The sequence below is a fragment of the Balearica regulorum genome, chromosome 11, assembly GCF_011004875.1.
Source record: "Balearica regulorum gibbericeps isolate bBalReg1 chromosome 11, bBalReg1.pri, whole genome shotgun sequence".
In the NCBI taxonomy this organism is placed as follows: Eukaryota; Metazoa; Chordata; class Aves; order Gruiformes; family Gruidae; genus Balearica; species Balearica regulorum.
In genome coordinates this window covers 3,071,481-3,197,353 of record NC_046194.1, presented here as the reverse complement: position 1 = coordinate 3,197,353, position 125,873 = coordinate 3,071,481, and the positions used below count along the sequence as shown (strand labels likewise).

Here is a 125,873-nt window from a genome sequence, read left to right as displayed (position 1 = left end):
AACTTCCTTTCAATTTTCTGCATGTTATGAGAGTAAACAGAAGCACTTAATTTACCTTCTTAAATGTTTCGCTATTTTTTTATCATGTCTTCTCTTACTCATCTTGACTTTAAAGAAAAATGTCCTATTTTTCACTCTCATATTTTTTTCATAGCTTTGATAATTTTTGTTGCTCTTCTGTAGAGCCCTTTGGTCCGTTCTTTACATCGTTTTTTTGAAAGAGTGTGACCAGAACTGAAGACAATAACTGAGGGAGGAAGCTGTTTTAATCATTTATAAGATAGACTCATAATAACATACATTCTGCTACCAAAATAAACTTGTTTGACTGAAGAAAAAATATCTTTGAGACTGCTTTGTAAGCATTCAATTTAGTATCCTTGGTAGATTCATAATACTGAGTTTGCCCAAACTTCACCCTTACACTTTTTTTTTCTTTGCTGCTCAATATCTATTTAGATTAGGATTTTCCAAGGCTATAAAGGACTTTATGGTACCTTTCTCCCATTGAATTCCAAACTGCACTAGACTTCTTTCAATAGCCCGTTCTCACTGAAAGACGTTTTCCTACTATCTATCTACGTGTGTTTGAAGAGCTTTTTATATTTGAAAGAATGTAAACAATTGTTTCTTTTAAGGATTCATTCAGGATTTGGGCTCCTACTTATATGGATGGATGGATATATATTTTAACTCAAATCCATTGCTTTTAAATGGAAAAAATTATTTTCATTTTAACAATGAAGATTGTGAACACTGAACTTAAGTGTGCAAGCATGGTAGTCATGTCTGGAAGAATTACCTAAAACTTCCATGTGAATACAGAAGACTTTTTACACTTACTTATTTTTTAAATTACAAACTACAAACAAATTTTGTAATTCTTATTCAGCTAAGTGTCATGAGAGTATATTTACATGTTCCTGTTGTGTTTATACTGCTTTATATTTCTTCTCCCTTATCAAAGGAAGATATAAGGTGCTATATGTCTAGAAAAGAACTCCCTTCTTTTCCTTTTCTTGTTGATTAAAAAACCAGATTACTTGGTTATGCTGATGTTCATTGCTTTGGCTCATCTAGATAAGAAATAAGTGTGGAATTTCCAAAAGTATTGTGTCCAAGTGACCTGGTAGAAGGAAAAAAGGGATTTCTTATTAAAAACCAAGACCAGTTAGGTATGGAAGACTGCATCTAATTTATGCATGCAGTTGCCATGACTATGTATGCGCATTGGATAATTGCTAGCACAAATGACTACTGGCATTTGCACACACATTTATCCAATTAGTATGTGCAATCAAAGTAATTTCATGCACAAATTAGCTGCACAATTGTGCATGCTTTCTGCACATGTAATTGTATGCCTAATTGGTCTGAAAGTCTTGTTCACAATGTGTGTCTTGATTTTATTGCAATACAACATAAAAAACAGTTTTATTCGCAGAGATGCAAATGTTGCGTAATGTTAGCATTTAGAAATAACTCCAAACTCTTTTTTACTAGATTTCACAAAATAAACATTTCTCTGTGTGCTGCCTGTAGGCAATGTGAGCTCACATTCCATAAATGACAGTTGAATTTTTAACTTGCCTTGAGTTTTTAATAATTATAGCCTTAATAAATCCTATAAATTATTCTATCCTTTATGTAGAAATAAGGCTACAAAATTGCACCATTTTTGTTCCTTATATACTACATATAACATTAAAAATAATACTTTATTATGAATGCTTTCATGCAAAAGATGTTAAAAATATTGCCACAGTTTTATATTATAAGAAAATGTATTAAGCACTGTATTTAGTTCATGTAAGCATGAAAGTGCTATAGACAAAAATACCAGAATCAGTGAAGTCATAATTTCGTTTGATGTAATTATTCTACATTTGATCATATGCTTGAACCAGGGCTGCTTTAAAAATCAGTTTATTTGGTTTATAATCATATTAACTGAAATGAATTTTAAAAATCTTGATTATAACAAGGAAATCAAAGAGCTTAAGAAAGAAGCCCTTTTTTTCTTTAACAGTACCACAAAACCAGTAAATTTTGACCAGGCTGTGTGAAGTAAGCAGCTACCCTAGAGAAACTTCCTTAACATCTATAACATATCTATTGGGTTATTATCTATAAATCACTTAATTGCAGAAGTTTTGGCATGGCTTTTAATTTTTCTAATGATGTGGTCTAGTATTTTCTGCGTTTTCTCATCTTGCATCTAGTGAGAGGTAGGCATAGGAAAAAACATTGTAAATTGTGGCTTGGAAAATGTTTAGAAATAACATCAGAGATATTGTCTGCCTTTGAATTTCCCCAGATTATTTTTTAAATGTTTTCTTTCCTCTGGCAGCCCTGACAGTGGTTTTCCAAAACTAGCCCAAAACCTGCTTTTCCAAAAAAGAAAAGCTCTTGGTTCAGCACACAGTATGAAGGAGAGATAACAGGTCATTGGGCACTTATTGGCAGATAAGGGAAGCTGATAGTCATCTTCGGGGCTTTCCAATCTGAAAGAGCTTTTCTTATCTACCTTTGATGTCCCGAACCTTAAGGCCATTCTGGCAATAAAAGTGCAGAGACATGTTTCTTGCGATTTTGTTAAAAGACACTGTTTATGCCACTCTCACATTGTTCAGTGTAATTCTGATAGCACGGCAAAATTCCCGAACGGTTCCCAGATGGTCAGCCTACCAAGGCAGCATTAGCAGCGTGCAGTAAGCTAGCACCTCTTGGAGAAAGACACAATCCAGGTGTTGACTAAACTAAATCGCTACCAGAAGGAGCAAAGTGTCTGCAGCAGTGTGGCCAGATGGACACCCCTCCTGTGGCTTCCAGTACCGGTCTCCTGGCTACTTAACTGCTAAGGCAGTTAGTTAATATTTAAGAGATGGGACATGCAACATCCACGGGACACTGCATATAACCAAGAACATGCCGTAACTTTGCTTTTTGCTGTGCTTTAGTGTGAGGCTATGCAGGTATTCCCCTTCAGCGTCTGGACCAACAGGTTAGAGTTATCTTTAGGTGCTTATGGTGCTACTCAGCTAGTGATAGGAGTGCTGAGGGCTATCAACCCGGCACTTTCAGATTTAAATCTTGATAAGCATGCTTTGTCTGAAGGCATTTATTCATGCTTTTGTTTCTAATAAAATGAAAGAACTAATACAAATAATCCAACATACTGGAAAGCTAAGTTGCAGGGTTCAACATTTGTTATTTGAGAAATGTTTGTATAAGCATTGTTTATTTACATCTGTTAATACATGATATGTAAAGATATGAATCTTGTAGCACAGGGCCGCTTCAGTCTGTGTGCAGGTAACTAGTTTTCAGAGGGTGACAGACATTCGTGCTGTGAGTTTGTTGCCTGTAAGAACAGTCCTGGCTTTACATGGGAAGTGGCCAGTGCCCTAAACAAACAAAAAAACCCCCAACTCCTCCAGAGGACTAAGTGAAGTTGGGCATGAGTCTAACAGACTCTTCATTGTGCAATTCTTTGTGTTTTGGGATATATCACTCTGTCTCCGTTTATTTGTTAAATGGGATTCATCATATAATTTTATGTCCTAGGACAAGTGGGCATATAAGGTAATTAGTACTTATAAGAAAACTCTCAGCAATATGGTCCACATAAAAGACCTCAGGGAAATGGGTGGTTCTATACTCAGTTTTTGCATGGAGTAAATAAAGTAGGGAATTTCACACAAAATTATAAAGACCGAGAGAAATATTGAATATTTGCCAGAGTGAGCACTATATAAGGGGGGAAACAGTATATAATCAGATAATTAAACATGGAATGATGATGTGTACAGACCAGAAAGTTAAATTAGCATTGCTGGTACAGTATTATTCTGCTGCTGAGGTTTTCTTTTTGAATAATTTATAATCTTAAAGAAAATTGAAATTAAATATTACTGTCTGTATGCTCAGGGGTCCTCCTCGTACATTTGAAGAAAAGGAGGAGGAAAAAGTGATTGAACTTTGGGGGTGCGGGAGGACTGTCTGGACACAGCCGGTCACATTTTGTGAAAATTTATAAGTATACTGTCACACCTTTGGACGTTCTCTGGTCCTTAATTGGTCCTGCAGCTCTATGTAGCCTTAATTTACCTATTCCAAAGCCTGGTTCAGTTTTGTACACTATTTTTCAATAAATTAATGCTTCTGTTTGTTCCTATCTTTAATACTTTACCAGAAAAGCAGGCAATATTTTTTTTTTTTTGCTGCTCTTCCAAGTTCTGCGGAGGAAGTTGAATTCCCCGTGGCAGCGCTGCCTTACACTGACACCTGCCGGGAAGGGGCCGGGGGGCCGGGCTTGGGCATCGCTGGTCCTCAGCTTTCAAAATATATGCTAGAAGCACAGCCGAATCCAAATTCGCTTGAATTATGGCTTGTTTCAGCTATGTATGTTTGAGCAAGAAATACATCGCAGTGTATGAGTGGTGCTTCTGGAGGGGATTGTGAGAAAACCCACAAATTTCAGTGTGACATACGTTAAAAACACACAGCAACAGAAAATTTAACTCCTTGCAAACTAAGGTTAAAGAGTATGCTACAGATTTATCAGTGTCTTCTGTATCACTTAGTATATCTTTTAATATTATTCTCTGCATTTACTTTCATTTAATTTTGTGTATTAAAGTGATGATAATTAAGCACAACCTACAAGTAGTACATTGAAAATATTTCAGTAGGTAGAGGAAGAACAACTTCATTTTACACTGAAATTTGTGACTGTCTGCTTTTATGGTTGGTTTGTTGGGGTTTTTTAAAAGGCAAAAGTAAATGAGTAAAAAGTTGCAGTAACTTGGGCTTTGCTGAACTTTTGAGTTAGATGTATCATACCAAAAATGGTTTAAATGTTACTTGGCTGGCTATTTTAGATAGGCTGATTTATTATTATTTTTCTGTAACTGTTTCAAATTAATTTGCAATGGTTTAGATAACTCATTGAAAGACCGAGCTAGATTAGACTAAAATTTCCCTAATATTCATAGGTAAGATAGTTGAAAAACATTCAGTGCATATACCTACCTCTTGCAGAAATAACCATAAACATGTGATGATGAAATTAGTTCCCTAGTCTGTTAACTGAAGGGACTGAAGTATAAATGGATTTTTGAAACAAAATTAACAGAACAACATTAGGTCAAATAATATCAAAAAAGGTTCTCTGCCCCATTATGGGCCACAAATCAGTCGTAAGTTCATTGGACTAAATGTACCCTCTATGATGTCTCCATTGAAAAGCTTCGTAGCAAACGGGAATCCTTATGCAGTTCTTGAAATGAAGTAATATAAGGGTAACAGAGTAAGGAGTTCGACCAGACACAAAAAATATTGAAAATCACTCTCTTTTTAAATAGTAAATAATCAGATTCAAAGGGCTAGCTAGTTGCATGAGAAGATAACTGAAGGCCATTTTTAAATTATTATTATTATTTAATAAGGATTATCTTGAATATTTAAAGTCTATGAACAAGAGAACTCTGCATTAAGAAACATCAATGTTATTACCTAGCCGCGCTATCAAAGCAAGAAAATGAAGCCACTGAGGTGTCTGTCTCTCTTTTCGCTCTCTGCAGGCAGGTGCGCAGACCCTTGGGGTGGCTGGGCCACTGCCACAGCCTGGGCTGTACAGTATCCTCTTCCCTCCTGCCCTCCCATCCCACAGACTGAGCCATTCTGCAGTAGCTGCTCCCTCTGGTCTTTGCATACCTCACAAATTAAAGCGAAGGTGTACCAGGAATTCAGAGGATTTTTATATGTTAGAGTCTCTTTGCTTCCTTTAAGGATGATGAACATATCTTTATATACTTCACTTACGAAGCAAAGAACCACAAATTAGCAGAGGAGTATTGTAGTTTACCTTTTAACTTCTTATGGACCACCTCTCTATTTTAAATGATTAACATTCTGTACGCCACTGCTTACAACATTTAGTTAAAGTTTCATTGCCGAAGTTCTGTCCTTATTCGCTTTTAAAAAACCCAAACATTTAAAGCAGGAATCTTTCCAGTTATCCAGAGATGAAATTTTGATATTTGGAGTAGAAAATTATGATGAGAGCTGCCTATATCACCGGTAATTGTGTTTCTTTAAATGAGTCATCTCCTACCCCTGAAGGTACAAAGCAAATCCTGTTTCTTTTGGCTTGGTGTTTAAATTTGTTTTGTGAATGCTTAGGACAGCAAAAGCCAGACTGCTTGCACTTGTAGAACTGAGAGCATTTTAACACTGTGCTTTCATTTGACCAAAATCTGTTCTTTTGGAATATACTAGTTAGCAGAATAACTCAGTGATTGCATATACTGTGGCTGATGGAAGTGTGAGTTGCCTCATTTTTAAAAAAACCCACCTTGCATATGTAGCACTTACACATTTTCAAAACTGTTTTTTGACAGTCAATGAGATAGCACATGCTATCCTAAATAGGAAGCTTGCATTTATCTTCACTCATGCACAATATTTTACTTTGAAGACAGTGTTTCCAAAATAAAATAACTTCTAAACATTTAAAGCCTAACCATAATGTCTTAAAAAAGAGAAAACTCACACTGATACCAAAGAATGATTTGATTTTTGTTGCGAGTATATACTGGAGTTTTTGTTAGAGTATATAACTGGGGGGGGGAGGGAACAGACCCTTACTTTTGCTATTTATAAAATATTTCTTTTTTCATACTTAATTGTAAGATAAAATGTCATTTCAAATGTGAAAAATCATAAGATACGTAATCATAACTGCAGGAAAAACTACTAATTAGTTTGTGCCATAGGTGTTTATTAATATCTATCCAGTTTTGTCTTTTATTGCGTGAACTTATTGCAGATTGTTGGAACATGCCTTATCCTTTTAGGAAAGCAGATGCACCCTTCAGGGAGTATTACAGTAAGGCCTGACTTTCATCACAGGCAAAGCGTAGGTATAGACAAGCAAATTAAAATTCAAATTGATCTCATATTTGATTTGGAAAAGACATCCAGAATGTGTGGATATTTTATTTAAGTTGGCTTTTGTGGTGAATTTCTGCTCCACCTGAAGCAATGGGCAAATTTCCCATGGAGTTAGAATCACTTAGAATGTATTTTGTGAGCTGAACTCAGAAACATCATTGTGCCACTGTAGCTGCCTAAGGTGTGTCTGTGTGTTGAACGCTGTGATTCTGGTCACCTCAACTTCAGAAAGATGTAGTGGGACAAGAAAAGAGCCAGAGAACGATACAGACCAACAGTAGTACAAACAGCTTCTGTACGAGGACAGCCTGAATGGCTGAGATTGTGCAGCCTGGGAGAGAGAGGGCAGAAGGGGAATACGGTAACAGTCAATCTAATGAAGAAAGGATTGAAAGTAAATGCAGAATGATTAATCACTGTTTTGCTTAACACAAAAAAAAAAAAAAAACCAAAACCAAACCCAGTTATCAGCATGATGCTTTAAAACAAGTAAGAGGAAGTACTTTTTTGCAAACTGTAGAACTTTTAGGATTAAAAGGACCAAAAGAGATTGGAAAAATTAATGAAGCCAGAGTTGATCAGTTGCTGTTAGATACAACAGTCTAGATCAAATCCTGGTCCCAAACTCCTGGTTAGAAGCTAGAGCAGAGTACCCAAGGAAAGGCCACACTGTCAAACCTGATTCTTATACTCTTTCTCTAGGGATTTGCTACTAGACATTATAAAGACAGGATTCTCAGATAGATGCAATGTGGCAGTTCTCTGATGCCCTTATTTGATTGATTACACTAGTTCCTGAAGCTTAATTCTTGGAGCTTGGAATATAGTTTTCATGGGCTTGGGATACAGATGGCTGGCTGACCCCTCAGATCCAAAGCCTCAACATAGACATGGTCAGAATAGAAACAAGTGCATTTTTTTTTTAGTATCTAAGAAAATTGGAACAATCTATGGCTGAAGTGCTAATACAAGCTAAACATTGACTGTTTCACCTGAGGTTCTCACGCACAGATTGCGCTATGATGCTCGACCTGTGCTGCCCAAACACAGGTGTCAGTATGCCCTGCAGCATGCCTTTTGGTTGTTTTCTTCCTTTCTTCCCTTTGAATATGGTTTACAATCCCTTCTCTTTTTTTTTTTGCTGAGCTGGAAGTTAGTATACTTGGTGTTTTGCTTTTTTTTTAAAAAAAGAAATGTCACATGAAAAGTACAGGTTTTTGCTTATCCTGAATGTATTTCTACTTTCGGGTTTTGATCTAGAACTACTTAAGCAGCATTATTTTTTTACAAGAAAGGAACAGTAGAGGGAGGTGTTCTCTAACTTTCTTACTAGCAACTATTCTGAAGTATGCAATGAAAAGCAATTTTACCATGTGATTTGAATGATATCTGAATACAACAACTATTACATTGCACTTTAAACATTTTGTGTCTGAAAACACAAGTTGAAAGACTGTTGAAAGTGTCCAAGATACTTAACATATGCTCCGGGACTGAATTTGAATGTGTTTATTCAGACACTTGGAAGGCTTTGTATACACTTGAAGGGAGGCAATTCCGGTTCCATAAGTTCAAAAAAATCATACCAAGATTGACTTTAAGACATATATTTTAATGAAACTGATTTTGGCATGTTTTCTGGATTTTGAGTCTCTGGAAAAAATGTGATCACTGTGATTCTTTTTAAATTTACTTTTGAAGGTCAGGTTCATTTTTTAAACATAACTCCAAACTATGGCCTCCTTGCGGGTTCTTGGGGCCAGTTTCTGTAGACTTGTCGTATATCTCGGGATGTACTGAGCTGTGATTCTTTCCCCTCCTTACTACTGCCCTTTTCTGCTTCCTTTTTCTTTCATCGTCCCAGCAATCCAGTGCATCTTTTTCCCCCTATCTTGCCCCATCTGTTTTCTCCTACAGTCTTCCTGCATTAATCTGCACACAGTTCTCTCTTTTGAATGCTCCTTATTTCAGCATCCTTGTTCTCATTCTCTCTCACCTGTCCTGTCCCTGCCTTCCGTGCCTTTATGGTCATTTCCTATCCTCCGTCGTGCACCGCTTCCCACAAAGAAGGACCCTTCATTTGACGTAGTCTGTTACCAACCACTTCCACGCTCAGCTTCACATTCCTCTCTCTACCGTCTCCTCGCTGCATTTCCTAACAACAGGTTTGCTGTCGTTGAACCTTGAGGGAAATAGCATCACGTTGTTGAAAGGCATGTGGTCTCAATCCCAACAAAAATAGGACAGAGTCTAGCCATCCGGAGCAAAATGTTCACAGAAAAACTGTAATAGTTTGTGATAAGCTAAATATTTACACAGAGGCTGGTGATAAAAGCCTAAGTGTCTGCACACCTTGAGTAACCAGAAACATACATTTGGATGAGGTTTTTTCTGAGTGTCAGTTAAGTGGATGAAAATAGGTTTTGTCAGAACAGACATATGGATTCCTTCCCAGCGATTTCCGAAAGGGTTCCTGTCCAACCTCTCGGTAACCTCATTTGTAAAATGGGGGAACAATACCTGCTGCCTTCGTATGGTTTTGCTCAATAATTGGATCTTTGAAGCAGGGACTTTTGGCTTCCGTCCCAGTGCACCTGTCCCTCGTGGAAAGGGGGTTTGATGGGGCTGTTTGTCTCTGTCTCTCAAATTGCTGATACGTTGGTCAGACACTTTCCCAGCTGGGGAGCCATATGTTGCAATTGCTTATGTTCGGTGGCTTTGATTAGGCATTTTTCTTTCAAGTAGATGAATACTGTCAGATTTTAAACAGAAGTATTAAAAGTGTCCATTTGTAGATAAAAGGTGAAGTCTGTAGGAGCTGTGAGGTAAGTCAGCAGTACAAGTTTATGTAAAATGGGTACAAAATAGGAGACCCAGCAGTATTTCTGAGAAGTATAACATTTGCTAATAGCATGGAATACCATCCCCATAATGGGTACTATAATGGAATTTGATTAATTATGGAAATTTGATAAAATTGATAAATTTGTTTTATATGCAAATTATAAAGTGATATTTATTTTCAAGTGTCTATTCTTTCCTGTACGGATGTTTTGACACGAAGATGTTTCGGATATGTTCTCCTATTAATTTTTGGGGTATGAAAGTATGAAAACTGTTGGTACATGGATGCCATTCAACTCTGTAAATTTATAAAGAATGTAAAATTAGCAATTTTTTTTCCAGTTTTCAGTCACATTTTTAAATGATTCCTGCTATATTGTTCTCAGTGGGGGGGTACTGACGAGTGCAGATACCTGAAGCAATCTTCCATCACTTTTCACAAAAGAAAAAAAGTTTAGATGAAAGCATTTTGCAGCATGGACAGTATAAAGATTTATGCAACTTTTACTTAATCAGTAGAAAGTATATATAGGCAGCTTTTATAGAAAAGTGTCTACTGCTTGCTAGGGGTTTTTTACATTAACATTAGTAAAAAATCAACAGTCAACCACGCTCACTACTTTAGAAAGAGCATTGCATTATTTTGACTTAAAAATCAGCAGAGAAATGTCCATAATGCTTGGTTGCTGACAGGTGAACAAGCATTATTAAAGACCAGGATTATATTTTCCTAGAATTTTCATGTGCAGTTATTTAATTTAGGATTATACTTATTATGTCTACTTGATACAAGAAATGTAATTGCATTATACACAATTTTTGTTTGCATCCGGAAAGAAAATGTTATTAGAGAAAATAATTTCAGATCAGCAACTTTTGCATGTCTTCCTGGCACGTAAGTGGTGTTTGACTAGTGTGGAAAATCTGATCGTGAACGTAGCAGCATCAGAGTTTGAAATAAAAATCCACCCCCTAGGCTGAGTAGCAAGACTTAAATGATGGAAACTAAACTGCTGGGTTTTGTCTTGCATGTAGTACAGTAAACTTTATTTTTCATTTTTGTGATATTTCTATGGAATCTAAAAGTTGTTTGGTTTCTTACAGGAAAAGGTATCAAGAACTGAGTTTTAACTATGTCTTTCCCTAGTCCTTGATAAATTGGACTTGGTGTTGCATTCAGCATGCTTCATTTTAGAATATTAAATGAGGACCTTCACAGTAATGTCAAATTATAAACAAATGGGCTCATGTGCAAATGCTTACTGGCCAGCTGGTGAGTGAAAGCTTCTTAATCTCACGCTTTGGTTAAGGAAGAAAAAGATCTTGGATTTGAGTGTATGGTCCTGTTTGGGCACCAGAGTTGAAAATCTCCATGAAAGAAGCAGCTTCAGTGATTCAGCTTGTGGCAGCAGTTGCTGCTTATCCATTACTGTTGGCTGTGCCTGCATGTGGTGAATTGCTTCAGGTGGAATTACTGTCAAGTCTCACTCCAAGAAGGTAAATTCATAACCTGACTAACAGTGACCATTGCACCAAAGAACTCTGCACAGTTTAAAACAGTAAAGAAAGAGATATTACAAATATCCAAACATCAGATGTGTAGGAACTCTGGAACCTGAGGCTCTGGCACGTGTTTGTTCCACATGTCCATCAGAGCTGAATGTGTTTTTTATGACATGTCATGTCAGTAGGACATGTCATTTAAGTGTTGATTTTTGGGGAATAAACATTTGAAAGTGAACAGGCTTGCCGCTTGCTGAAGTATGTTTGAATGACAGCTGTTCTGTTTTTCTAAATTTCAACAAGAAAACTAGTTTGAAGTTTTTGGGAGCTAAATCTGTCAGCTTTTTGATACAAAGGAAATTTTGAAGGGCTGGAGAACGGACAGAAGTGGAGATGGAAGCACAGTTGCAGAACAAAAATCAGAAATAAATATGGATTTACTTTGCACTTTAATTTACACTCTTGCATATTTTGGAACCCAAAGCAGAATAGGGATGCTTTAAGGTCACTGTCAGTGAAAAATATTTTAAAAAGGCTGTGGGAGTATGCAGTCTACCTTCCTCACTACATCCAGTGAAGGTCAGACTCGATGCAGAACTGAGAATACAAGGCACAGATAGCAGGGCTGTGGCTGTGCATCCTCAACGCAGCAACCGAGCTAGAACCTAGCCTGTGCACTGCACTTGCCTTCAGTTTATTTATTACACTTACATGGGTGATGTTAATCCTCACCATTCTCAAAACTCTCAGTATCTGGTGTGTGGTTATAAATTAATAATGCTTTGGGTATCATATCGTTATTTCTGCAACTGCTGCTAATGAAGTTCTTTGTGTGCAGATTTTATTTAAATTCTACTTTTCTTTTGATCTCGCTGTTAGTATTTGAAGTTAACTGATATTTATCACCGTGTTCTCACTGCCTGCCCTAGTTTCCCTGGTGCATACCCCATGGCCCTCTTGCTTAATGCTGAACTGGCAAAGATGCTGGCAAATGTATCATAGACAGGCTGATGAAGTCAGACTAATGACTTAGGCTGGGTTCTGAACATAAAGCTTTTGCCATTTTGGTTGAGGTATTTTTTTGTTTTCATTTTCTTTGGGAGGGGTGAGGGGGTGTTACACCCAACAAAAACTCTTAGTATGGAAGCAGCTACTAAGGTAGCATAGCTAGTCTGGCAAACTTAGCTTAATATTTGGTGAGCATTCAGTGATACCTCGTGGAGGCCTTGAGCAAGTCAAATGCGTATTTTAATTCATAGTTTTCAGTGAATTTCTCCTACTGTTAGGTTACTCATTTTAAAAGTGGCCATATTTCACTGTCAGTATCATTTTAAAAGAAATAGCGCTCATTTCAGTATAAATGAAAGGGAAGTGTTACCATAAGACAAATTTGTGATGAGTGTTCTTCTGTTGGTACAGATGGCATCTGTGTATTTTTATCACTATAAATCACTCACATTTGGAGTCATGCTTAGTCCAATATCTTGCTTTATGTTTATTAAAATAATCACAGCTTTAGATATGATATTAATCACTCAGTTCTTTGGAAACATTTGGATTGGTAGATGAAAAAAACATATTTATTTTGAGAAAGCAAATGATACAATTATTTTCCACATATTTATAAACTTACAAATAATAAACCCATTAGATTGCAAAGCAGTGAATTAGTAAGCTGAAATACTGATTTGTTAGCCTTATTTTTCTCATTCAATATATTGCAAATGTATGACTGATAAATCAGGACTTCAAATAGTACCAGTAAATGCACTGGGGATAGCTACCTACATTTAAATACAAATCATATATTTTTTTCCCAATAGTCCCGGTCTGTTGGTAAGATTCCTCTAAAAGTCTTGAATTTGTTTTTTATACTGAGATGACTACAGTTGCATTCCAGCTCTGAACTGATAATAGTCCACAGCTCTACTAGCTTAGAGGAGAGGATAGAAAGATTTTTAAAGACGAGGGTTTCAGCTATAAGACAGCTACTTGAGTCTAATAGATGTGGATCAAACTACCTTTTTATTTCTCTTCTTCTGCTGATGACTTGTTTGGCTGTTAGCATAACCAAAGCAGTTTACAGACTCTCTTGCATTACATAGGTTACCTCTGCTCCAGAGATGCCCATTCTCACATTAGGAGTGCCCCATCTATTCTTCCAGCGCCTGAGCCAACAGAATGGGAGAGGACTCACTCTGTCTGGTGAGTTTGTCTAACTTGTACTATAATATCTACGTAAAATGGACTCTGAATCTCTGCAAATGATGTTGGCAACATTCTGCATAATAGGAATGAGCTGTGGGCTGTGCTCTCCTTCATCTTTGCAAAATGGTAGAGAGGGAGCAGATTTGCTCCAAGCTTTCCAAACTATCAGCTACAGCCTGAAGGAAAACAAGAAGAAGAATTTCTTCATTCTCTCAGATGAAAACTAGTTGCCCCCTGCTTTCCACAGGATACATGAGGAAAGCGGGCCTGCATGTACAAAAGACATAAAGTGATGCCAACTGGTTATATAACCTATGTGACCTGATCAAGATAGACAACTTCTTAGTCAGTTACTGTTTTTTTCATAATTAATGCAGTTTTCTGTTCTGAACCTCAGCAATTACCCAGTTGAATTAACTTTTAAAGAATGGTATTCAAACTATGAAATATTTAAATTCAACTAAGATGTAGCCAGATAATTTTGCACCAGTAACATTTATTGAAAACTATAAGAAAATGTATGTTTCTATAGGCAGACACACCCGACCTAACCAGTTTCAAATTTGTACACACTTGCATTAGCAAATTGTAGCTTGCTTTGCTCAACTGAAGTATGAGTCACAAAGATATCAAAGAAAATAACATCCAAAATTCCACTTTAAGAGTAACACGTAATTATAAAATTGGTTGACTCAAACAAACAGTCGTAGTCATAAGCAGAATTATCTTGAAGGACCTTCTATCTGAATATGCCTCTACACAAAGGGCCAGCACTTGCTATCCCTGTTCATGTGAACCCTCCAAGCATGTCAGCAGAATTATTCCAAGGGCAGGGTTACAGAGTCAGGACAGCTTTAGCGCTGCACAGCTACTTGCGTGTAAGAACGTGGGAGGTGGGCTTTTTTTGTTTCTTTGTTCCTGTAGTACGTATAACAAATGCACTTTAGTGTTAAATACTCCAGGTGTAGCAGGAGAACAAGACATTTGTATTAATGAGATAAAATGTAATTAGAAAGAGTTCCCCATCTTCACTTGATTGGTGAAATTCAGTTGCCTCTGTAATGGAGAAGGAAGGGACAAATTTTTCACTTACGTTGTTCTGATGGGAGTAATTGCATTAATTCGGGGCAGTTACTCAGTATTTACTGCCATGTAACTGAGTTCCCAATGTGCCCCCTCAGATTTCAAAACACTCAGAAAAGTTGTGAGAAGATCACGCTGCAGAAGATTGTAATGGGGCGAAAGGAATATTTCAGAAAATAATTTGCCTAATCTATTTTATAAATTCATATTTATACATACATACATTTATATTTACATACTTAGACATCATAGAAAAAGGGACATCAAAAGTTACAGAATTCGAGCCACTGTGGTGAGCTGGGATCAGCTTTGCCTAGAGCATGTTGTGTGGGAAACGATAGTTTGCTATTAGGACTTCCTGAAATGGAATTCTGCACTTCGAAATAAAGTGCAGGCAGTAAATAGAAATGTTTTACCTCGTGTAACCTAAAATTCGTGACAGAACATGAGAGAGAAGAAAGGATCATCCCATATACATGCATTTTCCCATCAGCTAAGAATCTCTACTGTCTTACCATTTTAATGATGGATCTCTCATGTTTACCAGCTGGCAGACTCAAATAGCAAGGGGTTTTTGGTAGAACTGACTTATAATACTTTATATATTGATGTGTTATTAATGTTTAGAATAAATCTAAATGTATTAAATATACAGTATTATCCATGTTTGTAAACAGAAACCAATGTCATTAAGAGATAATTGGATGTATTTCTAATTAAGTAATATTCTCTAGTGAAATTACATGCATTATACTTCCTATACTGGTTCAAATGTTATTAATGTTAAAATGCAAGACAGACATCCTTCAAAAGAAGGATGCAGTTGTACAAAACTTTTTTTTAAAAAATGAGTTATAAGATGGAGTTATTTTCTTGACTAAAACATCATGTAGCTTTATGTATTATAACAACCTGTATAGAATTTGGAAGGAAGAGTTGGAGCTATAAGAGCACAGAATTGAGGTACTACTGTGCAATACTTTGGGAATTTCTCCATGGAAGAATAAATTTCAAACATGCCTTGTAATGCCCTTTTAACGGCTGTTACCTCAGTAAGGTACTTTTTCAGTGTATTTTTTTACTTCTTCCATTTCATCAGTCAGTACAAGATACCAGCTTGCATTAACTTATTGTATAATCTTTAATAATGTCATGATGTAATGATATTATATGTCCCAGAAAACACTATGGGAACTCCATATGAAAATACTGTGTAATTATTTCTTGCACTTGATTATAAGCATGGAGCAAGTCTAAATCAAAAAATTATATTTAATTCACACACACAAAATATTACTGGAGTAACAAATTAGAAATTGTCAGATGCAAAAGAGCAGAAGTTGTTCTCCCCACATCTGCAGGAACGTACTCAATGAATTGATAAGGCAGATCATACAATTTCTCTACCAAACTTCGTAAGATTGCTATTGCAAGATTTCTGCCATCTGTAATTCATTTTAGTGAGACCAGCTGTTCTTGTGTTATTTTGACCACATCCATTTCATAATTGCAAATTTCATCTTTTAGGTTTGGGTTTGATCCAAAATAAAATTTCTAAAGCAAAAAAACTACAAACTGCAACACCAGAGACTCTGCTTGTCCCTCTCCACTTTGAATTCAGTGGCTGTCATGCTTTGTATTCTGGTTTGATTCATCCGTGATTCAATGAGAATGCACGTACAAAAATACTATCAGAAGCGGTTTTTACTGTGGTGTTATAGGAGATACATATATATAACAACGGGTTATACAATAACATATAAACCCCCATTCATTAGATTTTATTGAAGCATGGTTTTATAAATCTGTCTTAGATATCATGTAAGAAAGAGATATTTAATGTCTGGGATAAAAAGTATTCATAAGTATTACAATGACTTAAAAATTCTTCTTGATGACTTGTTGGCTTCAATAAAAGCATAAGGTAAAAAGGATGCAAGAACAGAAAATTATTGTTATGTATTTACAACTTTTATCAAGAAAAGAGTTGTTTATATGTTTCACATTGGAAAAATATAACATACCAGTTATGAAATGGTATTAAAGTCTACATGTGAAGTACATCAAAGTAATTCTTCTAATAATTAAATGTTCATATACTCCACTATTCTGTTTAACTAAAATGTTATTTCTATAAAGACTTTTCTTCCGACAGGTAATATGTACTAAAGACAGTCCTAATTATTTATCTTGACACAGTACTTAAATTAAAACCTATAATAATCTGTTGTTTGCTAGGATTATAACCAAATTTTACTGTTTACATTTGCGTACATAGGCTCAACTGCTTGAATACTATGACTCACTCCATTGGTAGGTGAGTACCATCTTTCTTCCTACATCTTGTTTGTGGGTTTTGGCAAGTATTTTCAAATGCAAATGCCTGACATTAACTACATGGCTTAGTCTTCAGACGTAGTGGCTTGAAATCCATATTGCATTAGTGAGTATTCAGTAGTTTTGAATGTCCTGTTACTGGCTTGGAATATTATGTAGTTACCATCTTTTCTCCTGAAGCTCAAAAATGTAACCTGTGTTCATTTAATTTCTTTGACATTAGCTACTGAAGAAAAGGGAATATATCAGATTGAATAGTTAATCCAGGGACTGGTTTATGTTCTTGATAATGCAACTTGTTCTGCAGTGGCTATGGACAGGTTACAACATGCTTATAATTATATATCATATAAACACATTACAGCAGTAGTTTCTATAGGCACAGTTCCAGGAACAATCTGGGTTTGTTCTAAATAACAAATATAACACCATTGCAAAGTGTGGGAAACAGCGCATAACATCCAGTAAAAACGCTGATGCCGGTAGGACTATCAGTTGGCTGTTATGCACATAATAATACAAGAAAAAAAAAATTAATTGGAGATTGTTAGGAAGGGGTTGGAGGTAATTGTTTTGCCAAATTAGTAGTCTTGAAGATAAGACCAAGTTCACTAGAAAATTCCTCACTGTCACTATTTGGCAAGAATATATGAAAGGGAAGTTAATCAGCTGCTTATTTAAAATAATTGAAAAAAGCCTTTTTTTGAGAAAGCACCTCCTTCCTTCCAGTCGCTATTCCTTGCCTCATTGCCAGGCGCTGAACTAGTTGATGTTTCAAGTATGTCAAGGGGAGTGATGGACATGTATGTTGAATATGCAGAAGTATTTTTGGTTGGTTACATGGACCAAGCTGGGAGATACTTGCAGCTGTTGTGACTATGTTCCTTTTTACTTTGAGACTGAATTTTCTCTATGGCGAGGTGACTGTTGGAATTCAGACATTAGCTTATGTTATATCTCTGCATTCAAAGATAAAAAAATATATGATGCTTTCTTCTAATAATTCTTCTCTATTACTCTTTTTATCCTTACAAAATCTAGTTGGAACATAACGGATACCTTTCTTTTCCAAGAACTCTTCATAATAGTCTAAGGAGGATTTCCTAAGGATAAGGATATCACTGGTGGTTTTTGTGCTTGTTGAAAGTGGCTCACTGAAAAACAAACATCCAAAACCTCACAACAAAGGAAATAGGCTTCAGATAACTAGCTATTACATATGCTGTAAGGAGCTGAAAATGAGCAAGGAAAAGAATGTATCCTCCTGTCAGCTTTGTCGTAACAGGAATGGCACTTGTCGCTTGTGGATGTAGTTTTAGTGTAGCTCCCGTGGACTGTGCTGACCCTTTTCTTTGACTCAGGAAGAGCTGGAAAGGTTCCAGCATGGTGTCAGGGCTTGCTTGCCCAGAAAACCACCTAAGAGCAGATACAAAACCTGCCGGAGGAACTGCTGAGGTCCATCGACTCATCCTTTCTTTTCACCCCAAGTATATCAAAACTTGCAAAACTGATCAAATGTATTTGTTTGTATTCCTGTCATCTTTTCATTGTTTTAGTGTTTTACTCAAAAGGTCTGGGGCATAGGGTTTAAAAACACCCATTTCTTTTATAATTACCGTACTTACAGAAGAAAGGAATGTATATATCTAATCCAGTTTCTTATGCAGGAAAGGAAAATGGTGTAGAAATTAGAGAATAAAAGTCAAGATTCTTATTCTGGGTCTGCAGCTACAATATTATGCTTTGTGGTGAATCATTTAACATCCCTTTAGTTAGTCTGCCTCCTGTAATATGGTACAAAATTACAATTTGTCATGAATGTGTACTGACTAAAAAGAAAAAAAAATTATTTCACATATTTATAAAGATACATAGCCACAATACAATGGCAGAGTATAGTTGTTGTTTTGTTTAATGAGTAGAAACTGTGGGATTCTTTGCAAAGATTCTCTTTAAAGAAAGAAATTTATCAGGACATGTTCCAAGAAAATATTTTGGATAGCAGTTACAGTCTAGAACACTATGTCTATAACAGCTTTTAGAAACATTGGGCATATGATCTTGGCTTGCTCTCATAACAACTTTGGTGATGATGCATATCATTCTTATTACTATTATTATTTTTATACAGCTGATTAAATGTCATAGCACTTGGAAATTAATGTTCTATTTAATTACAATAGAAGGACAGCTGTTAGGTACAGCGATGACTGTTCTTTATTTCAGAGTCTTTGAAATTTAACTCCACCCTACAAAGCACCTTCTTCCTGATTTATACCCATAATCCCTCTGAAAAATGCTTGCACAAGATGGATGTGTATTGCCATCCATTCAAAACAACACCAAGGTTACAAATCAAAACTGTTTCAGTTACAGTAGAATTGCCTAGTCACTTATCTTTCCTAATGCATTGGGCTACAATAATTCTGAAATACTTGCATTTCTGCTCTAGTCTACAATGAAAGTTACACAGCATGGTCCATTCTATAGTTCTAGTGTTATCAGACTATAAACATTTGAATTATAAAGCTAAATTACATACAAATATTTTATTAAAATTACCCAGATCACTTATGTGCTATATTATTTTATTTTATAAATTTTCTATATAAATATCTATAAGGTAATTTCTGTCAGCTCATATATTTTCCCTTTGCACTGCGTTTTGCACAGCCAGTAGTGACAATGCCACTTCAAATTCAAGATTTGTTTTCAAATTTTTTTCATACTTTAAGAATCCTGGAAGCAGGTAACTTCCATAAATTCTAATACAAAATTTATCTCAGTGAGAGAAGTCAGGTGCAGGACATAAAACATAATCCATAATTTGTGAAGTCTAGGAAAAAAGTTGAAGATTCTCAACATTGTATTTTATTGTTTGTCTTCAAATACTACACAGAGTAAAAACTATCGTGATTACAGTGACGACGTAGGTTTGTGTTGCTGTGTGCTGGGTTGCTCCCAGCAGGAAGGTACCTTCACGTGTAGCCAGGTAACCCATCCCCGTGCAGTCAGCTCTCAAACATCCTGTCCGGCCTAAGGGTGGTTCATACCTTCTTGAGCAAACCCAAACACCTCCCAGGCTAAGTGTAGAGATTTCGGGGTTCTTTTGAGTAGTTTTGCAACCCCTGACTAATTCTAAATGAGTGTGTTTGGTTTGTCCAGAGAGTGGTAACCTACCAAGGTAGTTGATTTCTCCTTTTGGTATTCTTTCAGGTGTTTCTAGAGAGAGTCTCTGTTTTGTTTTGTGGATTTTTGTTTTGGGTTTGTTTTTTTAAAGTGGCTATTTCTTTGTGATTATTAACATTATTATATTACATTCTTTAACCTGTGAAAGGAATAGGAAATAGCATTTTTCTCCCTGTTCACCACAAACACTTCTAGAAATAATGGTCTGAAGTGGCAGCAAGGGAAATTTAAGCTAAACTTGAGGAAGATACTCTGATGACAACAGTTAAGCACTGGAATAGATTGTCTGCTGAGGTTATGCTGTTGCTAGAAAAGGACTGACAAACTTTAAGAAGCATTTAGATATAGCTGATCCTGCCTTGGCACAAGAGAATGTATGAAATGACCTCTCAAGGTTCCTTCCACCTTCCATTGTCTATGAATCAAGAAAAGAAATAGTGTGGTTCATTCCCCTTCAGCCTCAGCAGAGGCTGACTTAAATTTCCTTCCTTTCCTTGTCAAACCAGAAGTTATGACCCAGATATGCTTTTATTCTGTTAGTTTATCGGTTCATTACTATTCAGTTTGTGTGGCTTGGAGAAGCAGGTTTTGCAATTGTATGCAACAAAGATAATCATGGTGCTTTGTAGTTCTCTTTCACTTTTCTTCTAAGACTGACAAAGGATCTTTACAATATGAATGAAATTATAACGGTCATTCTTACAGGCTTGAACTCTCATATCTATAAAAAATACACCAACATATCTAAGTCCACACAGAAATGTAACCGGAACAGACATGAGTTTTGCGTCCTCAAAATCTTATCCCTCAAAACTCTGATTAGTTGGGAAAAAAACCCCAAACTGTTGACTCTAGGAAGCCATACCCCATTTTTCCCTTAAAGTATACATCATAGGCAAATTCAGAGTTTGTCATTAGAACTCTGACATTCTTATCTGTGAAGCCAGGAAAGTTTTTCCAGGCGTAAAAACTTTTTTCTGGGATGGGGGAATGGTACTTAAGCTTATTTGACAGAGCGCGTGCTCTCATGTCCGAATTCCTAGAATGAAATTCTTCGCACGTGTTTATGCGTTGGGTGAAATCAGAGGTCTTTGTACTGTGTTTACTGAACAGCTTTTCTGAGATATAAATACCAGCACATTCTGTAAGTTTCTAACAAACAGAATGGTCTGCTCAATCCCAATATGGTCCTGTGTTAGAGCAGATTGGATAGTACACTTCAATGATGAGAAATGCATTTACATTTTATCCAATGGCGTGTACGGTTTATAAATTTAGATACATTGTGGGTGTAGAGAAGCTGATTGTATAGCATTATTCATTACATGCCTTATATCAAGTTTTGGCTCCTATTCTGTTCAATGATTGCACATTAGCATTCTTCTTGATCTTTGGTGCATGAAGCTTCCTGCAGAACTGGTTTGAACTAGTCACTCCGGCTTAAAGAATATTCTTTCTTCTGTTCCTGTCGTTAGAAAAACTTATTATTGATAGCTGATGAATTTCCAGTACTCTTCCCAGTTCATAAAACTACAAACTGGATGCTTGCAGACCAGCCACGTCTGTGAAACAGCGTTGATAAGTGGACAGATAGGGGACTGATGGATCAGTTATGAAAGGCCCCTGATGATACCTTCTACTCTGGCCACAGGTAGAAGTTACTTCTCTGTCTTTCTGGCTGATCAGTTGGGTTGTCAGCTTATCAGCTGACTTGCAATTAAAATAATAATAAGGCAATTATTAAGTCAAGACCTCTGGAAGTGATAGTCCAAATTGCACTGACCACAGAATTAGTGGCTTGTGGAGGAGAACAGTTATTCTCTCTCTTCAGTCTCACTGTCTGCAAAGCACATGCCTCTCTCTACTACACTGTGAGTTTATTTTAGCCACGTGCTCTTTGGTGTAAAATGCTTTCATTCTACTTCGTGAATAACCTTCCTTAGAGAAGTTGGGCTGCTAGGAATGGGGGAACATATTTTCTGATAAAATTAAGATGGTTATTATTATTATTATTGTGGTTATGAGATGAGAATTTTACCAGTAGTTTTAATGGCTGATAAGAATAACTGATAAATAAATGAAGCCAGGTATGGCATAGACCATGCATGCAGACAAAGAGCTAGTATCTGAAACTTGCACTTCTTATTTATCCTTCTGTTTTTACTTTAGAAAAAAATAGCCAATATTCTTATCTTAAAATAATACATCTTGTTTTTCAGATGGTATAAATTAGCGTGGAAGACCAATATCTCCCTTGCAAAGGAAGTAAGAATTTCTCAAGTAGATTATCTTCAACAGCCTGTCAAGTAAGGACCACTCTCATTTTGGGTAATACAAAATATCTCATGTTGCCTTTAAGATTTTATGAAGATAGGGTAGTCTTAAAACAGTGTCTTTTACCTTTAAGTTTTTAAGCCTCTTTTAATTTGGCTTAAAGCCTGAACGTGTTTATGACTGAAGCTTCTAGCTTGTTCACTGGTCTAACAGCAACAGAAAGTAGGGAAATGACCGTGTTGAAAAATATTCCAAAAGACATTTATTAATTCATGTAGGTCACTGCCTAAAGTGACTAAATATAAGTGAAAATGTTGTTGCTAACTTCAGCTGCCTTAAGGTTAGGGCTGTGCACACGCCTTTGGATAGCTAGTCACTGCTTTCAGCGCTGTTCAGAATGCTGGTATTGAAGGAACAAGGGTCCAGCATCCTGACTCTTCGTGCGACAGAAGTAGCTTAACATGGGGTCAATAAATTGCCTATGTAACAGATAAATTGAGACTTAAAAGTTTTGTCTTTCGGGATGTTGAAAATGCATTTCAGGCAGAATGGAACTACCGTTTCACACAATGCACTCCAGAAGCTCTTAATTTCTGAGAAGTTTGTAGGAAGGGTTTAAGTTATGCCATTGTTACAGGACAAAAGAAATTGAGTGTTAAAGCAGATTCTTTAGAACTTAACTAATGCAGCAATATTACATATCACGCATAGGCTTGTTTTTGTGTGTGTGTGTGTGTAGGTATGCTCGCTTTTTAGTAAGTGTATACCTGACAAGTTATGCAAGTGAAGACTCTTCCTGACAAATACAGTAATGCACAAATAAAAATAGTTGTAAAAGAACAATTATGTGTGAACCAGATAGCAGAAAGCAGAGCAGGAAAGCTGAAGTATTACCTACATGTGAATAAGTTAAAGTAGAAAACAGAATCTGGTAATATTTAAATGCATCTCTGTAAAATGGAAAAATAGTTGAGGAAAAAAGAAATAATCTGATATGAACATAAAAGCACCAGCTAATGTAGACTGAAATAACAGCATGAATTTTTGGTATCGTGCACATGTAAACTCATATACCTATGTAAATCATCAGTATTTCCATAACAGGGAACCTCTTCAGAATGGTCCTTGCTTAGAATAACCAATATCCAGACATGACAGCAAACTACTAATTTGTTTAGCTTCTTTAAATGAGGACACAGAAGGCAGTTAGTGAAAGCTAAGACTCTTTAAACTCTCACTGCCCCATGGACTTTGTTCTTACTCTGTAGCCTTATACAGGATGTGTGTGTATAAAGACCTACCTTGGAGGAAGGTACAAAGTATAACATTATACATAATACAAGAGTAATCCTCCATATCATGATAGGTTGCTTTACAGCATCATTTACAACCCAGCTGAATGCGGTTGTCTAGCAGAAGTTATATGGAGGAGGCTGCACTTACAGAATTAAAATTTTTGTTATTTTGTATCACCTCTTTGAATCTCTGATCAAGAAGAAAATTTACAGAAATTGAGAAAAGATTCATTGCATTGAGAGAAGACTAATACTAGAAAATGCTTTCTGGGTCAAAGTAACAATACTTACCAAAACGGTGAGTTGTATGTTACCCTGCTGTGTAACTACACAATTCCCGAAATGTTAAAGCTGAAGAAGTTTGACAGCCCGGTATGATGTTTCACGTTCTGAAGGTAGTACTCCTCTCAGAGAATTAGAAATAAAAACAAGTCTGCTAGTGATAACACAGGATGACACAGCCCCAGCTTCTTCTGTCAGGAATGCTGTGTTCACTTGTCTTTCAACTTTCATTTTCACAGGCTCATACCGTATATAAATAAGGGTGAGATACTGAACTAAGAATGAGTTACGGGATTAATGTCTGTGCTTCCCAAAGCCCATTTTTAACACTGGGTGCATTTCACTGGCTTGGGGCAGTGAGTGGTTTTACTATTAGCATGGCACAGGGTTAGTTCTACCTTGGCACAATTAATTCTTGTATTCTAGTTCAGGTAGAGAGGCAAAGCTGCTGCTTTCAGTGGGCATGAGTAAAGCAAGTCTGAGAAGAGACAGTTAGTGGAACTGGATCAAAATAAAAACGCCCTCCTAAGAAAGCCCAGTGGTTGTGGTTTTGAAATGCAATCTTTCAAATCAAATATACATTTGATTGAAATGTTTTGATTTTGACTTTTTTCCAACTTTAAATGTAAATAAAAAGTAGTTATAAAACTAAGCAGTTTGATACTAACACAGTCCCTATCAGCAAAAGAAATCTCACTTTTTGAAGACAAGGATAAGTTAAAACTCGTCAGGTGTCTTGTGGGCTTATAAGAAAATAAAGAAATGCTGACCTTCAGTGTGTTCCAATACACACCACAAATCATACAACACATTTGGAAAACCAAATATTCATCGCTTTACGTAAGGCTCCTGTCTGAATTCTTTCTTGTGCTAGATAAACATTCTTTACTGCAAAAAGGTTCTAAAAGATAACGAAAACTTTTATGCTTAAATGGGCTATAAAAGCCATAAAGCCTTCCAGTAGATGAAAGCTCTCATAAACAAAATATCAAGTCCTCTTTAAAAGAACTGTTTCATGTTGTTTACGCTGCCAAGTTGCTGATCGTGCATAAAGTTGTTCTTTTAATAATGAGTTGGTTAGAGGAACACCCATCATCCAAAAAATGTGTTACCTTGTAGGAGATCTACATTTTAATCAGCTGATGAAACAGATGTGGGAGGATTGTCATGAGCTCTGTTTCTGAAATCAGAGAGAAGCAACTACATATCTATGGAGAGGGGAAAAAAACAAAAGAAAAGAAAGCTATCAAGTTGGTTTATTGCTTTCTACCAGACCAGGAAGAAAAATTACAAACGTAAACTTTCTCAAAAGAGAAAGCCCTTAAAGGGCTCAAATTCAGCATATTTTTTTTAAATTAAATTCTGCATAGTGTTTTACTTAAGCAAAACCAAAAGCTTACTAAACACATCCATAACCTGGAAACTTCCATGTTACATAAAAACAAAACAGCACAAACTCTGTACTCACGGAAATAGTTGAAATTTCAGGTATAAACTATAGGAATATAGTGAAATCCAGGTCTCTCCAAGGGAGTGACCAGATTGCCTGAGCTAGAGATTTTATTCTGATCTATGACATACATTGAGCAAAGAGCTGTCTGTTAATTACAGTTGTTTTTTTTAAATTCCTATCATCCTTCATACTTGACCATAGAAATTTTATAGCAGTTGAATAATGTGGAGATGATAATGCATCTGAAATTAAGTATATCTTGAACCATTCTTTCCTCTTGATAGGTAATTGCGTGGGAAAATAGGCTATAAAATCTATAGTAGATTTTATTTACAGATGTTAAGAACTTATTCCCTTGCTTTTAGTAGTTTTACACAGTTTTTAAATTTTTAGACAAATTCTAAACACTTTTCTGTGTTATTGGCTTAATGATTTCAGATTTTCTTTAAAGACAGACCAGCTGTTTGTATGACACATTTTTAGTCATGTATAAGTAAAAGCAAAGATAAACAAACACCCAAAGCCCTGTCTTCTTCTCCCTAAAAATCCAAGGTACCAACATTTATTTTAAAGTATGTCACAACCGCAGCTCCTTTATCTCCTTTAATAAAGAGGATTGTTCCTTAGGCGGTCTGTCCAGGAGAGGGAAATGCAAATTGTTGCTTTGGAATTGAACTCATTTCCTGCTCTTTGGTCATAATGAATGTATTATCTTTCCTTGGCATGAAACTTAAAAGTATCCAGCTCCACAGCTCAGCTGTTCCTTACTATGTTCCACATGACTGCAGGCCCTTTTCCTTTATCAGTTTTCTTAGAGCATCACTGAACTATAAATTAAAACTGGCAGCGTAATATAGATATCACTGATAGGTGCTCAGAGGACTTTTGCAGTATCAGTTTAGCATCATCCTTTGCTATTTATTTTGTACTAAGCCTTATTGTTGGATAAAATTCTGTATTTAGCATACAATGTTACATTCTTAAGTTATTTTTGCAGTCAATATTTGCAGTCAATATTTGGTAAACAAGGCATAAACTCTCTTTAGCGTGCTGAATAAGTCTTTAATGGATAGGAGGAAAGTTGCTCAACGTGTTTTGTCGAGTTTTTTTGTTTGATCACCAATCTCATGCATAGTATTAATTATCTGAAACAAAGTAAATTGACTGTTAAATAACCTCAACAATGCAAACAGGGAAATGGTTAGAACAAAAGAGTGACTTCTGCTTAAGGGTAAGTACAGTACTGTATTATTTCACTTCATAGAACGAAATACAATCTTTTGAGCTTTTGAGTGGTTGAAGATACTGTCAGCCATCACAAAACCAGTGTCCTTATAAAACAAAGTAATTTTATTGTTTTGTTAGTCCGTGTACTGTTGTTATACTATAATACAAGGCTTATTTCCCCCCTCTGCTGGTATAGCAGAAGTAGGAGGAGTGTATTTGCATATTCCTTGGAAATTATAGATTATAAATCATCCTAGCTATTAATCATTAGATGCCATTTTTAAGTCTAGGTTTTTTTGTATATTCTGAGGATTTCAATTTCTTTTTGAGGTGTATAAACTTCAACTGATACCACAATTTCTTACAAGGAACATATCAATGGGATAAGAGAGTTTTCCTTCAAACTTGCAACAGTCACTTTATAGTCTGACCATTAGTTAATGCAAGCAGGGCAAATGATAGTCTTTCAAACATACACTAAACTCTGTTTAACCCTTTCTGCTTGCTGAATTTTCTTACCACTGACACACCATAACGTATACAGAAGATTAAAATTCTGAAATTACATAAGAAGCATTTCAGATCCAATCTTGCTTGCTATGCATTGCAAGATACCTTGTTAAAATACATTTCTAAATAAAATAGATAAAATAATACAGCAGATAAAAAGTCATTGTGGAGGACTATACAGTAATGCTTGTAGGAACATAGGAAATGATGGGCTCTGAGGAGCCTATTACTGCTTTAGTGCAAAACTGGGGTCATGACAAGAAAACATCAGCTTAATGGCAGTCAACAAAAGCAAATCAAAGATTAGAAGCTATTGGGAAAATAGAGAACAAAAAAGTAAACATCATTGCAGCATTGTATAAATCCATGATTTTTCCATATCTGGGATACTGTGCAATTATCTATTAGAACTGGAAAAGGGTCATGAAAGGGACATTAAACACCCATGATATGGAATAACATCTCTATGAAGAAGATTGGATACAGCTGGTTTTTTCTAGCCTGGAAGAGAGGGGACTTAACGGAGAAATGGTAAAGCTGTACAGAAGAACCAGGGGCTGCTGAACTAGGAGTCAGAATCAGGAGGAGGTTCAGCAGATCTGCTGAACTTTCAGAGGAATTTGGGGTGCAAGAAGTTCATGTGAATTCGGGGGGTGTACTGTGCAAGTCCATGTATGTGAGATTGGAGGTTACTGGTGAGAGAAAAACATATTGTCCTTACTGAAATATCCAGAGTTGAAAATAGTTGGTGAGTGGGAGAGTATTGAGAGACGTGTTTCACCGGCTTGGCCTCTTCAGCCCCTTTTTGGAATATACTGATGGTTCTTTAGCATCTGCTACTGCTTGAGATCTAGATGGCCTCTTGGTCTGAACTGGTATAGTTGTTCTTATGTTTTTAATTAAATTATAAATAGCCAACTAGTGCTGTCCTAAAACCGTATCAAGGTATTTCCTAAGAGGTGCTTGCTTTTTTTTTTTTTTGCTTTTTTTTCCCCCTCATGGGAAATAGAGTGTGTTGTGATTGCAGAAGCACAAACCAGAAGGGCAAAGGATCAGGCAGTTCAAAGAACGACCTGTCATCCTTTCTCTCAGTTTTCTCAAGGCTGAAATTGCTGTGGAAATGTGGCAGATGGGGCTCCAGGTGCCACAGAGCCAACGCTCCCTCTGCACTAGCTAGGTTTTCCCCAGTTAGACCTTTGCTCCATACTCATCTGTTATCTCCCCTTCCCCACTCATCTCCTAGGGGCTCCTCTGTAATCCCCTCTACCCTAGTGTGTGTTTGCATGACACATACACACAAATACCTGTGAGATCTGCAGGAGATCTGAGATCCTGATGTTCCAGAGGTTTCTGCATGCAGAGTTGTTTAATGAAAGAGGAATTAGAGGACAAAAGATACTCTAAACTGGGTAAGCGCTGTTTCATTACGCAGTGTACCAGCTTTGCTGGTCAAGTCAAAGATCAAATTTTCTGTTTTCCCAGGTGTCAGGCTGCCACCTGTGTTTGCAAAAGAGTAGATTTAACTTCACTGCTAGAAGCATTTGTATTCTTCCCCTCTCCCTGACCTGTCACTTATATATTCACATTATAAGCAAAGTCTGGTTTCATCTTCTATCTGGTTTATTCTGTACTTCCAGTAAAGTCTGCCTGATGACAAATATTACATCTATATCCATACAGAATTAAAGGCAAAAAGGCAGTTGAGCAGCTCTGGAAAAAAATTAAAGACACTCAAATCAGAAAGTGCAGTTTGCTCATACAAGCAGTTTCAGAAAAGGCAAGATCATCAAGCCTGACCTGCATAAAATAGGCTGTGACTATTACAGGGTAATTTTTGCTATAAACACACAACTTCTGATTTAACAGAGCTGGTCTTTTTAAAAGACAATGATCTACTTGTGATTTGAACAGCAAGTTCTAGACACTTGCCGCCTTGCCTGAAACTACCTTGCTTCGTGTTTGTAGGCAATTCAGGGTGTTAAGCTTTTGTTGGTTGAACAAGAGCAGAGCTCTGTAGCCAGGCTGGCCTAGCCGCTTGGAATGAGGAGAGCGGTGGTGGCTTGCTTAGATTCCTTTCCCTGCCTGGTGTTGTCCCACTATCAGCACTGTCCGCTCCAGGTAGCCCAGGGTTAAGAGGTTAATGGGAACAAAGTAGCTGCGCTGGGTTATCTGGATCAGAGTCTGCAGACAGGCACCTTCCACCAAACCTCAGTGCGTGGCAGCTCTTCCTTCAAAGGGAAGATCAGAAACCCAAAGCCTCTGCTTAGAGCTGGTCCTGACTTCCCCTTCAATCTCTAAAGTCTTCCTTTCAGCTGAAAGCAGATTTTTATCTCTGCCTCATCAAGTTGCTTATGGGGTGCAGCTGCCTGCCAGCATGCCGGCTGCTTAACCCTCTCTTCCTCAGCCCCTTCACACAGTTTCCCAACCCCATATGACAGATGATTTAAATGATTTCAGTGGAGACAGAAGAATACAATCTTTCCTGTAGTAGTCTTCCCAAGTGAGTATTTTTCTCTCCTATTTTATATCAAAATACAGTTTTATTCCTCCTAGCCACAGCTGTCACAGCAAGAATGCATATTGAAGCTACAGAATGCAATCTCACTCTTGGTTTTAGGTGTATATAAAACTTTGGTCACATTAAAATTCAGATGCTTTGTTTGAGGCTCTTTTCATTAACTGGTACAGATCATCGTGCATATATTACTGACTGTTATTATTTATGACTCCAATAATCCCTGCCACATCTACAAAGTTTTCCGGAAGTTATTTTGTATTTCCATTACAATAGGATGGCTTAGGGCTTGCTTTCTGCTGACCCTTGTAAAAAACTTCTAAGACGCTCCTAATTAAACAGGGTAGCATGCCACACGCCAGTAAGATTCTTGAGCTGGCTAACCAGCAGTGGTTTCCACGTTTTCAATTACAGCACTTCTTTCCTCTGAGGAGTATTACTGTAGTTTCTGTGGTTTCCTACTGAAGCATAAAACAATTTCTTATGGTGTGTGTAAGATAGAGACTGGGCTGTTGTAACCATATTTTGCTGCTTTCCAAGAGATGGTCTTTTTGTAATGGTTTTGTGAGAAGCCATCAATAGCTTTAATGCCTGAAGTGAAGCTTTTTGTATTTGATGAATATGTCTCCATATGCCACAGTACCTTAAACCACTGAATTGTTGTAGGACCTCATCCTCAAATTCCTAGTTTCCCTACTGTCTCTTGAGCAGATTTTGTGAGCGCTGTTTGATTTCTGAGACAGAGCTTTCCGTGAATGGCCAATGTAATGCCACGCAGAATAACGCAGCTGGTACCGCTCCATTATGTCAAAGGTGTTTTGCCATAACATGGTACTAGAGAAACTATTTTTTGTTCTATGTGATTGTACTGTGTGACATGAAAGTATAGTAAGCATGTAGGGGAAACAAACTGACAAAATTAAGAATCTAGGGTTTATTATTAAGTGTAGTATTTATTACACAAGATTTTACAATTATGTTATTGTGACATTACCTTGCAGAACAAAGTTAAGCTCTTAGGGCTTGCCTGGCATATGCAAAGGAAGCCAAACAAAAATATGCTGGATTGGGAAACTAACTGGAGGTTCACATTCTTCTCCACGGAGTGAGATTCTCGATAAGTAACTAACTCCATCCTTTCTAGATAAGCGCTGTGTTGTAGTCCATCTGTAATCACCAATCCGGTTATCTAAGGCTGCCTGTCCTCTGCCAGGCAGGAATGCACGCATTTAGAAAACATACTTATTTTCCCAGACAGCTGCTGCATGGACTAGAAGGCGACGGCTCCTGCAGATGCAAAGTGCTCTGCGGGAAAGTTCATAACCTCCTGTCAAAAGTATTTGAGTCATTTAATTGACTAGCATATAACTATGTATGTATGCTCCCCCTATGCATGTTGTAAATAGATTAATAAGAAAGGGCTTTATTAAACAGCATTATGCTTTATTTCTCTCTACTTTTCCCATTAGCCAAGGCTTTGTTATGGTGCTGTATCGCAAGCCCGGAGCCGACGGCGGTATCTGCTACGAGGAGTAGTCCTTCGGCCAGCAGGACCCGAAGCCGGGAGAGGAACGTGACTCTGCCTGGAAAACAAGTCCGGGACGTCTGCCGGGACCCCCGGGCTCGGGCTGCCGTGTCGCCGCCGCAGAGGTGGAAGGCGGCCCCGGCTGCCCCTCGGTCCCGGGCCGCCCCTGCGCGCTGGTAGCGGCGGGCCCGCTGCCGGCTGGCCGCCTGCCCGGAGAGGGGGAGGCGGCCGCGGGGCTCTGCCACCGAAGGTGTGTCCTGCCCTAGGCGCGGCTCTCTCGCAGGTACTAATCGCCGCCCTGCCCCGGCTCCCTTCTGCATTCTCCCTTCCGCCCCGCTCCCCCTGGAGCCAGCGGTCCTTGAGCGCGGCCGGGATGTACGGGGGCCAGCAGCAGCTGCAGCCCCTCACGCTGCCCCCGCACCTCCAGCAGCAGCACCAGCAGCAGCACCACTACTACCGGCGCCAGCAGCACTACAGCACGCTCCCCGCCGGCCGGCGGCCCCTGTCTTGCTCGGAGCCGCTGCTCCGGCCCCTGCCCTGCCGGGAGCCGTCGCCCTGCCCGGAGCCGCTGCCCCGGCCCTGCCGAGAGCCGCCGCCCTGCCCGGAGCCCCCGCAGCCACCGCGACCCCCGCCGTGCCGGGAGCCGCCGCCCTGCCCCGAGCCGCCGCCGCGGCCCCTGCCGTGCTTCGAGCCCGCGCCCCACCAGCAGCAGGAAAGCAGCGTGGCGTACGACCGGGTGCGGACCTACGGCCCCGGCTGCCGGCGAGTGAGCACGTCCTGCTCCTCCCGGGCCGCCTCGCCGCTGGAGTGCTCGCACGGCTACCAGCAAGTCATCTCCGGCTGCGACCCGCCGCAACAGGTACTGCGGGGCGCCGCCGCCGGGTCTCCTGCCTACCTCGCCCGCCCCCCCCCCCGGGGTGCTGCTCCCCTCCTCCCGGCCGGGGCTGCGCCGCCGCTGGCGCACCTGCCGGCGCCGCCGCCCCGCGGCTCTTCCAGCGGCGGTGCCCCGATCCCGCCCGGGCTGAGGCGGCGTCGAAGCCAAAGGCCGCCCCGGGTGCAAAGGCGGCGCCGGGCCGTGAGCTAGACGCCCTTATGCCGCCGGGTGCGGCGGGGAGGCTGCGGGTCTCCTGTAGGTCCTGCCCGGCGGAGGGTCGGGTCGGGACGGGTTTCCCGCCGGGAAGGGGCGAGGCCGGGGGATGTGGAGAGACCCGGGCCACCGCCTGCCGCGGGGGTGGGCCCGGCCCAGCCCTTCACTACCCGCTCCGCGGGTGGCCGGGGATTTTCCTTTGAAAAAGTCGTTTTACTTCAGACTGAGCGGAGCGACCCGCCTGTGCGCCTGACGGCCTCTAAAAACACTCGGCCCTTCCACAAAACACCCGTCCTGGGAAAAACACGGCTCTTCCGTCTCGGCGAGGCTGTGGCGGGGAGGGCCGGCCTGGGCCCCTCACAGCCCCGCCGCTGCCCTCAGGGGCCCGGCGGGCTCCCGCCACCACCGGGAGCGGAACGGGGCGTCTTCGACCCACACTGGGGCTTTTCCTTTAGCAGTGTGTGTACCCCAAACCCGTCACATATTTAATCTCTCAGTGGAGAGCGGTCATAAGCCAGCAGCAGGGAGGGCAGGCTGCGGGGAGGGCCCGGCAGCTGAGAAATAACGCCTCAGTCCAGTAAGGAAAGCTGCGTGCCTCAGTAACCCGTTTTAACGTACAACTCTTCATTTGCCTTTAAATTTCTCCTTTCCATTTGATTTTGAATGGATCGGTCAATCCCGTATTTGTTTCCTGTTTGCAACTCCAATTTGCATTTTTTTTTTAAACTCAGAACTTCTAAACACGTTGTTCTGTTGCAGTATTTTTGCCCATTTTGTCAATGGAACTGTAAAAATCCAGCCAGAGCTTTCACAGGCTAGCTGCTCCCGTTCCCAGGCGTGGGACGTACACAAAAACACTTCTGCTTATTTAGTGCTGCTCATGTAAATATAATATAAAGGTGTGTGTGCTTAATAGTTCTGTTTGAATCGATGAGGCTAATAACATATGCAACTAAGCAGGTAGGGAAGTAATAGAGTTCATTCAGCTTTGCTTTAAAAGTCTGCACAATGTAGTTTAGCAGGTTTGCTGCTGTCTGTGTTTTCAGGGAATGGCTTGAAAGTATTGATGGAATTTAATGTAATTTTAACATGGGCGATTGATACCTTAGCTAAATCTTAAAATCAAAGCTAGAAACCAATGACTTAAGAACAGCTTTGACTATAAAAACAGAAAAGGAGATCAGAATTTATTCTTAAACCATTTTTTTCCTCTTCTAAATCAGATTTATTAATATCAGTAGAAGTGGGATTGGTATGCTATACCCAGTATGGCAACATATATTTGTAGCAAGTTGAACTCTTACTTAATTTTCTTTCCTGTGTTATTAAAATATTTAACTATGAAAAATAATAGGGATTAAGACCAATATGAAATCTGATCTCCTTTCAAAGCCACATTTGCATAGTTTAAGGGCTACTTTTCTCTGCAGGGTGGTTTCTGTAAATTCTGGAAAGCAAGCTGCTTCACTAATAGCTTTATATGACTTGGATATGACAGGCACATTCCCGCTGGATTAAAGCTGGTAATCCCTCTTCTGCAAGATGTGGGGCAGCAGTGTAAACACTGGTCTCTCACCTCCCAGATAAAGGATCTGCTCAGCTAGGGTAGATGATAGTCTGAATTGCATTCAATTATTTAAATATTCATTAGAATAGATACTGCAGTCCCAGGCTTCCTCAGATAAGTGCATGAACCATTTGATTATAGACCCAAATGCTGTCGCTGCTCTCCGAAGTACATTTAATTTTCAACATATGTTTTAGTCACTGAACCCATTAGGTCGTGCTGATGAAAAATAATTTCTTGCTGAAGTGTTTTGCTGGATTAGTCTTTAAATGCAAAAGAGGGTGTAGTTCAAATCAGGCTTTGTGTGGGCTGCACTTTTAATGGTGGAGAGGGATGGTGCTTAATAAAGATGATTAGGAAGTTATTAAAGAAGAAAACAGTAGCAAAGAGGGAAGTCAGCTGGGAGTAGACAGAAGTTTCATACTTGGTGCTGAATGGGAGTTGTCAGGAAGCAGTGCTGGGAAGAGTGTAGGAAATTTCCAAAGGGCAGATATGGTTGCCCTTTGAGCAGATCACGCATAGCTGCATAAACTGAGTAATACAGGGATGCCTAACTCCTGTGGATATTTTAACGTAACACTAGAATTTTCAGCTAGTGACAGCCTAGACCTGTAGTTTAAGCTTTGTACCGTTGATGAGGCAAAGGACTATCTTTGTTTAATTCACTTCTGCAGAGCTTTTGTAGATGAATGATAACAAATGTCTACATCACTGTTGATATGCTGACTTCTTATTTAGTCACACGGTTGGTGTGTTGTGTTGATGGGCGTTTTTAGTAAGGCAGAGGGAGGGAGAATTGGAAACTGGTGTGTGCATGTAGTACGCATGACTACTTTTTGTGGTTCAGGATTCAGTTTGCTTTACTTTTTTGATCTAACTTTGTTTTATCCTTGATGTAGAAGCCAAATGTTACTCCCAGGCATGGCAAGCTTCATCTGGAGTAATTCACGGCAAAAGTTGCTCTCATCTGCTTGATCTAAATGGAGAATGTTGTTTAGAATAAATTCTCTTCGGGTATGGCTTACATGTATGCACCCTTTCACCATGGTCATGAACAAATGATGTATGAAATGGCACGCACAATCCTGAAAGCCTTTGTAGGAGTTGTCTATCCATGTGAGAAATCTTGTGAGTTAAGACCTTTTCATGGCTGTGCTCAGTTCTGCAAAGTGCTGAGGGCTCTCGCCTCCCATTGTGAAAACGGGATAGTATTAACCAGCTTGTAAGATTTGTCTGTATTGTTCGAAACAGCCCTCAAACATAGCCTGCCGTTTCCGTATTTCAGCTGCCAAATGTAACTCATAAATTCTGATTAGATGACTGGATTGCTTGTAATTAATGAGACAGTATGTTGTGGATAAAAGGTTTTCATATAGATGAAATTCTCACCTTAATCGCTGTTTTGTCTGAAGCTAAGGGAAATTGGTTGAAATAAAAATTTACTGATTGTTTTTTCATAAAATTTACATGCGATGACTGGATAAATCTATCAAATGCTTATTTTAAAATTTAAAAATCTTATTTAAAAATCTTATTTAAAAATCTTAAAGACTAGCAAAATCATTATGAAAGTGTTAGCATATACTTTTTGAAATTATCCTTATAAACATAGATGCAGAATGACTGATCGGGCTGTTACAAATCTCAAACCCAGTCATACCACTGAAATCCACAACAGCACTGGGCTCTCCCCTTTAAAATCCTACCTTCCCCTTCCCTCTCTCAGTTCCAAAACGTTGCATCTGGGAAGCACTGTAGCTGATTACAGAGAATGATGGAAAACTTGGAAATAGCCCGAGGTCATATTCCGTGGTGGTGCAGCTCCCGCAGCACGCTTGTTGGAGATGGCATCTCCCTTGGGCAGAGCAAGGAACCGCGTGTGGGTCGTTCAGGCTGGCACAGTCACAGGGTTTCTGGCTTCTCCGATCCCTCCCAGCCTGGGCAGGTCCAGCCTGCTCGGCTGGTACGGGAGGAAGGGCAGGCAAATCCCTGTTTGTAAAGGAGTGAGGGAAATGCATCAAAGTTCTTTGGAAATGAAAGAGTTTGGGTATCTTTAAGCATTATTTTATCCAAGTAAAACATTCTTATGTTCTGTATAAAATTCCACATAAGATTAGACTGTCCTTTTGAATATTTTAAAAGTGTATTGCAACTTAAATGCTCGAGTCTTCTCAGTTCTGAATATATTCCTCTGAGAACACTTAGGTAACTAGGTAAAATAATTTTACACGTTATCCTCTCTAGACAGTGTGAGTTAGGTATTCCACAGCCCTGTGGCAGCATGATTTAGTTCAGGCAGGTTTGTCCAGCTTTTCAGTAAATTGAAAAAGGTGTCTTTTTAATTTCATACACAATGCTCGTCTTGTTTTCATGTGCGTTACAATGGTAGTCAGCTCTGAATAAGAACAATTGCTGCTTTTCCACGGCAGTTGTATTGCTGTAGCACTGGACAGTGCCAGCAGATCCAGGCTCAGCGCGAAGCTCGGAGCTGCCTCCCTGGGTCAGAGGAGGAACTGAGTCAAGGGTATATGCCTGCTGTGAAAGGAAGTACCAGTGGGCATTCATTTTTTTAAACTATTTTACTTTTTAGTTCAAATTGTGTAGGTGTCCGAATGATGTAGGAGCTGGGGTGTAGGTTCCAGGCCTCCATATTGTCTCTTTTTGGTCTTATGTCCCGATAGAGTTCTGTTGCCGTCGGTGGGTTCCCTTCTTTGACGGACCTACCTCAAGTACACTGCGTGTGGGAGGAGGAGTAATCAGCTTTCTAAGTTTTCTGCAGCACTTATAATTTTGAGATTTCTTAATTACTATGATTGCCACTAAAGCAGTTTCTTTTCTACTCTGATTTCTCTTTCCTGGTGCTGTTATGATTCACTCTTGGGAGATTTGGAAAACTGCTTCAGGCTTCCTAAAGTTACACAACAGTTCATAGCTGGAAATCTGACCTACTTCAGAGCTGCTCTTGCCCAGTTAAGAATGTCTCTGAGACTGAACTGCAGCAATATCAGCTTCCTAAGCGTTGCCCACGGGTTAAGGGAAGAAATTATTTGTTATGAAAATTTGTAAATTTGTACTGTGAGGAAGAATAGATAGTATGCTGTAAGCTAACAAACTGTCCAATTCTTAGATTAGATTCAGTGGGAATTTTGCTTACTCGGGTACAGAACTTCAAGCAATGTGTACCATTTGTTATAACGTGTGGTGGTCCACAAAATGGAAGTGTCTGCAATTTCATGTAGACAGTACTCGGGAAAAAAGTGAAAGAATCTATTTGAAAATGAACAAAACTGCTGCCATTTGTGAATTTCTTAATTTGAAAAGGCATAATTCATATTTCATTCAAGAATGTGCGAATGTTCCACGTGGGCATCTTTTTTCATAGGTGTCAATTACGGAGTTTTGTGACCACGTTTTGAAACAATTGGCACTGCTTGGTTCATTGGATAGTGACCTGATTCAGTTTGCTGGCTGTTCCTCTGCCCCTTTCATTTCGGCGTTTAAGCAAAATACGAATTTTCTTCCCTTGGTGAAACAAAAGGTGGTTTAGATATACATCCATTTACACCAGCTGACCGTAATACGTAACGTGAAAGACCATGAGTAAAAGACAGTGTCTGTGGAACAGGGACATGCGATCCTTGAAGGCCCACTCCAGGATGTCAGCTTTGGTTTGTTTCTTATTCTGTTGACACTTACAGAAAATAGGAACTAATTCCCTCAGAATTGCAAAGAGGCCATTGAGGAAAAACAAACTCTTAAAACTGAGAGTCTGGATTGCATACTGCCACATCCTATATGGGTTATTTCCTTTGGGGTGGAAGGGCCCTGGCTATAAAACACTTCTTGGTGATTCTGGCCAGTGGATCTCAATATGTTTATAGCTGATGACCATATTCAGATTAATTTGGGAATCCATGTAAGCCTGAGCTCTAAGGATAAAAAGTTTTAGAGAGAGAAGTGCAGTAATCACTGAAACATTACTTATTTTCTTCCTTGCAGGGCACTATTCGAAGGATTATTATCGAGAATCCTGATCAGGTAGGAAACCTCTTTAGTGCTGGAGTTCTGCTTGCATAACACTTCCTCCCTTAATTATCCTGATTCGGTAAAGTGCTCAGCTACCTCCGTCGGGGATGCTAAATATTCTGAAATCCCATGGCCCACAGCCCTGATTGTGAGAGATGAAATTATTAGGGATTGAAAATACTACAGAATCGCCAGTGAGGCTTCCCACCTCTTGGCAGTTAGTTCTCAATTAATGACCTTCAGTAGCATTGCTAGCGGAGATGAACGTCTGGTTCTACTATGCTATTTCAAACATTGTCTAGATGGAAGTCGCTTTGTTTCCAAATGGACATACATGCCAATGTACACATCTTAAAGAACTATCTCAAAGCATATGCATCTTCAAATTACATTTTTTCGTCAAAATTACACTATTCTGAATTTGCTGTTTGACAACATTTATGAATGTTTTTATTAAAATGTTTTCCAGGAGCCATTATCCCCATTTCTTAGAGGGGGGAATTTCTTTCCTGGAAATAATGTCATCTATGAAAAGACCATAAGAAAATACGAGCTATTAAATCCCCACCAAGTAAGTTGGTTATTTATATTATCTGTTGCAAAAGAAAACTGAGATGGTAGCAGAAAAGTAATGTTCCTGGGTTCTTGGGGGTTTTTTTATTGGGAACTGCCAACCCGAGAATTGCCTTGGTGAGCTATAGGACACATTCTCACAGTAAATGAAACAACTTCTGTATGTGAGGAGAACAGAAGTTGGAATGTTTTCTGTATTTTTACTAAGAATTTATTATTTCAGACTAACAATGAAAACTGCTGTTGTATCTCTAGCATTGTCAGTCTTTGCCTGAATACTGATGGAGAATTAGTTTCTTGCAGTAGCTCCAGAACAGAATAACCAATACAAATTTTTACACAAAAGACAGATTTTAGCTTTTTCTTTCTTTTTACTCATTCTTGAAAAAATACATTTGGTAAAGCTGCCTGAAATTTCATCTTAGACTTGGTGTTTTGTCAATAGCAAAAATATTATTTCTTTTTTTATTGCTCTGAAATAGTTATTTTCAGCAGGAAAAAAATGGAAATTAAAGCTATTTCAGATTAATCAATCCTACCTGTTTGGGGGTTTTTTTGTTTTTTAACTGACATTTTCATTCCATTCTGGATTTTAGATAGGTAAGTTAGGTGTGATATCCATACCCTAAACTGGAAAGCAAAAAAATTTGAGCTAATGCGGAAATAAAGTGTGGAGTCAAGTCCTAGAAACCATGTTTCTACTTCTGCTTTTTGTTACCCAGAGTGTATCTAGATTTATGTCAAATCAGGAGGGTAGTTTTGAAGGAAATTTCCCAGTCTTCTACTACATGTCGCTCTTTGGTTTACACTGCACTGTGATCTTGGACCATGCAAGCTACATTTCTTTCAGGTGAAATGAGAATCTGTTGGAAGAGCGCACCCAGTGTGCTGCGACTGGGAATGGTGGGAGGCCCATTCAAATCCTGATGTAAAACCTTCTCAGATAGGTAGAATGTCAGTGTTGGGTCCTCCCCCTACTCCTCTTGTGCCACAGCATAATGCCGATGTAATGTAGTCTCTGTATTCTGATTTTGGCACAGAATTAGATGTTGGTTCAACCTTTCAAATGTAACTGCATTGTGAATTTTAAGTCAAAGTTACCTGAAGCCTAGGATGAGCGTTTATATACTTCTGTGTAGAATACAAAATATATATTTTTTTTTTGAAGTAAACTAGTAAAAGCCATGATGTAGAGAAACAATTAAGTTTGCTGAAATTGGTAACTTTCAGTGTTTTGACTGGAACTTAAACTAGTTTTAGTTTATTGTTTTGGTGGGTGGTTTTGTAAATAGCACTTTTCTTGATTATAAAAGCAAGACAGGTATCCCTTATATATCGCATACTCTGAATCTGGAATTGCTGAAAGCATTTGTAGAAGAAAATGTCTTGAGCTATATCCTGTTCTAAATTTTTTTCTGAGGTAACAAAAACTCAGGTCAGCTGGTGCTCTTCTATCTCTAAAATACTTAATAAAACAGGATATGCAATAATGGAGGTCCCCATTGCCTGAGTATGTTAAGAGTAACAACATAATGAAACACGCAACTCAGTTAAGAAAGGTGTATCTTCTGTGCTTTCTGTTTGCAGCTACTAAAATTTGGGAATTACAACCTTCAAGTATGAAAGTGTGAGGCAAACACATGTTCAATTAGGAAAAAAAACAGTTTTATTAGGGTTATTATAAAATCTGAAATTGTCAACAGTCTTTCCATGCAAAACCACATTTCCTTCATTTATGTATCCATGTCAAGCTTCCATCTCATTAAGACATGTCCAGCAGCTGAAAAGAGTTCCTTGTTCTTTCTAGGAGAAGCAGTACCAGTTTTCCCAGCACTGTCCGATTCCCCAGCAAGTGGATCAGTGCCATGCTGAGCAGTCCCAGGTCACGTCCCAGTGCCAGCAGACACAGACCAGCAGCCCCTGTGAAATAATTCCAGTCTGCGTGAGTGACGACTGCCAAGGAAATACAGTGAGGAGGGTAACAGTTCAAACCTGTGAACCGGTGAGAATCACATTTTACTATTCGCAATGTATTTTTGTTTTGTATGCAGAGTACAAAACTTTACAGATACATAAAATTGCTAATCCCCAACCTCAGAAGTTTTTGTTCAAACTCATAGTAGGGTCATTAAGCACCATATACCCGTTGTAAGTAAACAGCAGAGTTAGTGTGTCTGTTGCAGGTAACTTCTACGTATGCTGCGATGGCAGACTTGTCTAGAACTGTCCAAGACTTTGTCACGTGCTGTTTAAAAAAAGAAAGAAAAGAAAGAAAAAAAAGAAAAAAAGCTGGTTTAGGTGTTGTTGGCGTAGACCTGCGCTTAATTGTACTGACTGATCATCATTCTATTGTCCTTTAAATGTGTTAAGTCTTGCTGGTTTGGTTGTGTTGGGTTTTTTTTTTTTCCCTTTATCTGGGAGTGTTAACCAATGACTGAGTCAGGTTTCATCTGTCAGTCTTTGTACAATAAAGATTGAGTAATGTAAAGCTTATCCCTCTAGGTTTGGAGAGAAGTTGCATTGCTTTATAAAATGGACATGCATCAATTCAGGATTGCTTTCTGTCTAAACTCATCAATAAGGACTTCAAATATATTTCAATTTGATGTAGAAGCATTTGACACACATTCACTGCAAGCACAAAACTAGCTGCCCTCATTTTACAGCAGGTTGCAAGTTCTAGAGTTTCTAAGGGCTGCAGGAGGTTTGCTATACATCTAACTTCCTTCAGTTGGGGAAGGGAGTGCTGCGGTCCTTCCTGTGCATTTGTTCGATATATAGGTGGCAAGACAAATGTGCTTGGTGACCTTAGTGTTAGAGCTACGGGGAATCTTCCACAGCCAGATACTCCCATAAACCAACTTAGGTATGCTCAGACTAGGTTGCTGTTTGAATTCTTTCATAGTTCACATCCATAAACCTTTGGACTGTGGCAATACAAACACCATTTTTGCAGTGGGGAATCTTGCACCCCGTTGGTTCTATCTGGGTGCTGCCCACTGGCGTCGTATCTACTACAGCTACGGAAGCATGCGTATTAATGAGATTTCCTAATTCTCAACACTTTCTGTATTAGAATAACAATGACGATACTGCCATAGAAGAGAATACTTTGCGTATTTCTTGTTGTTGTAAAGGAAGTAATTTATTTCTGTACGGTTTACCCAAACCCAGAATATATGGAAGACTCAATACCAAGGAAAAGAACAGTGTAAATAAATTGCAAATTAGTAAGAGCAAACAAAACCAAATCCATCATACTTGTAGTGTTTTCATGTTCAGCTTTCATCCCGTAAAGGGGAACTCATTTCTGATCTTCCTGCTTATCTTCTGCTAGGTGAATTGCTCTCAGGAAAATAATGACCAGCTGGACTGCCGCTACTTTGGTGAGCTCCTTGCTGAACTGAATCGCAAGACCAACGACTTGCACAGTTGTTTACTACAGCATGTGGAAAAGATAGGAGGAAGGTATTGGCATTCTATCTGTTCTGTCATTTCGGTATTCAGAAATCCTAGCTTTGCACAGTTCAGAGGCCAGTATTGTTTGCAAGTTGGTTTTGTTTTTTTTTTTTCTCCTGACAACTAGAATTGACTATGTATTTTACACATTAATCTAACTTGCTGAATAACTGAGGACATAAAAATGCTGTAAGCCAAATAAATACATTTGAATTTCGATGCTTTTTCAAATTGTTTAGATTAATATGCAGTAAGAATTACATATCCCATGCCTGTTTGCACATAGAGCAAACAAGTGTACTTACAGCATGCTCTGACAGATATTTAATGATACAATTCTATTATGTCCTGAAGAAATAAACAACCCAAATGTCCAAGTTGCCATTTCCTTTGTTCTGTCATGGTGTTATGTTACTTCATGGATTAAAAGATGGCCATCAAAAGGCATAAAGCTCAGAATCTACATGGAAATTAATGCCAAGCATGTATTCTGCAGAGCCCTACAGAATGGCAGTCTCATTTGGTGCTTTCCAAGTTCACTGAAATAAGAAAAGTGGTCCCTTAGCAGGGGAAAGTGGAATTGAAGCATCACAAAACCCCTGACACTGCTAAGTAAACACTTCAGGAATGTCAATATATTGCAGCATAGTTCTGGGTAAACCATTACCCAGCCAATTAAGAATGTAATTGAGTTAACTGAACATAATTGGGATAACTGCCCAAAGAAACAGAGATAGTTAGCCTGTGTTAACTGTACTGCTATTAGTATTCCAGTCTCCTTGGCTATTTCTACACAGAATCACATTTAACAACTCGTGTTGCCTTGCACCTTAAAAGGAAGGTAACAGCTCTTGGTCTGATAAAGAACCTTCCTTGCTCCGTATTTTAAAGATAATCTTTTCATAGTTGTGAATGTGGGCACAAATTCTTAAAGTTCTGAACAAGCTTTGTCAATCTGTCTCTTGAATTGTCTTACAGGAATCATGACATTGAATTCACCTGTCAGGTAAGCATCACGTGTGCTCTTAGCAAGCTGTTCCCTGATGTGTAGTGTTAATAACAACGGTGTGGATCTTCGAGTAAATTAAGCCAAGCCAGTTTAAACAAAGGATGCTAGTCTTTGTTAGTTAATGATTCCTGGTTGTTAATAACGTTCACAGCCTGAAACCCACTGCTAGGCATGTATTCGCAAATGTGATAATATTGAAAGGAAGCTTTAACAATTTGCATTATTCCAGTATGAGAGTCAAATTTTGAAAGTCTTTCCTGTTGTGCCAATAGTGGTTTCATTGTAAAACAAACTTAGAGCTCCATGGATTTTCACTGTGCGTTTTTTGCAAAGGATCTGACACTGTCTTGCCAAGAAAGCCGCTGTTCACCACATGTGCTGCCACGTGTTGCAAGAAGAATGCTGCTCTCACAGAAATGAGGGGTGTGAGGTGACAGAACAGGCTTCTTGCGTCTACAGAAAGCTCGCTTTTGTGAATCGGGCCATGACAGAATCATCAGCACCTCTGTTGTTTGTAAAGGCATTGTGTATATGGCAGAAATACTTGTCTAGGATTAAATTACATGAAGCAATGCCACTTAATCACTGGCAGTGTCTGCGGTGACGCATTGGTCATCGTTATTGACAATCTGTTCTTGTTTAGAAACATGAGATTTGCTCATATTGTAAACTGTTGGGAGTTCTGTTTCAGCGTCAGCTCTTATCTTCTTTGAGAGAGGACTGTTTTGAATACTGCTTTTAGAGTAAATGTTAATGATTTGAATATGTCCTTCATATATCACTTCATCTGTTTTTATACACCACAAATATACAAGACTTTAGAAATCTTCTGGATACACTTTGATCTATTTTCGTTCTTATTTGCCTGGTACTGAACATGTTTTTCATAGTAGAGCCCTGTAATTAATGAAGAAACCACGTTACGATCTACCAGGCAAAATTCTTAATCAAGATGTCTCTCCTTTCCTCCCTTTGCTTAGACTGAAGATATTGAAGATTTAATTCCTAAAGGACTGTCTGAGGCAACAAAGCAGCAGATTCGTTATCTCCTCCAGGTATGTGAGCAGGGTGGAGGGGGTGTGTGGAACCCTGCAGTATCTTGAAACAATGGAAGCTGGCTTACACGTACCAGGGTACCATACACCACTCCATGTTCTGCTTATTCTTTTTTCTGGTGTAAGGGGTGTGGGATCACACAGGTGGCTCCAAGTGACATGTTGTGGCAGCTGGTTCCACGGATTACTCGTGTATTTTAAACTGAGGTTTCCTGGTGCTTTCTTGCAGTTTCACTGGAAACCATCTTTAAGAATAGATCTTTCATCTTTTTTGTGTTGTGTATTAATGCTTTACTTTAAAAGCTAAAGGCAAATAGCTGTGCTGAATGTTGAACTGGCTATCAATTGCCAACCACACATAATGCTTAGACTTGGGTCTCACCTTTTACAAATGTTCTGGTTAAAACCTCTAACACAGCACTGTGCTCCGAGCCATGCTTACAACATTGGGCAACAAAACCACCATTTCTGGTGTGGTTCCATTTACACAGGCTTCTGTGTTTCCTCTGATCTGGTCCTTGTACCCAGCCACCTCAACTCGCCTCCTCAGTTGCCAGCCACGTGGCTTTGGCTGTAAGGCAGTCAGACATACGTCCAAGGTTCCGGTCATGGTTGGTTCGTTGCTTCCTGGCGCTGTCAAACTCTGCAGCGTTGTTTAGAAAAGCACTTGACCGCTCTGTGAAGTGTTTTGCAGAGCTGATTGGGATTGGCCCCCTGCCCTTGACAGAACACCAAGAATGGTGCTGTAGGCTGAATCGACCACAGAGCGGTTGTACCGCGGACATGTGTCAGAACAGGACCCAAACCAACCTGTGCTGCTTAGCAGGAGGCGGGGCTAAGGAGATCCCACCTGGGAGCTGCAGCTGTAGTAATTTATCACTTCCTGCTAAAAACCACATGTGAATAAAGTTGTGAATGAGCCACCTGGTCTGACTTCACAGCTGATCTGCTTTAGGCAGGAGGTTGGACGAGGTGACCTCCCAAGTCCTGTCCAACTGGAATTGTTCTGTGATTCTTTTACAATGGAGATGGACACTGACACCAAACTATTTCACGCCCTCACGTTAGGACCCTGTCCCAGGACACGGAATCAGCTCACCTCTGTGTGAAAGAGCTGAAACACGTATTTCCTGTTTTCTCCAAGTCCAGCAGGTTTTACATTCTCACAACTGTTTAAAAAAAAATGCAGCTACAGTGTCTTTTGGGGAGCCAGATTTTGTCAGCACACATACAAAGTGTGCTCTTGGGCTACACACTGCTCTGGCCTCTCGGACAGCTGTGTTTGGTGTTTCTACATCTGAGGGGGTTCTGAGCCGGCGCCTCAGGTGAAGACCGTGCTGGGTATGCCCAGAGGCTCAAGCCTAAGAGCACGGGGAGTTTCACTGGAGAAGCGCATGGCACCTATGGAATTTAGCAACTTCTAGCACTGAGTAGTTGCTGAGTGGGGGGTTTACTTACATTTTTTACTTAATTCCTTCTTTTAATCTACTCCCATAGTGTATTTCACAATAAAACCAACAAAACTGTTAAGTCAAAGATGAAATACCACTTTAATTAAAAACCCAACAAACAGGTGAGTTAGTTACACAAGCAATGTTCTTTTTGAAGCCGCAGTCAGGTAATAGCACCAGTGGGGATAAAAAATACAAGAAGGACTAATCACCGTATTGGTGGAGCTCTTGATAGCTTTCTGCAATTTGATCACCAAATAAAGGGAAAGTATAAGAGGACAAGAAACACGGGAGGATTTAATTTTTGCCCAGACAGTACAAAATACGTATTCTGCACAGAATATTCAGCCCTTCCAGATGAGTCAAAACTTGAGGAATTAACTTTGTGTGATCTTTCAAGATTTTTCTTCATTCAAATATCAGAAATACATCATGAAATGCAAGTTTAACATGAATCAAGTGTTAGGTGTTACGCTGTTGTGCACTGCTGCCTTTTTCATCCACTTGACTCATTTAATCTTTGGGATCTTCTTCCTTTGGAAGGGAGGAGTTGGTTGTATGCCCCCTCCCCCCTTTTTTATTATTTAAATTTTTAAAAGTTTTAATTAAATTCTCTTGCCCTTGGGCTGAAAGCATGCTTTGCCAGACCTCAAAGATGATGGCTCACTCCTCTGTGACTTCTCAGGCAGGGTATTTATTTCTTTAAATTGGTGTAAGTCACAAAGGTCTGAACGCTCAAAAAATGACTGTGCAATATTAACGCATTTATTTTTCCCTTTTTGCTGTACAAATGCAGTTCTTTACTCTTGTTCTTTCCCTTTTAAAAAAACGTTACCCTCTATTACAAGACAATTTAAACACTGCTCATTTGCAGAACAAAGTGCATGAAAATGTTTCTTTGTAAAGTGCAAGCACTTCAAAGAATGACGTGCAGTAGCTCTAAGAGTCAAAAAGTTATTTTCAGCTGTAAAGTGGTTTCTGTTCTGCCCACTGTCGGGCCTATTGTAAAGAAACACACTAATTAATCACAAGTATATGTTTTAATTTTTTCTCCTCCTAGATGAGAGTGACATCAGACAAATCTATGAGACTCGTGCTTTCCACTTTCAAAAATCTACGTGAAGAGCTTTGCCACCTGCAGGATGACCTGGGGGTAAGCGAGCCACGTTGTTCTGTTCCCATGGCCTGTCGGTGGGAAGTCCGTTAGGATGAAATTTAAATTGTGAAGTCCAGGCTTTAGTTGCTGTAACGGAAATGGCTGGACTGTTAATGGACTAGCAGGACACGTACGGTGGATGAGGTTCGGTTTCTTTCTAGTAGTGGTTTTTCAAGTGTTCTATTTGTTGAAGCCTAAAAACCCAAATACTTTCAAAAGGAAGACAAGAGTGCTGAGTGAAATTAGATTTAAAGCTCTGACTTGGTGTGTACAGTGCACATGGTGTAGATGATCTGTGTTTACTTTTAACATGGCCAAGGAGCACACACCAAGTGCCGCTTTGCTGGTGCTTCCTGGAAAAATCAGGAAAATTTATTATTTTCTCAGCTCTAAACCACCACTTACTACTTACTTAGTATGTTGCACTTTGAATGTGGGAAAAGGTAACTGAAAAATTGCAGCTATTGACCAGAAACCCTTTTGTCTTACAGAAGTTAGAAACTGACAGTGTCTTACTTAAGAAGGATTTGGCTTTTAAAGATTCTCAAGTGAAAGAATACGAAACTATGTTGACTTCTCTGAGAGAGAACAATCGTCAGCAGCAGGTAAATCTGAAAATGTATTTTCAGTGTAGTTACAGTCAGCAAAAAACTAGCCAGTACGCTGACTTTGGAGCAGCCTGAGTAACTGCTGCCTGGCGTGCGTTTGAGTACGTGCACAATCCTGCTGCTTCCTTAAGGAACCTGGCCCATTTAGTCCACTTCTCTGCTTTCCAGCAAGGACTCAGAGAGAGCACTGCCAAGTGTCGCGCTCTGGAAGAGCAGCTCCTCTCTCTTCGGCTCAGTGAGGGAGAAAAGGATTGTCAGCTAAAGGAACTGGAGTACTGCAAGCGTGCCTTGGAGCAAGAGATCCAGAGCCTCAAACTGCAGGTAACAGGCTCACTTACTGCTGTTATTCATGGATACGGATACAATAAGGTATGAAAATGAATGATGAAAACACTTTTTCAAATAAAAAATTACTTAATTTCCTCTAGACCTGCTCCAATCCCACACTACAGACCACCACAGATGAACTCTCTAGCCGTTACGTAGAGATGATCAATAACTTGAGAGAGGATAAAGATCGTGAGATTCGCAATCTTAGGGTAAGTTGATTAACTTGGCATGTCTGTCTTCCTCACCTTGTACGACTGCAGGTAAATGCCTGCTTTTTTAATTAAGGAACAGGAAAGCTCCACCATACGTGCTTTTCACATCTCTTTTGGGTCTGCGGTTACTTTATACATAAATGATGGCTCAAAGACCCTTATGGTAGAACATATAAAACTGTGATTTTAAAAAGAATACAATTCCTTAGACCTAGAAATCAGGGATGAATCAGATAAGCAGGCTGTCCTAAAGGGACATTTTGTGTGTCCTGATAAAGAAAGAAAGTAGCCAAAAAACAGCCAACAGAAAATAAAGGTAAGTAAGTCCCAGTCAAAACTCCATACAGGAAAGGTCTCGTTTACAAGACTGCGGTAATATTTTACCACCCTGGAAGCCAGTTCAGCTGTTGAGCGATGCTATGAGTGTTTATCGCGGTAGAAACCTATTGAGTTGTACTGAATTCTACCAGTATCGCTCGGCACTTCCCGAATTTACTGTGCACCTTGAACTTGAAAATCGTGGGGTTTTGTCTATGTCCATGTATGCCTGGATGTCCATTGCGTATTTTAAATTACACTCATTCAAGTCTTACTGTTTGATAATTTAATGAAAAAAGTACATCCAGAGTCCTAGATACACTGTGAAAGGGGACCCAGAGGGAGCACCAAACACCTAACTCTTCTGAACCTATGTTTTCTAGTCTCAGTTATGCCAATTCCAGCAAGATATATCCAGGAGAGAAGGAAGTAACAGTGACTTGCAAATAAGGCTGCATGAATTGACATCGATGCTGGAGGAGAAAGATGCTTTTATTAAACAACAGCAAGAGGTAAAAGAATACAACTGCTGTCTTGTCCAAGAACTTTTATATTTAAGCCTCCACGTCCTGTGTACGTGGAAACTGCACCAGGAGGCCACCTGTGCTCTCCTGATTTGGCAGTCAGAGGTAGGATTCTTTTAACTGCACACTGTTCCTCTGCCCATCTTTTGGAAGGACAGGCTTTTTGGACTGCTCTTTGAGCGGACTTTCTGCAAGTATCTTGTTGTCACTGTAGTGAACTAATACTTCAGGAAATGTTATTTCATGTGGATGTTTGCTTTTGGTTTTCTCAGGACCTCTTCAGATTGAAGCATGAGAAATTATCAGGCAGTCAGTCCCCTGGTGTCACAGCTATCATCACTAAGAAGTAATGTAGTTATTCACTTTTCTTAAAACCATCCTTTTGATGCTCCATTGTACAGCCTCTGTTAACCCTGTTCCTGCCTCCTGAAAAACATCTCACTACTGCCCGTTCAGCTTGGGGGGGGAAGTTGAGATGGGTTTTCCTATCCAGGGAGGGTTCGCTACTAAGCGCTGTAATGGCAGTTGGAGGGGTGGCCAGCACGTTGAGGTGACATCAGAATGACTCTATCACCTTCTCAGTTATTAGTGAAAAGCTTTGGGGATTAATGACTGGAAGGACCATGGCAAGATGAGAGTGAGTGATCTGGATACGGGTGTGCAGATTTCAGCTTACAGGTTTCCAACTCTCTCCTACAGGTACAGGAATCAGTATCCTATTCTGGGTCTTCTGTCTGATGACTACAAGGTTACATCACCAGTCAATAAATCACAAACTATTGTCATTGAGAGGACTGGAGAGATCTGGAAACATGTAAGTTTACCTAGAGATTATCTCTGAAATTCCCAAGTGTTCTGTTTCACTTCACAGAACGTATTAGCCACGACTGACATCTGAGAGACAGCCACACCACAGCATTAATTTAACTTGGCTGCAAAAAGCAAGAGACTGATTAAAGTCGAGGAACTTGCACTGCCTATTGCAAGGAGGCTCTAATTGGTGGGTGGGGTAGAAAGAGAAGAACCTTTTTGGTTTTTTCCCTGGCACGTAATTACCTTTAACAAAACAAGTGGCCTTGCTGGAGTGCCAGCCCCTGCCCTCGCGCACATCACTGTGCTGGGGAGTTGGTTCAGCAGGAACGTCTAACACGCTGTGCTCCCAGGTGAAGGAGTGTGTTGGGCAGGATTCCTCTGAATCACGACTATTAATGACTCCAAACTATTGCTAAAACGTATTAAGCACCGTGTCCCTAAGCTTATGTTGAGACAGGGCAGTGACTAACCCGGGAAATGCAGAAGAGTGGTGACTTTCTGAGGAGTGACTCGAAGTAAGAATAGCAAATAGGCCTGCAGAAGCTCATTATGTTACAGGGCACGAGGTCACGTTGCCATGTCTGAACACAAGGTGATTAGGCTCGAGAAAGGTCAATGCGGCCAGTTCCCAACCCCGACTTCCAACCAAGTTGCCTGCAGACAGAGTAGGGCAGAGCAGCACAAATAGACAAGAGTTACGAGAGTAGCTTTGTGGGGGGACACAACCAAGGAAAAGACAATTCTGTGAGCAGCCTGAGTAGATGAAGGGTAAAACGTTGTAGAACGATATGTTACCTAGAGTAAGATTGAAAAAATAAAAGGTAGAGGTCACTGGCAAACAGCAGAGTTTTATTACTGATCTCTAAAACTCATTTAGTTCCATTGCATCCTAGTGAAACGTCAAGGAATTAAACAGTAATAAAGCAATTACAAAAATAAAGAACACCCCCCCCACACACTTCCTCCTACCTTACTTGAAGTTACTTGTACTTTCTGTTATAAAAAAAAGGAAAGATTAGTGTACTCTGCATTTGAAGAGATCGGTATCATTAAATAAATAAGAACTGTTTGTATTTTAAGTTTCCCAAGGTCTCTCTATCAATCACTAGCACAAGTCTGAGCTGAAACCAGATTACTCTGCTGCAAGATAAACTTGATAAATCCAGTTTGAGAAGTGCCAACTTCACCTTTACTCCAAGCTCAACAAGCCCTTTTTCTGCACTTATGTACCGCCAGCCGGACCTTTATATCCGCACTCACTATTGAGTAGTAATGGCGATAGGTGTCGGAGCAGTGTCGGTTTTATACTGACAGGAAGCAGCCTGTACATAACGCTGTCTTCAAGCAACGATTATTTATCACGGTCAGTCCTTTAGGATATGGAAGCCAAAGTACTTAAATGTTCTTTGTAACACCCATCTTACTTTACTTATGTTAGAGAAAACTTAGGGTAGAAATTTTGTAATACCTCCTGTTTAGGTATCTGGTAACTTCCTGTTCTTGGTTGTTTTCCTAAGAACAAAAAAAGCTGGTTTCCTTGTTGTGGTGTTTACTGGAGACAGCGAACCATGCCAGCGCTGACAGCTGTCCCTTGCTGAACAAAACCCTTTACAGCCTAAGGGTGCGACTCTGGCCTTGGGAGGACTGGCCGCTGCGAACGCTGACGGGCCGAGCGTTTGTTAAGGAGGAAAGGCTCGTGGGCCATCTGAGTCGCTTTAAAAGTCAAACTGTTAGAGAAACTAAGTACGTCATTAAATCAGACATGCTTTATATACCCAGCAGTTTTGTTTCATATGCAGAAATAAGTGTTTATTTTCTTCTAACAAGCTGCTTGTTTCTTTCAGGAATGAAAGAAATCCCTAAACCACCACAGTGGCTCAAAGGAGTTCACAGCAACTAAAACTGCTTTACTTTCTGCTGCTTTGCATCCCAAAAAGGTTCAGGCTGATAACCAGAAAGGCTGGGAAACACATTAACGACGTGGAATCACAAAGGTGATGGAAACACTGTTTGCTCCTTACCATACAGAAACCTGTTACCTGTGCCCACAATCTGCCACCAACAGCCGTGCACAAACGTTACTTGTACTTTTTCACGCACTTACTTTTTGCTCGGAAGTGAGTGGCACACCGTGCATTTGCGGACTTCAGCGTTCCTTGGCACAACTAACTTCTCTTCTTCAGCCAGGCCCGAAGCAATCTGAGAGACAAATGGAAGAAGTCTGAAACCTCCTCCTCTCTGTACTGTTAGCTACGTTTTTCTGTCCTGTTTACTCATGCCAAGAAGCGAGAATGACACAAATGTAAGTTGGTTCCTTCCATGCCGAGTGGCTGGTTTCAATACAGTCACAGAGCACTGTTTATCTTCTCCTGCCTATTGGAGATGAAGCAAATCCCAGAAACCCCCTTTGCGGGGGACTTTAAAAATACCCCACTGAAAACTCTTACATATGGGAAGCTAAAACACAAAGGAAAATAACTTACTCCAGATATACAACTCCTCAAACTTAGCTACTGAATTGGCAAATACCGAGTTACCTAGTTCAGTGAAAGGCTTGGGCAAATGCTGATTTTTAAAGAATGGTACTGACCTCAGAGTTGATGAAAACAGTTCATAGACTAAATTCCGTCATCAGACCAACCTTCCTTTTAAAACTGTTGCTCCTCGCAGGACCACAGCAATTCTGTCTAAATGATTTGGCATTAAGTAGTTGTCTGAGCAACACAGGGCCGAGAATCACAGGGGACATTTTAAACTATGCAGTCAAAGTGTTGGCTCTTTATCATGGATGGGGTTCTTGCTTTGCTTTAGTTCTGCAGACGTGTATTGCTAGTCACCAATAATATGTATCACAGACAATGGTTAATGGTGAAAGAATGCTGTAGGCTGTAACTATGAAATAAAGCTAAGTGTAACTTTCTGACTCACGCCTATCTGTACTAGAAACATCTATGGGACAGGCTGAAGGGGGTTGGTTTAGTTTGGGTGGTGGGATCCTGCCTTTTTTTACACCACTTGTTCCTCTAAATGCGTCTTTACAAGTAAAGGAATAGTGTTAGGTGCCTTTTCTTACTCCTGCTGCCAGTCCTCCACTCACTCAGTTACTGCTGGGCTGTTGATGATGTCATGCTCTTCCTCACTGGGAGAAAGAGCCAGGTGTAAACCTGCTCACTGCACTGCTCTTCAAGTATGTCCAGCCTAAGACTGGCCTGCAGTTCCAGAACCCAGCTGAGAGTTTGCACAATTACTTAAAATTACTTAAATTGCCCTCACTTTAGCTCTACAGAAAGGTTTTAGTTAGTTAAAAATTAAATATCCTCGTTTGAACGAGGAGTGCCTCAGCACTTAATCAGCAATTACTCAATTCTAAACTAACTAACTCCCTCCCTCATTTCTGGATAGCAGTTCGATAGAAGGTATGTACACCCAGAGTTAACATCCTAATGACACAGGACAGTGTCGGTGTAGTCTATCCCAGTAAATAATTATTTTGGTTACACTGTCATCTAGTGATTTTTTTTCCCCTTTGGTGAACTAAATAAAAAGAAAGGAAAGAGGAAGACCACGATGTTTGTTTACTGCCATCACACTGTTATCTGTGCAGAACTCTGCAGCTGCCCCAGCTAAAGGAGCCCACTTGCCGACTTACCGTGCTCTTTGCCGTGACCTCAGCCGGCTGTGACCAGTTGGAAGCCCCACACAAACAGCTCAGGAGAAGCTACGGACAGCAGAAAGGTGAGTTATTAATGGCCGGCCTTCCTGCACGCTTGGTTCAGCCGCTGCAAGGGTTTACAGCACATTCACTCACTCACCGTGCTGCCCAGTCACACCAACCCATGTTTCTTTAACTCCGTAGGACTTACTTAAGCCCACATAATAGCACGCCGCAAGCTGTCGATGCCCCCAAGGACAGAAACAGGCCAGAGCTGGTGGGCCCATGGTGTGATTTTTTTGGGGGGAGAAAGGCTGTGATTAGGGAAACGATCTGTTTTGTATATACAGCTGGCGTCATCATGAATTTGAAAACACCGTGACTGATCCCCATAGTTGAAGAGATGGTTAACATACATAGTACTTACTTAAATAAAGCCCAGTTTGCTAATTAGGAAAGATGGATGTCCATACTGTACTTCCCTAAGGCTTGTTCGAGCATTTGAAGGCATCTGAGCAGCGTAAATGCTACAGAGCTGATGGGCGTAACAACACGTTTTACTCCCAGATAACACAAAACAACAAATACCCGTCAAAAAGCTAAACTAAACTAGGAGGTGAAGCATAGTGACCATTTGGGGCTGGGTTTGATTTCAACCAGATTTATGTAAAAGGCAAATTTAGTATTTTTTTATAAAAGTACAGGTTATTTGCTATTGCCTCTTTGTTGAACTGAAACTGGTTTACCTAACATTACTTCTGCTGGACCTGAGAAACACATTTTTCTCATTTACTTCTTTCTGTAAATCCTAGTTATCACCCTCATTACAAAGGGTATACTTCAGAGAACGTTCCACCTCAAGTTCAGGTAGGTCCACTGAGACTTCTACATTTTTTTCAGGACAAATTAGAAAAATCAAATACAGCATTTATGTCCTATATTTACCACGCTATCCTTACTGCCCTATCAGGACTGTCCTTATCAACAGTTTTTATTAAATAAAACAGATCTGATAGCACATGAAGTTTCTTAAACTGAAAAGTAGGAGAAAATTGTCTCCTGGTTTCTATTACTGACCCTCCCACACAACTCAGTGTGCAATATGAACACTTATCTGCCCCAGCTGTAAAACACAAGCCAAATACAGCCCTGGTCCAAAAGTTACTGGCGTCTCTAGCTTTCTGTCTGAAGAGGCCACATAGGCTTTGAATTCTCCATGAAGGTAACTTACCTTTACCTTGAGAGTACTCTGCTGGTGTTCTTCCGTATTTTCTATTTCATTACTTTTATAATTGTGGGCATCTGAAACCTGAATTAAAAAAAAAATACAGATGATGATCAAGACATGAATCACTTTTAAGTACTCCTGGCTTTTAGGGAGTTCTTAGTCTGTCATTCCAATAAAAAAACGCCGTAAACAAATCTGACATTTTCGCGCCACCCTTCCACACGTTTGTGAAACTCACTGCTTGCTCAAGCAACCAAGACGTGTTTGTACATCACATACAGCACCGCAGGAGCAGGCAGGAGAAATCCAAACATGGCCAAGAACAGCTGAACCGCTCCTTGTTGTGCCTCCAGGTCACGAAGAGCTTTACAGCACACATCACCTCACGTCACCTTCCCTACCCCCAGTACGGTGGGGCGGCATCCCACCACAAATGCCCGAAAGGGAGCTCACCCTGGCAGCGTTGCTGCAGGGACAGATTTGGAGCAATGTTGCAGGCAAAGACTGTTTCCAACAAAAGGGCTTCAAAGCCCTTACTGAAAACGTGGCAAAAGGCAAGACGTACACAGACGTCGCTCAGGAAAGCAGGTATGCATGAGAAATGATGATGTCTACAAAGAGTACCTTTAACAGAACAGAGATCATGCAATGCCCCAACGATGGGTGACATCATTCAGAGTTTTCAGGACAAGTAATAAAATACGATACCACCAACTTTTATCATTCAATGCAACATTTAAGTCAAAAGGCTTGCAGGTGGGGGCAGTGCCTCTCCTTCGCTTGCTTCCTACCACTGAGGAACTCCTCAGCTTTGAAAGCGAGTAAGCAGGACCTGCCTGTAGAGCACTTCATCCCATCCTAAAGGCTTCGTCAGGTTGGTACAGAGGCGGTTTCCTGCCAGCTCAAGGCAGGGAGCCAGGCAGGGCAGAAGTACAGACTATACAGAGCAGGGATCTGTGGAAGTACTGAGATACAAGAATTTTACTGCCATGTGACATGGTGCCTTTTTCAAATCGTGACACCTCCACGGTAACAACACAACAGCCATCACAAATTCTCTTAAATATTTGCTGGGAAAAAGTGCACTGCAAAGAATCTAGGAACTGTGCCTCAAACTGCTGAAGATTCAGGTGAAATTTATTCATTTCAGAAGATTTTAAATGCCACTTCCTAGTAAAATCTTATGCCAAGAATACCAACCACTTGCTTTAATACAGAATTTCAGTTACTGGGGAAACACAGTTACAGGAAAAAAAAAAAAGGTTCTACCCAAGTCTTATCTTCTGTTGAATGAATACATACACAAGATATATATAAAAAGATCCTACATCACTCGAACTACATACACAAAGTAAGAGCGTTGCACACAATACCAGTTCCTCTCAGGTTTCTCTCTGTCCAGTACGCACATTCCTTTATTTTCCCTTCCCTAACCCCAACTTCCACGTCCTTTCCTGCACAGCCCCGATGTCAGACCTGCAGCATATTGCACAGGCCTTTTCTTGTCCATCCCTTCCTCCTTCCATCCATCACAGTATTACTGGGTTTTTAAACCACCAGAGCCCTCCTAACAGCTTCTGCCCCTCCTCTGCCTATTCACTATCCTGCTCGGACAGACAGTTACGGGAAATGTTGACATCCGCAGCTATACAGACGTGTCAATTCTGGGAGAAGGAGCAGAAGCATTGGTGGGAATTCCGAACTACAGAACAATACATAGGTGCAGCCTCAAGTTATCAGCATCTAAGCAGCACTGGACGGAACCAGCAAAGGGCCAAGTAGAAGCACACATTCTCCTAGCGGTACCATAAGTGCGCAAGCAAAAAGTATGACAATCTTATTTTTTAACTGTTTGAAGTTTAACACCACACGGGTAGTAATCTATTAACCTTACCGCTGCGTGGGTTAAGTCTCAAGGCTTTTCCTCTCTTTCACAGACCTTGTTTCCACAGTCTTCCTTCTCAGCTAGGCTTTGTTGTCCACACGCTGCCAAGAGAAGAGGAGACAAACGATTAATATAAAGAAAGAAACGTTCAAAATGCTAATGCAGTAAGCCAACTGAAGAGAAGTGGTAACTCATCTTGAGACCTCCCACTGGACAGGCTGCCTGTAACCGTCCTGCTACGTTTAACAACTGAGTTTCTCCATCCAGCCGTCACAAAAAGCAGGGCTCCCACACACTGTACCAGTCTGCACCTGCTTCAAGGCCTGCATACTTTCCCGTATCTGTACCTTAGCTGCTAATAACCAACTACATTTGTGGGGTTTCCAATCGCTATTCCCTCCCTCACATCCTGAAACACATGTTCCTTACAGATTTTAATGTTCCACAAGGTATGACATTTTCTTCCTAATCAAAAAGAAATTTCCTTAGGTAGACTCACGGACTGTTAAACCTCAACACCAATTTCAACTTCTGTATTACAAAGTTACAGAACTTCACCATTCTGTAATAGAACGATGAAGCTGTAAATGAACTGAACTTCCAGCATCCACCATATACTTTCTGCTATCATTAAGTATGTTAAAAACCCCTTTTGTGCCATTTACGGTATGTAGTTTTAGGGCAAGAAAAAACTAGATGCAAGAGAAAATCTAGGTAATGAAGCTGATACCCCACAGTGTGCCTCACTCTTAACAACAGTGGATACCACTCACCAACTCTGAACTAAACAACTGACTTAAACAACAATCTTACACTAAACAACTGTTCCTCACAGAAAGAATTAACCCACATATGTAAATTATCAGATCTGTAAAGGTCAAAGCCTTTCACTGCACTCCTTGGAAGAAACACTGTTATCCTCAAACACACATTGGAAAATGTAACCGTTACTATAGTTCATCAGTGAACACCAAGTATGAATAATAAGAGGTATCAAAACATCATCTGAATGCAATGCTTAAAAGCCCGATGTCCAGATTTTACACTGCTGTCTAAACGCTGCTTCTCCAGAAGTTTAATTTCTGTCATTTCCAGCTCCCACGTCCTGGTCTGTACCCCAAGAACTGCAACAGACTCCCAGGCAATGAAGGATTAAGTCTTTCTACAAAGTTGGCTACAGAAAATGTTAAAACACTCCAGTACCTGATTATTCCGTCCGTCTGTAAGGTGGAGAAATGAGCCAGCACGGATGTGAGCTCTGTCACAGTCAGAATGATCATCTTCAGTCTGCTATGAAGAAACTCCTTCAGTCTATGTGTTTAATATAACGTTCAGGAATAAAGCATTAAAATTGTCAACAAAACACAACCTTAATCTCTAAGATTTTTTGAATGCTACGGCCACCTCTTCTGATTGCTGGGCATACAAAAAAAAAAGTAGAATAAACAAAACCCAGATGAATAGGTTCATGTCTGCATTGATTCTGATTTTTAGCACAAAACCTACGAGCTCACTGGCTAAAAGCCTGTTGAAAATCCTTGATGAAGAGTTCATTTAATACCACACTCTCTTCTTAAAGTTTTTAATTTATTATTGATGTCATAATTCAAGTATTCTAAAAGAGAGGGAAATTAAGAAAGCAGTATTTTTAGTATTTCATCTTGCAAGCTGTTCTTATTACACAGATAAAAAGAAAAAACCTACCTGGCTTTTCCCAAAATATGTGAGAAGTTTTATGTTCTCTTTACTTAAAGGAAAAAATTTCAAAGGAATGTCAGTATCACATTTGATAATTATTTAGGAATAAGCACAAATACATTACCTGTAACTTTAAAGGGTCAGTCAAATAAAACCCCAATACTCTCCCCTCAATACTCTGATAAATGTATCTCAAGTAATCTGTTTACTTGAAATGTTATTACATATTAATTTAGCGAACAATGTCATTAAAAATATTAGGCAAATTTACACAGAATGAGACTTTCCTAAACACCAGAAATGAAAAGCAAACTCCAAAAAAATTGGAGTGCAAGAGATGCGTTTTATTGTATGCCCGTTACGATGAGTAACACATTTAGAAATAATAATCCCACATAACAGTGACAATCTTATTTTACAGCGTGTACATCATTTTTTACAGCCACATAAAACACGTATTTTTCTAAGAGATTTCCCAAATTTAACGTTCTGAAGTTTAGAAATATAAAAAAAATTTATTCTCAAGGAACTGATTCTCATCTGGTGCAAAAACAAAATATGAACATTATCTGAAACACAAAGCCACAATATAGCATGAAGTTACAATTTATCATGTGAACAGCTGTGTGCAAACATGAAGCAACTAAAAAAGTAAAAAATACACATTATATGCATAACATTTATGAACAGGTTTTTCATTAAATAGCCCTAGACCAGCTTGTTATATTAAGCGCCATTTGATTTGCAGCATGCTAACACAAAGCATTGTTTAAAGGGATGCATATTTTAAATGTATACACTGTAAACTGAAGATCCACCTCCAAACTCTAGTGGCAGCATATTTTTTCTGGTTAAATACTGCATATATACTTTCTTACAGATTGAAAATGTATGTTTATAGTATGGTATAGACTTTTTTTAAAGAATTGATTAAAAGGTGCAATTTTATGTCTATATCGAAAATTTCATATTAGGAGGTAGGACAATAATAGTCATACCTGTTAAGAACACTGCCCTAAAGAACTTCTAAGTACTCTGAATTTTAATTAAAAAAAACCCTACATTTTTCAACTTTGTTTTTAATATTCTTTTTAGAGAAGACTTTAAAGTAGTGAGAAAAAAAAAATCAGTGTTGAGTCACAACACTATGAGCTGCATCCATTTTATCCTTAAAAAAAAAGAAGTCAAATTCAAAGTTAATTTTGTTATATGTGCCATACTGAACAACATTCAACTGTAGTTTCAGATAAAAAAGGGAAATTATATACATACACATCTTTAACCCTAGCACCAGAACACCACCTTTGAGATCATAACATAATGCTATATTTTAAACATCGTTTCCTGCAATAAAATAGGTTAGCAGCTTTGAAAACCATTAGAAAATTACTTGTTGGACCTAAACTAATAAAGGAAACAAAACCGTTTCCCAATGAAATGTGTTTTTTAAAAAAAAAAAAAAAACCAACAACAAAAAAAGGGACAACCCCCCCAATTTGACCAGTTCTGGAATTTAATCTCCAGGCACGATTTAAAAACGTTATGATCAAGTGACTAATACTCTCCTTTCAAAACTGCACAAGAAGTTAAGACTCAGTTGCCTTTGCGAACAATTTGTAAATAACCCCACCACGTATCTGAACTGTGTTCAGATTGGAAACAAATGCTGTTACTGACAAAATGGGTAACACAATCACCTTCCTTTTGTCTTCTATAGCTTAACAACATGTAATACTATTAATTTGAAGACATTCATCCATCTGTCTGCAAATTTAAGACATTCAACCATCCTTCTGCATTCTATAGTGCTCTTTAGGTTCTGTCTGATAAGCAACAATCATAGGGCTATGAGATCCCCTGTCAACCCTAATACTTTTAAGACTTTTAATACAAAGAATGTAAAGTTATGATTTAATATCAAGCTTTGAAACCAGGAGAAACAGTTCATGAGATTTTTTTTTTCCCCAATTAGCATATCACAGTTTCTAAATTGCTTCCTTCTTGAGATCATATATTACATTATAGCCTCTTTGTGGTGCCTCATTATATGCTGATTTTTTTCAGATGGTCTACGGAATCCCTTTTTGCAATACTCACACCTATGTGGATAGTCTTTTGTGTGTATGGATATTACGTGTCGTTTAAAGCCTGACGCATCCGTAGTGCTATATTCACAATACTGGCATTGATAAACTTTTCTTCCACTGTGGGTCTTCATGTGCTTCTTAAGTTCATTTTGCTGCCTAAATCCTCTTTTACATCTTTTGCATTTAAAAGGCAGGTCCTTGGTGTGAACTGAGAGGATATGCCCACTAAGTACAAAAGGATCTGATGTTTTAAAGTCACAGTGTCTACACTGATGTATCTTTTTACCTTTATGGGTTTCACTATGCTTTTTGAGCTCAGATGGACGATGGAAGCCTTTTTCACATACCTCGCATTTGTGGGGAAAATCCTTTGTGTGAACTGAAATAATGTGTCGCTTCAGGTCACTTGAATTGGTGCTCTTATGGTCACAATGTGGACACTGATGAGTTTTATGCCCTTGAAATAACTCTGTGTGCTGCTGCAGTTCTTTTTCATCTGTAAACGCCTGGGGACAGTGCTCACATTTAAATGGCAAATCAGTCCCATGTTTGGTTTTGATGTGAGTTTTCAGATTGGACTGATCAGCACATCTGAAGACACAGTGCTGACACTGGTATGGCTTTTCCCCAGTGTGGGTCCTCATATGCTTTTTCAGCTCTGACGGATGGCGGAATCCTTTCCCACACTCCACACAAACATGAGGGAAGTTCTTACTGTGAACTGCAAGTAGATGTCTATTGAGTAGTCCCTGCTCTGCAGTTTCATAGTCACAGTATTTGCACTTGTGTAGCTTGGGCTCCTTGTCCCTCAGTATTAGTTTATTAGAACTCAACGGGCTTGCTTCTCTGTATCTTCTTGTATATTCTGTAAACTCATGGGTTTTATCAACTTTATTTATAAGTTTATGGCTTTCCAGATGATTGTGGAAACTTACTTTTTTGTTAGTTGTAAAGTCACAGTCTGTACACTGGTATTTCTTCTTAATCATATGATCTGGATGATTCTTCATATGCCTTTTCAAGAATCCTCTGGATTTAAATTTTTTCCCACAAATATGACAAGGGTAAACTGTTAAGGGCTGTCCATCAGGACCTATTATAACAGCTGTTTTTAAACAAACAAAAACAAGTTATGAAGGAAACAACTTTACTGATCAAGAAGTTTTAAATCAGCCAACTGCTGTTCAGATTCATGCACTTACACTTGCAGCAGACAGAGAATGGTTCAGTAGTTTAAAAACAACCAATCCACAGCACCTATAGTTTATATAGTTTTGTTTCAGAAACTGCTCAAACAGATCAGTGATATCATATGTGCGGTGAATATATCCACAATTACTTTTTAATAGCTTGCAAAATTCAAATGAATTGCATCAGCCCTAAGCGTACTGACTCTGAATAGCAAAAATTATTACATTTTCTATGCACAGAATTGGAGGGGGGAAGGACACAGGAAATATGCAAATCATCGTTTAGGTTCTTTAATTCTGCATCAGCTTAAAAAAAAAAGGGAGGGGGGAATAGTACAGGAGTAAGTGCCACTCCATGACAATACGCATAACCATACAGTGTTTACCTGTTTGCCATTGCCTGGCCTCTCCTCTCCTCCTTTTCTTGGTTTTTTGTTTTAGCACTCTATTAGTGCTAATGCTATCACAAATCTGCAGGTATTGTGTTGCATTACCGTTTTTGTTTTCTAATCGTGTATCCAAGTTATTTCCTAGAAACAAAAATTAGACACCATAAAAAACCTTAAACAACCTTTTTCTTTGGGATTGATGACTGGAATTGCACAGCAGCATATCTACTTTCTTAGAAAATATTGCCCATTCGTCTACAGTGAACATATATAAAAAAGAAGAGTGCCGATATAAAGCACTATCTAGCTTTGCTGGCAAAAGTCAAGAATATAATTTTTTAAACAATGATTAGTTTTCAAATATATTCCTTGATTTCTCGTACTTCTCGAGACATCAATTACTCATAAGTTATGCTGGTTGCTTCCTTTTATTTAACTTGGGTTTATGTCTTAACAACTATATTATCTGACTACAAAACCATACTAAAAAACCTGGCAGATCCTCCCAACTTCCCACCCACTCTGAAGGCCTCCGACACATCTAGAATGGTTTCATTTCAAAATCGTAGAGAAAGACTGTAGAGTCCTTCAATATATACTTTATGGATAAGTTTTTGCATTCACTGATTAGGAGAACTGACACATAAATGTATACATTTTCAAAGACAGAAAGTTAGTTTTAATGCTGTACCAAGCACAGTTACGTGTTCTTACCTGCCGCTTGACCATCTTCGTATCTTCTGGGTAGCCTTCTTTCATCTCCTGCAGAAAATGGTATTTTAGTCATTATAAATTAAAATTCTTTTTAAAGATGATGGCTTGAAAGTCTGATGAGAGAAAACTAACTTAGCTAATAAGTGACAGCTTAACTCTATCCAAACTGACGCGTGCAGTTCACAAGCAGTTCAGTATTTTGTAATTACGAGCCCCGGGAAATAAAAGTCACATCTTTGTGAATAGTTAATATCCACTAAAGCTGTCTTTGCACGCTTACCATGCTGACTGTCCTTCCTGCTTTGCATGATTAATATGCTTGTTTCTGCAAACTTTTAATCTCATACATAACCTCAGATACCAACCCAGAAACAAGGTTATCTGAAATCCAGTTTGTTCTTGAGATCGAAGTACTTTATCTTTCTGGAGTAGAACTAGGCAGATAAGACGACTTGTACCTTATCAGCCGCTCAGCACTCATCTATATGAGGCACTACAAAGTTCTGGGAGAAGTAGAAGTAACACCTTAAGAGTATATTCCTCACTTTGGATTGAAAGTGTTTACCGCTATGTGCCACGGCTCTGTGGTTCTAAACCACTTTACCAGCCCAACTACTCAGAAATGCTGAGAAATATTGTATCAATGAATTTTAACTGACTTGCTTACTTAATTATAATGTAAACCATGGATGACCTGATACCTTCTTAATATACACTTAACATGTCAAAATCCAAGAAAAGAATATGAAATAAAAGAATATTCAGAATTCGCAATATATCCTGATAAGATGCCTCTACTATTTGAAGCATGACTGCAGATAACAAATTACATTTATTGTTTTTGTTTCTAACCTGAGGCACTAACAGACTTAAAACTGAAATCAGGAACATGTTTACACATTTATTCCTACTATGCCCTTTTAAAAGTTGTTTCCCCTTCCTCCTAGCTAATGTAAAATACTTAAGGCTATTTTTGTTTTCCTAAGATCTTCAACAGCCAACTTCAGCAACCATCAAAACCCACACATTCTGTACATCTGAGCTGGAATCAAGAACAGTATAAAAATTCTCCTAACAGCTTTCCTTTCTACTTCATAAAACTCAACATATAGCAATCCATTCATTATATGCAAGACAATCAACTTCTAAAGTAATCTGGAACTGCGTGACAGGCCAGCATTGGGAAAAAACCACCAATGTACAAACAGAACTGTTTTCTTCATACTGAACTCCGAACAAGATACGGACCTTATGCGTAAAAGGTCATGAACGATGTCAAAATAATTTTCTACATCATTTAATCAACTCCACTAACACTGCTAAAAGATCAGAAGGAGCTGTCTCCAAACCCCTAGGGCAAAGCAGGAGATTATCACATTTGCACAGAGATTCTGGAAGCTAGATTAGGGAGAAAATAATGCAAGGGATTTTCAGAAAATAAGCATACGGATTCCTACCGTAAGCAGCAGCCCAAGCAACAGGGACAAAAGTTTTATTCACGCCAGAGTCTTCAAGCTGTGTGTCTGGAAGTGATGTAGCTTCTTCTTCACCTACAATAACTTCCATATAAACTTCATCTGCTATTTCAGCACAGCCTGGATTAAAGGAGAAGAATAAATCTTTTAATTTTATTCTGCTCATCCTAAATTCTCCTTCATTTAATTTGCTCTCATTCTGATTAATACCCGTTATAAATTACTTTTCTTCCTTTGGCATTTAGAACCACCCCTTCCCTTAGGGGATCATTGTTTATTCAGACATTCCTTAAAGAGAGAAAACACATATCAATAAATATAAATCCAAAATAAACACCAACATAAATTCAAATATACAAACTTATAAACTTGCAACCGATGACATTTATTTGCCACTTTGCCAGAAAGCTGATTAAACAAGGCAATTCACAGTAGGAAAACAGAAAAATGAGAAATTTGACTAACCTCATTAACTTCATCCATGGACATGTTAAATTTAATATAAATAATGAAATGATTGCATACAGAATGCACAATGTGCATTTATCCACATCACTTTAAAATAATTATAGCCTGCTCTTTATTTTTAGAGAAGATGAACTTAGTTTTCTACTACTTCAGGCTGAAGAATCCTTCAGAAAAATTAAAAAAGTCCTTGAGAATGATGTTTATATTGTTGTACAAAACAGCATGAGAAACAAAAATGTTTCTTATTATGCTTACTAATATCTTCATCTTCCTGAGAAGAGTCCTTAACAGCCATGTAAACCATTTTTTCTCGCTGCATTCTACCAACACCTCCTTGTTCAATTACTCCAGCTACAGAATGTCCATTGTGAAAGTCACTCTCTGTGACAATTTCTGTCCCACCTTTAACAAAAAGAAGTTAAACACATTAAGTAAAAGAAGCCACTGTAAAGATTAATTTCAGATTTAAGTATTTTTTTCTTATTTACAACAAAGCTATTTCACAAAACTCCACGTAAATGTTTTGGCATCAATGTCTGTCATAGAATCATGCTGGTTTGATACTTTGGGGCAGATACGAAGAAGTTCTCTCAGTGTCTCCTGATAAATTCAAGCCTGAACAACCACTACCCACAAAGGATCAAGAGTCTTTTACGTATGCTAGCAGTGAACTCAGGTGCAACTAGAAACATACACCTACCCGTGCCCACCAAAAAAATGACTGCAATTCTAATCTGGCCCAGAATACAGCCTTTAAATTCTCTCTTGAGATGTGAAGAGCTAATTCTTATCCCTCTTCCCCTCCCCAAATCCTGATTCTTATTTTTCCCTACGAAGATTCTAATGTGAATGTCCCAGACTCATTACACAGGATTAAATAGTAACTTATACTGGGGTCACCCTTCTCAAACCACAAGAGCGCAACTGTTACTGCCAATTACTTCATCAACAAGAACATCACCTAGAGAGACGGCCTAGCTGGGATGTAAGGTGCTGCACAGAATCCCTGGAGACAGCACAATCTGAAGAGTAACCGTTAAAAAGAAGGAAAGGAGACCAACTGCCCACACAGTCCTGCTCCAGGTGACTAACAAGCTCTGGCCTCCTGACTGACTTAAACAGAGGCAAAAGAACAAGTTCCAGCCTGGAACTTGATACAGATGCTTGAGTCAGAGAGGGGTGACAGATAAATATTGATGCTTAGTCTGACAGTGAGAGAGAAGCTGCAGATTATGGCAGAACAAGCTAACACCTGGTACACTAAGAGTTCTTGTTCGCTCAGCTAGGTGGTTGAGTCCAAATCCGATATGTTGATCCATCACTCCATTTGTAAATGGGGGACGTTGCCAAACATCCTTGCCACTCAAGCCCATTTTTATAATTTTTGCCAAAAGTGGCTTTGCTGGGACATTTATCCAAGTAACTAGACTGCAAAGCAAATGGATGACACAGAAGAACAGCCCTTCACCCCACTTCCACGTACAAAAAAAACCAAGAGACTACTGCTGATGGGTAAACTTGAACCTTGGATACTCTTTGTGAAGACTGTCATCTCAGTTTCCGTATTCCTTAATGCTGAGCAGCAAACAGCCATTATCAACACAATCAGCTCTTTCCAAGTAGATGTACTCACCAGTAATGAACAGGGTAATTTGCCAGGACTACCTCCTGGCTATATCAAAAGCGCTGAGAGTAGCTCATGAGAACACCCCTGCTGTAAATCAGTTTTCAGCCATAAGAGATTCTGATTCTTCCTGCTGCTGCACGAGCAGTCTGTCCCTCAAGAGTGACAACCTATCCCCAGAGGAAGAAACCATATTTCAAGAGCAGGGCCTGGCAATTCACCTCGGAACTGGCAGATAAAACAGATGTCACAGCAGTTAAGGGATGTTAAGAAGCTGCTTCTCTAGATCCTTTCCCCATAGTCTCAGAAAGCACACAGTCTTCACCACCTCTTTTTCATACTTGAAAGGAATTAAGGAACAAATACTGAAAATCCCAGGGCCTCACAGAAACACTCACTAATCTTCAGCCAAATCAGGTACTGCCTATTCCAAATAGGAGAGAAAAATACATTAATCTACTTTGGCAACCTTCTGAAGGACTTGATTAACAGGCTTCAAAATCTACACTGGGGCAAAAAGATACTGAGGAGCTCCTAAGACAGTCTTACCTAATTCTGAACCTACTCTGAGAGACAGAGAAAACCAAAGACAACTACCCTCTTAGCTAGCAGTCTGATCATCCCATGAACAATCCTTTTCTGCCATTAATTTGAGCTGGAAAGATTACTTGCTTCTCAGAGAAGAAAAATAAAAGGCATCACACAGCCAAAAATTTCCTGAAGCAGCAGTTCATGCTACTTGAAAAACAGCACCAGAACTGTTACTAATTGGAGGACTTTGATGATCTAATTCCCAGTTTGAGATTGCCACAGCACAGCCAGGCCAATCTGACCAGTCCATGGGAGATGATCACCTTTCTCCACTCCAGGAAGAACAGTCATCCTGATGTGCCCTGTGAATGGCTCTGGGGCTCCTGGCCAGACACCTTCCAGTGAGGCAGAGTTTCAATACGAAAATGCAAAGGGTAAAGTGGAAAGAGCCAGAGGTTTCAGCTCTGAGAACAAGAACAGAGCATGGCTTAGCTGTTCGTGCACTTGCAAAGCACTTGGAAGTGCTGGATCTATCCTTTGCAAAAGAGAACTGCAGAGCAATCCTGAGTTTCTTGGTTAGGTTTTGAAATGACTGCATGCCTAAAGCCCCAGCAATCTTCCTCTCTCTCTGCATCAAGGCCACCAAAGACTGTTCAGCGAGAGAAATCCACTCTAGAGGCTTCTCTGTGCTGACACACAGTCTTGCAAGATCAAGAGAAAAGTAGCAGCTGAAAAACAGCTGCAGACACCCAACCACTTCTACACTCAGGCTTTGGTTGCCTGAAAAGAAATATTGCTAATCAAAAAACAAACTTGAGGCTAATACACACCCCATATTTACCACACAGGGGCAGCCTCCACAAATGTCACATTCTATAAAACATTCCAGTCAGTGGATTAAAAACATGAAATTAAGAACAAACAAAAAGACCCTGAAATACTTCAAACTACTGGAAGAATACACAGAATTTAAAAGGTACCTATTTCAACATCATCTTCAGCTTCAGCTTTAAATATGTACACTTTGATAACTTCTGAACCAAAACCGTCATCTTTAGCAACATCATCATTTGCCACCTCGGTACTGATTTTTAAGGGAGTGCTTCCTATATGGTCCAGTTTTTCTCCAACATCATCCACTGTAAAGATAAGAGAATAATAATGAGGTTCAAACACATTTTTTAAAAGTCAAAGTAATCAGTAGCATGATTTTCTCCACTATTATCCCCATGCATAGTAAAGGTTTGTATTCATAAATGGCCTTTACAGAACAGTTCATCTCAAGATATTTAAAAGAGATTCCAGAAGTGCAGTATGCATTTTATTGCAACTCAGGAAACACAGCAAGAATTACAGAATGAAGAACACAAGAGTGAGCTTGTCATCAAAGAGAACATGGTAATTGGTTATGTCTGAAACTATTACACTTAGAAAGCAAAAACGTATCAATAAGTAAAATTAAACATCTATCAAAAATGTTAAAAATTAACCCAGAATTGCCTGTTATAGTCTAAGAGTCCCCAAAAGTTTCACTACTCCAAGATACTTGTGGCTAAACTTTAGTAGCTGAAACTTATGAAGAGTGATGACTCGGAGCATATTCCCAGCGAAAGAAGTGTGCATCCAAAACTTGACTACATCTTCATCCTAAAAGAAGTTATGATTTTATCCACTTTATCACTTGAAAACATATAAATGAATGAAGATTATTGTATAATATGCAGCTGATTAAAAGATGCAGTGAAAATAAATCCAAATACTACTATGTGAAATTGACTTCTCATTCTTTATGCACACAACTTAGTCACTCTGATTATTTGGTCTATATATTCAAAATGCTCATTTTACTTATACAACAAAATTTATATGCAAACTATTAAAAGTGTAGAAGTAACACTATTTTGGTAAAAAGGGTATTCACACAGATATCCATATATATACCCCAAATTGCCAATACGGAGGCCACTGAACTAAGTATCCTTCTGACATATGTATTGTCAACACACTTCTTTCTCTCGGTGGATAAAATTAGCTCCTGTGCAGATGGCCAACACAAACCTGTGCAATGCTTAACACCCACTGAAGTCCCTTAAATAGAGAAGAATTCCACAAAATGTAAACAAAATCTGAATTTAATACATTTCAGGGAAGTTGCGATTTACTGCATACGTAATATTAAAATATGCGCATACTAGGTTAAAAAAAATAAAATTAATATTCAAGTGATAATAGCGTTTCATGACTAAAAATAAAGAATGTGGACACTGAGGTCTCTGATGACTGAGGAAAGTCAGGCTTACCTCAGGACGGCTGCAGTGGTTCCCAATCCCCCTCTAAGTTCCCTGCCCTCAGTGATGGTTACTCTTAAGACCTGCTTTTAAATTCTGCCTGGCATATCGAGCTGAGCCAAAGTTAGTTTAAGCTTTTCTTAATACTCCAGGCAGTCACACGAGGTGGTTCAGAACCTGCTGGAGAAGAAGCAGATGCCTTTCCTGCAGCAGGGTCGGAATCCACCACAGCAATCCCAAACTAAGCTCTTCCCGCTCCTTGACAGGATTCTGGGGAAACACCTATCCAACTAACACCGGTTTTCATCCCCACATTGAGGAACCTTATTTCTATTTCACAGACATGAGTCTGCAACAGGAGAGTACAGAAGTTATTGAGGACAGACCTAGATATAATGTAGGTAAGTACAAAAAAGTATTTAATTTTAGAACCTCTGAAAATTATGTGTTTTGATGAAAATTAAATGGAAAACATTACAAAAATGCTATGTTTAAGCTGTTTCTTTTTGTAAATAAGAGATTAATTGCATTGCCAAAAAATATCAAACTTGGATCAGCAGAAAAAAATCAAAATTTCCTCAGGAAAAGGGGTTTTGTTTTTTAATTAAAAACATTCTAAATCTCTATTAAAATAAATGTCAGCAACATCAACACCTTAATCTGTTAAAATCTGACATGTACTGCATGGTGTTCACGTTACCTTGCAGGACAGTGAGAACAGCAAGACTATGAACACCACGGCTGAGAAAGCCACTACAGAGAACTTGGTATATTCCTTTGACACTTCAGTTTACGAGCCTTTACGAGGTTATTAGTACATCTTTATATCCAGTACGGACGGTTACTGCATCTGCTCATCGGAAGTTTTTATGCTGCCACAATGGAGTGATGAGGAGAGAGGATTATGCGCCCTCTACTAACAGGAAAAGGGAAGATGCTAAAAACACTTATCTTGGAAAAAACTATTTCCATACATTTACTGGTTGAATTTATTAAAGACCATTTTCTTTTCTGCATGGCTTTTATCATTTATAAAAGCTTCTTATCCATATTCTTCAAAATGATACACATACATCTCATTTTAGTACAATTAACATTTTTCACTGCATGTATCAGTCTTTGAAGGACTGGAGGTAACTAATAGTACAAAGCAGGAGTGATTATATATATATGGCTGTATGACTAGACATGCTGCCAAACCGCAGAAAGAATATTTAAAGGCTGGGTAGAAGAAATCACTAATTGTAAGCTGTTAACTCTAATTTTAGAACTGGTAGGTGGTAGTAAAGTTATTTTCAAATCTGCAACTCAACGCCAACTTTTTCTAAACTCATAAATTTTATAAACATAACACATTATGAGTTTAACATAGAAAATAAATATTTCTGTACTGGAAGGTTGTTTAACAACAGCAACTTCCTACTGAACACAGGAATAATCACATATATGTGATAAGAAGTTCTCTTTATGGCAAAAATTTCCAACTATTAGTATTGGGTGACAACGACTGTACACCACTATGTATCTGATGAAATAACATAAGGAAAAAACCATACAATTTTAGATAGTTGCCTTACCAAGACATCAACTGCAATACAACAAAGATTACTTAAAGAGAAAAAATGAGGAATTTTTCAATTTTACAATTTTTGTAAGAATAAATATTTTCAGCCAGAAATAGAATGTAAAATACATGAATACAGCACGTATACTCACATGCTGTGTTTTACCATTTCAAGTGAAGCCCCCAAATCTTCAATATCCTTTAAAAAACAGGGAGCCTTGTCTTAGAGGGGCAAACTTAAATTATTTTTAAAATTAGTGGTTACCCACACCATCAACCATCCTGTGTATTTTCAAAGATCTTCAGTCTCTACAATTTAAGCTCAAGTAATGGAAACGTATCAGGAAGCCTGTGTATCCAGGGCCTCCGAAATCAATTCTCTAAAAATGCAAAAGTGTAATCTAACAAAATTTGAGAAATATAAACTGGACTGAGAAAAACTGATACAGACTGTCATTTGTAACATGTTGTCTTTTGTTTCAAATACCCCAACAACAAAAGACACAGAATCGCCAATTGCTATTGCTTAAATTGCTGTCTTACATGAAGTAAATTTCATGGTTTCAATCTGTTTTTTAAACACATTTAGCTAAGGGGAAAACAATCAACACAGCAGGACATGTAATCTTTGTCAAGTTCCACAATATTAAGACTTTTTTTAAAAAACAGATCACAAAAATATTCTATTGTCTAAGTAATATGACTTCAAGCACAGACTGCTAACCCATCAGTGCTAAATTATCTGATGACTTTTCCCAGTGATAGTTCTCAGGAACAGGAATGCTTACTTTATGTCAATGGAATATGAAAGTGTCTTCCCGATCTGACTCATCCACCAGAAGCACTACATATTATTATCTTGTCACTTAAAATTAACTGAAAAAACACAACAGAGAACCTTTATAAATATATGCTGAATCCTCCTGAATAAACAAGGTTTAAAGGAAAACTCAGCACGCTTCCAATGTTAAACTTACCTTACTTCGCTGTTTTCAGGTGTGTGATGTCCAGATTCACCGTGGATTGCCAGCTCCCAATTCATGTGATGCCTCAGCATGCACTATGCTGGTGATATCACACCCACCATAGGAGCCCACAGGGATAACACGAGGGCAAGATAAGTCCCGTGGTTTTACAATTTCTCATATTTTTCTAATGTCTGATATACTTATTTTATATCCCATAGGTTACAATATAGGAGTATTAGTATTAAAATGTTTAGCAAATTATGTAACACTGTACTGTAATATACTAAAAAGGAGGTGGTGGTGGAACAGTACCTTACCCCTAAAGGCCAGCTCCAGTGTTGTTCTTTGGTGGGTATGAGGTCACCAACATAGTGCATGCAGGGCCAACACACGGATCGGGAGCTGGCAATCCGCTGTGGGTCTGAATATCGCAAACCTGAAAAACAAAAAAGGGTACGCTTTAAGCTACACGTGTGCTAACTCCTCCCTGGCAAAACGGGATATGCTGTTCATAATTTTCCCATCTCAGTACGAGAGGGATGGGTGCATGATCACACCATATGCATTGTTTGTATTCCTTTTTAACAAGTTCCTTTTAAACGGGTATTCTGGAGATTTAAAACAAGGGACATGCATATCCCGTGACATACATTGTGAATGTATCAAAGATTTTTCAGTGTTATAAGGCTGATTTAAAAAAAGCTGAATTTGTCTGCACTGAGATAGCAGAGTGGCGATAATCTTCTAGCGAGAATTTCCAATTACAAAGCCATAGGCAGCTAGTTTACAGAACTAGCAAGACAAACATTATTTTCCAAATAGTATTTACACAAAAATATAATTACCAATAGTGCATAGAATATCTACATGGGAATGCTGTCTTAAAATGGTAAAAAATCACCCTTCAGTATATTTAAACCCTAACTCCCAACAAAAGAGTAAGTTAAAATTTCACTCAGCTCAGCTTTACACCCTAAAATGTAGTATTTTAAGTTCCCAGAGTGTGTTGCACAGAACAGCTGGCGGCATTCCCTGAGGGCATATCTGTAGTTTTATGTAAAGTCCCTCCTTTTTAGATGCTAAATATCATTAAAAGGCAGCTAAGAAGTATTTTGAGATTCTTTAAAACTGTCACTTTGATGTGATTTACATTATAAGAAAGTTCAACAGTCCTACGTACACACCCCAAAAGAAATAGCATAAAATTAACTTTCTGCAACATTTACTGAACATTTAATTTGACAATTTAAAAAAAGTAAGTAAATATAAAGGGTTTTAAACTGCTTGATAAACCGAGGCATTTTACCTATCCTATACAACAAATTATCCTCACATAACAAATTCAAGGCTAATTTAAGAAACATCTAAAAAACCCCAAAAAAGAAAAACTGCGTAACATCGATTCATTTTTGCTGAGGAAAAAAATCAAGAGCAGATAGTCTGTTGGGTCAAGCTGGCATACCCAGCATAATACAGCCTCAAAACTCAGGAGAGGTAAGAGACAGCCTTATCTAAAATGATTACTTAAAATTCTAGATTAATGATGTAGCTTCCAACTGTGATTGATCAAGCATATCATGATTATACATATATATAAATCTATTTCGTTTAAAAGTAGGTCTCAAACTGGCTTCGAAACATCGCAAAAGCCATTGGTAGGCTTGAGAACACCTGACAAAACTATACATATATCAGACACAGATGGAGTCATCAGGTAACTGTTACTGAAAGTTTAAGATCCTCTGGTCTAAGTGCAGTGATCATCATTATCAATCACACTTATCTATCTTAGAAGGAATTCCAAAGACGACTTTACTTACAATTACAAAGGTGCAGTTGGAAATACCGCAGTTACAGAATACAACTCATCGTAAGTACTCTGTCAGAAAGGAGGAATTTTTTCAGTGAAACAACTGACTGTAAAAATGGTGTTCCTTTATTTACAAGCACACAGGAATGTTTCTGTTGTAGGTCTAATTTCCTGTTAGACTGAGGTTTTTTTGGTTCTTTTTCCAAAAAACCCCTTTTCACTTCTATTAGTGACATATGGCATTACAGTAATGACAAAAAAAAAAAAAAACTGGTGTCCATCCTATACTGAACAAAAAATAAATAAAAAAAATGTATTTTGCATAAGGGACATAAATTCTATGAAATATTGAAATCATTATCACTCATCAGTCATGTCCTCTGTCTTGAAATTGTTAATAAATGCAGCTTGCTGTGAACAGATTGACACTTGGACACACTTGGCATTGACATTTTTTTTAACATATTGATTCTGACTAAATAAAATCTGTTTTGACCTACTCACATTTCAGTAACTAGCTTGGAGAAGTCAAAAATCTAAAACAAACTATCATACATTTTGTCAAATTTGTGTGATAAAAACTGGTATCTTGAGTATAATTGAACCACTCAAGAAACATAATATACCTGAGGTCATTTCAGTAGCTCTCACTCAACAAGTAGCATAGAACCATACAGTTTCCTCAGAGTTGAATGCTGTGTGGAAACTGAAACGGACAGCCACTTTCCACTACTAGAAAGCCGATCAATTAATGCACACATCCCCTTAACGGCAAGTTCAGTCCAGAACAGCACAACATACAATAACATGCCTACTGTAATTTTTAGTATAGCTAAACAAAAAATATTTTGTGGATGCTTAAGAGACAACCTTATGAGTCAGCTATCTTCAAAACCTATTTCTTTGTTGGATTCTACTGATTAAATCCAACTTGTTATTTTTACACAAATCTAGTATGGTAATATATACGTGGAATATTTAATTTTAATGTGTTTTTCTTAATTTTCAGGATTATCTCATTTCAGAAACACACACATACACACTCATTAACCCAACAGCATGAATGTCATTCTCTTTCTTGCTCTATCAGCGATAATGGATTTTTCATCAAGAAACCCCAAATCTGGACACCACGGATTAACTGGGCAACAGACTATTATTTGAGAGTTCCAGTACAGAATGCAGCAAAAGTCCAGCTATAATAATTTCTCCCCACCACACCACTTCTACTTCAGATAATCTCCTGTCCATATCTACCTTTGTTTAACTTACAAGATATCATTAAGTAGTCTTCAGATGTACTCTTGCCATCATCATCGTCTTCTGTTTTTATAGTCATCGTGGAGCCAGGAACAGTACCAGCTGCTTGAATGACTGCTTCAGAATCTGAGTTCGTTACAAGAACTTCTTCTGAAACCATTGTAGGCGAGTTGGCTCCTGACACAGAGTCTTGCACCACATGCTCCAAATGTCCATCAGGACCTGTCACAAGGTCAGCCACAAAAACCTGATCGGGAACTCTAACGGTTTCAGTTATTAGATCAGAAGTCAAAACATGATCACTGGTATCTAAAGCTTCTTCAATAGCAACATCAGCTTCCAAAACAGAATCAGGAACAATTACACCTTCTGTTACAACATCAGTTTCAGTGATGATGTCAGGTCCTTGGACAACTTCAGCTGCTAAGCCATGATCAAGAGTTATTCCATCATCGGTAACAACATCAGAAACTAGGACAGCTTCGGGGACTGATACAACAATATGGTCTCCATCAATATGAGCAGTGCCAGCCATTCCAGCCACTAAGAAACAATTATCAACGAGGAGAAAAATGTTAAAATTATTGCATTAGCAATCCCTTTATCTAAGGAATGGAATAACTGTATAGGTAAGTTAAACATGGATGTACAAATCTGTTACTTTTCAACAATCCACATTTTGCATTTCACCCGATAAAGACTATCCAAAGCAGCCTGTATTCTTTAAATTAAGAAAAACAAAACATGTCACTTCTTTACAATATAATGTGGAGTTTGCCCCAAATTTAGGTTTTACCATGCCGATATGTTAAAAACTACAGGCCGGTTTGCAATTTCATCTGTTTTTAAATTCCAGTTAGAAAACATTTGATTACAGCAGCAATTTGAACCTTCACAGAATTCTTGCATGACACTGGAAGTGTGGTACAAGACATTAACTGCTGTTACAATAAAAGGACTCTCATCATTTAGACTGCATGAGCCTTGATAAAAAATAAATACTCAATTGGATGCAATATTTATAGTACAATTTCCAACAACTTGCCACGTTGCAAGGAATGGCTAGAAGCAGAAGCCTGTGTTTCATTAACAGACTTGACTGGCCAGTAGTATTTGCAGAATGCTTTTCTATACATAAAAAAGAATGCACAGTGAATTATTTTAATGCACACATAAATATCAGTTTTAGCCTTAATGAATAAAACACTCAAGGAAATGGTTCTTATCAGAATGAAAAATATATTCAAATTATTCAGCATTGCATTTTAAATGCAATTATTTTGGTACACTCTGAGGGATATTAATTCATGTTAGAACAGAGACATGATCCTTCCCAACACTTGAGAAGGTCATCTCCTGTCACAATGCAGAAATGGAGACCGGCAAAGAAAAAGAGTGGAGATTTCTTGCTGTCCGTTCTCTAAACCTTCAAAATTGCTGAGGTTATTTAGTACTGCCACCAAAAGAAACAGTATTCATTTAAAAAAAACCCACAATTTAGAAACCAGTTTTCTTACATCAGTAAAGTCCCAGGACTGATGTTCTTGGCAAAAGACTTCTAAGCACATGTGAACATGCAGATTTAGCTAAATCTGTAAATTGTTGTCTACATAGTAAGTTATCTGTTGTCACACAGACAAAGACCTTATTTCCCACCACATTCACTGAAATACCCTAAAGGAGAACTGGAGACAGTAACCAAGGTAAGGACACAAAAGTTGGGCTGTTGTTTACATCCTGTACTGGGTGTTATTTACATCTCCTGTATGATGGAGATGGAACAACCAGTCAATGTGCTTTCAAGCAGAAGCACACGTATCACAAAACTGTTAAGCTCCAGACAACATCTTCTGTCTCATATTTGTCTCACTTTGGGACACAGACTTAACTTTGGTATTTTGGAATAAGTGACTATTTCAAGATCAGCAACTAAAGTATACAAAGACACATGAAACATCCCATTAAATTTCGAATTTTCTCAAAAAGTCATGCAAATAGCATTATTATATTAGTCAATCCTACATCTTGATATAATTTATAATCATACAACAAAAACCTGAAAAACAGTCTCAATTTCATTATTTTTAATAGTTAAAACGTTTACCAAAATCCTGCATAATCATAGTGTGAGGCATTTTGGATTCTTGTGTTTGCAGTCCAAGACTTCCACCACCTGGATCCATATTCAGCTAAGTTCATTCACAAATAACTGCAATAAAAGCAAAATCAGAATTTATGTTGAACAGTGTTATTGTGTTGACTAGCTTTACTGGATTAATGTGTTACACTGACAAACACAGAAAAGTATTTATCCCAAACGTCAAGAGAAAAGCATGCAGCACTTCATACAATGAACTTGGCTTTAGTCTTTTGGGTTTATACTTTTTTGACCTAACATCCTGAAAATGCTTCCATCCGTAAGTGGTCCTAAGTGTCATCAAAAGAATTACACATGCGAGTGAAACCAAACAAGTCAGTAATTCCTGGTCAGGACTTAAAAGGGGTTTTTTTTATGGAAGTCTTTGGTTACTGCCTGGCCTAGAACAGTTCTGTTTATATTCTGTAGAATTTAACTGGAAAGTGCTTTCTAGTTACCTTCAGCATGCAGAGCTACAGACTTCCAATGTTATTTCCAGAAGCCATACGCACAAGAAATGCCTACACCTTCAATTTCCCCGCTGCAAAGTGAACACTAAAATATTTTTGCAGGTTTATGAGACTATCTCCACAGGGGAACAACTCACCGACTGACAGCAGAGATCTTACCTGCAATACTAGCAGTAGCACCAGGCCATAAGAACAAAACAGTGGTTGTGCGTGAACCCCTCTGTATCATTTAACAAGTCTGACAAAAGGTCTGGTAGAAAATGTAATCAGCCCTCCATTAGATTTGCATGCACACTACAGAGCTACCCATTATAACAGCAACAGCTAAGCATAAGAAAGGCCAACTTATTTCAATGTCTCCATTGCCACGATACTGAGGAAACGACAGTGCTCAACAGACTTCTGTGCTGACACCGCTATTCACCATTCCACTGTTAGGGCTGTATTACCCATATTGGCTGACGTTTTATTTCAAAACTGTCAGGTTATTCCAGAAATCTTATCTTCCAACACGGTCCCTTCTGTGCTACCTCATTCCTACTGCCAGGGAAAAGCTGGTCCTAGACAGCTCTCTGTAATATCCCTCTAAGAGAAAAGCGATCTTTTAAAGCTTCTGATAGAACAGACCCACCAACACTTTGTAAACTCCCCACTGTTATCCTTCACCTTTACATCTTCAGCTTGATTTTGTTTTTTTTTTTCCTTTTGTTTTTGACAGCTGCTTTGTTGCTTTGGCTCTTCTAATTCCCCTTAATGCTTAGGGGCTTCTGTTTCCCCATTTCTCTTTTGTCAGACTTGCCTATTTTCCTCCCTCAATCTTTTAAAATCCCACCAGTTCCTCAAAATTCACCACACAGCCATGCCAGTATTACTTTGAGTTTTACTTCTGAGATTCTTGCATTCACTAAGTGCAATTCCAATTACATCCAAGAATCGAGCTTCTCCCTAAACTCCATTTTACCAGGATCTCCATTTCTGGTATCACATCTGTCTTGAGATTCCTGAATCTCTTAAGAACTTGCTTTCAGAGAAAGAGAAAGCACATAACATTTCTTTGACAGAGTGTTTCCATCAAATACCAGAGAAGGATAAATTAGCATTCCACCGTATTATCTACATTGCTACCGAAACAGGTGAACACATTTCCCAAGCACTTTATAGGTAACGGCAAAAACATTTTTAGACTAAGTGCAAGTCTCGCATACTGAAAAAGCTGTGATTATAACTTGTATGAGGGTCTGACAGAGAAACACTTTCCAGATGTTTCTCACGAAATTTAAAAAGTCAGAAGTTTTCAGAAAGACTTTAAAGCTTCCCTTTAAAGAGGACTGAAGACTTTGGGTCTTACGAACCGATTAAGTTTGGAGATTTTGAATTATTTTGCCATTTGCTGCAACTCAAAACACCTTCACACAAGTTCTCAGCGCAGATGAAGTGGCTCTATGATGAAGTGAAACAGCCACAGGAGTACAGACCGAGCAAGGCTTTCATAGGCGAAAAATCTCTAGCTTAAAAAAATCTGTGGCACAAGACTAAAACCTTGTACCTTCCTGCCCTCTCATACCCAACAATTGGAAATAAGTGACAGTATCACACAGGAAATGAAGAGTTTGCAATGAAATCTACCACAACAGCAGTAAGAGCTAACATAGACAAGCAAGGAGAATAATAATATAAGCCAGCTGTAAGAATAAATGGCTTAAGCACCTGAAACCTCTGAGATACCTCCAAGCCAGAATCAAGGGACCCAGAAAGAGCCAGGACCTAATGCAACTCACACTACCGCACTAATCCAGAAGCAATCTCCGCTTTGGAGTAGACATGACGTGAATTTCTCTTAAAGCATGAAGCTCTATCAGCAACAGGCACTAGACTCCATGGTAAAAGACCCTAAAAGCAACAGATGGAAGCATATTAATGCCAGTTACTATGGTACTGCAACCCTTGTGGCTCACCAGAACTGACAGCACTGGATCCTTGGTACCAAACCAAGTCGCCATCGAGATGCCGGCACTCAGTGCCAAGGGCCATGCTGCCCTGGGCTGACCCACTGGATCAGGCGGTCTCTAACCAGGCTTGGTCTGCCCGTGGAAATGTTGCGCCAGACGTCATTCGAGCCAGGCAGAAAGCCACCAAGGCGAGATGATGTGAAAAGTCAATTTGGTGCTGCGTCGCTTGGACTCCTTTTTTATCATCGCTTCAGCGGGTGATCGGAATGCCTACACTGTGCAGGCCAAGACACACGGGCCAGGTGGATATGGATTTTTAATATGAAAAAATACAAAACAGAGTAAAAAATAATCTTAAAGAGAAAGAAGAAAAATGTGGAAAACGCAATCCATGCTTACTGCATCTTCATTGTCAAGGAAGAAGATTATTCCTTCTTTTATACTCGTGAAATCCTGAAGCGAAGGAAACAGCCAGCAGTCCACAATGATGGCAATTTCAAGAAAAAGTCACTGATCCACCCCAAGGAGGTTTCAACTTAACTGAGAATACAAAAGAACCAAAGAACTTGCATCACCTAGTGCCACTATCATACTTTCAACACTTCTCCCTGTATTTTCTGCTCAAACCTACTTCTCTCAAATTGTCTTTAAAACCTACAATACTAATTCTTGGGGGCGACAACACCTTAACATTCTTCTTGTAGAGCTAAAAGAATTCCCCAACGTAATTTCTTGATGGTGCCATAACAGTGTGAGTTAATTCCACAGACCAGCTAGTACTGTAAAAACACAAGTCTAGTGTTATCAATGAGGACAGCAGTCAAAGATTTAACTAACTCAATTCCACTCATACAAATTTCAATGTAGTTTTAAGTTTTAGCTCCAAAATCAAACTCTTTTACCATTGTAAGAAATACAAAGCAGCTTCAGAACCTTACCGCAATGTTCTACCACCCCTAAATTATTGTCACAGTCATCTGAAACTCTTACGGTAGCTAACGAATACTTGCTATTACAAAAGATACAGCTCTAGACCATAAATTGCTTAATTTAATAGAGCAATTTCAGAACTAATGTAATACTCTACAATTTCCTGACCACAGCCTTTACACTCAGATAATCCTTCTTTTTTAAATGTAAATGGATATGAAAAATTATCTTAAATTATATCAATCTGAGATTACAGGAAGAATATGCTAGGTTTTTCTTCCTTCTCAACAAGCAATATAATTTATTTTCAGATTATATAATTAGATGCCCAGATATATTACATATTGTGCTACACAGCAAATTCAATACAAAGTACAACTATAATTTTAATTCAAATTAAAATTTCTGCAAGGAAAGCAAATTATCACTAAAAGGAGTATTTTCCCAGTAGCCAACAGGATGATAAAAATTATGAAATTTAAGGTACTATGAGTACCTTAAACTTCCACTAAAACCAGAGATGGATGATGACACACTAGCAATAAACATGCTGAAGCTGTACCTCGGTTGATGCAGCTGGTATCCAACCATTACTTAGGTATACTCTTCTAAATGCACTCAATGCAAAGGGCAGAGTTGCATAAACTCTGCAATCAAAGATTTTTATTTTTTTTTAATACCTACTTTTGGGTCTTAAAGGAATGCGGTGACAGCAGGAAAGCCCTTTACTCCTAATGCTGGAACAATTAACAACAGGTAAGCCCATAATTCTGCTGCAACTGGATATTTTTGCTCATAGATTTCAGTAATGCAGATTATTTACTTTCATACAATAATATGTATGCAAATCCTATAATTGGAAACAGCAAAAAATGTAGCACAGTGATTAACTGTGGTTCCTTCTGTACTACACCATGTTATATACCCATACAATTGTAGAGGTGGTTCAATCATACATTTTAAAAAATGACAGAGAAATAAGGCAGAAAGGCACAAGTCTATATACAGTCATAACGCTGAACTTACCCATACCCCTCTTGCCTCTATTAAGATCTCAAGTTTTTCCTCTCAATTCCCCTTCTCCTCTGTGTATGTATAAGAAAATACTGTGAAAATGCTTTATTAGCACCAGCTAATAAAATAATATCACTTTACAACATTCTGTTAATATTTTATTTTGGTTTTTTACTTATAGCAAGCTATCTTGTACCAGAAAGGAGTACATTATCATCAGATCCCAAAACACAGAATTTCATGAAACCTAAACTGAGACTCCCAGAGCAGTGTCTCAGGGATAAATTTTTAAAATATGTATATATCTGATATTGTTTTGCTTTTTTGAAAAATATAGTTCTCTCCCTAAGTAGCTTCAGGAGAAGGATGATTTTAACCTATTTCAGTTCTTTATGCCAAAGCTCTTCCTTAGACGGGGCTCAGCTGAGATCAGGCAATGAATTTTAGAGTGAAAAAAGGGATATATGACCTCCCTGTCTACATGCAAGAACACTACTGTAATTTACTATTGTAAACTTTTTTAAAAAAAAAAATCAAGGATAACAGTTGGCAGTTTGGGAATACCTAAGAACAAGTACTTGTAATAGCAACACTCAAATGAAAAACTGGTAAAGGCCCAGCTCCTTATAAACACTGCTCTTAGTATACACGTTGATTTATTCTTAGCTTACACTTCCCATAAGAAAATCATAAAATAACTATTAATATTTTAATTTTCTTTGAGAAAGCTTTCAGAAAAGACCCTCCATTGAGAGATCTTTAACAAAGTATTTTAAGGAGGAGGGAAAAAAATGAATGCCTCAGCACTTGTACCCTTCCCAGGAAAGAAAGCGTGTCGTTCTTGTTCCCAGAGGTGCAATGAAGCTCCCAATCAATATGCCAGTTCCAGGCATTGTTGCCATATTTAGAATTTTTATAACATAAAAAAATATTTCTATGAAATGCCAATTACAACTTAATAAATCTACATAAATAAAGAGTATGTATTTAATGCATTTTGTCGTATCCTAAACAGTGTGGTCCTGCAAATGCTAAGCAACTCCCCAGTTTATACATACAATTCTTCCCAGTATGTTCAGATGATACGTATTCATATAAAGCATATTTGCACAGTAAGTCCTTAAACACGCCTTTAAATATTATTTAGAAGAAATCCACTCTTTTACGTCTTGTTTACATACAATACAGTCAAACACAACATCATACTTTATCAGGCTTTTCAGATATTCGTAAACTGCATAGGACATTTTGCTTTCAGACATCCAGCAATGCAACACAATAAACTAACTTATATATGGTTGAAAAATCCAAACCAGATGTTTTCTAATTATCTCTTAACATTCAATTTCAAGAAGAATACATGAGAATTATCCTCCCCTGAAGGGTTCTGGTTGTCCCTCCACTCCCCCAAATTTTAATGCAGCAACCAATAGAAATGCAATGAGAAACATCCTGCATATGCAGAAATCTTAAGCAGAAGAACCCGATTCATAAAATAACATGCAGGTTAACACAAGCCCCTCGCAGAAAAAAAGACTGGGTATGAAAAACTGAAACATCCATTTTAAAGTCTTTTATTGTATTCACCTATAAAGCACCCATGAAAACCCACACTGTAAATCCATGTAAAATGACAAAGACAAAAGCAGCGACTGAGATTTTGTCTTACTGCCTGAAACGCGCTTAAGGCTCTTAAATAAGTTAATAAAATAGACGAATTTACACCTACGCGTTACAGCCACAGCAGTAACACAACTCCCCGTAACACAGAGCGCGGGCAGAGAAGGGCGACAGCCACATCGGGGCACGGCACGGCACGGCACGGCCGGGGCTGCCCGCCGCTCCGGCTGCCGCACTCGCGGTGCCGCCGCCACTCGAGACGGGACGCGCCGGCGGGGGCTGCGCGGCTGCGGAGGAGCGCGGCAGCGCAACGCAGCCCTCCCGCGCGTGCTCGCGGAACGGGCGCGCCGCCGGGCGGCGGGAGCGCGGCGGTGGCGGAACGGGCGAGCCCCGCAGTGGCGACCGGGCAGCTCGGCGCGGAGCCTCCACCGCCCGCTCGATTCTACCGTAAAAGCGGCCGGCAGCAGCCCCGGGAGCCGGACGCGCCATCCCCGAGGGTGGGCGGACGGACGCGCGCCGCGGAGAAGCGGCCGGCGGTCCCGCCGCGCCGGGGGAGGAGGAGGAGGAGGCGGCAGAGGGAGGAGTGTGACCGCGGAGACAAAGGAGCCCGCGGAGGGCGCTGGGCGGCGGCGCGGCCGGGGGCCGCCGCCCGCAGCAGGGGCGCGCAGGGACTGGGCCGCCGCTCCCCGCGCCTCCTCCCGGCGCTGCGGCCCCGTCTGTGTGTCCCGGGCCGCCGCCAGGCTCCTGCCCCGCGGCCGCTGCCCCCCACACCTCCCGCGGGCCGGAGCGGCCGCGGCACCGCAGACGGGTGTCCGGCGGCAGGCGCGGGGCGGGGAGGCGGGGATAACCCCTGTCCCAGCGGCGCGACGGCCCGCGGAGCCGCAGCCTTCCCCGCCCCACCGGCCGACATCTTGTTTTCCGCCATTTTCTGGCCGCCCGAAAAGGCCCCTCAGCCGCAGGGGCCACCGCCGCCGCCCGCCCGCGCCCGCCCGGCGCGGCAGCAACCGGCGGCGACCGAGGCTCGCCGGCCCGCTGAGGGGCGGCCGCGACCGGGCCTGGCGGCGGGCGCGGCGGCGCTGTCAGGCCTCGGGCGCGGCCTGCGGTGAGGCCTAGCCGCCGCCATTGTCCCCATCCCCCCCCCCCTCCCCTCGCGGGCCCGGCTCCGCCGCCTCGGCTCACCTGTGCGGGTCCCCGCGCCGGGCGGCCACGCCGCGGGCTGGGGCCCGGGGGGGGGGGGGGGGCTGGGGCTGCAGCACTCCACGCCGCCGCGGCCTGGCATTCGGGTCCGCCGGGGCCGGGCCTGCACCAATCACGGGCTGGGCCGGGCGGCGGGGCGCGAGCGCGCGCGGCCTGCTCCCCTCCCCCCGCCGCCCGCTCAACCGCCGGCCTCGCGGCGGCCGCCGCACGTCACTGCGCGCCCCGCGCGCCGAGCAGGCGCACCCGCCGCGCTGAGGCCGCTGCCCTCACTCTGCCCGCGCCGCCGAGCGCGCCTGTGCGCGGGGGTGGGGGAGAGAGCCGGGATTGGGGGGGGGGACCGGGATTGGGGGGGGGGCAGCCGGCGGATCCCAAACCCGCCCCCTCGGTGCCTGCGGGAGGGATGGATGGATTCGTTCCCGGGTCCCACCGCCCTCGGTCCCGGTGGTTGCAGGCGCCAAGGAGCGAGCAGCCCGCTGCGTTACATACACGTGTTCTGCCCCGGCGAACGGTGACCCAGCCTGGAAACTCCCTGCTGAAACACGGACGGGTCCGGCCCGACGGCTGGAGTCGGTACTGAACTGCAGGTATCGGTACGTCTGTACAGACAGCGCGGAGAGAACGCAAAAGCACGTGTGAGCTTGAGAGGTTTCAGGAGAGGGCACTGGTACAGCCTCACTGTCCTCCCCTCCACCTTTAGCTCCATCAGAAAGGTGAGGACACCTGGACTAGGCAGGTGTGACTCTGCTTCGTTACTGCACAGCACTGTGACATTAAAGACATGGGGGCTGGCCTCTCAAATAGACCCTTGCCAGTATTACTGGTCTCAAGAATACGCTTAAAAGAAAGTGGAAGAAACTACTGGCAGAAATCACAGTATTTTCCTCAAGGTTTTTAAAATTCTTTTGGGTATGTCTGTGTAAATACCCACATCTCCACCCAAGAGTGGTAGGTCTAGCAAAAAAGAAGAAAAAAAAATTAAAAAACTCTTCTATAGAATTAGCATGAATATACCTCAGTAGCCACAGCAGTAAAATTGTTCAACACCTACAAATGCCGTACACTTACAAGTGTAAATAAGCAAAAACTTGGGCTAGAGAAGCCCATAAGGTCTGATGGATAGTGGGATTCAGTTGCCTGAATGTCTAACAGGATGTCCGAAACAGGTATGGCAGATGGAACGACCTACACAAGATTTGCCCTCTTCTGAAACAGCAGCAGAACATCACATGGAATGCCACAGAGCATTGAAAATGGCATAAAGCACCCATGTTTAGGTACCAAAGACATGCAAGTAAATCTCATTATGCACTACACAATTATAAATTGCAGTTAAATACAGAGCTACAAGGTTTTTCCTCTGGAATTCTTAAAAGATTCTTACTCCTAGACTTTAACGGCCTTAGTGTAGAACTTGGAGACCTCTCCTACATTTGACCCCCCTTCCCTTTTTTTTCTTTTAAGGGGTAAGCAATTGAATAGTGGGGTAAAGCTGTCCGTAACACCGCACACCAAAGTAAATACAGTACTAAGAACATTCTAGTCTGTTCTTCCAGCTCTAGCAAAAGATAGACATTCTGGTGAGAAAATAATTTCAAAGTGATCAATACAATTAAGGAATGAGAGGAAAGATACCTCAAAAAGGTAATCACAACACTGAATGCTTGGGGAAATGGGTGAGAGAATCTCACAAGGTGATACAATCAGGAAATCAGAACTACAGAGAGATTAATTATTCTTTTCTTCAACAAAATTCCATCTGTGCTAGATTCTGTCTTCTCGAGTAATATCAAGGGAAATCTCAAAAGCAAAATGAGCATAAAATAACAAGAAGCAACAACAAGGCTATTGCCAACAGTGGGACACAACATTCAACATCAGACCCAACATGCAAATTTGCCGAGCAAGGCAGCAATTACAAGGAAAAATCAATCCAAAGCATGGGTCAGAAGCACAGAACAAAACCAAACCAAACCACCGAGACACCAAGATCACAGGAATCCAAATATCAAAAAAGCGCAGCAGTGAATGACAAAGAATCCTCAAAAGCCAAAACGCCACTCTAGGTATCAATTTAAACTGTTTATACTTGACAGGGAAGGAGCATGTCATAACCACGACACCTAGTAGACCAGAATCTGCTCCTCACCCTTCAGTTCAGCACACAAAGATTTCAAAGATTTACAGACTGTCTCTGCTCTCCAGAGAAGGGGCAAACAACCAAAGTGTAATGCGTGGCAGATAGCATATTCAAAAAGGTATTCCTTAATATTATTATTGTTAGAAGCAACACCAGAGTATTTCAAGCAGTTTCCTCACAGTTTTCTTTCACATACAACTCCCTGATGTTCATACTGATGACCTGACCGTGAGCGTTAGGTGTATCAGGAGCAAAGCCTATCCATGTGGCTGACGTCCTGCATCTCTTGATCTGCCTGAGCCTAAACAGCAGACAGCAAAGTCTGATGATGAAAACTTCATTCTCTGTGAAACTTTATTCATTTCCATTTAAACAGCATGAGTGCATACCTTCCAGATTGCTCTTCTCTTGCCAACACCATGTATATTTGACAGGATTGCCTTGTCTCTTTCTCCTTTTCCTTTTCAAAGGAGCAGCGGGATATCAAATTGAACACTCTCAAATTCTGTGATCACTTCCAGGTTGGCAAATGGAACTAGAGGTCAACAACAACCAGAGGTTGTTAAATTATGGCACTACTGGAGGCTAAAGAAGTGACAGGAAAAAAAAAAAAAAAGGCAATTCACTGACGAAATTTACTCACACATTAGGATCTGACTTTCTGGGGTCAAAATAGTTTAAACTGATAGTCTAGGATCTAAACAGACGTGCTAACACCATTTCTGTGCATTTCTGAAGATAACAGAGAAAACCATTTTCACTTCTCTTATTTCTGATAGAAACTGAAAAATAACTGGATGATAGTAGGATGTTTTTACTGAACGTACCCGTTGAAAGAACTGGGTGAGATAAGTGATGCCATTCTTCCATGCTTCATCCTCTGGTGTGCCAGAACAAGGTGCTGCTTCAAGCTGGCTGTGCGGGTGTTACCAATAGGAGCATTAAGCTGCTTTGTGCTTTAATCAGCAACAAAATTCTTAACACTGAGATGTACAGGCATTGTTCTAGGCAGTCTCAGAAGACAGTAATGCAGGCTTGCAAGCAGTCCCCATTCAGAAAATTTTTTGGATTCTTTTTAATGGATTTTGGTGCACGTGATTTCAACTATCCATGAAAAATTCCTCTGCCAGCATCAGATGATATAACAGGTAGCGAACCTGCCCTCAATATGTGCTAGATCCCGACTTAAATGCCCAGTGGTATCTTGCTGCAGTAGAAGTAAAAACAGTGAAACTCACCCACTTCGGATAGTTGTTACATTGGGAGAGAAATTTAAAAAAGACAACTGGGGATGAACATTTAGAGATGGCTAGGATGGCAGCTAAGTTACAGAGCTAAGAAAAACTGCCAGCGTCGGAGCCAGCCTTCCCTTTTGCCCCCAGCAGGAAGCTGCACCTATTCACTAAATTCTTGCAAGGAACAGGAAGCAAAACGAAGCGGTCTGAATAGGTTTCTGGCTTCTCTATTAAGGTACTTGCACAGGAAAGCCAATACAGTCTGGGCAATAATGGAGTTGTGGAGAGCATGGGAAGTGCCAGGACGCAGTTAAGGCATGGAGCTGCTGCAAGGAGAGTATTCTGATTTGTAGAAAAGAAAAGTCTTCATAGACAAGAAAATATTTTCACCTTTCTAACAACGTTAAGATTCTGGTTTTGTCTTAGAGTTTCACATATTACCTAACACTAAGGAAAAGAATCATTTGATATAAATGTTAAAATAATGTGTTGAGATTTTTTGGAAAATGGGAAATACATCCAGGACTTCAGTATCTTTAATTTGTTAGTTAGTGGCAAGGTAGTCGATTTTCCATAACTTCATTTATTTTCATTATTTACAAAACAAGTTACAAAGAAAGCCACTGCATTTTTAAAGGCAAACCATTTCAGCTGTTAGGATCAACAAGACAATGAAGGAAGACAAAGTGGAAAAGAAACAAGGGACAACAGAATGGGCTTATGTAGGCTGAGGTTGCTACATCAGTCAGTACTTCAGCGTTTGGTGGATCTTGGGAGAGCGGGAAGCCAAGTGCCTTGGTGACGTTTGTACAACGCTGCTTGTGTCAGAGAGGCTAAGCAGCTGTGCCTGAGAACAGAGCCTTCCCTTCTACCTAATTCTGCAGGTAATTGCTGTAACAAGAATGCAGATTCTTCCTACACAGCTCAAAATTGTATGTAGTTTGTTGTTTTCTTTCTTTTTAAGGGGAAAACCAAAGAAATGTCAGGGAACAACAGGCTCTACATGCTACAATGCCCTGAAGAACCTTCATAATTACAGTCAGAGAAATTCATGGTCCTACTAACAGCACTGGATTCGGAACCACTGCTCACCAGCATCTGGAGGGACATCACGACACACAGTGGAGCAAACACCACAAATAAATGGGTGAGCCAAATGGACGCCGAGAAGCCAAAACTGCACCTGGCAAAAGCTGTCATTGGCAAGCATTCCTGAGAAATACGAAAAATTGCAACCCCTTACCCCTCATTCCCTTTGATACAGATTTAAACCATCCTGGGAAGCAAACATGGAAAAATAATGATTCATTTAGACACAGGACACAGGGTTAATCACAAAAGAACCCTGTGTCCCAATAGATGTGCGACAATTTAAGCAATAGTTAGAAGCAGCTATGTAAAGTCTAAAAATCAGGTATTCACAAAAAGTTGTCATCAATTACACAGTAAGCAAATTGGATGCCAATATCATGTTTTGTTTTACAATGATCTCCTGTATCTTTTCTTTGCAATAACTTTTAGTCCTTTCTAATAGTTATGGCTATTTCCTCTATGTCCCAGCCCACAAAGTCTTACTGATCTCTCAGCATTTGGATCGTCCATTGATCACGCAGTTTTCCAAGACACTTCAGATACAGGAAGCACTGGTACTTAGTATCTCTGTGAAGAGATTAGAATAACATCATCAGCATGACAAACACTCCCTAGTATGCTTGCTATTAAAATCATCTGTATCTAATCAAACTACATTTATATATTTCTTTTATTGGTATCTGAATGTATGTGCTGCTTCTGAATGTGTACTCACCAATAGCTTTGGGAGATGATTTTCATGCAAATAACTGAACGTATTAAGACTTTGTGCACACAAACCGAAATAGGTTTTGAAATATTTAGAGACATTTTAGCAGGACCAGCTAGGAAGCAGCAACAGCTGAACATTTTGTTGCTATCAAGGTGGTTTGATTTTTTTTTTTTCTGTGGCCTAAAGAGGAGGGGCAAAGAAATCACAGGGCTATTGTGGAAGACAAAACATGGCCGGACACGGCCACTTACATTTCTGTTAAACCAGGTTTATACAAGTTGTAGCATCTAAGTATAAATGACTCAGAAAATGATTAAAACATTGCAAAATTTATCCAGTCTAGAACGGAATTAGCAAGTATGTAATATTCCTGAAGAAAACACCCGTTTAGTAAAAGGTGGTTTTAGGCTGTTTATTAGCTCATGTGTTTACCTAGTGACAGAAATACTACCAATTTGAACTATGATAATTTGTACTCAGTACCAAGACAGAAGATTATATAGTATATTTGCATAGGTATGTTACTACTACATACCCGATACTGTCTCCCCTCTGCATAATCTGCATAAGGCAAATTATTGCTTGGATAGCCTGATTTCTCATATTGAGGTCGCTGGTTAGAAAAATAGTCTGTTGTTGGATCCGGTCTCCTTAATGGCTGAGGATGCATAGGACTACGCAAAAGAGAAAAAAGGGGTTATTAAAAATATGCATAATAATATACTGCAAATTACATAAAGCATTAAACTGAAGTATAAAAATAATAAAGCTCACTACTGCATGCACAACATTGAGGCAATAACATTAAGACATGTAAATGTTGTGTCTTTTAAGTTCATTTTACTGTCAAACCCTCATCCTGCAAACACAGATGAAAGTGAATTTAAGAGAGCAACATATTCTTTGAGCTTCTTTTTTTTACACTGTTACACTGAACAGAGCCATAATACCTAATTTGCTATATTCCTATGATTATTTTGAAAATGTTTTAAATTCATGATAGGTGTACCTTCAACATTTTCAATGTTTATGTTAAAAATAACAGACCTTCTTGATGGACATAAAATTATCAGAAAGCTCCAGTCTGTTTCTGCAGTAGAACCCTGCTACGTATAAGGAAAATGTTCTGCTATCATGTAGTTGGCTCATGGTAAAGAAGTTCTCTGCAAAAGTTGCGGGTAGGAGCTGCAACAGTTGGCTGGTGTTAGTGAGGAGGATTAAAGAAAGGAAGCACAACTAAGGAAACTCTGTTTCTAAAAAGTAATGAAAATAAATAAATTTGTGATTATTAGAGGAAAACCATACAAGCCTTTGGATAAATTAGTATTTTAGGTTTTAGCTTCAGAAACAAGAGAAATACACGCAGACTTTTTCTTTTCGGTGTTCCATTAAGAAAACAGACTAAGTCTTACACAGCAAGCTGATAAATTTAGTCCTGTGTGCTAGTTCATATTTAGTAATAAAGTACAAAATAGTCCTAGAATTCCTGCTGCAATGCTATTAGAATTATGCAAAGTAGAGGAGAATAAGGAAGAAAATTCAGAAAAATAACCTCTTTCTATCAAAGACTCAAGCCACAAAATCTATGTGAATCATCTAGTCAAATGCTTACCCGTTTACAGGATCTTTGTCAGTTGCCGTGCCACTGGCAAAAATACAAAGTAATTCTTAGTCTCCAAAGTAGAGTATAAAGTGAAAATGAGGAAAGATGACAGAAAACCAGCAGCATACCTGTAATTCTCTAATTGACTTGGGGCTGGGCCATCATCAAAATCTGGTCTTCTCAGTACAGCTTTTGGAATTCGTCCAACCCAGCCATCCTACATGTAGGGGATCAAGTGGTTATACAGAGCAAAATGACAACAAATTAGAAAAACAGCCCAACCAGGTACAGTATGTTAGTAGTTGTCTTTGGTTTAAAAAATTGTATAAACTGATTTATCGGTTACAAAATATATTGTTTGTTATAGATACATTTTCAAATGTATAAATTCAATTTATCTAAAAGACTCAGTAGAAGAAAAGTCTTTACGCATTTGGGTAATGCAGAAAGCGTACCTCTAAGATGTAACAGAAACACCCAGGTAAGTCGCTGCACAATTAAGTAACCAGGTATTAAAGGTCTCAAAGGCCTGGAAGTTTTGTCGAGTCTTTTATGACTAAACATTTCAGAAAGATGCCACTCCATAAATAACAGCAGATTTACCTCTGATTTACACAAAACTGAGTCAAAAATTAAACAAAATACAGTGATCAACAATTAAGATCAATTGAATATTAACATTTAAAGACTGGCTGCTGTCTTGCCAAACATACTGCAGGAGGAAGAAGGAAAACATGAAGAAACAAAATAAATATTCTATATTGCTCATAAAATAAGTGATGTTCATTTGCTCAAGGTATCTTTATTTAAAAATATAATGACCTGAAGTAATTTTCAAAACAAGGTACCCTCAGGAGAGAAGCAGCGTTCAGAGTAGTTCATCTGCAGGAGCTGATGTTATCAGATGCAGATTTTGGTTTCCTCTTGCCTCTCTGACAGCTTTGGTGAGGGCCCTGCAGACTGCAGAGCGGTGCGTGCGCTAGCTTGCCTTGTCAGCATGGGAGCAAAAGCTCAGACAATTAACAACGGGCTTTTTACAAGTTCATGTTTTCATGACCACCACATCGAGCAAGGAGACGAGAAACGTCCCACGGACTGCCTTTGGGCTGAAACTTGCAGTGGGGAGCACAAAAAAGTAGTAAATACTACAGCCCTTACCCAAAGCAGTTCCCTAACAGCGTGCAGGATTGGGTACTAATTCACACCTTGACAATGACCGCACCAGTTGAACGAAATTCAGAATTAGTTAAAAATTAAACAGCACCATCTCCTGGTGAAGGTAGGCTCATGCCTTATTTCTTTTCCCCCACTGCATTTCCAAGGTATCAATACTTTACAAATATATTCAACAGGAAATAATCTATCAGACTAGATTTTCTTTCTTTTCTCAGACAGCCTACAATGTCTTCTTCTCAGACACTACACACTCCTTAAATATGTAAAATAACCACTTAAAGTACCAAATGAGGAAATTAACTCCCCACCCAATATATTCCCTTTCATGTTTCTTTCTATTTTTTATTTCCCATTCTGTTTTAGAAATGCATTTATTCATCTTTTCTTGTGACGCCCACAAGTTCAAGAGATGATCTCTAAAGAACATCTTGCCTAATGGAGAAAATTGGCACGACAGAGCATTATCCTGGTGGAAAAGGCAGCGTCTGGCCCTTCAGGGACCAAAGTTCAAATCCCAGCTCCCTCACAGATTACCTTTATAATCCTATAAATGATTCTGTCTAGTCTATCTCACAGGAATGTTGCAAAGGTCCTGGTGAAATACTCTATTACAAAGGTGATGCAGGTAATTTAATTTCAGATTTTATGTAGGGCCTTTAATCAGGAAATGGTTCAATATTCTAGCCCCAAACCCACTTAGTTGTAGGCAGTGAATTTTTAACAAATACTGCTAGAACTCTGCCAACAATGCTTATGTTATGTACTACAAGCAGTCATGCACTATCATTCATAGATTTTGCAGCTAAGAGATGACAAAAATGAACAATACATTTGGTACGGCCATATCCTCCTTCCTACTCATCCACATTGATCCCTCCCTAGCCTCCAAAAATGTCACTGGAAAGCATCGCTCACAAAATGAAAAGGAAAGAAGGGTCACATTACTGCAATTTAACCTGTTCCGTGAATTTTCATTCCACTTCCAATTGACTTAAATGTATTTGAAACAAACATTTCCAGTTTTCTAAAGTTTCAATCTTAGACTCTGAGCCTGCAGAACTGTGTGGTGTTTACTCACAAAGGGCGGATTCTCAGCTAGTACCCCTGGTTTGTCTGAACTGATTTGTGCAGCTATGCTGCTCTGCACCAGCTGGTGACCACATACATCTTCATTACAAAAATAAGCCTGATTTACACAGATTCACAGAATCACAAACGCCCCTTCTGAGGTCCAATTTCTTATTAGAGATAATTATCACCTAACACAAAGTTAAACCTGCTTTTCTATGTGCACTACTTTGCATTTATAAACAATAAATTTGTCATTTTCTTGTCCAGTCAATCATTATTATATGATCCTTCTGTACTTCTCCACAGTAAGGCTTATTTCTGACTGCTCTGAGTACTATGGCATCAACACACGTCACCTTACTAGCACTGCCTTTTACCTGTTCTTACATGAACACTACTCAAATCCTCACAGAACTTTATTGATAACCCTCATACAAGCAAAATCCTTGAAGACAAATAGCCAATTCTTCCTCTGGTGAAGTGTAACTAGTAAACAGTCAAATTAAACTGTAGGCATGGCTCTTCAGCACCTTAAATGGGTTGAAGTCTGGATAGTACACCAAACTCTTCCCTTCTGGCTATGTAGCATGTGGCTTGAGCTCATATTGAAATTATCTCTTTTTTTAATGGTGGTCTTCTAACTGGCTGAAAAGGAAATACTTATTTGAACATCTTTTTAAAATAATCCCTAGTTCTTTGTTTTCTCCTCTGCAAATTAGATTCAATTCATCCTTGATGAAGAGTTTTGTGAGAAAAGGTATGTGAGAAGGTATCACATGCATTTAAATGATCTTGGAAACCAAATACTGGGCAAATAAGAGTTTATAAAAGGAAGATTTTAAACTCAGATTACCTTTAATTTTACCAGATGACCTTTTTGGCTATTCATATACCATTCTGTTGAATCACAAAATCATGTCTGACTCCCACTAGAATTAGGTACATGCAGTACGCCCAACATGCCAACATCTCTTACCTTTGGCGACTGGTGATAAACATGCCCCAAGCTACCAGCTGTTTCAACAGTAAATGCAGGGTTATGCTGTGCTTCACAGTATGGAGGATTTGTCTGGTTCCTGGTTGGGGAACAATGTGAATTTAGAGCATTAGCAACACTTCTGAGGGTCTTGATGAATCTTTGTGTACTGCAGATTTGTTCAACAGCCGTATCTCGTACGTTTAGATGTACTGTGGCAATGACTGTGTGTGAGCTATGCATTATTACAATTTTTTCATGACAGAGGAAGTACCAGTGATACACACTAATGGGGCTCAATGAAAGAAGAAAAGACCTCCATATTCTCTATGTAGTTGGGACAAATATCAGTGGAAAAAAAAAGATTAAGTGTTGAAAACAAAAAGAAGCTCAAATTGCCAATGCCTAGGACCAAAGAAACAGAGAATTTGTGTTTAATAGCCAAGACTCTTGTCAATGTTTATTGCTCTTATTCAATTTTCTTTTTTTTTTTTTTTGTAAACCTGTGGAAAGAAAGCCAACCCTTAAAAGCAAATAAATCAGCAAGACAGATTTGGTAGTCTTGAGTTAAAGTAGTAGATGTACTTATCAATCTTTAAAGCTTGCCTGGTTAGCCCTAAATAAGAGAAGTGACAACTTCGAGTGAAGTTCTGCACAGAGCGGTAAAATGCTGAATAACTGTTAGGTGCTCTGATAAGATGCTTTGATTTAGTTTTAAATTGTGTAAACAATATTTTGGCAGAGGATGCTTTATGGCAAGCTTGAATATCCAGAAGTTAAAAATTAATCAGAATACTTGACTTATTTTGCTTTACTTCCATTTTGATTATAAAACCCCTTTTAATTGCATCCAGAGTAACTTACCTAGCTTTTTCACTTTTACAGTAGTAGACACAGTAAAATATTGCAGCAACTATGATAACCAGTGCTATTGCAGGAAGAACAGTTACTAAAATCAAGTCTAAAGTGTTCCAAAGGTGGCTACATTTAGGATCCATGTACCAAAACTCCCTCCAGTCCACTCTGGAGAAATCACATCTGCAAAGAAAAATACTAATTTTTAGCAACATTAAAAATAATTAATACCAAAAAAGGAAAATATTTTGCTATATAATCCCTTACTATTGAATACTGCAGGGGTCAAGAGATTCAATATTTTTCCTGTTTGTCTAAAGATGTTACTTATCTTTGTAATGCACATTCTAGATTTGATGCAAATGCACTCTGCCAAGGCCAAGATAATAAGCTTTGTTAAGAACAGGGTATACTAAGTCATGGCATGATTCAGGTCAAAGATCTTTTCGCCAGCTGTAAGCATAGCAAAGCTGCTGAATTTCCAGAATAGACTACGCAGATAAAATCGAAATGTCACACTGCTGTATCATTACGATACTGATGCACCTTCTATGAACAAGGAGCAACACAACCCATAGTAGATTGACAGAACATGTCCCCTCTGCTTTTAAGAGTAAGACTTCTCATTGGGTAAGAATGTTGCTTTTTAAAAAAGCTAAGTTACCGTAATTAATTCTCCCAAAGCATTACTTGCTCCACTGATACAAAGGACACCACTAGAAGGGAATGTCTCCAGCTATTCTCATGATGGGAAAGTTCTTCTGACAGGGATTTTGCATCACTTATTGATGCAAACATTCTGGATTTTGGTAACCTTTTCTGAAAGTTTGATTTTGATCTCCACTACTGACAATTCTTACTGCAATTTATATGCAATATTTGTATTGACGTGGGTATTATTTAGAATACATACTTATAGCTTCAGGAATGTAGCATTCTATTTTTTTGGTGTTGCACTTTAGTTGCACTAACATTTAGAGAGCATACTCAGTTATCTAATCTGGTATATTGGCTACAGCGGGGGGCTAGCTGCGTGTGTATAAACAACAGGCTGGGTCACAGAGACATTATTGTCCTGAATCCACCAGGTAACCAGAAGAGCTTCATAATGCTGCCCTGGTATTTTCTTGCTGACTTCCTGTCAAGTCTAAGGGACAAACCATATGTAAAAAATAAATACACTAGATATGGGAACAAGATTTTCTACTCGGATGACTAGATTTTTTTTTTTTTTTTAAAAAGGAAAAAAACCAGCCACATAATGGAGAACAGGATATCAAGATATCTAATTTTTTTTTACTCTGAAGAAATTTTGATCAAGCTGGGGAAAAAAAGTAACTTGCCATTACACAGCATAATTCAGTTCTAAAGTAAAATATCTGAGACTATAGTGAGCACGTGAAAATTGAATATTATATTGATAACCTAAATGATGAATTACATGGCCTACACATATTCGAAAGAAGAAAACACTGCACTCAGATCCCAGATTTGATGCTTTGTAGCGGAGTTACGAGGTTACGCAGATTGTGAACGAAGATCAACATCTACTTTCATGGATCACACTGCAGGGTCTAAATTTAGTTCACTGTTAATAATATATTTGACAAGCTGCATTTACATAGTGTATATTTAAATAAACAAACCCCACACCCTACCTGCAAAAAGGTTTTTCATTTTTACATTGACAAGAAATATTGGTAGGACAGAAGTTGACTGTATTACCCAGGCAGGCCTTAAAGTCCACAACTCCAGTGCAGTTGGCTGTAAATTACAACAAAACAAATATTTAATGCAATTATACAGTAACATACTGTTAGTGAGCTGTATTTCTATATTACATCAGAAATTCAAGCTTCATATGATGTACTTTGTAGACACAGATACTAAATCTTACTTGCCAGTGACTTGCCCCTTCAAAATTTTGACATTCTTTAAGAAATGAAGGTTTACCTGCTTAAATTAACTTATTCAGGATTTGCACCCCTCTTCCAGTTAGCGAGTAAATTGTATGGCTTATGTTATTATGATTTCTATTGCAACATTTAAGTGTGGTTGTATCTGAATTCTACTATGTATCATATGTGGATTGTTGGCAAAAGCTAACAATCGTGAAACCCATTTGATACTCAAACCCTCTAATTATAATTCAAATGAAAACCTTTTTGTGTGTTTTACATTGGGATTATTCCTTATTTTTGGTCTACAAAAGGATTTGTTTTGCATTAATGTCGGTTCTCCTCCATCTCTTTTAGTGTGTAAACATTGTGAGCTGCAAATTATGTTCCAGAAGTTGAATACTTACAGTACTTCACAGGCATACGGCTGTCTAAAAATAACTTCCTCATCAGCAACCTTAATCAGACATCAAAAGTCACCATATTTGGCACTCAAACCCTACATTCTTTGCTACCTGTTCCTTTCCTAGGCAGGACTCAGACTGAACACTGTACTCATCATTCCTACCAGCAAGCTACAAGCTGACCCAGAGGTTCTGGTGCAAAGCCACCGAAGTCTAGGATTTACGGAGATATACCTCAAATCTTGAACTATAATGTATAACCAAACAAGCAACTGCAAGGCACCACTGGAGATGCTGAGAGACAAAATTAAAACGGACTGTATATTGCAAGGCCAAGCACCATTACAATACTTAGCTCCCCCCAACCAGCCAATACAGCTGAGTATAATTTTGCATTACTTTTCACAGTGAGGAGAAGCACATTTAGAATGAAGCCACAAAGTCAGGACTGGAAGAGATCTCTGAGCAGATCCTTCTGAGCCTACCTGGCAATGGTAACATTACTGGTTTGCTCTTGTAAGAGGGATTTTACACCATGAACAGGTGGATTAGCAAACTCATGACTAATGCATTATTAGCTGGAGAAACTATGCTATGAGCAGTCTTTATTTCAAAAAAAGATGAAAGCTGCCTTCCTTCCTACCATCCAAGACAATCTAAGCCAACATTTACTGTCAATCAGAGATAAATCTAAATGATTACACAGTGGATCAAGGCTTGCATTTGTACAAATCTTTTTACATAAATTGCATTCCTTTCTCTCAAGAGGGCATCAGCATTGAAGCATTTTCCAAGACAACCTAAATATAGATCATATGCTATGACTATAAAGTACAGAACAATGAAAAAATCCCTGGTAGTATTTGGCATCATATTACCTAGGAGATAAGCAGCACTAATGGTTTTTAGCCACTTGTATGTAACAGAATTGCAATTCTTTTAGCACTATTACAAAAACTGCTAAGAGAGTAGAAAATAACTGGCTGTGATTCTGTTGGAGAGAGAGGGATCACGTGCCCTTTGATATTAATGCTGTAGTATTCCATGTCAGTAAGGAACTCACTGCTGAGCCCTTCATAGTACTTCAATCTATATAAATGCAAACGTATCCTTAAAGTGGTAACTTTTTTTTGCAATTTAAAGGTTCAAGTACCATAAAAAAAATTTCCTCAAATCACAAACCAAAACTCTGTTAGAAAAATAGTAACTGCAGCTGGTTTACATCACTAACGGGTTACTGGTACCAAACTCCTAGTAACTAGTAGCTACCAGGTAAAGTATAGTGATAATAATAAATGAATAAAATCAATCTATAAGAAATCTTTCCATAAAAAAAAAATCCTGACCAATACTGTATACTCTAACAGAATCAGTCAATTCCATATAACTTAACTTCTCATTTAAAATAACCTTTTTTTCAATGCATTCTGGTTGTCATGCTCTTAATTACTGATGATTTTCTCCCTGTTCATCTCAATTTTTTTTTCTAAAAATACTTGCTATAAAAAGAATGTGTAATTTTTTTAACCCATATACTGAGCATTTCTTCCTACTGAAAAAGAACCAAACCATCTTACTCATTTAAAATGCATCCTTTTGACATTGACAGATTGACTCAAAATGGTTCAAACCCACCAGAATACCTAGTATTTCAGTTGTAATTCATATGGTTGCAATCATTTAATGTATAGAAGTCCAGAACAACAGGTGAAAGTGAAAGCATTTTTATCTTGCATACCTGTGCGTCTGTAAAATATCACCATACTCTTGACAGTGCAGAACTCACTTCAGAACAACAAACATAGGTGAGCAGTTGTCACACAAAGGTCTTAACATTTTCATTATTTTCCCATTATTTAAAAATAAACTCTAACTAAATCACAAGGAGAATCTCCTCAGAAGCAATACCGTTGGGATTGCAATACCATAGCAGCACTACCATGGGTAAGCCAGGCATTTGATAGAGACATCCCTATTCTGACAAGCTATAAAGCAAAAACGCAACCAGGTCTTACGTTCTAAAGCTTCTTGCTCACTCAGCGAGTCACTGGCCACGAACAGAAGGAAAAGCAAGACTTTAAGGATGGACATCCTGAAGCCGATTGTGGTAAAAGACTGTTTCTTCCAGATTTCGCTAGCGGCAGAATGCACTCTCCTTTCTGCTACTCTTATTTACTGTAGCAAGTCAACGATCATGGATTTTGAGCTTGTTTTATGGCATCCTTCTCTATAAAGAATTACTAATTAACTTAAACCAGATACAATTTCCTGATAACTTCTCCATCATATTTTCTTTTATGACAATGGGTAGTTCAATAAAAATGTCTCACTAATCTTGCTATTTCTGAATTTTTTAATACATATGCGAAGTATTCCTTTAATGACACAAGTTTCAACACACTAAAGTATCTGTCATGAGCATTTCTCTGTTCTCCTTTTAGGGTTATGTTACCTTTTAAAGATAATGAACTTTGAATGTATTTGAAGACAGTTCTTTGAATATACATTGTTTTTAAAAGACAGGTCAAAGACATGGATCAAGAGTATAAAAATGATGATTAAAAGGTTATTATCAGGCTGGTCTTAAGACGTTTTTGCTCCAAGAACAAATGAAGTCTTGCTGCAATAATTACTGCTGCTCTGATTGCTAGGCCCAGCTGCAGCACGTAGTATGTTACTGACACCTCTTCCTTCAACCCGCAATCTGTTTGATTACAAAATATGGTTGCAATCTTTTTGAATTTTTCATGATTTCCTAACTTCCAATCTCACTATTTTACCAAAACTTCTCCCATGGTTTGACATGAAATATCATGCATATTCTTCCATACATATTGCCATATGTATTTATGCCTTTTCAAATCAGATTCTAAAAGGAAATTAAAAATAAGATTTCTGTACCAACTAGACGTGAATTTCCACACTGTCGCAATTTCTCTGAAACTCTTTTTTTCTTGCAAATGTGCAATTACACTGAGATTTCAGTCCAAATTTCAGCTTTATTTAGATATTTTTATCTGCATATATAAAGGTAAAAAGATGCCTGTTCCCCACAAAGAATTGTACCAGATTCTGGTCCCAGTCACAACAGTTCAATTTACTACAGCTGGAACTGAAACAAAAAATTATTTCATAGCATGCTTTTTTCCCCATAGCTTAAAAAAGAATTTAAAGGCAAAAGATCTAAATACCCACTTGAATGAACGTACCTCATTACCTCTTGGAGAAGGTAATTTGTAAGTTAAAGCTAAGTGGAGGCTTGTATCAGGGATGACAAGGAGCTCAGTATATTCTAGCACCAAGCCAGAACATTTGTTCATAACTAGGAGAAATAAATATTTCAACTCATAGTGTTGACTACACCAAGACTACTACTGGCAACTTAATGATAATTCTTATTAGGATTTTGCTAGTGACCGAATTCAGCGCTGTTTCATTTGTGATATCTAAACATAGCACAAATGAACGTTCTAGTTCTTTTTCAGATGTCTTTTTTTAAAGAAAAAAAATCCCCAAGTCCTGTAGGGAAGGAATGATCAGAACCAGATGAAGAAGCTTTGATAGCCAAAAAAAATAATCTCCAAATTTCATTTTAAGAGCATACCTTCCGTATATATATCCATCTGGAAAGAAAAGGGATAGAAGGTAAAAATCTGACTGCGTAAAATGGGGAGGTGAATTTTGGGTAAAAATAGTCAGATAGGAAAACAAGCACAAACATATTTTGAAGACTAAGAAGGAAGGACTGCTTCATTGGACTCCAGTTCAGAAAAGAAACTAAACTGTGCTTGCTGGTTTTCTTCCCTACATCATGAGATGAGAATGAGAAAGGAATGAGAAAGTCAATATCCCAAGTAACATCCCAGAAGTTTATCTTTCTACCTGCAGGTTTCTGATGCTCTGCTGGCAGCATTTTCTTCCAGTTCTGGCTTTGATGTCTGCACCATGAGGTGTTTTCAAATTTGCCCAGCAACACCTCAGGACTGTCTTGAAATTCTGTATCTCAAAGAACAACAGGGAGATCACTTTTCAAAGGCGTACCAAAATCTCTGTTCCCCATTACCAAAGTGGGCATCTATCCCAGCTACTGCTGAAGTATTTTGATGTCCTTTATACTGTTAAAACAATCCACACGGTTCGTTAGGAATGTAAGATGTGCTCACAGCTCCCACATAGCAATCCAAGGCTTCTTCTTGTACTGCCAATTTATTTCCCCTTTTCACCTACCCCAGTAAAAGCTGGTATCTGTTTCCTCCATGAGTCCCTCACATTGTTGTTTCCCACCTTTCCTCCTTGATTGTCCTCCTTTCTGCAGTCTGCAATTCTTTTAATCTTCTCAAATTCTTTATTTCTGCCAGAAGTGCCAAGAATCCAAGTGCAAGTAACTGTATCAGGGAAAAATAAGCAAATAAAATGTAGCGAGCTATCAAAACGTAAACATGTGATTTAAATGTCCTCCTAAATTCTGTTAGGAAACTCTTCAATGCCTCTGTCTACATTAGAAAACTGTCTTGGCAATCTCTTAAATATAAAAACTTTTATCTCAACCCATAAAATGCTGTTTGTAATGTGTAAATACTGGAATGAATTAAGATGGCTGAATTAAAAAAAGGAAATCTCCTGATGCTCACAGTAATTAAACTCTTCTTACCTCTGAATCTCATGATTTCCTGACCTATAACTTGCAACAGTCTTCTAAAAAGGTAATGAAAGCTCTCTCAATTGGAGATTTTTCAATGGAAAAAAAAATAAATGGAGAAAAACACCAGAATATGTAACACAGGCAGCTGTACTCAGCTGGCAGGACAAAGAATGATTGACTTAAAACCTGCTTTAATCAAACTCATCTTAGCAAGCGTTATCAATTACAATATACAGTAGTGATAGCTAATTATTTATAATAGTTCATACTAGAAACCTTATTGTGCAGGAAATGCACACCATTCATGTCGGAGGACTTTATCAACAGCCCACTGATTGCCTCAATTAATCAAAGTTAACCCCTTTGAAGTATAACTTAATATTGTTTCGGTCAATGAAGGAAAAAAAAAGGAGAAAAATTGAGAAAACACCCTTATTTCATTACAAATATTACTGATAAATGCAAACTAAATGACAGTAAACATGTACAATAACTTTACAAATGAAATACATCTACTTAAGAGTGCAAAACTCCTCCAGGCTAGGAGGAGTTTAACAAATACAGCTAGAGAGGAATTTTATTTCTTCAGTTATTCTATATCCTATATTAATTTGCAATACCTCTGAAGTAGCACCAAATATGAGGAAAATCCACATGAAGGGAATATGCACACTGAAGTTAGTCTTACATCAATAGATAGGAAACACAAAGCAGCAAGTGCTATGACAGCAGCATTTCTTTGCTTTTCTTCATCTCTTCTCAGCTAGAAGGGATATATTTGTTAGGGCTTTTTTCCCTAAAATCTTTGTTTATTCCATTTCAGAGCTGATCTGCCAAGACCTCCCATATCGTACTCAATTTTATAGACTCAAATTGCTGAATTGTTTTTTCAATATAAAAGCATCTATGCAAGTTTACCTGCAGATGACTGGCACCACAGTATTTCTCCATTTACCTGACTCCCACAAAGGAAACTCCTGTTACTTTTCTACTCCTTACACAACCATTATTTTTTTAAGTGTTGAGACAAGTCTATTCCTCCATGCCAATGACTTCAGAAACTGCGGGAGTAACGGAGAAGAGAGTAGGAGGCAGAAACGGAGATCTGAACAAGGTGCTGAACACCAAATCTCTATTATGTAACCTCTTTAATTATTAAAATATTTTCTACTATTTATTTCCTGGGCAATTTCTATAAAACTATGAATAAGCTAGACATCAAGAGTTTGGTAAGACACACTGAAATGAACACTTATTTTTTCAAGTCTTTTAACAGTCTTAAATATATTCTGATGAGCGGGAAGCCTTTAAACCTAGGAGGAACATGGGAGGGCACAGGAAGATCATGATCTCAGAAGACTCCGTCTGGGTGGGGGAAGTAGCCTCAGCTGCTGCACATACCCTGACCATCAGCCCTAGCCAAGTTCCAAACCAAGTTAGGAATGAGAGAAAGGGAGGGAAGAGCTTCTCCATCCCTTTGTCTGAGACTGAATGTGGCCTGGGAAAGGTGTGCACCGCACGCTGGTCCGGAAGCTGGCTAACAGGGATGAGCAGGAGCTAAGGAGGAATCCTGTAATCCTATGCATCTACCATTAATTTTTGTTGGTTAACTTTTCTCTTTTGCAATCTTGTTTCCCTTCTGAGAAAAGGATAGAAGATACCCTTCTGGCAAGGATGAATGGCAACAAAAAGTGACACCTTAGCACACGCCCAAACTGTCATCTTGCCTTTTTATTAAGTCTTTCAAAAATTCACAACATTCACTGCACGACAAGATCCTGAATCTGCAACGGCCTCTATGTGAATGACCCAACATCCTGAAGAACTACACAGGCATAATGGGGATACACCCAGAGTTTGTGCAAGATTAACTGCGTTGAAGTTTAAGTCAAGTCTTTTAGGATGGCGCTCTTGAAATTTCTCCATAACTAGTAAAATCCCAATATGGATTTCTTCATTTGACAGGAGCTAGCTGCTTATGAAAACATGCCCAACACAGTTACATTAACAGCTACAGGTAAACTTTAACCTTTACTTTTCAAAGGATAAATAATGATCTGTAAAAATCAATGCATAGCAAATTCTTGAAAGAATACTGCTTGGGCTGAAAGCCCAACAGCACTTAACTTTACAGCAGAGGATTAGACCAAGTCTTAGCCCTGCCAGAAGACTGCTTTAGAGGAAAGAGATCCCAGAGTCACACTCACAAGAACAGAGAAATTAACATATACCTCAGTAAAAAAAATTGTGTGATCTTTCTTCACCTGGAACACAGAAGTGTGAAGCACCAGTTCATACACGTGCTTTGTTCTTCTAGTTGACAGGGAATTTCCCTCCTGTTCCAGCTCGCAGCTGCTGAATGTTGGTACTTCAGGTTGTCAGATACACAGAACACCTTTACCTAGGGCTTTTAAATTTGTTTGAGACAAAGATGCAGAAATGTAATTTGCAGTTTTTACTCGGGTGAGATGTTCTAATGAAGCAAATTACAAAACCCACACTATGAGCTTTCTGTGACATCGTTTGCATTTTATTGAATGCAACGGGTTTGGACTAGGCCTCACGGAAAGGCTGCAGAGGCCTTTACCTGTTACTTAGGTAACAACAAATAAAACCAATAGCAATAGGCCTAAACAGCTGTTAGCTTTATATTGCACAGCATACATCTTTCTTTCTCTTACTGTCTTCATTTTTGGAACACAGCAAAATCAAGTGGAAAGTTATGCATTCTACAACAACAGTCTAGGTAGACTACACCTAGGCTAATTTTATTTCCTCAAACAGAGAGCTGTAACTAAAGCAAAGTTACTGACCAAAATCAATGGTGAAAGCTGGTCAACTGCTCATTTGCTTTAATCTTAATTCATTTTAGATCTGCTTCAAGATGGCTTTGGAGAACACTCTTTCTGCTACTGTTGTGTTGCAGAGGTTCTGAGGGAGGCACAACAAGCTACGTATTTCTCACATATTGGTATTAGGACTGCTACAAATAAAGCACAAAAAAGTTACCAACACTTAAAACCATGATAGCCTCAGTTTAGACCTATTACCCGATGACAGCAAAGGAAACACACGGAATTTCTTTCAGTGGTTTCAGTAAAAGTAATCTCCTACAGCCCATAAATGAAAGGGGAAAGAACTAATTCCACCTTGAATAGTGGTGTTCTGATTCTGCCCCGCAGTAAACTCAGAACTCCCAAATGCATGTCCCTTTCACCACTTTTGAGTCGGTGATGAAACTTTCATTTCCCTCTCCTTTCTCTTCTCCTACAACTAGTTAGTGTGTACTGATATATTCATTTTTTGCAACACAAAATAGATCTGGCCATTAGACCTGAAAACAAAGAAGTTTCTTCAAATAAAAAAAAATAGTGTTACAACAAGATTTTCCAACTTCCAGATTTCCTTCTCCTTAGCATTTCAGTTTGGTTTGTACACTTGCTCTGGTCTACGAGAACAGCACATCAACGCTGTGCTAATACAAATAATATGATAACTTCTAGAATGGTTTTGATTACAGTCTTTCTTGACTGCAGCTTACTATCAGCACATATCTGAGCTTTGCTTCTTAGAGTTTAAAATAAAAAGTACACACATTCTAGTGCTTACTAATGCTCCTTTTTAAAAAGTCTAGGCTTTGTAGGACCCCACTCTTGTTAGATTTAAAATACATTTTCTGTATTTTAATGTTATTCAGAAATACTCCAAACTTTCACTACAAGATAGCTATACTGATGCATTAAAAAAATTCTATACAATATTTTCCTAAGAATCATAACGATAATCTGCCATTGAAATAGCCACATTACTTATTCACACAATTTTTCTTCTTTTAAGTAGTTACACTGTAGGTTAGACCATGTAGTACATTATTTATGACTCTTGGATTGGCAAATTACTTTACCTGGAAGATTATCATGGAGTTGTAATGAGGCAAATATCTTTGCGATCTGCCTCGTTCTTTTAACAATACGTGTCATTCCTCCAGGATAGATAAAAGCTCTCTTTTTTCCAAGTTCTGAGCTACAGCATACTTCAGAAGAAATTGCCAAGAAAAGAAAATGGAAGCACTTCTCAAAATTTAAGACACATAAACAACTGAATGCTGAGCATTAAAATGTCCTGCCTTTGGTGACTTCTACCACCTACTTTGGTGACTTCTACCAGGACTGTATGTTTCAGTACTTCAGGGGTGAAGTTTTTTCCCCAACATTAGTGAAACAGGTGTGACTTAGTCATGTTTACCAATTAACTTTTAAAATGTACTTTAGAGAAAAGGAACTGACAATTTGCTCCAGAGATGAGACAACATACAAAAGTTAAACTTAATTTTTAAAAATATCTTATCACCCTTTATTTTCAGGTGCTTCACAATGATATGACAAAATAAAGTATTACAATCAGTTTTATGTAAATAAAAAAATTATCAACAAGTTCCAAATCTCTATATAACAAATACAATCAATCATAAATAAAAAAAAAACATGCATTAGATTAAAAACAGTTCTATATTATAAAAGTCATCATGTGACCCAGTTCTTTAAGATACTGGATTTTTCAAAAATACATAACTTATATAAAAATTACAGCATACATTCTTACTTTTATTCTGTTGTTGCATTATGAAAGAAACTATTTTGAACTTTCAGGTCAAGCTTTAAGTTTAACTGACTATTAATGATACATTTGAGAGGCATTTCAAAGTGTTTCACTATAAATTAATAGAACCATGTCTTGCAATGCAACTTTTCCTCTGTAGTTATGTTAATTTATCCTTGTTTAACAGGTTTGCATAGTGGGTCTGAAATCTTAGAGAGATCAAGTCAGGCACAGATATTTAAAATGAGGACTCACAAGCATGGCATAACATAGATTTGCTTTGCTTTTTTAAAGCCATTGCATAGCACCTTTACCATAGATTATTAATACAGAGATGCAGCTACATTCCTTGTAGTTATCTGGAACCAGCCATCTGCAGAGCATTATACAAAATGCAGAGCTTCAGCTGTCTGAAGACGGCAGACAGCTTTTTAGATTTGATAAAGAAACACTTCGCAAAATGGCAGCTGAGTAATAACGATTCAGAGTCACCATTCCAATATTTGTACAACAGCAGATTAGTAATCTGATTTGGGCTGCCTTCATTTCAGCAAATACATTCCAAACCTCTCTATAATAACCTGCATCTTTTTTGGTACCTCTAGAAATTTCTCTCATCCTGTGTCTCACATGGGTGGACAAGACAATGACTGACGCTAACAGAAGCGTCTATTTTCAAAGAACTATTATACTATATCATATTCCAGGTTTAAAAAAAAAAATCCTTTCCACTACTAGTAAATCTATTCCCCAGGACACAGAAATACCAACTGAAAAATCAATTATAGTCTTTCCGAAAGCAGAGAACACACCCAGATAGGATACAAAACTTCTCATACTTTTTCTGTCCTGTTTTCTTTGGCTGCAGATAGGGAGACAGTCCTCTAATAGCTGTATTTGTTTCAGTGCCGAAACCCAAGCCTCTAATTTTAGTGTCAGCTTTTCAACTGTGTTGGGCTATTAAACAAAAACTGTTGATAGAAAACAAACCATAAAAAATTGCCCTCTCTTGTAGAGAAGAATGAGACAGAGAAATCTCAACTGACCAGAAAAATGAGCTAAAAAGTGACAGTAGTAGACAAATCCTGTACTGGAATAAACCTGTGCTGGCTCACTCCTCTTGTCCACTAAGAAATGACAGAGCACAGAAATACCATTTTATGAGCTCTAGAACTGTATTCCTCATATCGTTCATTCATCAAAGTGGGCAGGAGCGATAATTTTAAGTTATGTCCCAGGAAATGTATCTGAGACTTCTGAATGACAATTTAACTCTGAGACACAGTTCTATTACAATTTTTCCCAAAGGAGTAATTCGAGACTAAAATACAGCCTGGGGAAAGCTTTGTGTATCACGTTCATTTACAGCATGAACTTCTTGTTACATCAGGGGTTGTAATACGAACAGCTGGCAGGAAACATTTAATTCTTCACTGCCTGACCACCAAGGAGCCCAGTGTACCTTTTGCAGACCAGACACTTTCATTTGTATCATGAGGTTTGAGTGGAAATCCCCTTAAAGTATGGAAAGGACCAGCCTAGCTTTTGGCACTGCAGGTAAGGACAGTCTTTCAAGACCTACTCTTGCCTGGAAAGGGCAGACACACTTGTTCCTGAACAGCTATCCAAGGTAGCTCCTCTCCCCGCTCCCAGAAGACTAATTCCTGTGCATAGTTTTCCACTATGTGCTGAAAAATGTCACCACAGTAAACCCCTACAAAATCCACGCAAACCTGCATCATCTTACCTTTCTTGTTGACTTGCTGTGGTAGCATATCACTCAAAGAACGTAAGTTATAATTTAAATAGAATCTAGGAGTAGAGCAGGTGGGTTTTCCTTTACTTTTTTGATCCAGAATCTGATCAAAGGGAGACAGATAATTCAATTTCTGCCATCCAGTCTTGCACTTGAAAATGATCATTTCTTCACCACTTTCACTTTCTGCCTTAGGTCTTCATCTGTTTCCCTGGAAATGGTACATGAAGCCCAGCCATCTAATTTTTCTACTCCTCTCTCTCTGATGGAATACTAAATGTGTCTTGTCCAGGAGGTCTGTGAAGATTGATTTAATATCCTCTTATTGCTGCCTGAGTTCTGACAGTTTCCTGAGCCTTAAGAGATGATTAAAGAAACAAAACACATTAAATTCTAAGTCAACTATCCTAAGCAAGTTTAACTAATAGAATTCTTCTTCTTTAAATTTCACATTCACTGGCTTCACCTTCCGTTGGACTCTGTATAACAAAGTCAAACACTTTGCCTGAAATTTGGATTCCAAAATATCAATACTTCTCTGTTTCTGAACCATCATAACAGCCTTACTTATTCTTTTGCTCATTCGTCACTTGTGCCTTGCGCACATCCCATTGTGCAGTATCTCCACACAACTTCTGCTAGTCCCACAGTGACGCTGGGAATATTGTCTGTCTGTATTTCACTAGACATTTGCCTTTGCATTAGAGGCCTTAGAAGAAGGAATCAGATTGTGAAATCTCTTCTTATGGGGAACAGGAGCAAACATCCCTTCATATGCCAGTGCTGAGAACACATTCATATGAAGCAGCATTTCTTTTCAGGTTTAAGTCTTCTAACCAAACCATGTTTGTATAGTTTGTTCTTCCTTCCCCCCCTCAACTTTACAACAAAGCACATACTTTCATTAATTGAAAGATAACAGAATTCAACAGATGAAGGACAAACTACCAGTACAGTGTCCTTTTGCAGTTTATATATTAAGGAAGTGCCACATTAGATACAGATGAGATTACCTCTAGGCAGCAGGCTAATTATCATTGTGTACTGATAACGAGTTGCACTGTGTTCAGGGAAGACCATTAGATCTATTCCAACCCAATGGAGGATGAACAGAAGTAGAGTGGCATACACAATGATAAAAGCAGTGTTTGAAAGTTTCATCCTAGGAAACTTAATCAATTTCTAATTTCATTCTTATGTTCATAGAAATCCTACCAATATCTAGGTGTATTGCATACCAACTTCTGGGAAGAAAAAGTTGGCTGCCTATTACTTTTGCATTTTTAATAGTTGTCAGCACTCTAAATCTCAAAACTACAGAAGGTTTCCAACTTCCTAAACATTGCTAACACATTCCATAAATTCAAACAGTATCAGTTTCATGGATTAGGCAATTTGCTTACATTTCTTCAAAGTATTAGAAGTAGGTGAAAACTAATATGTGGTCTATAAAGGATGTTTGAGAGATCGGTTGTCTGTTTTTTCCCAACTTAAGTGACATTTAAATACACAAGAAGCATGCAGGACATGTAGTTGTTTCCATTCACCTTTGTGAAAGGGGCAAACAACAACAAATGACTTTGCAATAAAAAAAGTGACTTATTTATACAAGCATTAAAGATAATGCTATTTGTATGATTCAACAACTGACTTTTTAAGGGTACTCAGACCAGTAAGAAGTTGCACTTCATTACAGAGCTGAAAGAAAAAAGACAAAGAAGCCTCTGCAAACCCCATCCATCACATTCATCTTTTAGATTAATGAACATTTGAGCAAAAGTACAGAGACATGTTTACATTTTCACATATCCTTTGTGAAGCGACATTTATTAACAAGCTCATTGTGAGAAGACATTGACAAATCTCATTTTCTCAGTGTCTTGCTAATGACACTGACAATGAGTGAATTCTCACTGCTTGTAAGTAGTGAGAAACAAAATATTCGCTAAACAGAATCATGTAAGTCAATAATACAAATTGGGAATTAAGAAAATACCTGATTAAATTATACCTCACAGAGTATGTATTGTAAGGATTATTCCTTCCCTCCCCCTTATCTGTAATACTTTGCAAAGATTCGTAAGCAGATTCGTCTTAGCTTCTAGTACTGTACATATCCACATCTTCTGGGCTGGACTGACCATGGTCCATAAGTTTTGGATCAGGCTTAAATTTTGGTGTCTTCACTGTTCCTGGCAGAGATATTAAAGACATTCAATTAAAAAACATATATATATTTGACCCGTAGAAAAAAAGCTTATTGACACATCTTGAAAATTACTGTATTACCAAACACTTACAAAAGACCAACATATGTACGTTCCAGTTAAAACTGTGTAAATGATACAGGACAATGAAGGCATGTTGTAATTACTAACATACAGCAAAGGATGGAGAGCAGGTCTTCCTCCTACTCCCTGTACTATTAGGGACATGAACTAATTACACCCATGAAAGCAAAGACAGAAGAGATCTATATGCATAAAACCATTAAAGACAGTCTGGCCTGAAGTGAATGCAAAAGCATTCCACAAACTAAATCAGAAAAAATGCAGGTGCAAAGCAAAGAAAGATGCAAATGTGTATTATAGTGAAAATAAAGGAAAAAGAAATTAAACCCCCCACCCAAATCTGCTCTGCTTGCTTTCCAGAAAAAAACGGTTCTGGTAAAGAATCATCAGATGGTTTGGGTTGGAAGGGACCTTAAAGATCACCTAGTTCCAAACCCCCTGCTGCAGGCAGGGACACAATAAAAAGTAAGCAAGTTTAAGTGATGAATAAAATTCAGAAATCACCCCTACAAAAGGTAACAATATTTTAAAACAAATTTAGTTGTTCTTTTATAGTTAATTCCACTATCTCTCTTAGCAATTGGCCTATTGAGATATTTGTATGTTACATAGCTCCTTGTGAACTAAACTCTATCCTTGCCAGAACCAGGACACTGCCACATGATCTAGTCGATTATCTCAACCACTTAAAGATACACAAAGAACATCACTGCAAAAAACCAGCAAAATAAAACCCAATGCTTCATTTGTCAATTACACATCTCTTTTACCAATATCTGAAGATATAGAACCCATACAGAGAAATGAACAGTGATTCAAATTAGCTGTTTTCACAAAAATCCAGCAGTAATCCTTTAAATTACACTTACAGTATTCAGACAGCAGAAAGATAAAGTAGGTATTTAACAGAAGTACTTGATGGCATCAGCTCATATCCCACAATATGGGATATGGTCCACACCATATGAAATGAAAGAAAACATTATTGAGAGAGAACAACAAATATGTAACAATTCTGATACTGTGACAGGGTCCACAGTGAGAAGATGACCACTTCCCTGAGGCTCTGAAGTATATATTAAATGACAGTGCATCCAGTGTATTCTCAAGAATAATATGCTATGACAGCCTGCTCCATTTTAAAGCGAGGGTAACTACAAAATTAAGTCAAGAAATTGTATTTGCAAGTTGCCCTGAGATCACACGTGAAATGTTCACCTGATGAAGGCACTGGATCTTTATTACTCCAAGACTCTACTGGAGAAGGTTCTGTTGTGTTAAATGATCTCGGCTCAATAGCAGACTCAGGTTTTGTACTAGAAATCTCTTTCTTATCTTCTTGTGTAACTGATTTTGACTCTTGCTGCAGCTGTAAACCAAACATTAATAAAAAAAATGCATGTGGGTATATGCTTAATACATTATTGCAAATAAAGGTTTCAAGTCTGAAAGCTTATCTTTATGAAATTATTTTCAGATGTGACATCATACAATGATATTCAACTAGTAAAGTCAGCTGCATGCAAGGGACTCAGCTGGAAAAAATAAAATGCGTGGAAGAACCCCACAGTTCAGATACAGTAACTTCAAATTCACACGAGGAAATTTAGTTTGTCACAAGTATATACTTAAGTCTGAACTCTGCTTTTACCTGAGACCCTCAAAGTACTTCACAAGGAAGTCACTGTTCACTTACAGATTAGGAACCTACAGTCTTACACAAGACTGAAATAGCATTTAGTTTTTACAGAACACTCACTACCCTTAGTTAACAGTAGATGGAAAGATAAATCATGGTAACAGTCTAGTAATGAAAAATAAATATATTGTTTGGTGAACAGGCTTCACTCAGGGGAAAAAAATAAAGTTAATGGAAACTGTCTTTACCACATCAATTCTTGTTTTGCTATCACTTTAATTACAGTTATCTCAATCTCATTTTCAAAATTCAGAATTCCATTTGCACTCCTTAGTGGAAATAAAAGGTGAGGACTGCATAGAAATGATGACCATAAATTTAGAGTAAAATACTTCTAAATGTTAATATGACTGAGAAGCTTTCATTTTCTTTAAAAAGAGAAAAAAAAAATCACTGTGCAAAGCTGAAATTGTACTCAGGGAAGTACTACTTTTGCCAGGTGTTTTTAAATTTCCACTGGAGAAAAACGCTTTCAGGTTGCACAAACAACGTGTTTAATTCTGGGATGCACTAACCTAACTTCCATATGTAATTTACAGGAGGTCAATGCTCCCCTCCACTTAGTGCTGGCAAGGCCTCAGCGGGTTTACTATGTCCGATTTTGACCACTTCACTTAAAAAACCCAAAAACAAACAACACAAACCACATACAAAAAAACCTAAAAACAGAAAAAGGAGAGAGAGAAACTAGAGAAAGCTCAGAGGAGAATAGGAATTACGTAAGTTAGAAAGCCTGCTCTATGAGAAAAGGTTATACTAGGGAGAAGATAATGTCAAAAACCATGATAAATTTCCCATATGCAATAGGTCAATATAAAGAGGTTACTGACCATTTATTCACTATGGCTGCAATGAGGACAGGACAAGGAAAAAAAAAAGTAAAATCAGACATGGACAATTTCTATCACAGGGTAATTAAAACAGACTACCTGGAAGGGCTGTGGAATTTCCCTCACTGGTATCTTTAAGAATAAGCTAGTCATACCTACTGTAATTCTGTGTGTCTATCTTAAATTCAGCGGTCTGCTTAGGACCAAAGCTTGAATCAGAATGGATTATTTTTGTCAACATCAAAACCGAGCTATAAGAGAAACTCAGTCTTCTCTTGTGCATCTTGCATGTTTTGTGGGACTACATAGGGGATCTCAACATCTATTGGTCTGAAAGGTATAGCAAATATGACATCAATTAAACACTGAAGTTACAAAGGTATCAGAAGGGTTTCTGTGCATCACAATGCAATTAGTAATCTTAAACAGTATCAGCACAATAGGACTTGACCTTCTAATTTACTTTTTTCCCCCCTTTGAATTTGTGAGGTACAGTCATTACTTCAGAAAGCCTACCTTGGTGACATCTTTTTTTGCCCATAGTGATCGCACAGCTTCATAGGTTTGATGGCTTGCAGAAAATAACTTTTTCCCTGTTACCTATTTTTTTAGAAAAACATAATTGAACAACAGCTTTAAAAATACTAAGATACAGAGACCATTCAAATGAAATGCATCTTATTTGCATGAGATCGTGCTTGACCCCACACTATGACATTTTAATAATCTACTTTTCAAGATCTAGTGCATGTTTCTCTTACATCAAGCAAATCCTAAATAATGTTTAAATTGGTATTAGGAATCCACAGGTAGCATTCACATGCTACATCCACCTACTTAAAATGAAATAAAAACCTGACTAGCAAACAGTGTTTTGGCAATGGTAGCACAACAGGCTGGAGCAGCAGTTCTGAAGGATCCAAACTTGTCTCACTATGTTGGAAATGATCTAAGACAGCAACACAGAAGGAAAAAGCCCCAAAAGATGACCTGGCCCACGTTACTGAGCAGTGCTTTGCTTTACAAATGGCCACATCCTTCAGTCTATTTTCAAAAAGTAATTTTATAATACTGCACTAAGTATGGAGTACCTTTACAAATGCTCTGTAGAAACAGAGTACTTCACTGCTGCAACTACAAAAAACTGTGCAAAACGTGATACATAATGTGAGTAGATAGGAAAAAAGGATTTAGCTTCCTGAGATAGGTCATAATGTACAGCGTAGCATTCCTATTAATTTCTCCATCTTCCTACCCTGACATTTAAATCTTACGACAATAAGCCAAGAAATCCCTTGGTTTCTTGAGAAACTGTAATCCTCATAGATTTGCATATAAGAAAAAAACAACATATGGGTTTAGCAATATAACATTGCCCAATGATTTTAACCACACTACAGGTCTTTGCGGTATCTTCCCAAGTACTCTGGAAGTATAAAAATACCAAACAAAACTACTTCACTAAAATTCATAACCATAACAACTGTTTCAGCATGATGAAAAGTTAAGAGATTCAATAGTAGTTTTTTCAATCAGATTTCAGAATAACGTTTCAAAAAAAATTCTGTCAAAACTTAAATCTGATCATTTAACTAAAAGATTGATAAGTCCTATAACCAAACACAACTAAATTAAATTTTCCTGCCTCATCAATTTAACACAGAAGTGCAGTTTTAAAACTATAAATACAAAGTTCGTCAAGGAACTACGAAGAATTCTTATGAAGTAGTATGTGCTTTTCTAAATAGGGAAACACTGGAAAACTATAGAGGAGGAAGAGATACATAGACTTTATATCCTGCTTTTCAATTCACTTTTTGTGTAGAAAAGTACTGTGTGCAAACAATTCTTGCATACAAAGTATTAAGTATAGTTCTGCTTTTCTACACAAACAGCTAAGACATACTCTAATTAGGGAGACAACTGCAAGATGACAGTAACTGGAAAACAAGTATTTCTTACAAGAGATGCAATTGTACAGTATCTCAAATTGCATATCTATTAAGTTCAGCAAGGCTTTATTTTTAATGTATTTTTATTTCAGCAAGATAAAATAATCTTGCATTTATTTGAGAAGTGAGGATTAAAAGTTTGAGAGGCTGCATTTTTAAATTCAGTTTATTAAATTTTTATAGTTATGCAATTAACACCTGTGAAGCATTGCATGTTTTAATGAAGATGCAGGTGAATTCTGACTCCTAGTCCTATGACACTTAATTCAAGTAAAATGGGAATGCTATGACTAAATTCACTGTTAATTCAACATTAAAATAAAAGTAAACTTACCTTAGCAAATACCACTGACTGAGCTGGGTAACAAACAGAAATTCCTAAAGTAGTAAGTCCCAAAGGATAAGCAATTTTCTTAAATCTAGAATCTGTACAAAGCCAAATATTTCAAATAATTAGACACTAATGAAATGTAAAGCTAAGTAGCTGTATCAATTAAATCCAATTGCTCAACCCCTAATCATTGTTTACATCAAAATTAACTCCCTAACAGCTGGAGGAAAGAATACAGAGTGTGATTACAGTTTAGTAGAGTCACGTTTGCAGGAGATACTGGTATTCCAAACACTGGTTTCTTCAATGAGAAATAATCCCAAATTAGATCTTCCAATATTGTGAAAAATGAGACAAATGTCTGCGTTATTTAGGAGCTGCTGCGGTTCTTCACTAGCTCCACGCGCACTCTCTTGAGGACATCGAGTGCAGCATTTGGAGCAGCCAGGAGCCTGGAAACTGGGGCCTCTGTTCAAAGGGGAGAACAGCTGGGCCAGGCTCCGGTTCCTGTTTGTTGACAAGGAGCCCTGATGATAGATTCTCAAGTCCAAGGGGGTTTTTTTGTTCTGTTTTGGGGGGGGGTTTTGTTTATTTTTGTTTTTTAAATGCATCCACCAAAAAGTAACAGACATACAAGAAAAATGCTTTCACTAATCTGCCAGTATTTTGATTCATATGTTTTCTTTGTGAAATATTCAGATAGACATGCACTCAGGTATTACAGATTAACATTTTCTGAACAGTATTTTCTGGCAGGTTAAGTATTATTCCTCTAATATTTACCTTGAAAGGAGAGACACCTGTATCTAATAAATTACCCTTTTGGCTTGAAAGCTACCGAAACCACACCTTCCAATGTGTATTCTTTTGTACCTGTCAGCCAAACACCAACACTCTTTTGCTTCTTCCCTCTAAATTCCCTTAGTTTTCACCACATTCAGTAACCTTGCCTGTTAATTTGTCTCCGATTTCCTCCCATATATACATTGTTTCTGAAAACCAGTAATGAACAAACTCAAAAACCAAGTGTCCTAATTTCTGTTAATTCCACCATTAAAAATGACCATATAATCCTGTTCTGGTAGGTCGTGGCCGGCTTCTAGAAGTAGTATTTAATAATGTCCCTTCCATTTATCAAGATGGATTTAATACTAGTTACATAGTTTTTCGCCTATGTTTCAGAAAAGTCTTGTGACCATTAAAATTACTACACGCTACATATTCAACACACCGATAATGAAAATAAGCAAAAAACCCTACCTTTTCTTGCCAGCACTATGCCAGCTAAGCCTGATACTGTAATTACACCAACTTTGGGAAGAAATTCTGGTGGTGGATTCTTCAGGTAAATGTAAGCATCTTAGAATTAAAAAAGAAAAAAAAAAAAGAAGCATAGCAATTCAATATTAATCCTTTTATTTTATTTCCCACTGAAGAAATAAAGATGGAAGTAGAATTAGGAATACCCAAAACTGACAACAGTCCAAGACTGGATTTTTTTGTTCATGAATGAAGGTGCCTTATTTGCCAGGTGCACACTCTGCAGTCTGTGTTAGAATGAGAACCACTGTTCTAAAAACACAGCGGCAAAGATGATAATTTTTCTCCTTAGGTACTTTTTAATGTTTTGTAAAATGTTAGTACTTAATAAAGGAAAAGGAAAGCATAGTGTTAAGTTTTGATTTTACTGTGAGTTAATATAGTTTAAATGACAAATCACATATTTTGGAATCTCCCATGATACTATTTTTAAGGAAAATAACTGTTATCTAAAGTTTCTGATACTGAACTTGAATGCAAATAATGCTTGTCACTTGTGCTAGAATTAAGAAGTTTTATAATTAAGACAGGTTGTGGAATTTCCATCCCTGCAGCTATTTAAGACCTGACTGGGCAGAGATCTAAGCAACCTGCTTTGGCCCTGCTTTAAGCAGGTGACTGGACTAGACAACCTACAGAGGTACCTCTTCAGAGAGATCTATGGATCTATAGATTCTAACTTCAATGATTCTGCGACACTATGATTTTAAGAACAAAGCTAAAAATCAAAAGAATGAGAAATACTGTTTAATTGGTCATTTCTCTCATTGGAGAACAGAAATGAAACTCTGTAGTGAACTGTGGTCCCAGTTTTTCCCACACACACTTGCAGAAAGTATTCCAGTGCACTCCCCTACCACCCATCTCCCTCCTCCCCCCATAAGTAGAATTTGCTGTTTCAACCATCTAAGTTGCAAGGAGAAACAACAGAAAACGCTCAATTGAGAATTATGTGACTTGCCTACCTTTCCCAAATTGAATTGAATCCATTATTCCATTTTTAACAAAGACAAAAGCATCCTAAAAAAAACCAACAACAAAACAAAATAAATGTAAAATCTTTGCAAAAGTAGATGTTTTCAGTACAAAACTATTCGGTTGATACATATGGCTCAGCACAATGAGACAAAGAAATACCATGAAACTTTAAAAAAAGCTAAACCAGATGAGTTAACTTCTACAGAGGCTGTGCTGAGATATATCCCCTTTTTGGCTATCGTATTTATATTTTTAAAACTTCCATTCAGGTTTAATTAAAAAAAATAAATCTCTTTAATATAGTAAGATCACTTTTGAAATGGACATCTCGGGAACAAAACTGTAGAGTAGCAAAACATCTGGATGCCAACTGTATAACATAAGAAAATTGAATTATACTAATACAATCTCCTCTTCCCTAGAGAGACTTATCCAGTAAAAGTGACTTTGTCTTTTTGCAAAAACGGTGCTAATTGTTGCTAAAGATAAGCAGTACTGATGTGGTCTAACATGTGTGCTCAACTAATTTGAATTACTCCCTTCAAATTGGTCAATTTATTTAATTACAAGTTTTTCTTTATCAGAAAAAAATCTTCTACTAGCCTATTATTACTATCATTGTCCTCAGACTGCTAAAAAAATTGAGTAAATATCCATTCTTCAGAAGATTAATGAAAAAGAATGTCACCCTGAGTTATTTCACTGAAATAATTTGCAGTAAGATAGAATTTGTACCACCAGAGGTCACTGCTAGTCCATCTCGGAAACACTCACATGGCAATTAAGAGCATAGAAAAGTTTGATACAGGTTTATAACTAAATTATTTCAGTTATGCAGTCACTGACAAAATTTTCACAGACCAATGGAATCAAAATTAACAGAAAATACAGGAAGATATTTATATTTGTTTTTTTCCAAATAATAGGGTCTACTTTTTAAGAGAAAAATACAAGCATAAAATTTCATACTAAAACCAGCCAGGGTAAAGTTGTCATTTACCAGCAGTTAAGAGAATGGTAATAGGCATCGCATTTTCTTCTATGCCTAGAATATTCAATAAAAGAATTGTGGGTATTTTTGATGACTAGTTAGTATTAGCCTGCTTTAACACTTACACTGAATGCAGTCAGTTTGTCTTTCCTGAAGTACCTAAATCAGGTCTTTTAACCCGCCCATTGGAAGCATCTTGCTCGCTCTCTGTGGACTGTTCCCAGAATTTCAGACTCCTAAATGTTATCAAGTTCTGCTAGCAAGAATTTACCTATGTAACTCCTGATGTAAAACTTAACCAAGAGATATTTCTGCACCTGACGTTGTGGGTTGGGCTAGATCCAGTTTAGCATTGACTGAAGGGGACCTATTTCTCGCACTGCCTTTTGATTTGGAAAACGAGGAGAACGCACAGGTTTCCTGTTATAAGCACAGTAGAGAAACACGAGAGAAGACATCATTTTTGCAGCTTAAATTATAGGTGTATGCTAATACAAAGAACTGCAAAAAAATCCTTTAGGGTGAAGCATGCTGTTTTTTTAATGTTTTAGTCTAGTGCTGTCAGGAACTGTAGAAAACTTTGGATGCAGGTATTTCTTACCTTGCACCATCCAATATAGCGGCCGGTTGTCTGTCTTACTGAAGAAAATTGCTTCTGCAAGTGACCAGGCTGCTCTTCAATGTATTTTGATTTCAGAGGTGGTGGACAGTAAATTGGAAGCTGGAACAAAAGGCATAACTGTACTGCAGGGAGATAGTTTTCTATACCGATTAGTATTTACACTGAAGAGTGTTTGTCAAGACTGCAAATCCTTAGCATTCCCATTCCAGCAAACAAAACCTCTATATCCAATTATGCTTTTTACATTTACAAACTTGCTTTACACAAGTGTGACAACAGATTAATTTTTCAGAAATGAAAACTGAAAGTATTGTCCAGGTTCTAAGAAGCAGAATTACTAGGTATGATAAAAATATCTGTTATTCAGAAAAAGCATGAACAAGAATAGTTGGAAGATGCACACATGTATTACTAGAAACTGCACAATAGAAAAAGACTGTTATCAGTAAGTGTTACACTATTACCTTTTCTGGTTTCAGTCTGGAAATAATGTAATAATGAAAATGAGATAAAACTTTACTAACTTACTATTGTAACACTTAATGTTTTGTGCTATAGTGATCAGTTATTTAGGAGGTAATTTTTATTAGCACATATTACTTAGCTATGTATTTTAATTACTGGGTAATATAATTCAATGGAAAGAGATGGTGTTCTGCAGATTCTTCTAGTATTATTTTAAAGACTAACAAACAGTAAGATTCTCACCTGATTCGGCTTCATCATCTGACCCTTGGATTCCTTTTCTGTCGCTGCATGTACAGTAATAAATGCAAATGGCAGACCAGAAGCAGCAGCTGCCAGCTTTGCCACCTGGGACAGACAGATGGAAAAAGGGAGTCTAAATGCAGAAATAAAAGATTCACTGCAGTAAAGTTGGGATTTCACTATTGTGTTGTGCTTGATCAAATATGGGACTAAACAAGTAACTTTTAAAATCTTTTAAAAACGATGTACCTTTTGGAAACCTCCTCTGTCTTATACAAAGATTTTCTCAAATTACAACGGTAAAGAAGCAGCTAGAGATCACTGACAACAACAGTTATGTTTAAAACATCAGGAAGAATTTTGTGTTCAAAGCCATGTTGATGCTTTCATCATGCCTCAAGGTAAATTAAGTTGTAATGTACTCAACATACAGGTACTCCAAGTCAATGAATGACTCTCTTGTTTCAGCAAAAAGCACCTCAATTTTATTTACAGGAATTCTCCATAACATCAGACAAAATGTCACCTCCTTTCCAATTCTGAGAACGGTTCAACTACTGTCTGTTTGGAATAACTGTGTGTTGACAATAAATGAAAATATATACCAATTACTGGAATTAAGAATCACCTGCTTAACCTTTTGAATCACAGATGTTAAAATGTAAATTACAGAAATATGGGTTTGGTCATGAGAGTTTGATGTCTACTTCGAACACTAACTTGGAAAAAAACACCATATATTACACAAAGCTTAAACTCTAATACAGCTTCGGGTGAATATTTCTTAAATGATTGCCTTAAGATTCCAATCAGAGCTTCCATTAAGCATGCTGGCATACCATACATTAAAAAACTTGCCACAACATATTGAAGCATCTGCAACTTTGGTAGATTATGGTTTCTTCTATATCAGTAAACACTTTTCTGTTCTTCACCTGAAGCATTTTTGAAACTTTAAAAATGTGAAAACGAGTATGAAAAATGTTCCCATCACAGAGATGATGGTGGTAGAGTGCCAGAAAAACAGAAAAGCAGGGAAAAAAACAACTTGATTTGGGAAATACCTTAAATCCCTAGTGCAAAACTCTACTATATTCTTATTGTCATCTCAGCTTTCAGTTGGAAATATCCTGTCAAAGGAGTAGGATTTACTCCATAGCATTTAGTTATAATAATGAAAACACAATGAACAAGAAGAAACGCAAAAGCACTACCCTGAATTAGCTCAGGTTCATCAATCACATGCAGATTAAACTACTCAAGACAGCAAAACACCGTCACTTCTAAAGTAAACTGTGAGATCTTCATAGCAAAACTTCCAGATCCTACAATCACAGGAAACCACAAAGGCGCAGGAGAACAAAGGAGGACACTGCAATGATAAGAGGATTCTTATGAAAGAAGGGGCAAGCAGACAACACCAGAGCTGCAAGCTGTAAGATAAAGCTAAAAATTATTATTCAGTTGCATTTTTTTCACATGGGGGGCTGAAGGGAGGAAGGGTTACTTAAGGTTTCTCTATACTAACAGTCTTTATTAATATATAGTATTCCCGCTCTTAACATAGAGCCAATGTGCCCCTCCCCTCTCCTTGGAGCATAAAACCTTCTTGTCAGCATAATTATCGCACCACCCTGAAAGTCTGCTAGCGGCTACTATTTTTTTCCATGCTTTCCTTTAACGTAGAAATGGTAGGAAAACGTGTAGGACTGAGCTCATTTTGCTGCAAGAAGCAGAACCCCACCACTTTTTCTGTTCAGGCCAGGCTGACATTATGCAATTTTTGTAACACAGTTATGTCAGCTGGGAGTGTCAAAAAACCCCACAACTCCAGCACAGCTAGGCTAGCACATCTTAGCTGGCAAAGCCAACACTGTAGACACAATCATGTTGACCGGTGTCTTAATTTACACTAGTGACACTCCCAAAATATTCTCCCTTTGCAGACAGACATGAAGTATAACAGGCCTGGGGGCACTGATACAGAACCGCTAGGTATGGGCATTAGACAACAGTTGAACTCGTGATAGCTGCTGTCCATTTCCTCACCGGGGAGGGAGGCTTTACACACACCAGACACGTATAGCTGGGGGAGCAGACACTTTGCAAAGTTAAGGCAACAACACATCTGGATTTAGAGTGGGGCAGAGGGGGAGAGACCAAAAATCGTGTTACTAAAGAAGTGTTTTTCCCATGTCAACCTAGCTATGCTGGCAAATGTGGACACGGTCAGAAGGAAGATGGAGGTGATACCACTTCCAGACATCTAGAGAGAAAAGTTCTACACATAGGAAAATACAGCCATGCTGATATCATGTATGTGGACCAGCACTGCGAAAAAATGTCACCTGTTGACAAAAGGTTTAACATATAATGTTAATTAACGTTAAACATCAATGATCTAACACATTAGTACAACTCAAGATTACGACTGCTATACTGAGGAGCACTTGCCATTTTTCCTTTCAGTGCCTAACACGACCGCCTCAGCAGAACAAGTCACCGGGAGGCTCTGTTGTCTCAGCTGTGTCCCAGCACTGGAGAGCAGCTCTCCCAGCACTGAGCAACCCCAGGATATAGCACATCGGCAAGAGAGGATGGCAATAATCAAACTATGAACCAATTAACAAAATTACTGTCTTTGTGATAATGTTGCTTAGAGCAGAATGCCACAGTCTGAGCTACAGAATTTTATCTATAAAGGGACACCCATCCTCAAAGAAAAGCCTGGTTTTTAAAGCATTATTAAAGGAATCTGTTTAAAAATGTATCATAATTCAGATAGCCCAGTTCAATACACGATGCTACCAAGACAACATACCAATATTTAGTAGATACTAGAAGGAAAATAAAATTTAGAAGTGAGAAACCATGAAAAAGTTATATTGTTCACTTAATAAATATGATCAATTTGTTTTAGAAATTCACAACGGAGTTTACTGTGCTAAATGTAAGAGAGAAATCTATACCGTGAATGATGAAAGTAGTCCAAGTCCTGAATGACAGTAACTGCTTTACTTTTGGATGCCTGAAGACAAATGCATAAACGTTTAAAACTCCAAATGAACAGCTGTACTATCTAACACTTACGTTGGCACAATTATTGCAAGACAGTTTCACTCTTTTCTATTGAAATCACAAAGGATAGAGGTGAAAGAAAAGCAACGTCACCTTGACTACACTAAAGAGGCTTCACTACATTGAGTTGTCTGTCCTCTTCCTTTATCTAATGACTAGGTATATTACAAATACCTCAAGAAGCTAAGTTGCTGCTTATTATTAAAATCACTTCAAAGGATATTATGTATGAAACAAGGAAAATCACCTATTGTTTAGCTAAAGAAATTAAAAGATATTTTACCTATGAAATTGTAAAAGAAGTAATTGAGAATTAAGAAATGGCAGGATCATATAGTTTTATATCAAAGACTAGAAAGAAGTACAGAGAACAACATCTGCAACAAATTTAAGCCATAAAAAAATGCTGGAATTACACGGTCAACCAGTAGAATGACTCCAGAATGTCAGTCAATAACTGATTCAAAGAAAAAGCCCCAACTGATCTTTAATGAATTCAGGACCTATTTTACTTTTTTTTTTTTTAAAATTGAAAGAGTTTAATTCCACATCTGCTCTGCATTTTACAACTAGTTCTGCTCTTCTCTGAAATAATGCTCTGACCTAAGCGCCAAGAAACTACAAAAAGGACAATCACCCGTTCCCCAGCGGCAACAGATCTAAATACCAGCAGTTACAAAAGCCATGAGCCCGGATGACACCTTCTGGAGGTGAATCCAATATGAATATAGATCCAAACATCACTGGAATTACAGATATTAGAAATTACCAGCCTTAATGCCCTGGATGGGAGAGAAGGTCAATGGTAAAAGTCAGAAGATTGCCAGCAATACCACTGCCATCATGCTACAACACGTAGGTTGTTTTTTTCCACAGACATAAAAAGCAAAAAAGCACGTTGATTATTTCAAAGCACTAAACAGTGTGCATGAACAGATATGGCATTTTTGATTAAAAGATTGAATAGCAATTATTAGCTGAAGAAATTTATTATCTGCTCTCTAGCATAAAATTGTTACAGCTATGCCCTTTAATAGTAGAACTAGAGTAAAACTGATCAAAACATAATAATAAAACTGTCAAATGTACCTGGATAATTTTGGTTTTACGTCTTTGTATTTCAAACAATCTATTTCATACTGTTAGAATCTTATCAAAGATCAAAAGTAATACAGATTCTATAAAAAAAGTTAAAAAGCTACATCACTGTAAAAAATTCACTATCTTTAACTCAAAACATGCAGAATACAAAATAAAGCATAACAAAACCATATATTTAATTTATGCTAATCTCTAAGACGTTAATTATTGTTTCTCACTGAAACTCTACAAAATTCTATATACTTGCTTCAAGAACTGGAGCACAAAACTTGCCCTGAATTTAGGAACAAGCCTCAAAACAAAAATAAGTAATCAAAGGAGCAGACTATATGCAAAAATCTGGTGTGTGTATATATAGATATAAATATATATGCCTTCTCTGTCCCAAAACCAGAACCTACTAGCTAGATTAAAATAAGATCAAAATTTTAGCAGCTACTGCATATCATATTTTCAGTGGAGAGCTGTTACTCACAGAATAAGAAGACACATGGGTTTATGTTTTTCCCCTACTACTTAGATGTCTTGAGGTAGACCAAAAAACTGTATCCAATCCTTTTGATTTACTTTTCCCCAAAGTTACATGAGACATGACAACCGTCAGAAGCTTCTAGGCCAAATCCAGTATTTTAATTTAGATATGTACTTACAAATCTCTAGTGACAACTATAAAACAAACTGCACAAGAGTGGAACAGAGCAGCCTCCCATTTCACCTCAACTTACTGATACTCCACAGATTAAGAAGGCACCGAATCATTCAAATGTATGTACTAAATACGCTACTTCAAGATCAGCTAGGCATACAGCAAAGCCAAACACAGTTTCTTGTTTTCTGGTACTTGCCTCATAACAAACTAAGGTAAAATGCTTCATTTTCATTCCTTTGGCTATCCTCATTTGCACTGCCTTTTTCTTTACAGATATGCATACACATTTTAAATGCTTTGTAAAAGTAAATATGAAGAGTCATGTGAGAGCAACCTAACCATCAACTTGACTATGAAAACTGGAAAACCTGTCCAAATATTTGAGAAAAAACCTAGTTCCTTACAGGCACATTTTACCCTGTTTAAAGACACTATATCATCTCTACAATTACAGGTATTTTAGATACTTGTGACCCTGTTAGTTTGTAACAGCACGATTTTAACATCCTTGTTTCAGTGATGTATAACACTACTACACTTTACAATGCTACTGCCAAACTAATATCTTGATATTTCATCTCTCAAGTACAGAGTGGAAGGTGTTTCAGAAGCTTTAAGTAGATGGAGAAACAGAAGAGAAATACTTCTTTTATTCCCTGCTTTACAATTTAACCACCCTCTGGAAGCAGCTCTATCTCTAGTTCTGCAACGGAGAAAACAATTCGGAGACCTCTTGCTTTCCTACTGCTCCTCCACCTGAACGCTCGGTTACAGGCTGCAGGGATGTCCCCACTCCGAGAAACTAAGACCTTCTAACTCCCCCCCGCTGGAGCAGAGAAGTTGTACAGCCAAGAGGGGCTCCGCAGCGGGGAAGGGCCGTGCAGGGTGACCAGCGAGGGCTGCGGAACCCCCCACCCCGGAGCCGGCAGGGTGGGCCTACCCGCTTCCCGCCTGGCAGCCCCCGCATTCCCAGTGCTCCTCCCGAGCTCAGCGATGCCCCGACCGGAGCAGCCGCCGGGCCTGGGCGCACACACCGGCCCGGCCAGTTCTGTGTGTAACCCGCCGGCTGAGGCTCTCTGGGCCGCGCAGCGCCCGGGCCGGCTCTGACAGGAGGCGGGCAGCCAGGCCGCGCGGGGAGCGCTGTTCCGGGAGCTCCCGAGGGGCGGAGGAGCCACAAGAGGCCCCACGGGACATCCTCCGGCTCCCCTCGAGACCGTGGGTATCTGTGAGCCGGCGGGGGAGCCCAGGCCGAGGGAGCCGCCGCAGCACCGCCCTCCCTCACGCAAGGCGGCACTCACCTTGGCCGCCATGTTAGCGACAGCCCCCGCGGCCGCCTACGGCGAGCGGGAAGGGCCGAGGGCTCGGCGGGGGCGGGGCTCCTGAGGGGCGGAGCTCCGGGGGCGGGGCCCGGCGAGTCCCTCAGGGGAAGGAGCAGGTTTGCGCTGTTTCTTCAGGAGTGAGGGAGCACCTGGGGCTGCACGGGAATCACTGTCCTAAATTAACAACCACAACAGCGGATGTGTTGCCATAGCTTTGTAAGGCACCGAGATCGATTATCTTGTTTTAATTCTGTGCTGCAGAGCGCCTGGCATTTAAAAGTAGAGTTTTGTGGGGCCCTGGTCAGCCTGG

The 125,873-nt window shown here is 38.8% G+C and overlaps 4 protein-coding genes and 1 long non-coding RNA gene across 20 annotated transcripts; 1 reads left to right on the top strand and 4 right to left on the bottom strand.

Moving 5' to 3' along the window:
- The first annotated feature begins 31,237 nt into the window (after positions 1–31,237).
- On the top strand, positions 31,238–52,313 carry POF1B (POF1B actin binding protein). 2 transcript variants are annotated; one of them, XM_075763076.1, is made up of 15 exons: positions 31,238–32,061; positions 37,856–37,894; positions 38,352–38,453; positions 40,263–40,457; positions 41,793–41,923; positions 42,893–42,920; positions 43,904–43,978; positions 46,490–46,582; positions 47,077–47,190; positions 47,362–47,514; positions 47,622–47,732; positions 48,437–48,565; positions 48,850–48,923; positions 49,277–49,391; positions 51,235–52,313. In XM_075763076.1, the coding sequence occupies exons 1-15, from the start codon at positions 31,576–31,578 to the stop codon at positions 51,238–51,240; spliced, it is 1,851 nt and encodes a 616-aa protein (XP_075619191.1). In that variant the 5' UTR covers positions 31,238–31,575; the 3' UTR covers positions 51,241–52,313. The 2 variants fall into 2 exon arrangements, with proteins under 2 accessions (XP_075619191.1, XP_075619190.1); XM_075763075.1 differs by lacking the exon at positions 51,235–52,313 and having other exon boundaries at positions 49,277–49,418.
- LOC142603330 (uncharacterized) lies at positions 40,110–51,588 on the bottom strand. Of its 2 annotated transcripts, none has more exons than XR_012837242.1 (3): positions 51,495–51,588; positions 41,717–41,894; positions 40,110–40,700 (listed from the first exon to the last, which is right to left on the bottom strand). It is a non-coding gene; the product is annotated as an uncharacterized LOC142603330 (long non-coding RNA). The 2 variants fall into 2 exon arrangements; XR_012837241.1 differs by having other exon boundaries at positions 41,717–50,760; positions 51,495–51,571.
- A 7,009-nt stretch (positions 52,314–59,322) lies between the features above and the next one.
- Positions 59,323–83,824, bottom strand: ZNF711 (zinc finger protein 711). Of its 8 annotated transcripts, none has more exons than XM_075763066.1 (10): positions 83,521–83,824; positions 78,784–79,317; positions 76,326–76,430; positions 74,234–74,764; positions 67,312–67,470; positions 64,432–64,578; positions 63,691–63,828; positions 62,234–62,281; positions 61,517–61,660; positions 59,323–61,045 (listed from the first exon to the last, which is right to left on the bottom strand). In XM_075763066.1, the coding sequence occupies exons 3-10, from the start codon at positions 76,402–76,404 to the stop codon at positions 59,868–59,870; spliced, it is 2,424 nt and encodes an 807-aa protein (XP_075619181.1). In that variant the 5' UTR covers positions 76,405–76,430; positions 78,784–79,317; positions 83,521–83,824; the 3' UTR covers positions 59,323–59,867. The 8 variants fall into 8 exon arrangements, with proteins under 8 accessions (XP_075619181.1, XP_075619183.1, XP_075619184.1 ...); XM_075763068.1 differs by having other exon boundaries at positions 79,177–79,317; XM_075763069.1 differs by lacking the exon at positions 83,521–83,824 and adding an exon at positions 82,451–82,519 and having other exon boundaries at positions 79,177–79,317.
- Positions 83,825–87,505: 3,681 nt separating this feature from the next.
- Positions 87,506–101,489, bottom strand: LOC142603329 (uncharacterized). 2 transcript variants are annotated; one of them, XM_075763089.1, is made up of 10 exons: positions 100,925–100,945; positions 100,580–100,693; positions 98,713–98,924; positions 96,054–96,159; positions 94,405–94,578; positions 93,541–93,640; positions 90,446–90,534; positions 90,327–90,359; positions 89,250–89,388; positions 87,506–88,569 (listed from the first exon to the last, which is right to left on the bottom strand). In XM_075763089.1, the coding sequence occupies exons 3-10, from the start codon at positions 98,786–98,788 to the stop codon at positions 88,561–88,563; spliced, it is 726 nt and encodes a 241-aa protein (XP_075619204.1). In that variant the 5' UTR covers positions 98,789–98,924; positions 100,580–100,693; positions 100,925–100,945; the 3' UTR covers positions 87,506–88,560. The 2 variants fall into 2 exon arrangements, with proteins under 2 accessions (XP_075619204.1, XP_075619203.1); XM_075763088.1 differs by lacking the exon at positions 98,713–98,924 and having other exon boundaries at positions 100,925–101,489.
- A 2,072-nt stretch (positions 101,490–103,561) lies between these two features.
- Positions 103,562–125,619, bottom strand: APOOL (apolipoprotein O like). Of its 6 annotated transcripts, XR_012837240.1 has the most exons (12): positions 125,543–125,619; positions 119,417–119,521; positions 118,688–118,807; positions 117,083–117,137; positions 116,058–116,156; positions 114,801–114,892; positions 113,031–113,114; positions 111,204–111,354; positions 109,691–109,886; positions 107,686–108,050; positions 104,153–105,372; positions 103,562–103,746 (listed from the first exon to the last, which is right to left on the bottom strand). XR_012837240.1 is itself a non-coding variant. In XM_075763085.1 (9 exons), exons 1-9 carry the CDS (start codon positions 125,552–125,554, stop codon positions 109,789–109,791), a joined length of 816 nt encoding a protein of 271 aa, XP_075619200.1. In that variant the 5' UTR covers positions 125,555–125,619; the 3' UTR covers positions 105,679–109,788. The 6 variants fall into 6 exon arrangements, 4 of the variants coding, with proteins under 4 accessions (XP_075619200.1, XP_075619201.1, XP_075619198.1 ...); XR_012837239.1 differs by lacking the exons at positions 103,562–103,746; positions 104,153–105,372; positions 125,543–125,619 and adding an exon at positions 125,185–125,536 and having other exon boundaries at positions 105,679–108,050; XM_075763085.1 differs by lacking the exons at positions 103,562–103,746; positions 104,153–105,372 and having other exon boundaries at positions 105,679–109,886.
- Between the last annotated feature and the right edge of the window lie 254 nt (positions 125,620–125,873).

Excerpts from the sequence above, each read along its gene's own strand:
- POF1B (XM_075763075.1), top strand. The coding sequence starts at position 31,576 with ATGTACGGGGGCCAGCAGCAGCTGCAGCCCCTCACGCTGCCCCCGCAC. Across the intron at positions 41,924-42,892 it reads GTGGAAAAGATAGGAGGAAG|GAATCATGACATTGAATTCA; the intron begins GTATTGGCATTC and ends ATTGTCTTACAG. Across the intron at positions 47,515-47,621 it reads TCCAGAGCCTCAAACTGCAG|ACCTGCTCCAATCCCACACT; the intron begins GTAACAGGCTCA and ends AATTTCCTCTAG.
- ZNF711 (XM_075763066.1), bottom strand. The coding sequence starts at position 76,404 with ATGGATCCAGGTGGTGGAAGTCTTGGACTGCAAACACAAGAATCCAAA. Across the intron at positions 74,765-76,325 it reads TATGATTATGCAGGATTTTG|TGGCTGGAATGGCTGGCACT; the intron begins GTAAACGTTTTA and ends ATTGTTTCTTAG. Across the intron at positions 67,471-74,233 it reads AGACTACTTAATGATATCTT|TGGATGATGTTGGAGAAAAA; the intron begins GTAAGTTAAACA and ends TTATCTTTACAG.
- LOC142603329 (XM_075763088.1), bottom strand. The coding sequence starts at position 100,955 with ATGGAGGAAACAGATACCAGCTTTTACTGGG. Across the intron at positions 93,641-94,404 it reads TGTAAAAGTGAAAAAGCTAG|GAACCAGACAAATCCTCCAT; the intron begins GTAAGTTACTCT and ends TTCCCCAACCAG. Across the intron at positions 90,535-93,540 it reads TTTATCACCAGTCGCCAAAG|GATGGCTGGGTTGGACGAAT; the intron begins GTAAGAGATGTT and ends CCCTACATGTAG.
- APOOL (XM_075763083.1), bottom strand. The coding sequence starts at position 125,211 with ATGCGGGGGCTGCCAGGCGGGAAGCGG. Across the intron at positions 117,138-118,687 it reads GCTATATTGGATGGTGCAAG|GATGCTTTTGTCTTTGTTAA; the intron begins GTAAGAAATACC and ends GGTTTTTTTTAG. Across the intron at positions 114,893-116,057 it reads CATAGTGCTGGCAAGAAAAG|ATTCTAGATTTAAGAAAATT; the intron begins GTAGGGTTTTTT and ends GGCTTTGTACAG.